A 144,179-nucleotide genomic window follows, 5' to 3' on the forward strand; every position below is an offset into this window, starting at 1 on the left:
AAAAACCCTCAAAAGGGCCACATCAATTCACATAACTAGTTTTCGACTGGTTTACCAGTCATCATCAGTGCTTACCTAAAATGAATATAATCTGATAAAAAGGGCAAAGATGTTGAAATTTTGACTAGGGTTAAAAAAATGTTAGGTTATACTCACGTGCAATGTACATGTTAGCCACCAAAATGCTATTTTACAAAAATATGTGGGTCAAAGCCCATTTCAAGTAGTCCGTTAAGGAAACATAAGTATAAAAAGCTACCTTAAGCCATGATGTTTAAAATATAATTTAATTTGCCCTAGGTAACATCTGAAATTTGGGTGTGACTTGTTCACATGTTGGAAGTTTGACGGCAAGTGAAATTGAAATGGTTAGGAACCTCGGAACGATGACAAGACAAACGACAGTTCCACAGGTAGTTTTTAACATAACCTGTCATATTTAAGAATAAGGTATAAATATTATTGAAATTAGAAATGATGTAACAACACACCCAATGTGGAAATTATCATGTAAAATTCATTAAACTAGTTATTGTAGTAAAATGGATTCTCGTATACTGTAAGTGGAACTAGTTAGGCAAACCACATTACACAAAAGGTTAGTATTCGACAACTAATACCGTAATGAAATCTTATTGTCAAGAGATCGAAGATTTATAAAGGCAAATTTTGTGGTGATTTAGAGTTATCGAATTTATTTAACTTATTAGTAGCTGTTGGGATTTGTGTAAGTGTGTAAAAAATCACATTTGGGGTGTCTGAGGTGTAACATGTCTTAAATAATCTAGGGCATGTGTCATTATGAAAGCACAAACTCAGACTGAGACGACTATTTCTTAAAGGCAGTGCAGGCTACCCGGATCTCTAAGGGCCAATTTCTCATATCGAGTTCAACTCCAGTTTAACCTGAACTTCTAGTAAACGTCAGTTTAAAGTCAAAATTGTCTTTCTCAATTCACGTTCAACCGATGGCAGTTTAAACTTGAACGATGCTTGAACGGTGGAATTCGGCCGTTTAAAGATTTCAGAACTCAGTTCAGATGATTCCATGGACTACGCATGCGTTGTATTAACACGAAACGCTGTCATAATATAAATATATCCTATTTTATTACATTAAGCCTAACGATAAACGATAACATTATTTTTGTTTTTATAATATTTATTTATAATTATTAAAATGGCTATTTGACTATAAATACTTAAATTTAACTTTATTCAAAAACAGCATAAAAATGGTAGTTCAAAATGGTGACAGTTTTTTACCTTTTGCCATCTATTGGCATTTCTCGAAAGCTGTAGAACGAGCGCTGACATGAACGCGCAATGAGAAATGCATTTCAAACAAAACCACAGATCACGGGTGAACCTGGTTCAACTGAACCATAGATTAACGCAGGTATGAGAAATCGACCCTTAGGGTCCAAAAACCAAAACCGTAATATGATGATGATAGTAAGGACTAGGTGGGGGGTGGGTATGAGATGTCTGTGAGGGAATTAGTGAAAGGAACATGAAAGAGACCCAGAAAGAAAATTAAACTGTTGATTTGGTTTTGCTAGAGATGAGTATTATATGCTGATGGTGACAAATGGAGTAGGTATGGTGATAATAGTCATATGTAGAAATATAGTGGTGGGTTGTATGTAGATGAAAATTTGTCCAAAAAGGATATTTGCAGATGATATCAGTAATTTCTATGTATGTTGTGAATAGATAAAATTGGTGAGATGGCTGAAAATGACAGAAGTATAATTATGACTAGTAACAGATGGAATATTAAAAGTGTGACTGAGAATGAAGTAGTTGAAGTGAGGTGAAAAGAAATATTGTAAATGTATTAAGAAAAAAGTTGTCGATGGAGTGGTTGGAAGTCCCGATTGAACGAAACATGACGGTTGACACAATTCGGACTTTTTTGTTTTTCTTTGACTATTTCTAGGTCTTCGTACAAGTCTAATTTTAAGAAATCTTTCTGTGGGATGTTGTGAAGTAGAGCAACATCATCTGGGATATTCAACTTATGGTTCTTTTGTTTAAGATGTTGTGAAAAGGTAGAGGTGTTCTCTCTTTTAGTATGTTCAAGAGAGCGAGAAGCCAGCGATCTACAAGTTCTTCCTATGTAAGTAGCATCACAGTCAGAACATTGTAGCATTTATTGTTTTTTTTTTTAGAAGATACAATGTTTCGGAAAAAATCAAACAAGGTTATATTTTTCTAAAACTTTTTTTGTTAGTTTATAAATATGTTAAAGTAAAAAGTTCTACTCACAAATTTCGCCGCTAATTGTTTATTAATTGTTTAAAAAATAACAATTGTTTTGTATAAATAATGTTAAGAATATGGGTGAATTCAACATTTTATTTTGATAAAAAATGTTTTTATTTTAGTTTTGATTATGCTGAACCCGAATCTGACATTACAATTTGCAAATTCAAAATGGCGGATTTTTTCCTAAAATTCCTTAAAAAGCAGTTGTAAAATCCGATTTTTGTTTATAAAACGTGTTTGTTTACATATATGTGGATATTTTTGAGAGGTTGCTCAACCTGAATCAAATTTTGATAATTTAAATTATAAAATGGCAGATCCAAAATGGCGGATAACTTAAAAAATAGTTGTAAAATCATAATTTCTTTACAAAATGTATTTATTTCTACATATATTTATTTTTGAGAGCTTTGATAAACCTAACTTAAATGTTAACATTATAAACTATAAAATGGCGGATCCAAAATGCGGCTTTTTCTAAAAAGAACATAAAAAAGAACATTTTTCTAAAACATTTATTGTCTTTATTTTTAACAGGTTGTTGAATCTGAATTAAAGAATAAAAATTTAAATTTCAAAATGGCGGATCCAAAATGGCGGATATTTAAATGAAAAACAAGTAGAATCCAATCAAACAAATATGGAATTTCATTCTTAAAAAAAAAAAGATAAACAAATAATTTTCACAAAAATATTAAAAATTAAAATGTATTAGAAAGAAAGAACCAATTATTTAAAATCTATCTCTTCAATATTCAAAAAATTATTGCAATGGAATCATAAATAAAAAGTTATTCTTAGTAAAAAGCTCTGCATATTCTAAAACTTTAAATGCAATCATAAAATATCAATTTTTTTCAATTTTGTACAAGATATGTCAATAAATAAAAATTTCAGTTAGGAGTAAAACACCTATATTTTTCATAATACTGAAAATTGTTATTATGGAAAGTTGTTCAGAATTAAAAACGATGTGTCAATATGCAATTACACTTTTATGCAATTTTTTTACATAATAGCTCGTAAAATATTGATAAAATATAATATTTTATATTTGCATATTAAGTGTTAGACCATGCACAGCTATTTATGACGAATAACTTTCTTCATAAGTGAAAATTTAATGATGTTTGGTATAATTAATTTGAAACAATATTAAAAAAAACAAATTTTCGATTAGAAGGATATAATTACATATTGGAACATAGTTTTTAATTACAAACAACTTTTCTTTATAAAAATTTTCGATATTGTGAAATATAAAGGTACTTTACTCTTGAGTAAAATTCATATTTTTTGACATACCTCGTACAAAATTAACAAAATTTGATATTTGATGGTTGCATCTTATGTTATATAGGATGCAGAGTATTTTATAAAGAATAACTTTTTTTCGTAAAACTGATATTAAAAAAGTTATGAATAGGTTCCTAGTTACGCAGACATACTGTATAAGAGCTAAAAAAATTTTTTTTTGTTGAACATTTATTATTTTTTAAGCTTATTATTAAATTAATTTTAGGTAAGTTTTACAGAAAAAAGTTTTGATCACTCTGTATATACATTTTTTGAGCTGGTAATTTTCGGTTTTTGTATTACATTTTTGTTATCTTTTTTAGTTTTCTCAAAAAGAAATTTTTTATTTCATTTTTAATCTAAAATAATGCAGTGTTTTTTAAAGATTACATCCTAGGCTTTAAAAAAATATTTAAAAAATTGTATTAGATTTATTCAAACTTGAGTAATACCGTCTAAAATTGGTGGGAATTCTGTAGAACTACGAAGTTTTCAAAAATTACATTTTTTGAGACAGCGTATTATTTGAATTAAATTTTTGAGATTTTTTTTAGAATGAAACATTGTTTAGTAAGATGATTTAGAGGTAAGTTGTGCAAATTTGAGAGCTTTGTAAGTAAAATTGTATTAGTTACACATTTTTAAATCATTTTTTAACAAAATTGATGTAAGTCTCACTTTCCGCCCACACCGTACTTATGTCCATACATTTTATTTCTTTTTATTACAACCATAAGATAGCTTATTTTATCTTCTTTCATGTCCAATTTGTTAAATTTCTTTTGATCAATTAGTTAAAGAATTACATTAAAAAAACTCAACCGTGCACTTCTTCCAACGCTAGTTTACATTGCGCCAATGTGTGTGAGAAGGGTGACTTTAGCGTTATAAATAAAAAATTCCAGAAGCTAGAGATTTAATTTTAGAAAAATCTTTATATAAGATTTTTTTTGTAAAATTTTCTGAATTTTTCAATGGTCAAGTCAGTTTTTTTCTAAAAATTATATTTTCGGAGTTATTTAAAAAAACATCTAACTTCGCTGTTCATTTGTTTAATAAAAAATGAAGCACCCACTTCTCGAGTAGAATTTTTTGATATGTTGTTTATTAAACATTTCTTAATGAAATTACAAAAAGTTTTATCTTGTTTGATTTTTTCCGAAGCGAAAATCTAAATGCACTCCTATATAAGCAAAAAAAATTTCAACTTGCTATCTGCTTTATTTTCAGTCCTGGAACATTTTGAAAAAATGAATTTTTTTTGCGAAAGCTGGATTGCAACATTTATTTTGCAAAATCTATTGAACCGATCTTAACTTTTACAGTGTTGTTTTACTGGGTCATAAAGTTTTTCTGGGTGAAATATGAAGGTCCTAAGTGTAGCATAAATGGTTGAAAAACGTAAAATGCGAATACTTGTTTTTGTATTCACCGTCATCGCGACCGTCATCGCGACCGTCATCGCGACCGTCATCGCGACCGTCATTGCGACCGTCATCGCTTATGCTATATATTATTGTATATAAATTGTGTAGAGGTATTTAAATTTAAAGTAAATGTAAAACATATTTTAAGATGGGGAAAAGGGATTTATTTCGCGACCGCCATCTCTTCGTCTAAATATATTTTGTAGGTATATACATTATGTGTATGTATATAATATAAATTGTATAGAAGTATTTAAATTTAATATAAACGTAAATCCTATTTTTGGATGGGGAAAAAGGATTTATTTGGCGACCGTCATTTCTTCGGCGAAATAAATTTTGTACGTATACATATATTATGTGTATGTATAATGTATATATAAATTGTATAGAAGTATTTAAATTTAAAATAAATGTAAAACCTATTTTAAGAAGGAGAAAAAGGATTTATTTGGCGACCGTCATCGCGACCGTCATTTCTTCGGCGAAATAAATTTTGTACGTATATTTATTATGTGTATGTGTATATAAATTGTGTAGAAGTATTTAAATTTAAAATAAATGTAAAACCTATTTTAGGATGGGGAGAAAGGATTGATTTCGCGACTGTCATCGCGACCGTCATCGCTTCGACGAAATAAATTTTGTAGGTATATTATTACAATGTACGTATAATAATAGTAATATTGTTGATGTGAAAACTTCTAAGACGTTGTGCACTTTATAGATGGGAAAAAAGCATTGAATTTGCGACCGTCATCGCTTCGGCGAAAAAAATTTTGTACGTGTATGTATATTATTATGTGTATGTATATATAAATAGTGTAGAAGGCACGCAACGCGTATATAATATTTGTATAACACCTATTTTTGGATGGGGATAAAGAATTGATTTCGCGACCGTCATCGTTTAGTCGAAATAAATTTTGTATGTATATATATTATCTTCTTCTTCAGCCTGGTTGCATCCACTCCTGGACAAAGGCCTCCCCAAGAGCTCTCCACTATTCTCTGTTTTGTGCTATTTGGTGCCAGTTTCTTCCCATTTTTGCTTTGATGTCGTCTAGCCATCGTTTTTGTGGTCTTCCTCTATTACGTCTATGCTCGCGTGGTCTCCAATGTACAATGTTTCTCGTCCACGTTTCGATGTTTTGTCGTGCCACGTGTTCTACCCAGGTCCGTTTCATTTGCATCTAAATTCTTCCAATTACATATTCCACTTTCGTCCTGCTTCGCACGTCCTCATTTTGTATATGATCCCTCAGAGATACCCCTAACATAGCTCGTTTGATCGCCCTCTGGGTCGTTCTCAATCTATTGGCTGATCCCTCTGTAAGTGTCATTGTCTTCATTCTGTAGGTCATAATTGGTAGAATACAACTGTTAAATACCCTATTCTTTAGATTTATTGGTATCTTTTTTTCTTCAACACATTACTGAGTCTTGCTACTGCTGCCCAAGTCATTCGGATTCTTCTAGTTATTTCTGCCGTTTGATTCTATTTGCCTAGTTTGATCGTGTGACCTAGGTATATATACTTTTCGACACTTTCGATATCACTTCCATCTAAGTCGATTGTGATATATTGATTTGTCATCACTTTTGTTTTATTTGTTTTTGTTCTCTGTCGAACTTCTCTCTTCGTTCATATATTTTGCTTGTTGTTAGACCTTCTGATACATTTATTTGCATAGTTGCATTGTCGTATATGTATTTGAGGAGTATTTTATATCTAGCATGAATCCTTGCGTTATTCATTCCTTCTAATACGGCCCAGAGTTCTATGGAATCGAATGCTTTATTGTAATCCACAAATGCCAAATGAAGAGGTTCATTGTATTCGTTGCACTTTTCGATAAGTGTCGTTATTGTCTGTAGGTGTTTTATGGTACTATGTCAACAGGCTGGTAACTATCGAATTTATTTGATAGCCTGTTAGTAATTATTTTGGTAAGCATTCTGTATGGATGTGGCAACAGGCTTATTGGTTTGAAATTTTTGCGTTTGTGGTACCTACATATTAGGTGTATGTATATATAAACAGTATAGGACGCACAAAACGCGTGTATAATATAGGTATAGAACTTCTTTTTGGATTGAGAAAAGGCATTAAATTCGCAACAGTCATCGCTACGGCGAGATATTAGTAACTTATATACTATAGGTTGAATTGAATATGTACAAGTTCGAACGAATTTATCATGGTTGGAGGAGGGATAGAGTGTGTACCCGAAAGAGCTTGCGAAGCAAGCGCATAAGGGGCCATACGGTCCCTCCTCCAGTCATTATAAGTGATTAGTGTTTAAAGTATTTTTGAAGTGAAAACTTCTGTAGCGATTTTGTGCACTTTCTGGATGGGGAAAAGCATTGAATTCGTGACCGTCATCGCTTCGCCGAAATAAATTCTGTACGTTTATGTATTATGTGTATGTATATATAAATATTATTATATAGGATGCACCCAATGGGTATATAATGTAGGTATATCACTTCTCTTTGGATGGGGAAAAAGCATTGAACTCGCGATCGTTATCGACACGGCAGATATTAGTAATTTATATACTATAGGTTGAATTGCGTACAAGCTCGACCGAAGTTATAATGGTTGGAGGAGGGATAGAGTGTGTACCCGAAGAGGCTTGCTTCGTAAGAAGTTTTCACTTCTATCGGCACTCCCACGAGTGCCCTAATTTTTTTTATTTTGCATATATTGCTATTTTGCAACAAGGGTGAGTATTTTTAAAATTTTTTACCAATTCTATACTGTAGGAAATTTAATTACGCAACTTTTATGTCAGTAAAACTTTTCTCGTAAATGAATACTTTTACAGTTATAATCAAAAAACGAAAAAAAAATCGAATTTTTCCTTAATTTTTTGACATTTTGGTTATTTAAACAATGTTCCGGACCTTTTTGAGATGGAGGATAACTCAAATATTATTATTTGATTTATTTCCAAGCAATTTCTGCAAAAAAATTTGAGTCACCTCTCAACGTCCATCTCCAAACAGATGCGCCCTGGACTATAATAGGTCCGAGATATTCCAATTTTCTGGTTTTAATTGTATTTAAGACTTTCATTTCTTTATTCATCTTTCTCAGAACATCTTTGTTTGTGACGTGTTCTGTCCATGATATTTTCAGAATTCTTCTATACACCCACAACTCGAATAATTCCAGTTTTTTTCATTGATGTCGCATTCAAGGTCCAAGCTTCCATTCCATAAAACGAAGTCAAGAAAACGTAGCATCTAGTCAACATAACTCTTAGCTCAGCGTTTCTCAACGTTTTACCATTTGCGACCCAATTTTCCATAATTATTTTCACCGCGCCCCCCCTCGTTCAATAACAATATATCTATGCAATAATAATATACCTTGAGCAGCATGAAACCTAATAAACTAAAAAGACATTGGCAAACGCTTCATAGTGAGTACATTAACAAACCCCGAGAGTTTTTCGAGTTTTAATTAAAATGACGTGAAAAGCAAAAATTATTTTTAATTAAAACTTTGACTGTGAACGAAATAGCTTTACTTGCCTCTTAACTAAGCCTAACACTATTGGTGAAGATATTATATTACCAACTGCAATTCCAATTGTAGAAACTGTGTTTGGAGATAATTTTGCCAAAAAAATGGAGTTTATACCTCTATCAAATGATACTGTTGCCCGTCGAATTGGTGATATAGTTGAAGATGTACAGGATCAGCTAATCAGGAAGCTGCGTGAAAAGCTGTTTTCGATTCAGCTTGATGAGGCAACAGTAGCAATAAAGATGCTCATTTTATTGCCTACGTTCGATTTTGTGATGGCAGATCAGAACTAGAACTACTTTTCTGCAAACCAATAGAATTGACAGCAACGTCGCTTGCATTATTTGCTATCTTAAATGATTATATAAATGAAGCAAAAATAGAGTGGAGGAATTGCGTTGGAATATGCACCGATGGTGCTCGTGCAATGTCCGGTAAGTCTACACCCGCTCATGAATCAAAAGTCTCCAATGTGTATATGGAGAGACTGTATGATCCACAGAGGAGCTCTGGCTTGAATATTGTGCTAACCACGGTTAAAACAATAGTTAATTAGATACATAAAAATGAGACCTTGGAAAACTAGAATCTTTTCTGTACTTTGCGAAGACATGGATGCGGTACATTCAGCATTATTATTTTATTGCGAGGAAAGATGGTTATCACGTGGGAAATTTTTACAACGTGTTTTGAATTAAGACATGAAATCGCCATTTTTCTAGAAGAAGAAAAGAGACCGGAAGCCAAGATGTTTCACGATGGTTTATTTTTGATGAAATTGAGTTACTTGGTTGACATATTCGAGAAACTAAATATTTTGAACTTAAAACTTCAAGAATTAAATGCACATATATTTGATACGAATGATGAAGTTAACGCTTTCTGTAGAAAATTGAAATTGTGGAGCAAAAATTTTAAACAAAAAAGCCTAGAAATTATTTGCAAATGTGGATGAATGTTTCAAAACTTACCAGGCTGAAGAAAAACACGTGAAAGTTGTTTTGCGACCATTGAAAATCATTTAGCAATGCTGACAAAAAATTTTAGAAGATACTTTTTTGCCGATGCCCAATTAATACATACCTAATAGTTATGAGTGGGTCAGGAATCGGTTTTAAATTACACCCGAAGGGCTCTCTACTACAGAAGAAGAAACCTTCATAGACTTACGGCAAATGCCAAAATCAAGAAACAGTTTAATAATAAATTTCTCTTTGAATTTTGGGCAGGGGTAAATCATGAGTTTTCTGCACTGAAATCCAGAGCGTTCCGTATACTATTACCGTTTTTACCATCCTACCTTTGCGAAACAGGATTTTCCGCGATGGCTGCTTTAAAGACCAAATATAGATCGCAGCTAAATGTAGAGAAAGAACTGAGAGCGTCTATTTCTAATATTACACCCTGTTTCGATAAGCTTTGCTCTGCAAACAGGCCCAAGGAAGTCACTAATTTACATTAAACTTGTTGATTTAGTATTCAGTGCTCCTCATAAATTCATAACTATGTATAGCTCCTAATCAGTGTTCATGTGTATTTAATTTTTTATTTTGTCAGAATTTTATTTTGCTTTGATTTTAGTAAATTAGTCAATGTTTTTGGTGTTTTGTTTTATAATTTCATTGAACCCTCATTGCTAAATGCGCGCCCCGCTAGGGGGGCGCGCCGCACAGGTTGAGAATCACTGTTAGTTCTAATTTTAAATATCTGTTGCAGAGCACTTTTCTCAATTTGTTAAATTTGCTCTAGCCTTTTATATTCTAATTTTAATTTCCTGGAAGAAATCGTTTGTGGAGTTGATCAACACTTTAGATAGGTACTAATAAAGATCTCCCAAATGAATTCTGTTATTGCAATTATTATTTTCATGGCTTTTTAATTGTTAATATTGTTAGTTTCGTTTTTGCGATTAATAACTGTAACCAAAGAAACAAATCAAAAATTAAGGCCATCGAAAAGAACTATTGGATACGATGTTGCCGGCTCATTAGACTTGATAGAGTGGGAAACGAAGGTATTAGGAGAGAAATCGAAATTGATCTAGATATAATAGATACAATCGAAGCCAAAAGACTCAACTGGTATGGACACCTTCAGATAATACCTGAAAATAGATGGCCGAAAAAAATAGAAAAATGGAGTTAGAACACGGACTAGAAAAAAACGAGGTAGACCAAGACGATCCTGGAGAGAAGATGTCGAAGATGCAATTACCGCTAGAGACCTAAAAACTGAAGATTGCTTCAACAGAAAACACTGCAAATTAGTATGCGAGAAGCGGCGACAGGTGTAGAAGACTTGCTTAATATGTATATATTGTAACTGTTTTAATTGTCAGCATAATACGTAGTGGTAGGGGAGCCCAAGCGGGGATTTTTGCAGTTACTCGAGTGCGTCAGATTATACATGAGGAGAAACCGTGTAGGGGAAGGACGTCGAAGATGACGCACCTAAGCAAAATACATTTTATTTAAGGGTAAAAAATATTTAAGCTAACTTTGAATGCTACGAGCCTGTAATTTGGACATTTCTATAACCAATTTCTAGGATTATTTTTAAATTCAATAAAAGGAAGTATTTTTTATGCGGCTTTAAAAAAAAACGCTTTTGCGCCATCTTACCTTCCACCGAGGGAAAGATGACGCACAGTGATGGTGAAGATGGCGCATGAAGGTATCTATATTAAAAGCGCAAGTGATATGAAAAGAAAATTTATTTTTTAATACTGAAAGTAAGAAAATGTAAACAAAGCTTTTTTAACATATTAACAAAAGTCACAAATGTAGTTTTCGGGACTTTTGGCTCCACTGCATTCTTTATGCACCCATTGTCCACAACTTGTGCATCTGAACCATGTTTCCGTCTTTTTGCCGAAGTCTCCACATAATATGCAGATATAAGTTTCACCTCCCTCGTTGATTATGTCATCCAACTCATCGTCATTGCAAAGACCTTCTTCATCAAAATCGCTTTCTTCAGTATCGCTATCCTCCAAGATTTTTTTGTTTATTTTTTGTTTGATTATTTTTTGTACTTTGGCTTTCCCTTTATTTTTATTTAGTTTTAATCCTGCATCATTAACCAATACTTGTCTGGTTACTTTTTTCTTTCCTTCTTCCGACTTCGCCAGTTTTTCGTTTTCTTTATTCTCTTTTTCTTCTAAGAATTCTTTTAAAGGGGTCCTTGTTAGAATTTCAGAATGTTGCTTTTGTCGTCCATATTTTCTTTTAATTTTTTTATTGGGCAAAGGAACTGGAGAAATAAGTGAAAGAGAAATATGTGGACGTTTGGTTATTTCATTTTGTTTTGTGGGGGTTGTGTGACGACTTTCAGGAGACTGTCGGCTGGTTGATGGACGTGGTAATTCTGGTTCTCTTATAGATGGTGTTGTTATTAGTGGAGGTGTTCCCTGAGGTGCAGGTTCAGGAGAAACATCTCTATCCAAGCTATCATTGTTTAAATTATCAGCAGGAAAAAAGTCATCTTCTGTGAACTTATCAGAGTTTAACGGAAAAATTCCGCACGTTCCGAAACCAGAAACGGCCTTATCAATATTTGCCACCTGATCATATGCTAACTTAAAAATCTCGGCGACATCATATGGAGTAATTTTATCTTCAAACTCTGAGTTGCTGATCTTAGATTTTAGAAAGGAATTGCAATGGCGACCATACGCATATTTTAATGCAGAAAAAAAATGACACATCAAGAGGTTGTAATTTGTGGGATGTATGGGGTGGAATACTAACCATTATAATCCCATTCTCTTTGCAGTAATTATAAATATCCAGTGAAATATGGCTCGAGTGATTATCTAATACTAACAGCACGGGATTATCTGGACTAGACAGGACTTTTTTTTGGAAATGCTTCAGCCATAATAAAAACATAGACGTATTACTCCATCCATTATCCGTGCAGTTGTAAATCGCACCGCTTGGTCCATTTTTCTGAAGCTGTGGGCTCATCCTCTTCCTGGGAAATATAAATAATGGAGGTATGTAGTTACCGGAGGCACTGAACGCCATTATTACCGTGATATTCTTCCCTCGTTCCCACGAAGAAATGATTCCAAACTGCTTTACTCCTTTGGGTCCAAGTCTTTTACATGATTCTTTAGGAACCGTAGATATACCGGTTTCATCAACATTGTAAATGCGATCTGGCAGAAATTTATATTTTTCTTGCACTGTTTCCAAATTTTTAAAAAAGCGGTCTACTTCTATTTTATTGAAGGCTGTTATTCTATTAATGCTTGTAGCTTCTGGCTTTCTCAAGGAAATTTGAGGATTTCGTTTTATAAATCCTAGATACCAGTCTTTTCCAGCCATTTGTTTATTCTTATTAAAATTGTGTTTAATTTCATTGCGTTCTACATAAGCAAATGCCATGGTTCTCAGCTCTATGCAAGTGATACCAAAAAATAAATTGGCCAGCTTGAGAACATGATCTAGTATCTCCTTTTCATGATGTGCCGAAAACAATGGGGCTCTACCAAGAGACTCTGATTTGACTTCCTTTAATAAATTTTTAACCTTAAGTTTTCTCCTCAATGTAGCTTCTGGTATTGAAAATGCCCTTGCCACTTCCCGAATTTTACGACCATCTCTACAAATTGCATTCAATGCTGCATTAAGAGCTGCTGCAGAAAATGATCCTCTCTGTGTTTTTCGTATATATTTTCCCATTTCTAAAAAAGAAAAAGATGCCTCAAAATGCAAAATAGACACTAAATAGTAAATATTCTATACTCCATTGTTATTTAAGGTAATGAACTGAAAAGGCAAAGATGACGCACTATAACAGCAAAGATGACGCAGTCTGCGTCAACTTAGCCTGTTCAGCATAACCTACAAAAAATGGTTATCAAAATTATCCATCATCAAATATTTAACAGATAAATCCTCGCTAACTGAAAATAAATATCACCTACTCCCATGAATATGAAGAAAATCCAATGGAACCATTTTTAAACAACTTACCATTAATATTCGCAGTGTCAAAAATAACAAGAAATCAACGTGTATCGCGTTACTCTGCCTCACAGATACTAAACAGTACGAAAGCTGACCGATGAAGTTTTAAAGTAATAGTAGTTTCTAAAGGAGGGCGCCACGGGTATAAAAACTGAATTTAGTGAAGTACTTGATAAAATACAGAGGTGCGTCATCTTAGACGCTGCGTCATCTTCCCCGTCCTTCCCCTAACCTGTAAATGTACCTCTACCATATATTAATTCTTAATACAGGAGAGTTCGTTAAGGGGGGGCGGGCGAAAAAAAAAATCTATCCTTAGAAAAACTCGAAATCGCCAGATTAAGATGAGGTAAGTTAAGTACATGCAAAAAAGGGTACATTTCAAAAATCTGACACTTTGAGCAGGGCGTAAGAAAATGGGTGAGTCACGAATTTTCGCAATAAAAAAGCTAATATTTTGTAAAATGGACGACAAATCGAAAACCTAAAAAAAAACGGATTCAATATTTTTCAAAAATCTATCAAACAATGACAAATACGACTCCCCACGTTATGGGGGGGGGGGGGCTAAATTTAATATTTTAATTACGAATCCCGCGATATTTTGCGAAATAAACATCAAATTGAAAAACTGATAAATACACTTATTTAATATTTTTAAAAAATCTATCGAATGGAACCAAAAACGACTCCCCACGGAGGTGGGGTGTGGGACTACTTTAAAATCTTAAATGGTAGCCCCATTTTTATTGCAGATTTGGATTTCTTAGGTAAAAATAAGTAACTTTTATTCAAGACTTTTTTCGAATTATAGATAGATGGCGCTATAATCGGAAAAGACGATTGTTGGAAATGGAAAATTAAATTAAAAAATGGAAAGTCCCCACTAAAATGGAAAACTTTACGTAACTTTGTTTGATTTGAGTACTTACTCTTCACAACCCAATAGATTCCAATAACGCTCGAGTGACTGCACAGTTAGCATACTTTCCTTCCCTACTATAGACATAATATGAAGTTTACACAGAGCCAATTAAACAACGATTACATAAAAATGGAAGTAGGTATCAAAGGCAAAACAATATAATTGAATACAAATTTACAGGACTTTTTAAATGAGATATGGCTTGATATCTAACGTCACTTTAAGTGGTATCTCCATTAGGGAGGGTGTGAATCAGATGTGTATGACGTGTGCCCTCAAATTAAAATTTGCGTGTTTCGGCAGTTCTTTCTAATATTATGTCAAATTTATGAAATATTAAGGAACCTACAAAACCTATAAATTAAGATATGTAGCTAGGAAGCAAGAATATGAGTGGACAATAGCTAAAAACAAATGTATATGTTACAGTTCAAGTTAATTCTCAGTTAGAGTTGACTTTCCCTAGTTCGAGTCAACTCCATCTGAAACGAGCAGTAAAAGTTGGTTTGAAAAATTTAAATCAACTTTTAATAGTTGAAGTTGACTCTTCCTAACCCTTGTTAGTAAAAGTAGAATATACAATTTATACGAGTATAATCTCACGTGCATTTTTGATGAGTGTGTGTCTCTTTGTTTTGACCGTTTCAACTACTTATTAGTCCAGGCTTTAACGTCGCCCCCGTTAGGTAAATTATTTTGATTCGATTTATTTGCACAAACTTACTCAAACAAATACATCCTTATAACAAATACACAGTGTCAGGCGGTACCGCGGTCGAAAAATTGTTTAACCAATTTTTGTTAACCAAATTCACAAAAATAATTCTTATCTACTCTACCTCATATTATGTATAAGTTTTTATTGTGTGAAAATTGTAAATATAGACAGCAGTACATGAAGGGTTTAAAGTGTGCCTCAAGTAATAATGTATTTTAAATGGGATTTACTTTTTCGCACTGTTTTTGAACACACTTTCATATAATCCACAGAGAACGACAGTTCTCACCAGTGGCGCACAACACCCCTACAAGCGACACTATATATACACGAAATTTTCGATTTTCTAAACCTGACTGAAATGAAAATTGGGCCAAATCCCATCTTAAAGTTTAGGAAAAGACTCGTCCATCCATATGTTACCTCTCCATTTTGGTCCAAGGGTGTGGATTTTACGGCCCTTCCCATTTAAAGCCTGTTTTTCGTTCTCGTCCCCAAAACTCCCAAAAATTTCAAAAATTTAAGCCCGACCTTTACAGCTTCTGATAGCACAGATCATTACCTTTCCAACGCATGTTTAATTTTGAAAATCGGTTATACCATTCAAAAGTTATCGAGCTCAGAAATATGACTCAATTTTTATTTAAAAAATGGAAAATGTTTGTGGATATGTATGTATGTATGTATGTATGTATGTATGTATGTGTGTGGAAAAGTTACACCGATCTGAACTTTTTTTTTCTGTGTTTCAAGAAGGTGTGAGGGCCGATTCAGAACCGGTCTAATTTTTGACTTCTGACTACCCGTAAGCCAGCTAGAGGACTAGGTAGGTACAAAATAGCATATTTTTTGGGCGTATATATCTTAGGTTCAAGGAAAGACAGGAAAACCGCAAATACACCAAATAAATAGGGTTGAGTTAAGCTTTCAAATAGCGTGTAAGCGATCAAGCTGAGACATACACACTGCTCACCAGAGCCAAAAAACTGAAAAATTAAACTTTGAAAATTTTGGCTTTTCGACAATTACTCAAAATTTCAACCTACGAATTGCGCCAATAACCGAGCGTTTGTAGAAGGACTCAGGATGCGTCTAACGGTGTATACCTCATATCTGGGAAAATTCGAATTTTTAAGTTATAGGCTTCATAAGTATAATCAAATATATTTCTTATGGGAAAAACGGTTTTTCAAGCACAATAATTCCTGTAATACGTTCAGCTATCATACTTGATCTTGGATGCGTCAGATACTACTTGTCAATACGTTTCAAATTCATGTTTAGTAATCAACATCAGGTAAACCGTTCAAAAGTTATAGAGCTCCAAAAGTATAATTAGTCCAGGAACTGAAATTTTTTACTTCGCAATTTTTACAGAATGGATAGATTTGCTTGAAAATTTGACAACAAGTAGTGGATAGTCCAAGGATCAAAATCTATATGATGCCGAAAGACGCTTTTACCATGGGGTGGTTGCCACGTCATCTCGAGGGTGGAAATTTTTTATTATATTTTGACCGCAAATGCTGGTAAAAATATTAATTATAAGCAAAAAATGTTCATTATACATTTTTTTGATAAAATTAATAGTTTTAGATTTATTGGTTATCGAAGCTGTTAGTTTTATATCGAAAAAATTACCAGAGAACGGCAGTTCTCGCCAGTGGCGCAGAAATGCACCCCCCTACACGCGACACTATTATATACACGAAATTTTCAATTTTCTAAATCTGACTGAATTGAAAATTGTGCCAACTCCCATCTTCAAGTTCAGAAAAAGACTCACCCATTTATATGTCAACCATCGATTTTGGTCCAAGAGTGTAGATTTTACGGCCCTTCCTCTGTCTGTTTTTCGTTCTCGTCCCCACAACTCCCAAAAACTTTAAAAATTTAAGTCCAACCTTTGCGGCTTCTAATAAAACTGATCATTACCTTTCCAAGGCATGTCTAATTTTGAAAATCGGTTATACCATTCAAAAGTTATAGAGCTTAGAAATGTGACTTAATTTTTATTTAAAAAAGGGAAAATGTTTGTGGATATATATGTATGTGTGTTTGAAAGTTAAACCGATTTGATATTTTTCCTCTGTGTTTGAAGAGGGTGTCAGGACCGATTTAGAACCGGTGTAGTTTGTGACTTTTGACCACCCATAAGCCAGCTATAGGACTTGGTAGGTACAAAACGGCATATGTTTTGGGGGTATATATATTCGGAACAAGAAGAGCCAGGAGAACAGCAAATACATCAAATTAATAGTGTTGACTTTTAAGCTTTCAAATGGTGTCTAAGCCGTCAAGATCAGACATACACACAGCTCAGTATAGCCGAAAAACTGAAAAACTAAACTTTGAAAATTTTGGTTTTTCGACAATTACTCAACATTTCAACCTACGAATTGCGCCAATAACTTAGCGTTTGAAGAAGGACTCAAGATGAATTTAACGGTGTATACCTCATATCCCGGAAAATTTGAATTTTTTACGTTATAGGCTTCATAAGTATGATAAAATCTATTTCCTGTGGGAAAAACGGTTTCTCAAGCTTAATATTTCCTGTAATAGCTTCAGTTATCATACTTGACCTTGGATCCATCAGATACTACTGGTCAATACGTTTCAAACTCATGTTTACTAATCAAAATCGGTTAAGCCGTTTAGAAGTTATTAAGCTACAAAAGTATAATCCAATTAACGATTATTCCCGAAATGGTTTATGTAGTTGTAGTGGTTACGACGCTAAATTTGATCTGGCAACGGGCAATCCGACTTCATTTACCGGCCATCTCAATATTTTTTTTTTCAATCTATTTCGAATAAAAAAAATCTAGTGTACATTCGATGGACACTAGATCATTTGGGAGATAATGCAACAAAGGTGACCATTTATAAAGCTTGACGTGTAATAGAGGAACATTGTATTCAACTTCATACATTTAATTTATAAATAACTTTGAAAAACTCCTGATACAAGAATAAAAACCGCTAAACGCCGTAAAAATGAGTGGCGCATAAAATATTCCAGCTACAAAAGATCTGATATGAATATTACGTGGCGCGAAAATGGATTTTCATTTGATGCAAAACAAAACTCTAGTTTTATTTTAAAAGATTTTTCCATAATATTTGCTAAATTTGAAGTAAACGCGCCACAAAAGAGTTTCAAAATTCAAACTGTATCAAAGTTACTCTTTTGTGGCGCGTTTACTTCAAATTTAGCAAATATTATGGAAAAATCTTTTAAAATAAAACTAGAATTTTGTTTTGCATCAAATGAAAAGCCATTTTCGCGCCACGTAATATTCATATCAGATCTTTTGTAGCTGGAATATTTTATGCGCCACTCATTTTTACGGCGTTTAGCGGTTTTTTATTCTTGTCAAATATACTTAACTTTCGCCTTGTCATGGTGATAACATGTGAGCAATAAATTACAAAAAATGTTTTGACAGTTTTATGGTTTGAGAGAAGTTTGAATTTTTAAATGTCAAAGTTCTAAAAAATTGTAAAATAGGAATGTATTCCAGTGACGAAGAGTTGCAGTTTTTTTTATTTGTTTTTTTGGTAGATAAAATATTGTATGAAACTATGCGTGAAGTACTTTTTGCGCACTTAGTCGATGTATAGCACTCGGCCCGCTCGTGCTCTAAACATCGCTTGCATGCGCAAAAAGCATACTTCACGAACTGTTTTATAAATAACTAAGTGTTTCACTCCGGACCATTTTTTTTAGATTATTTTGGTCATTCGGGGCACAAAAGGTCTCTTGTGATTTTTCTCTATTGATGGTTTTCGAGTTATATGCGATTTAAAATTTGAAAAATGCGAAGTGGCCATTTTTAAGGCTTAATAACTCGATTAAAAACTATTACAATGAAAGTCAGAAAGTCACCTAATCAAAGTTTAAAGCCCCCCCCCCCCTACAAGATCCTGAAAAAATTTTTGTCATTATTTTATTACTAAGCTGTTATTTTTAATTATCAACAATGAGCGCTAAAAGCGTATTGTGGCGGCCGTTAATGTGAGTGCGAAAAAGATCCTCCATTCCGACCGTCCAATGGTGCATCGCAGTCACACTCACATTGACAGCCGCCTCAATACGCTCCTAGCGCTCATTGTTAATAATTAAAAATAACAGCTTAGTAATACAATAATGACAAATATTTCTTCAGTATCTTATAGGGGGTCGTTAAAATTTGATTTGGTGACTTTCTGACTTTCATAATAATAATTTTTAACTGAGCAGCCTTGAATATGGTCATTTTCGCATTTTTCAAATTTTAAATCGCGTATAACTCGAGAACAATAAATTTTACAGAAAAATCACAAAAGACCTCTTTTGCTCCGAATGACCCAAATGATGTAAAAAAATGTCCGAAGTTAATTATTTTTTGTGAATTTGTTTAAAAAAAATTGTTACAATTTTTCGATTACGGTACCACCTGACACCCTGTGGATTCGTTATAAGGACCTCTTTTTGAGTAAGTTTGTGCAAAAGAATCGTACTGGAATAATTTACCTAACGGGGGCGACGATACAGCCTGGACTATAAATATCACGATTTTGAACATAATACAGTAACATTTAATTTCTAGAGTCGGTTGTTTGTGTGAATAAACTTTTACTAAATGGCATTGGGAAGAGTATACTTTAACTAGTTGGAGTCTACTTTTACTAGTAAATGTTGAATAAAAATCTTCATTTTATATGTATAATCAACTTTTACTAAAACCAGCCGTTTGAGTCGACTCGAACTAGGAAAAGTCAACTTCAGCTGGATAATCAACTTGAACTGTAACATTTATGTAAATTGTAAAGAATATTAACTAATCATAAGAACGCAAATCGAAAAATCAAACGAATACAATATAACAATTTGGATAGCTATGTTAGATTACGAGAAGGCATTTGACTCAATAGAAATTTGAGTAATCCTTAATGCCTTAAACAAAAATAGAGCTGACTGATATTCAAAAATCATTAAGTATTATATGAATAGAACAGAAGGAAAAATAGAAAAGATAAAACTACAAAGAGGGGTTAGACAAGGAGATTCTATCTCACCCAAACTATTTACTTCAGCTCTAGAAGATACGTTTCGAACTTTGGAATGGGCAAGTAAACGAGTGCGATAGACGGCGAAAATCTAAACCATGTGAGATTTGCCGATAATGCTATGCCAGTAGCAAAAGACAGAGAAAAATTGCAGGAAATGCTTCTTCTTCTTCTTCTTCTTGTAATAGGACTATGTCCTGTTTCTTCTGTTACAGTCTTTGCTGCGATCCGGAGCTCCAACTCTCGTACCATCGTTTTTTGGGTCTTCCTACGGGTCGCTTGGTGTTGGGCTTCTGTGTTTTCGCCCAATGCGCCATACGTTCAGGGTCCATCCGATCTACATGGTCTCTTCACATGCGTCGTCGCGCTCTTGTCCATCTCACTACGTCTTGAACGCCTAGCTCCCTCAATATGTCTTCGTTTCGTATTCAATCTCTGAGTGTGATACCTCTTATGGATCTTAGGGTTTTACCTCTGTTGTTCTCATTATTTGTTTGGTCTTTGTTGTCTCGGCCCTTGTCTCAGCTGCGTATGTCAGTACAGGTCTAACACATGTCTTATAAATGCGGACTTTGCTTTCGGTGCTCATATATTTATTCCGCCAGATTATATCCCTCAGGAAACCAGATATTATCGCTGCTTTCGTTGCCTGCTGTTTTGATTCTTGCCGCAGGTGCCTGTCGCTAGATATTTCCACACCTAAGTATCTACAATCCATTACCTGTTCGATTATATAGTCGTCCACTAATAATTTACATCTAATTGGGTTCCTGGATATTACCATCAATTGGGTTTTCTCTTTGGATAGTGTCAGGTTATACTTTTCGGCGGTTAATTTGAATTTTTGTAGTAGGCGTTGTAAGTCGTCTTCGTTTTCGGCTATTAAGATTGCATCATCTGCGTAGCAAAGTATTCTCATGGTTCGGTTACCCATTTTGTATCCCTGATTCATTATGTTAACACTACTAGCAGGAAATGCTATTAGGCCTAAATATCAAAAATATCAAAGAAGAAATAGAATTAAAAATAAATCTAGCAAAATAGGATCTCTAGATATATCTGAGAATATAACTCTGGAAAATAATAGAAAAGGTTGAATCGTATGCATACTCAGGACGAAAACGAAAACCTTACTGTCAGAACTTAACCTGAAGGCTGATTTAAATATAAGATGTTCATTAGCATGGGCAGCATTTGGTCGATTACAAACAATACTCAAATCAAACTTACCCAATATTTTAAAGGCAAAAACCTTCGACAAGTACCTATTGCCAGTTGTGACATATGGAACTGATACTTGGGCTCTTAACAACAGCGTAGTCTACAAACTTCAAGTGACCCAGAGAGCTATGGAACGGAGAATGCTCAACATTAAGCTCAGCGATCGCAACCCCAATGAAGAGATAAGAAGACGACCAAAGTAGCAGATGTAATTCAGCATATTGTCATGTTCAAATGGAACTGGACAGGACACATCGAAAGAATGAAAGACAACCGTTGGACGAAGCGAATTTTCGAATGCCCACCAAGGGCAAGCAAAAGAAGTAGAGGCAGACCTCAAACAAGATTGACTGATGACATCAAGCGAATGGCTGGCCACGAATGGATGTAAAACACAGCAAACCTAAGGGAATCTTACATCCAACGATGGATGGAATAGCTGTTGATCATCATCACCATCATCATGCAACCTCTTCTGTCCACTGCTGGACATATGTCTCTCCCATTCTTCGCCACTCTTCACGATTCTGTGCTTCTTGTTGCCATTTCTTGGATATTCAGGTAATGTCGTCCTGCCCGCGTGTTGGTGGTCGTCCTCTGCTGCGTTTATCTTGTCTTGGACGCCAGTCAATTAGTTTTCTGGTCCATCTTGAGTCTTTCGGTCTCGCTATGTGACCTGCGCAATTCCATTTCAGCTTGGCTATACGTTCAACTACATCAGTGATACCTGTTGATGATGATGATGATTTATAAAGGGAATGAACAAAGAGCGATAATCGGTATGATATTACCTGTGAAAGTTGACAAATAGACCTCACACCAGTCGCGGGCAGTCAGGGTCGGCAGGGTCGACAGTGCCGACCCACACATTTATATAGATAGATTTTTTTTAATATTTGTATCTGTGAAGTAAAAAAAAATCTGTCAGATAATACAGACTAAATTTTATTCATGCTTTTTAAAAGGATTTGATCAATCCGAGCATAAAGTGATCCCTGTGCATAACAGACTTCTCAAAAAAAATGAATGATCCGAGCCATTCATCTGACTTTTCGGCTAGCCGTACCTAACTCATCCGTAGCACTCCGTAGCTTGACGATTTACCCGTAAAACCTAACGAAATAACAAGTCGATGAGCAAGCAACCATACATTCTCTCGGTGTTTCATTTGGCATCGCCAGATCGCATCGGCAGAAATTGTCACAAATAATCACGCCGTTTTACGTCGTTTAATTGATATTGTAATTTTTTTAAGTTGTCAGGAATTATCATTTAGTGGACATGATGGATCTAAGCATTTGTTAAAAATCAAAGTAATTATAGAGAAAATAATAAAATTGTTTTAGAAATATTTACTTTCTGATTCGAAGTTTATTCGTAATACAGAATGAACTAATACATATACCTAATCAAATAGTTACATTTTGAATAACGCTATTGAATCTGAGATTTAGAAAACCATTTGCTTTTCGCTGAAAGCAGATGAAACTTCTGATTATCATGCCATTCACAATTATCAATTATTGTTGTTCGATACGCGTTAAGTGGTAATATTTATGAGAGGTTTTTAGGTTTTAGAGACGTGAGTAAAAGCAATAAGGTAGAATATATTTTTGGTGTTTTAAAGAACAGATTAAAATTTTTTGATATCAAAAATAAATTGGTAGGGCAAACTGGGGCAATCTTATGACGGCGTTGCTGTGATGTGTGGTGAATTGAATGGTCTCCAGTCAAAAGTTAAAACTACATATTGCATCACAAGCTTTATTTACTCACTATTATGCGCATATAATGAATTTAGTTTTGCATGATACCTGTAAAAAAATAAAGAATATCGTCTTTTCTTGTCAGTTTAGCTCACCTAAAAGGATTACTGATTTAGAACAAATTTGTTTCGAAAAAAAAGCGAACAGTTTGTCAGACGCGATGAAATTTTAAATCTTGATTAGTTTTATCTAAGCAGAGTATCTCTGGTAGTTTTAGTATCTGTAGCAGATTTTCGTGAACAGCTTTTGGAAGTTTTTGATTTTATTATCGAAGGCGACGATTTTGAAATTGGCGATACCTCGATCCGTGAAGGAATCGGTTTAAGAACTTTATTAAATAATTACTCTTTTAATATTATTTTAAATATTTTTAAGACAGAGTTTGCTCAAGATATTTATTATTGTTCAAAATCAGTCAACTGACATTATTTATTCAAAAAATAGAATACGAAAGCTGGTGCAAAATCTCAGAGATTTTCGTAATGATAGTAGTTTCCAATATATACGCAGTGACATTTTGGATTCGCTTGATATTTCCGAATCATCCCAAAAAAGACAACAACATGATACATCTCTCGAAAAACGAGTAGGTATATCTTGAAATTTTGGATACCTACTAATATATGCAAATAGATACTCGTTTTTCGAATTTTGAAGATTTGCAAATTTTTGACCTCTTTTACGATTCAAAATTTAAAAGTTACCTTCGCCAAAGAATTTCCAAGATATTTATTATAACAAGTTAGGTACTTAAAAATTATGCCGATCCAAATATTTTCAGAAAGTGGGATAAGTTACAAAATATGTATGTATAATTCTATATAGTAATGTACTGCAATTCATTATAACAAACTGTTCATCAATTTTCTTATCACCACTACCACCAATTTCTGCCTCAAATAAACGAAATTTATCTTGTCTCAAAAGAATCAACACGTATATATAAACAAGAGAGAATGTCAAGTACATCAAATAAAAAAACAAAAAACAAAAAAATCTCCTATGATGATTTAAGCCTTTTAGTTTGATGGTATACCTATATAAGGAGACAAAAAAACCTTGCCGACCCTGTCTCCAAGGCCACGAGCCGCCACTGCCTCACACTTTACGCCGATAATAATGAAAATGTAGAGGAAGAAGTATGATTGTGCACTAATAAAGAAACATAGTATTATGGGTGGGTATAAGCCACAATTTTACTTCAAATTTAAGTTTATTTGACCTTTCAATTTCCATCTCTGAAATTATTATCAAAATACAAAAACATTTTGCATTTGATAATAAACTAAAGTATAAAATTTTAATAATTGTTTTTCATTAATGGAAGAAGCCAATAGATGTCAAACTGAAAATTTATTCGTTTATTTTATTTAACATCATAAATCGAAAGCAGATACAGTTTATACTATTAAAATAACTAGATGATTATGATTTGTTAAAACAAAAACTCTTTATTCCAAAGAATTGTCAAAAAATGGATCGTCGAAAAAGCTGTCATCTGCGTCTTCCCTAAAACAGAACAAGCAGTTAGTTAAAGAATAAAAATTATTATATAACATATATAAGGTGATCAACTTTTGTGGCGTTTTGTACGTTATATCTGTTATTATAGAAGATACCAAAAAAAAATTATTTTTAAACGCTTTTCTTTACTTCAATAGTTTGTATCAAATGTTTAGACGTTAATTTGACTGACTTTTCTTCAATGAAAATGAATGAAAATTTTCAGACGTATGCATTCGCGGGAACAATACACGAATAGTCAATAAATTTTTTATGTTTATAAATTGTTTAAATAAAAAAACGGTTTTTATGGAAAATGCTTAAATTCTCTTGTTTTTTACGATGTAGAAACATTAAACTTTTACGGATTGTAGCTAATAATATGATCTATGTATACATAATTTCACTTTTTACGTTAATTGTTTACGCTATGCTTCATAAATAAACAATAAAGGTTCAAATTTTGAACGCTCATATATTTATTTATATATAAAGCGGCGTTTATTCGTGTCAAATTTCAAATACGATACGAAACAAATCTTCAACCAAAACTCGAATTCAAAAAATTCGTGTTTTTATCGTAGTCTTAGAAAAACCGCCGGTAGAGACGTTTTGTGCTACAATTAACATTAGAATTCGTTTTGTCGTATTAATTTATTAAACGCATCTCTTTAGTTCAATCGTTTCGGTCAAATCTTTGGACGTTAATTTGACTGCCTTTTCTTCAATGCAAATGACTAAAAATTTGCAGACATATGCATTCGCGGGAGCAATACACGAATAGTCAATAAAACATTTTTTGAATATTAATTGTTTAAATAAAAAAAACGGTTTTTGCGGATTTAAATAAAAACGGAAAATGCTTAAATTCTCTTGTTTTTTAAAATGAAGAAACTTGAAACTATTACAGATTGTAGCTAATTATATGAACTATACATAATTTTACTTTTTATGTTAATTGTTTACGTTACGCTTCATAAATAAACAATGAAATTTCAAATTTTTTGCCGATTCCGACTACTTTTCATGTTTGTGCATCATATATGTTTTATACATATTTTAATAAACATGACGATATATTTTAATGTTTGAAAAGTGTAAGACTAAAAATTTTTTTAAGAAACGCTTTTCTTTAGTTACGAGTGACGTATTATAAAAAATCAACTAAAAAGCAAAAAATAAAAATAAATTGAAAAAATCTAACACATTCGAAAGAAAAGCGTGGTGCGAAAACCGTTTATTCGATGTAGACGCGCCACGCTTTTCTTTGACGAATGTGTTAGGTTTTTTCAATTTTTTTTATTTTTTGGTTGATTTTTATATGTTTAATTTTAGTCACTCGTAACTAAAGAAAAGCGTTTCTCAAAAATATTTTTTTCATATTTTTTTATTAAAAATTGGAGTTAGCTAAAAGTTGGTTGATTGGAGTTACTTTAAAATTAGTTTAAATATACAGGGTATTCCATAATACCATACAGCATCAAAGATATGTTTTCTTTAATGCAACACCCTGTATTCAGGAAATAATCAGGGCAGGTGTGAAAGGAAAAATATACAAGAGTGTGGTGAGGCCTACATTGGATTGATAGGATTAAAACGGCCTGCATGTAGCCCAGATCTCAATACTATTGCGTATATGAGGATGGGATGATTTAAAAAAATATATTCGCCGTCAGCCTAGGCCTCCAGAAAATTTGGCACAGATGGCACTGGTAGAGGAATATCGGGCTATTCCCCAGGCAAGGATAACACACCTTTATTCAATGCCAAACAGATGGCGAGTAGTCGTTGCTACAAGAGACGGACATACACCCGCTATTGAATTGTTTTGTTTTGTTGTTAATTTTCTTTTTTTTTTTGTTAATTTCAGTGCGTTTGATATTTTTAATTAAAGAAACCTTAAAAGCAGTGTTTTTATTTATAGCTCTTACAAGAAAAGAGATATTCGGACAATTCAAAATACAAAACCTTAGCGATACCTCTAGGATAATATAAAAGGAGTATGAACCAAAATCAGTCCTTCCATTTTTCCACAGAATTTTCTAAAGTTAGTAGAAAATACAACGGTTCCATTCGCCCCCGTATAATGCCATCTAAGCAAAAAATTTTTGCTACCGGAATAATAAAAAACGATATCAATACATGTACCTACAAACTGATGCAAGAATCTTGAAAATCGGAGTACAAAATAATAAAGTTATGGATTGTCAAACGTAATCAAAAATTTTGGGTGGCAGAATTTTGTGCCGGTGAGTGTATTTGTAATGGTCTTAAAGCAACCCACAAAAAAAAGTGAAGATATTAAATAAAAAAAATATTATTTTTCTATGGATGCTACACAATGTGCAACTTCTCTCACTACTTACATACATTCAAAATGAACAATTTCTCACGCAGTGAGAAAAGTCGGCCATTGCAGTGAGAAATATTTTTTCTCACGGATTCTCCTACGGTTTTCCGTACATATAATTTCCGTTTCCATGGTAACATACACAATACAAACACAATTATTAATGTTGTCAAACAAAATGTGTAGAAGCAATCTTACCAGGAATTACCCTCAAAACTGTTCAAAAATAACTGTTAATTCGAATTTTAAATTAATAACGTATATAAATTTTAAGAATATTAAATACTTCATGTATATGTATGTTATTTCAATTTATGCATATATAATATACCTAAAAGCACCTAAATTATTTAATTTTGAAATTTGAACTCTTGGCAAAACCGCATCCATAGAAAACGTACAGTGTACAACACATGAGAAAATGACATATTTCTCCCTCGCTTGAATTGCGGCACTCGCTTGGTGCCTCGGCTCGTGCCAACAAACTTCTGCGCTCGTGAGAAATAGGTCTTTTTTCTCACTTGTTGTACAATATACTATTTCATTGTAGGTGTTCCAAATGTGTTCCTATATCATTCAAATCAAGGTTTCTATGAATATGTTTCACAAATTGACAATTCAGTTTTAAATTAAATTGTTTAGACATATTGGATATTAGGTGAATGAAATAATAGTATATTATGCAACAGCATTGTAATTATGTTTTTCTACGAGCGTGCAAAAATGTGTACTTTCGCGCACGCGTTTTAGTTTAGAAAGTTTTACTTTTCCGCACGCGTGTTACTTTTCCGCACGTGTGTTACTTTTCCGTACGCGTGTTAATTTAGGTATGTTAATATGGCCTTAAAGTAATTATAATACATGCAATAATAGTTATTAGTACACGTTAAGTATACGTTTAAGGCACGCATGTGTAAGTTTGCAGAATGAGCGATAGCGAGTTCTGCAATTCACATGAGCGCCTTAAAAATATACTTTTTAACACGCACATCATACAATATTTTTTCTACAAACGTAATTACAGGGCAATATCTACAAAAACTTTTACTTGACCTTGACTGACATTACATTTTTATATTTTTTTGACAATACATCAAAATTGCCTATACAGTAGGCCGGGCCGAAATTTTTTTTTTATTTTTCTACGCGGCTAGTTGCCAAAAGTTGGATCTAGTATTTATATAATCCTATAAAAAATTTGGGCCGGTTTAAAAAATATTTAACCGGGCCCCCTGGCCCTTAAAAAAAATTCTTTGGGTCGAAATTTTTTTACTCTTTCGTATACAAGGCTAGTTGCTAAAAGTTGTAACTAGTATTTATATCATCCTATACGAAATTTAGGCCGGTTTAATAAGTAATTAACCGGGCCTCATGGCTCTTAAAGAACTTTTATTTTGTTAAAAAAGGTTTGGGGCGGGGCTATCAAAAAAAGCTTTTGTTGTAATATTCTACTTAAACAAAAGAAAGATAATACAGTCGACGGGAAAAAATACTTAAGCTTTTAAATGCCGCTTTAGAAAATGTAAATAAAATTCGGAGATGAGTTAAGGAATATAGACGGCAACTCTAGCATAAGAGTAAAATGTTAAACAAGTCAATTGAAGGGCTCTACTTTGATGAAAGAAAAGATCAAACCGTGGTCTTTGGAAACAAACCATGACCATACAAAAGGTCCCTATTCATATTCTGAGCCGATTGGATCTCTTCTTCCCAATTGCGAAAAAGTGTCTGTTATTAAATTTAAACCCATAGAAGCTGTCCTGCCTCTTGTAAATGAAAATAATCTAAGTTCAGATCAATAGTATTTGTTCAAACTATCTAAAGCAATAATTGGAGATGGAATATGTTCTCAAAGTTTGGCAGAGGGAAGCTGGCATTCTCAGAGTTTATGTAGCTACAACTGATCCTTGTGAAAGCTTAAAGATTTTAGCTGATACATGATTTGTCAATACAAGTATATTCTCGTATGACGTTTGAGATAAAAACACAGCCAAGATTGTAATATGGTACGAGGCATCTATGGAAATTAACCCAGGCCTCGAGAGATTTTCCGAATAATGACTCATCAATTATCAATAATTATCAAGACAACGCTTAATTTGCGCTTCTGGAAATCATTCAAACATGTATGTTATTAGATTCAGGTCAACGTATTAGAGAGATTGCTGTCAGAAGAATTTTTTTTTTTTATTGAAATTAACATGTCTCGACAGCTATGGCTATTGACACAGGTACAAAAGCGTTTTGAGTATTACAGTGTTGATATAAATACAGTAACTTACATCAGATAAATACAGTTATTTCGTAAAGATACAGTTGTTACAATATTATTTTTTTTTTAACGAACAATGTTACAATATTTTTTTTATATACGATGATATATTTTGCAATCTTTTAAAAAGTCTATTAGGGCACTGTACACATTTGGCGAACTAAGTATTTGCTTGAGGTTACCGTTTATATTATGCGCTAGTCTATACGAGCTGTAATAACTACACTCAACAATTAAGTGTTCCACTGTAAGCCGGTGAGAGTTACAATGTTCACAAACAGGTGGATTTTCGGAAGTCATCAAGTATCCATGAGTGAGGCGGGTGTGTCCTATTCGGAGTCTTCGAATGATGAGTTTGTCCCTCCTGGTCATTGTAGGTATCTTAAACGAGTGGACAGTGGGTTGGATTATATGAAGTTTTGTGTTTTGGCCATTCCAATGAGTTTGCCAAGATTTAGTAGTGTTTTGTTTTATGGTTGCTGCTATATCTTGATGAAGTTGAATTTTTTCCAGGCATAAGTCATTACTACATGCTTTTCTTGCTGCGATATCTGCCGACTCATTTCCACTGATCCCCACATGTGAGGGGGTCCAAAGAATGGTTATTGATGTTACTCTGCTATGGTGTTGGTGACAGATATGTTGAATTTTTTGAACTATCGGATTTAATGAGTATATATTGGCAATGGACTGAATTGAAGAAAGAGAATCAGTGCATATTGCTAGAGATTTCGTAACAGGAGAAATCCTTTCAATAGCTTTTAGGATTCCGTATAATTCTGCAGTGTGGATACTACAAGTGGTCGGTAACCTGTATAGGGCTAAGGTTGTGTTTTCGGTACATACAGCACAGCCAGTATTCTTGTCGTCTTTTGAGGCGTCGGTATACAGAACTTGATTGTAGTGTTTGGTGTTTATTGCTTCTTGAAATAATTTTCTAAAAAGGTGGCTATGAGTTTCTTCTTTTTTGTGTCTGGTTAGGCTAGTGTTGAAATCAGATAGCTTTTTGGTCCACGGAGGAATACTAGAGGTCCTGATGGGGGTGGTTATATTTAGGTCTATACTTGCTAACAATGGATTTGCTAATTGTGAAAAAGGGTAAACAGATCTTTCTCTGTTTTCAGGAACTTGATTGATGACTTTGATTACTGGGTTTTTTGGATTGGCGGAAACTCTAGTGAAATAAGAAGAAAGTAAAAGCTGACGTCGTATGAAAAGAGGAGGTTCCAACGCTTCAATGCACATGCTTTCGGCGGGGCTAGATCGAAATGCACCTAGACATATACGTAAAGAGGTCGTTTGTATTGAATTTAGAGATTTGAGATAAGTATTGCAAGCGGTCATGTAGAGTATGCACCCATAATCTAATCTAGAGCGAATAAGGGCTCTATAAATTCTCAATAAGATATTTTCGTCAGACCCCCATTGGTGGTGGGCTAGAGTTTTTAAAATGTTCATTCTGTTTAAGCAGTTGTTTTTGGTGTTTTGAATGTGATGTCTCCATGTAAGTCGTGTGTCAAAAGTAACTCCTAATAGTTTGTGTTGGTCGACAAGTTTGAGTAGAACTCCGTTTAGATAAATGGCAGGGGGATGGGAACTGTATCTTCTACTAAATTTGATGACTCTAGATTTGGAAGGTGAAAATTTAAAACCAATTTCTGTTGACCACTTATAAATCCTATCTAATACGTTCTGAAGTAAAGAACATGTAGTTTCTGTGACTTTTCCTTGATAAAAAATAATAAGGTCGTCCGCATATATCACATATTTGACCGGGGGAGAAACGAAGGAGCCTATATCGTTTATACTGAGAAGAAACAAGATAGTACTTAGGACTGAGCCTTGTGGTACACCGTTTTGAGGAGTGTGTGATCCAGATGATTTTCCATTTGTGGCAACTTTAAAGGATCTGTTAGATATAAAGTTACATATGAATGATAAAATATTTCCGGAGAGGTTAAACTCTTGAAGTTTTTTAGTGATGGAAGCTGTGGGTACAGTATCGAAGGCGCTCTGTATATCCAAGGCTACAGCGACAACATCGCTTTTTTTTGTTATGGCTTGAGAAATTTCTGATTGAAGAAGAACCAAATTATCTATCGTGCTTCTATTAGCTCTAAAGCCTGACTGAGCAGAATCTAGAAGATTATGCCACTCCAGGTACCAAAGCAGACGTCTGTTTATCATTTTCTCTAATAGTTTACAGAGCGTACATGTTAAAGAGATAGGTCTGAAAGAGTTGGGAGAGTTAGATAAACAATCAGTTTTTTTAATGGGTATTATGATTGATTGTCGCCAAAGGTCAGGAAAAACTTGATTACACCATATCATATTGTAAAGTTCGAGTAGTTTAGAAAGCGTGGCCTGGTGGAGATTTTTTAGGAAAATTGACGGAATGTTATCAGGACCGGCTGCTGAATTTTTTGTAGAAGAGATGGCAATATTTAGTTCTTGTTCGGTAAATGGTAAATTGATTGGATTCGACTGATTTGAAGCGAGAAGTGTGTTATTGTCTGTGTATGAAATGGAAGAGTTGGATTTGGTTTTCTCATAGAAGTGTTGTGCAAGTATGCTAGCTATTTGCTGATCGTCTGTAACAACATTGCCTTCATGAGTTATTGCAGGTATTGAATATGCTGTATTTGCACCCTTCATCTGCCTGATTTTCGCCCATACTAGAGCGGGAGGAGAGTCTGTAGAAATAGAAATTACAAATTTAGCCCACGATGCTTTTTTGCTCTCTTTTAGGATTCGTTTTGATTTTGCGCGCATTTTTTTAAAGTGAATGAGATCTTCAATTCTTCGGGTTTTCCGATACTTATTTAGGGCCTTTTTGCATTCTTTGGTGGCTAATTTACAGGAGTCATTCCACCAGGGAACAGTTTTCCTTGAGGAATTTATGACATATTTACCAATGCATTGGTCTGCGGCAGCGATGAGGCAATCCGTAAATTGCATTACAGACTCATCAACATTGTTTGTAAAGGTAATTTGATCCGTTAAATCTCTGAGAGTTTCACTAAAAGAATCCCAGTTTGCATGAGGAATTTTCCATTTTTCACGAACATAGTTAGTTTTAGGTGAACTATTGGAAATGAGAATGGGAAAGTGATTACTACCATATAAATGTTGAAGAGTGTTCCAGTGGAGCAGAGGAGCGATTTTGGGATCACAAAAACTCAAGTCTATGGAGGAAAAAGTTCCGGATTGTATATGAAAATATGTAGAATTTCCCAAGTTTAAAAGGTTAATATTGGTGTTGTTTATGACTTGCTCGATAATTTTTCCTCGGCCGAATGTTCGTTCAGATCCCCACAGTGTGTTGTGGGCATTGAAATCGCCAACTAAGATGAACGGAACGGGAAGTTGTTGAATAAGATCGGATAGATCGGAGCTCTGTAGGTTAAAGTAAGGAGGAATGTATATACTACAAATGGCTATTTTTTTAGGACACCAGGCGGTTATTGCTATTGCCTCTAAATTAGTAGTTAAAGAGAGTTCTTGGTGATATATTTCTTTGGATATGAAGATGGAAGTTCCGCCACTCGCACGTAGATGAGTGGTTCTAATGTAGTTGTAACCAACAAAATTTTTTAAAGAAGGATTGTGAGCTGTGGTGAAATTGGTTTCCTGTAAACAAAGAAAGTCAGGAGAGTGATCAGATATAAGGGATTGCAGATGTTCGAGGCGAGGATAAAATCCATCGCAGTTCCATTGAATAATTGTGAACTTGTTAGTAAGAAGATTTTTGAGATGTCCTTGAGCTTTCAGATGCATCAGACGTGTATTCATCATCAGTTGTTATTTCCTGTGAGAGGTGAAGATTGGGTAATTTTATAGAATCATCCATTAATAGTTCGGTTTTGTCTTTGAATTTTTTTATTAGACGAGTTAGCCTATTTTTGATTGATTTCTCTTTAAGGTTGGGATAGATTTGGTATAATGTAGAGATAAGTGATTTGATGTCTGGTGTGAATTTTAATGCTTCTGCGTATGGATCACTACTTCCGTGACAGTTTTCAAGAAGAGCAATTATGTTATCGGCTGGGATTATGAATATTTGTGGACTTTTCGTATGAAGTAATTTCGGATAGGGTTGAGTCAGAGCTTGACCGTTTAAGTTTTTTCTTGGTTTGAGGTTTGGAAAAGCCGTCGTGTGTACTAGTTTGTTCAGTGTGAGTAGCTTCTTTAGTTATGCTAGTTCTGTCGCTAGGAGAAGAAAGTTCTGAGTATGTGCGTTTATACTGTGTCTGTGTATCTGTCACATGTTGACTTGGTTGTTCTAATGAGGGGTTGTCATTTGAGGAGGTAAGTAATGTATTATCGACTGAAGGAGATATTTCTGTTGGTGTAAACGGTAGAGTGTTGGTTTTTGATCTTTTTTCAGTTGACGTGGATTCTGCTCTTAAAGGAGATGAAGGAATTATCTGACTGGGAGAAGTACTTGCTGGTGGATTTGTGCAATTTGAGGCAACGTGCCCTGATTTTTTACAGACAAAACATTCCATTCTGTCTGTAGAAAGGAAAATACGGTTTTCAGTATCTTCGAAAGGGATCAAAAGAGAGGTTTGAAGCTCAAAATTTTCAGAGGGGGAGAACACATAAACCTGTCTTCTAAAGCTAAGGATATGTGAGAATTCCTCCCCGGGGATGCCTGCCTTAAGAAAAGATATTGGAGAAGCTATTTTTAGACCTAGACTTTTAACTGCGGTTTCGATAATTTCATGCGGTATAAACGGGGGGACATTGGATAATAAGATTCTTTTTGTAGGAGAAACGAGTTTGCGTATGTTTAAAATTAAGGAGCCGATTTGTATGGTAGGATGAGATGTTACTAGTTCATCTACTAGAGTTTGATTAGATAAATATACACAGACCCTATTGTTGGAGATTCTGGAGGCGAAGCAGATGTTCCTGGGTTCGACAATATCACCAATTGCTTTCACATAATCAAGCAATTTGAGGCTGTCGTCGGCATGAAGTATGACTGCCTGCTCTTTTTTTGGATAGGTTGCCTTCGGTTTTGTTTTTGCTGCTGTTACGTATGACATTGGAGAAGTGTTGTTGTTTGGTGTTTTTTGGTTGTTGCTGGTTGTTGAATCTTGTTGTGGCATTGTTGTGGAAGGAACAGTTGGTTTATTGGTATTTCCCGTGCTGCTCATGTACACATAAGCTACACGTCAATTTTTGGTGTTAATTGACAATTTAATTTTGTATGAGACTCAATGCCTGGCCTATATGGCCGGCAAATTATTTGTATTAGCTGTTTGTATACAATAAAGTTTTTAAATCACTTACTGATAAAAAGTATTAATGGTTCTTATCGTATAAAAACCACATCGGGTACACTACACCACTTTTTACACGATATGCATCTATTCGATATATTCGGTATGCTACGCTGAGGTGTGAACACGTCGGCAGCTACCGTTGTACTCCCAGAAGAATTTTAAAATGTAAGATGGCTGATATTATAAAAATTGCATTTTCATAGTATCCCAAATCCCTAAATCAATTTCGACGCAGAAGATTACATAGATCTCATAGACTGGATGAATAGTGCTGTAACAGATTCTCTTCTAATAACTCTTCTAATACATAATTCTAATTTGGCCGACGAGGAATTGTGGGACATGGTGAAACAAGTTCCAAAGTTTGACAATTTTCCTTGCCATACTCAAGCGGTGGAGAGGTGTGTGAAGATAATTACTGATGCTTCAATAAAAGTGTGTGGTGAATAATCTAGAGATATCTACATTGGGGCTAAACTTGATGCCAGAAAAAATTAGCGGATATTTAAAAGTAAATGTCGATACTATGGTTCAAGAAATGAGTAAGTAAAAATGTTGAGCAAAGGAGGGTGGGCGGGTGGAACTTACCGTGCAGCTACCTCATCGTGGTGAGTTCTGGGTTAAATGAATATACGAAATAATGTTAAATATGTGCAAAATAGTGTAATGTAAAAACCTTTCGTGCCGAATATTGATTCAAGCAAAGAGCTGCATAGTTCACAGCGCAAAAATAATAAATGAATATGTATTGTTTACCCCTCTTTTATGTTTTAAGTCCTGGACAGGTTAAATTTTTTTAGATCATGATGAAAATTTTTAACGAGATAGTAGCATCGATTTTAATATTTTATACACTAGACAACCGAAAAAATAAAGCAAAAAAATATAATTTTTTTAGGCCCCCGAGGGCCCGGTCAAAGATAATTTAATTCGGCCTATGTTTGGTACACAGTATAAGGATTACCATACTTCTTCTTCAGTGCCTTATCCGGCCCGGATGTTGGCGATCATCAAGGCTATCATTGTTTTGTTGACTGCTCTGCGAAACAGCTCCGCGGAGGTTATCCCAAACCATTGTCGGAGGTTTTTCAACCACGAGATACGACAGCGTCCCGGTCCTCTCCTGCCAAATATTTTGCCCTGCATGACGAGTTGAAGAACTCGATATTTTTCTTCGTTCCGCATCACGTGGCTAAGGTACTCAAGCTTACGTTGTTTTACTAAATTAAGCACTTCTTTTTCTTTTGTTATGCGCTGTAGGACCTCAATGTTGGTGACATGGTCCACATAAGATATTTTTAATATCCTCCTGTAGATCCACATCTCAAAGGCTTCAATCCGCTTTTCAGTGGCTTGCGTCAGTGTCCAGGCTTCAACTCCATACAGTAGCACTGGAAGAACGTAGCACCTCACTATCCGCATCTTGGTTCCCAAACTGAGATCACCGCAGCACAGCAAGGATCTCAGCTTGATAAATGTAGACCGTGCCATTTCAATTCTGGATCTAATCTCTTGAGCGTGGTCCCATTGTGAGTTGAGGGTAGTTCCGAGGTAAGTGAATCTGTCGACTCTCTGGATCTCTTCGCTATCTGCCATTAGTGCCCCGGGATCTAAATTTACACGGCTGACAACCATGAATTTAGTTTTCTTAATATTAAGGTTCAGTCCGTATGTTACGCTCACAGTTCTCACACGGTCTAGTAAGGCCTGTAGATCATTTAGGCTGGTTGCTAGTAATACAGTGTCATCGGCGTAGCGGATATTATTGATGTATTCACCGTTCACTCGGATTCCCATCTCTAGGTTTGTGAGGGCTTCAGTAAAAATTTCCTCAGAGTATATATTGAAAAGAGTCGGCGAGAGCACACAGCCCTGCCTTACTCCTCGCATGATCTTCATTTGGTCGGTCAACTGGTCTTCGACCTTGACTTGAGCACGCTGGTTCCAGTATAAATTCATGATGATCCGAATGTCCTTCTCATCTAATCCTACCCTTTGTAGGGCGGTGACCATCTTCTGGTGCTGGCAACGGTCAAATGCCTTGCCGTAGTCAATAAAACAAGCATAGACATCACAACTAACATCGCGGCATCCCTAAAGTAGAACTTGTAAGGTGAAAAGTGCTTCACTTGTACCCATGGAATCGCGGAATCCAATATGGATTACCATACACAACTTTTTTTTACTAGCCCGTTTAACATTTCTCAAAAATTTTTTTTTTGCTTATTTTCGGCCCCGCCTACTATACAGTCAATACGAACTGCAGTGCCATAAAAATTTTAAAGCACTAGTGCCTTAAAGTAGCATTTTAAACGCTCGTGTGGAGTGCTTAAAATTGAATTTTTCTACAACCACTATTCAAAGTGCACTTTTCTGCACGGTTTTATGTTAGCAAACTTGATATTTTCTCACAGTATAAGATATTTGACATTAGTGTGCAGAAAAGTGACGTTTCTGTGCCGCAATAGTATATTGTGCAACAAGTGCAGAAAGGTACTAATTTCTCACGAGTTTGAAAAGTTGCGGTACGAGCGCAAGCGAGTGCCGCAATTCAAACGAGTGAGAAATTACCTTTCTGCACGTGTTTCACACTATACTTTTTCTACAAGCACAGTTTTTCCTAAAAATAAAAATCACAATTTCCAAACGACGATTATTTATAATAGGTACCTATGTGATAAATTTTAAACTGTATTTAATTAATACCTACTAATCAATTTAAATTCCTTATAATTAAATAAATTGCACAGAAATCAGTTAAAAAATTAATGCACTGCCTTAATTTGTTTAAATTTAAACAATTATTACACATTATTGACGTTATATTTTTATGCAGTCACGGATTTACACAAAACCTACTTCATTCGACGTCTCTTGCACAGGTTGCTAAATCCTTATTGGTTATTTGATAATTATAAAATGTTTAATAAGAATAAAATTGTAAAATAAAACAGTTGTAACATCCATAATTTAGTTTATATGCTATAGTTAAATATAATAATTGTCTTATAGGTTATATATTTGTCTAAAGTTTAACCACGGATGTAAACAGAATATAACGTTACTCAGAATGCGGTAGTCCACGGATGTAAACAGAATATAACGTTACTCAGAATGAGGTAGTCAACTGTGCAGAAAAGAACTTTGCGGCACAGAAACGTCACTTTGCGGCACAGAAACGTCACTTTTCTGCACACTAATGTCAAATATCTTATATTGTGAGAAAATATCAAGTTTGCTAACATAAAACCGTGCAGAAAAGTGCACTTTGAATAGTGGTTGTAGAAAAAGTTCTTTTCTGCACAGTTGACTACCTCATTCTGAGTAACGTTATATTCTGTTTACATCCGTGGAGTACCGCATTCTGAGTAACGTTATATTCTGTTTATATCCGTGGTTAAACTTTACACAAATATATAACCTATAAAACAATTATTATATTTAACTATAGCATAGAAACTAAATTATGGATGTTACAACTGTTTTATTTTACAATTTTATTCTTATTAAACATGTTATAATTATCAAATAACCAATAAGGATTTAGCAACCTGTGCAAGAGACGTCGAATGAAGTAGGTTTTGTGTAAATCCGTGACTGCATAAATATAATGTAAATAATGTGTAATAATTGTTTAAATTTAAACAAATTAATGCAGTGCATTAATTTTTTAACTGATTTCTGTGCAATTTATTTAGGTATAAGGAATTTAAATTGATTAGTAGGTATTAATTAAATACAGTTTAAAATTTATCACATAGGTACCTATTATAATTAATCGTCGTTTGGAAATTGTGATTTTTATTTTTAGGAAAAACTGTGCTTGTAGTAAAAGTATAGTGTGAAACACGTGCAGAAAGGTAATTTCTCACTCGTTTGAATTGCGGCACTCGCTTGCGCTCGTACCGCAACTTTTCAAACTCGTGAGAAATTAGTACCTTTCTGCACTTGTTGCACAATATACTATTTTAACACGGTTGTAGAAAAATTAATATTTAGACTATTATTTACTAATTTATTTCAAATATATCTTATTGTGTTCATGTTTTAATGAAATTAATGCGAGAATTCGATGAAATAAAATAATTTTGACATAATATTCGAAAATCAAGTCAGTAGACAATAACAGTGGTTTTGAATCGTCGTCATGGAAACCAAGATCGTCGTCATGCTAACCAGTTATGCTGAAAGTTTGGTTTTGACAACCTTGTCAAAGAATTAATTTGTGTATGTATTTTCATATTAATTAAATTAATTGATTAAAATTTGGTCATTTTTTAAAGACTCGTAGAAAAAATATTGTTCCTAACGCATGCAGAAAGTCTCTTTTCGGTACTCGACTGCTTGCCGAACTCCCGCTTCGCGTCGTTCGGCAAACTGCAGTCGCGTGCGGAAAAGTATGACTTTCTGCACTTAGGAAAATAACTATTTACTGTATTCAGAAAATCATCTCTCTTTCCGGACTTGCGTTGAATAGTTTTGGCTTAAGTATATGAAAATCTTTAATAATTACCTCTCCTCTATTCTCACTTTAAACCGCTGAATACGTTTTAAGGCATCTTCAACATCTTTATTTATTCTATATTCCTAAAAGATGAAGAAGAGTTAATGTTAATAAAATATTTTAGATTTGAATTGTTCAAAGCAATGTTGAATGCATGAAAAAAATTCATAATAGTTTAGTGCTACGTAGAATACGTAAATATAGTAATATTAGCTTTCATACAAAATAGCTTAATAATATAAACAAACTTCAAGTAAGCTGTAAAGAAGTAAGTAAAAACAAGTCAATAAGTAATAATTGAATACATTATTCGTTGGAAATCATTATTAGCACAATAAATGACCGTTTTGGAGTGTAATTTCCAGGGGCAACTCCGAATTGCATGAAAATTTGGATTTAGGTTCTACTTACCCTCTACTTCAAAGTTGAATTTGTGCCGTTGGTTGCTTTTACTTGGGGGGTGACATTTACCCCTTCTCAGGGGGTGAAAAACGAGTGTTTAAAATAAGGCCAGAAATGGATAAATTGACTTATTTTAAGCACCTTTTGTTCTATAAAGTTTTTTACGTAAGTCAATACTTTTCGAGTTATTCGCAATTTAAAATGTTGATTTTTCGACAAAAAGACTACGTTTTCAGACCGTTTTTCCCAAATAACTCAAAAAGTAAATATTTTATCGAAAAAAATAATTTTAGCAAAAGTGTAGTCTATAAAAAAACGAAAAAAATGATGTACCAGTAAAATCTACAAATTCGGTAGAAGCAAAGTTGTAGCTCATGAAAAATACGTTCTTATTCGTCTAATTCCAAATCGAATAATTCAACGCGAAATCACCGAAAAAAGAAACATTTTTCCGGAAAACCTTATTAACATTTTTAAAGTATCGAAAAAAAGCTTATTATTTGTTTTTTTACAAAAGTTTACAGCTTCAAAAATAAACGAGTTACACTGAAAAAAAGTTTGCCCCTTTTTTTTGGTAAAAAAATCGTGAAATCCTCCCGCTATTTAGCATCCTAAATGAAATTAATCGTTTGGCTTTACCATCTATTTTAACTGTATGTGTATTGTTTATATGATCTGTAAGTTTGATTGGTTTGAAGTGCTTATTTTTGAAAACATTTGGTTTTATAGTAAAAAAAAATTTTCTAAAAATTTTTGAAAAATTTCATTTTTTCAAAATAACTTAAAAAGTATTAGTGATAAGGAAAATCCTAAAGAGTAAAAAAATGTAGGTTTTGCTATTATAAATATGCTAGTTTCATTTTTTTTCTCCGTAAGACAAAAATTGGTTAAGATACGGCTGTTCAAAATTTGCATACACTCGTGATTAATGACCCATTCAAGCTTTCTCAATTATAACCCTTTCAAAAATAAACACTTTAAACCGGTGAGACTGACAGATCATATAAAAAATAGATAGGTAAGTAAATCGTTTGTAAAGCGGTAGCGATTAATTTCATTTGGGGAGCTAAACACGGCGAGATTTTCATGATTTTTTACAAAAAAAAGAGGGCCAACTTTATTTTGAGCGTAACTCGCTTATTTTTAATGCTAAAGCTTTTGTTAACAATTAAAACAAAGCTTTTTTTTATAAACACTTTAAAAAAGTTTAAATGGGTTTTTCCTGAAAAGTGCGTAATTTTTCGGTGATTTCACCTTGAAATATTCGATTTATAATTAGATGAATAAGAACGTATTTTTCATGAGCTACAACTTTGATTGATAGTCTTTACTGATACACCACTTTTTTTGGGTTCTTTATAAGCTACACTTTTGCTAAGGATATTTTTTCCGATAAAATATTTACTATTTGAGTTATTTGCGAAAAACCGTCTGAAAACGTAGTTTTTTTATCGAAAAATCAACATTTTCAATGGCAAATAACTCGAAAAATATTGACTTACGTAAAAAACTCTATAGAACAAAAGTTGCTCAAAATCAGTCAATTTATCCATTTCCGGACTTATCTTGAACGTATGTTTTTCACCCCCGAGAAGGGGTGACTGTCACCCCCCAAGTAAAAGCAACCAACGGCACAACTTCAACTTTGAAGTGGAGGGTAAGTAGAACCTAAATCCAAATTTTCATGCAATTCGGAGTTGCCCCTGAAAATTACACGGTATCGCCGAATTTCCTGTTCATTTACTGGGCTATATGAGTCGGTCTAAGTGGTCTTATGTCTCTAACATTCTCTTAAATGCTCTGAAGTATCTCTTGAAGTATTTAATCCAGTGTTAAAGCTATATTTATTCATTTCTACGTGTATTTATTTTGCTATAGGTCTATTAAATCCCTTTCTGCTAATCTCTTGCTTAATAGGTTCACCAATTCTTCAGTGCTTAGATGTCTTCAGTGCCTACCTAGCTTCAGTGATAAATAATATTTCCGTCCATTACTGCTCTAACAAAGAGTCCAGAGAAATAAGGTTTTTCTCGTGACACATGCCCCTCCAGGCCGAAACCAAATTTTTTGAGTAGTATGGACATCTATATTAACCCTGCTGTCCCGTTCGAGTCAACTACACAAATGTACTGTTCGGGTCAATATGACCCAACTATGGTTTACGCTCCTTAATCCAAATAAAATAAGCTAATGGTGATAAATAAAACTTTATTAACAAGAAATTATGGTTAATTAAACAAAAATTATATTGCTAATGTAAATTAAACCTTATTAACAAAAATAAAAGGCATTTTTTCTTTCAAAAAAGCCTAGTAACAAATATCTACAAAAACATAATTTAGTTTACAACTGGGACAGTAATAAAAAGAATGGATTTTACAAATATGTTTGTAATATATACAACATAATAATTAGTCATGTTATCGTTTGTAGGGCAAGTTTACAGCTTGCTCGTTTAGCAGGCGGAGTTAGATTGTGCATAGAAGGTTCACTAGCATTTCCATCTTGTCTACTTGTTCCTGCTCGTGTCCTTTTTATCAGTTCGTGAGAGCCTTTAGTTATTGGTGTATTTTTTCTGGAAATGATGACTGGTTTCATTAGTTTTTTCCCAATTCCTCCAGAAAAATTCGCCGTTTTCCCAATTTATTGGTATTCCATTGAATATTTATTGACGCCCATAACACGAACCCGTTGTAGGCAGAAATGTCCAGTAGAGTAGAAAAAACAATCATTGGCCAGCGATTTATCTCTTCCGACATGTATACGTGCCAACAAGCTAATCTAGAGTTTCCACTGCTCCCTTATTTGAATTGTAATCTAAAATAATTTGGGGCTTTTTCATTTGATGAAAGTGATGCATGATTCATCGATTCATGATGCAAAGTACTCATAAGAACAACATTTCTATTATTTTTAGGAATATTGTCAACAACAGTGGTATCTTGCATGAAGCAAAACAGACGAGCTAAGAACTTCTTTATTCGCGATTTGTGCTGACAGCTCCGGTGTATTTTACTTATAATCCCCGGCATTGTACCTACTTTGTTTTAGAAGAAATTGTCCTAAATTTTACGATGTAAAAAAGTTATTACACGTAAATTGTAGCCTTCCAAATCACTACTCAAGTCACACATCACACGCATTCCTATATAGATCTGCAATTTTAGGGCATAAGAAGTTTTTCTGTTCATAATTACAAAAGAACCCAGACTTTTGTGCCATATTTCGCTGGCTTGCTTGGAATATACCATTTGAAGGAAGAGCGGCCTCTAAAAGCAACTAGTTGCTTATCGATGGTAACATTTTCATCAGGGTTAAAAAATTTTGGTACATTTTCTACCTATGTTTCATTAATTTCACGTATTGCAGCAAGTTTATCAAAACGTCTCCTATCCTGTCTAGTAATTTTGTTATCAAAACGTATTGTAAAACATATTACTTGCAAACTTTTTGTAAATATATCAAGTGACAAGTGACATTGTTGATTGAAATATACTACGAGCCGTTTCTTCATTCCACAAACTTTTAGTTGATTCACCATGGGACTTATAAACTCGAGCTAGAAATAAAAGACCAATGTATGCTTGGAAACCAACAACTTTATTCATGTCTTTTCTGTTGGTTCCAAAGACATGCTGTCCGTCCATGTTGGTCATATTTACAATTTGGTTTGCAACTTCGTGCAGCTATACTACAGTTTATTTTACAAGTTTTAGCTTGTAGAAACCTATTTTTATTTACAGACGTATCCGGCTGACAAACACACAGGTACTGCCAATATAGAATACTGCCAACTAAACACACATACACAGGTAGTTTTTAACGGTTTAAATACGCGGGTCACATTGACCCGAACGTACCCTAGGTAACAATTTCATTTTTATCAAAAAAATCAGGAAGTTGATTGTTTATCTCATATGCAATTAAAAGACCTCATATTAGGTAATAAAGTCACGAAACACCAAATCGTTACGCCGCGTAATAATTTGTAAAATAAGAAATAAATTATTTTTTGGGTCAAATACACCCGAACAGGACAGCAGGGTTAATAACCTATATGTTTCCTGCAGCCGATTTTGATAATATAAATAGTTATAAATAAATAAAGATCCGAAAACGGTAAATTTTTGCTTTTTTCGTCTATTACTAAAAAATGAAGCATTCTAAACAAATTTTAGAATAAGAAACTCAAATCATATAAAAACTTCAATATGGCGTTCGCTGAATATGTCCATCCTATTTGTTGCTTAGAAAATTGCAAAATAAATCATAAATTTTGAGATTTTATAAATGTTCATAACTTATGTAAAAATTAAGTTAGAATCCTCTTATTACACGGAATGATGAGACTTCTTTTGCTTAAATTATATTTTAAATTTCAAAGCAATTGGTCAAATAGTTTAATAGTTATTTATGATATAAGTGTTGAAAGTACACGTATAAGGCACGCATGTGAAAGTTTTTAAGGCACATGAGTGCCTTAAAACTGAACTTTTTAACACGCATATCTCATCTGATGATGTCATCAAAATTGCCTATACGGTCAATATGAACTGCAGTGCCTTAAAATTTTTAAAGCACTAATGCCTTAAAGCAGCATTTTTAACGCTCGCATGGAGTGCTAAAAAATTGCATTTTTAACACGGTTGTAGAAAAAGTTATTTAATTTGTTTATCCCAAATTCATTTTTTTGCAACACTATAAGTCAAAAAATAATGAGGTTACAGTAATACTTCAGCCAGTTTATGCAAGAAGAATATTTATACTATTAATGTACATAATTTAAAAAAAAATGACCAAAAGTAATTTTAAACAGTGTAAAATTATTTTGCAAGCACATGTCAATTTTTCGCTTACTTATGAACAATTAGAATTACTTTTTAACCGTTACCCGTAGAAAATAGTTATTTATGAAACAGTTTTTGAAGTATGCTTTTTGCGAACGCACGCGATTTTTAGAGCACGAGCGATAACGGAGTGAGTGCTATAAATTGCGTAAGTTTGCACAAAGTACTTCACGCACAGTCTCATACAATATTTTATCTACGATATACAAATAAAAAAAGCTGTAACTCTTCGTCACTGGAATTGATTTATATTCTACAATTTTTAGAACTTTGAAATTTAAAAATCCTAACTACTTTCAAACCACAAAACTGTCAAAATGTTGTTGTAATTCATTGCTCATATTGCCATCACCATGACAACGCGAAAGTTAAGGATTGTCACGATGACAACTCGAAAGTTACGAACAGTGCGAAAAAGTAAATCCCATTTGTTACTTCACGCACACTTTAAATCCTTCACGCACTGCTCTCTATAATGACATTTTTCACAAACTTAAAACTTATACATAATATGACATAGAGTAGATAAATTATTTTATCTACTCTACGTCATATAAATTATTTTATCTACTCTATGTCATATTATGTATAAGTTTTTAATTTGTGAAAACTGTCATTATAGATAGCAGTGCGTGAAAGGTTTAAAGTGTGCGTGGAGTAACAATGTATGTTAAATGGGATTTACTTTTTCCCAATGTTTACATATAATCAAATACACACTTTCATATATAATCAAATATCCTTAACTTTCGCGTTGTCATGGTGATGACAATATGAGCAATAAATTACAACAAAAGTTTTGACAGTTTCGTGGTTTGAAAGTAGTTAGAATTTTTAAATGTCAAAATTTTAAAAATTGTAGAATATAAATGAATTCCAGTGGAGAAGAGTTACAGTTTTTTATTTGTTTATCGTAGATAAAATATTGTATGAAACTGTGCGTGAAGTACTTTTGCGAACTTACGCGATGTATAGCACTCGCTCCGTTGTCGCTCGTGCTCTAAATATCGCGTGCATTCGCAAAAAGCACACTTCACAGTGTTTCATAAATAATTATTAATGGTGTAAATCTTATTCTTTCATAAACTATCCAAAGTATTACTGTAACTTCATCATTTTCTGTCTTATACTGTTGCAAAAAAAAATAATTTGGATAAACAAATTAAATAACTTTTAAACTATTCGACCAATTGCTTTGAAATTTAGGGTATGATTTAAGCACCAGAAGTCTCAGCATTCCGTGTAATAAGAAGATTCTAGGTTAATTTTTACATAAGTTATGAATATCTATAAAAACTCAAAATTTATGATTTATTTTGCAATTTTCTAAGCCACCAATAAGAATAGGCATATTCAGCGAACGGCATATTGAAGTTTTTTATACGATTTATGAGTTTCTCAATCTCAAATTTGTTTAAAATGCCTAACTTTTTGGTAATAGACGAAAAAAGCGAAAATTTACAGTTTTTAATTTTCATTGGTTTATAACTATGTATATCATCAAAATCGGCTGCAGGAAACATATAGGTTATTATTATAGATGTCCATACTACTCAAAAAATTTGGTTTTGGCCTGGAAGGGGGTTGTGTCACCAACAGGATATTTTTTTCCTTATTTCTTTGAACTAAAGTGATATCAGGTGTTATGAACTGACAATAGCGTCAATGACAATTTTTCAAAAAAGTGGAGCTTTAGTGAAGTACTTTAATTAAAATATCCACAAGGAAAAGAATTTTCTGTATTTATTAGAAATTCTGAAATTTATTAAAAATCATTTATAAAAGGTATATTTATATTAAAAATACCGCTGACTAAATATTTTCACCCAGATACTTTTAGTGGCTGAAACTTGTACACCTAGTAATCAGCACTGATTCACTGATGATGGAATTTTCATTTCGAAAACGTTCTGTAATGTAGCCCAAGAGTCTTCTGAATATAAATATAGGATTTATAAAGCGTTTTTATTAAATTTTTTACTTTACTCAATTAAATCCTAATCTTAAATTATATCTCTGGTGTATGCGAGTACATTATGGCACTATATGGCGCCTAACAATTCTACAAGGATACCAGTCTAGAAACTCATTAGCGATACAACGACAGATTATTATCAAAATATATAAGAACACAAATAAACGTCTCATGCTCTATAAACGGAATGCTCCAGAGAATAGTTGTTAGCTGACCTAATTCCAAGACCCGACTGCACTGAATAGTAACTTCATTAGGATATTTGCGTTTGTACGGTATAAGTATTTGTTATGACGATAAGTTTTTGTATCATTATTTCTAACTACATGCAGATGTATGTTTTAAAAGATTATAATTATGTAAATATACAAGTTTGTAGTTATGTTCACAATTATTAAAATTGCTGAATGGTTTTGCGCAGTGTTTTGTCTTCATATAATTTTATCTAATACGTTTTACTCAATTTATATTTTTGTCGCTAAATAAGTTTTACATTGTATTTCCATAAGTCTACCCTACGGCCACACAGGCGATAATTTACGGCACCGTAAGAGCAGTAATAAACCGGGAGATATTAACAGAAGTTCAACCACGATTTGTTTCCTGCCCTTTGCAATACTGGAAGGTTAGAGAAGGTACTTACAATTTGTGGAAAAATCCACGGGTTTCCTGTGACATTTTCCTGTGAAAATTAGATTTTCCATGAAAAAAAATTGGGAGTTGCGATGAATTTTTAAGTCCTGCCATATTCATAGAATAACAGGACACTATCTAAATATTTTACGAAGAAAATTTTTTGGGCAGGAAGGTTGCAAAAGGACTAAGGGAGTATACAGATATACAAACATGTAATGAAAATAATGAAATTTTCATAATTTTCTAAGTCCTGCCAACTTAATAAATTAATCATATTTATTTCAAAATGACCAAAAAAAAATGTTGGCATGACGTCACCTAATGTTTAACTGCACTTGTTTCTTGGAAAATTCTGTATAAAATTTTCACTCTGGTTCCGTGATTTCGTAAGTCATAAAATAAATTTTGTTATAAAATAAATAATTTCAGTAGACATTATTCAAAATGGCAGGATGTTTAGTTAAACCTTTTTTACTATATATAGTTAAAAAATTTGTAAAAAAATTCGTGGAAAGTTACACGATTTTCTAAGTCATGCCATTTCGCACATATCTCAAGAAGGTTAATATAAATCTATTTTCAAAGAGGCAGGATGGTTGTATAGTTATTTCGTATAAAAAAATTAAATTGTTTGTCTGTAAAATTATTTCAGGATGTTATAAAAACATATTCATATCACCACAATTTTCTGAGTCATACCATGTCGAGTATGCTTAAAAAACACTAATCTAAAACCGTTTACAACTTGGCAGGATAACCGCAGAGATGAATAATACAAAAAATTATTTTTTTCTATGGATGCTATTCAATGTGCAATTCCTCCTACTACTTACATACATTCAAAACGAACAATTTCTCAGGGTGTGAGAAAAGTCGGTCATTGCAGTGAGAAATATTTTTTCTCACGGGTTCCATACGTAGAATCGCGGTTTCCATGGTAATATGAACAATACCAACACAAATATTTTTGTCAAATAAAATGTGTCAAATCAAAACTTACGAGGAATTACCTTTCAAAACTGTTCAAATATAACTGGTAACTATAATTTTAAATAAATAAAAGTATATAAATAATAACAATATTAAATACCTATATATGTGTATAATATGTATTTTATTTCAGTAATGGAGAAATAGATGGAGATGCATGCAGTAGAATTAGGGCTGGATGGATGAAGTGGAAAGAAGCGAGTGGTGTGTTGTGTGACAGAAAAATTCCAATGAAGCTGAAGGGAAAATTATATAAAACAGCCATAAGACCAGCTATGATATACGGAACTGAATGTTGGGCAGTGAAAAAGAAAGAGGAACAGCGAATGCATGTGGCGGAAATGAGAATGCTTAGATGGATGAGTGGAGTGACAAAAAATGATAAAATTAGAAATGAGTATATTAGGGGAAGTCTAGGTGTGGCACCAATTGATGCCAAAATGAGAGAGCATAGATTAAGATGGTTTGGTGATGTTCAACCTCGAGACGTTAACCACCCAATACGAAGAATAGCTGAAGTGCAGATTCCTGGAAGGAGTAGGAGAGGAAGACCGAAGAAGACCTGGGGGGAGACGATAAGGCAGGATATGTTGGTAAAGGGGATTAACATTGATATGGCCCAAGATAGAATTATGTGGAGAAATGCAATTAGGGAAGCCGACCCCGCATAGGGATAAGGCAAAGAGAATGATGATGATGATGTATTTTATTTCAATTTTGGCATATAATCTACATAATAGCACCTAAATTATTTAATTTTGAAGATTGTACTCTTGACAAAACGCATCCATAGAAAAAGTACAGTGTACAACACGTGAGAAAACGACATATTTCTCCCTCGCTTGATTTGCGGCACTCGCCTCGTACTTCGGCTCGTGCTAACAAACTTCTGCGCTCGTGAGAAATATGTCTTTTTTTCTCTTGTTGTACAACATACGATTGCATATCATTAAAACAATCGTATCCTATTAAATATTATTTTCCTGAATAATGTCTCGGAATTTTTACACACTTTTCAAATCTAATAGCAAACTGTAACATCTTTATTTTAAGTGATTAGATCATATTTTTATCTAAGAAAACGCAATAAAAGTAAATAAACAATTTTTACAATTTATTGGTTATAGTAGGGAATTTACCTACCCATTATATTATACAGGGTGTCCAAAAGCTCTCATAACAAACGAAAACCGGAGATTCCTCAGATAATTTTAAGAAAATTTAACTCAATTCACCTAGTTCAAAAATGCTTCCGTGGAAAGCTAAAGCTCTTTAAAGATGGCGTCTTGTAATTCATCATCGTCATAATTCAACCCGGATCTATCCAATGCTGGATATAGGTCTCCTTCAGTCTTCTCCATGCATTTCTGTCCTGTGCTGTCTGCATCAAGTTTCTGTCGATCTGTTTGATATCATCAGACCATCTGGTTGGAGGATGACCTCCACTTCGATATGCTTCGTCTAGAAGAAGCATATCGAAGTCTTGTAATTAGTTTCTTTAAAATAGCTGCAGAACGCTTTTATTTGGCAAAACGAAAACTGGTAAACTTATTTATCTTCCAGAGGTCAATTGTCAAATGTCAATTATCAATTGTCAATTTTTAGTACCGGTCATAGGGGTCCGTTTTGGGTACGGAAACGGATATTTTATCGAATAACTTTTCTGTCTAACTTTTAAGCATTTCTGACACTGGATTATTAAATTCTGGGATAGTTTTGTACTAAAAGGTACTTTTGCTTTAACTCAGAAGAATACGCAGTATTCTAGAAAAATCGATTTGAAAAATTTTTCGCTTTTTGGCTTTTTGAGTTTAACCTTTAACTACACGCGCTGGCATACTTTGTACGCCAGATATAAGAATTCTACTGGAAACATATTTAAAAATTTAATTTTTGACCTTGCTTATTTTTCTAACCTATCACTGGAATGTGCTTTACCATCTGGTTTTAGTTTCGTTATAATCGGCGTTCTGGAAAGATCGGAATTTACATTTTATTATTTGTTGTTTCCGGTGTTGGACAATATACCCCAGGATTATATTACTATAAGTCGTAATATAAGTACATATTTTAATTGTTTTTTAGTCATTATGGCAAAAAATATATTTTTCTTTGTAAACAATACTTTTTCTCCTGTAAAAATCACATTTAAAAAAAAAATTATTGGTAATTTTATTTATCATGGAATCCAGTTATTCCATGATTCCAGTTATAAATCCCAATTAACTTACTGAAAAGAAACTCCAAGTATTCACTGATGCCGAATAAGGTTTATAACAAACAACTAAGTGTATTTTAAAAAAAAAAAAATTAAACAAATCCGCTGTTTTTAAGTGTATTTTCTTGTGGCGTACAAAGTACGCCACGCGTGTAGTTATGTTATAACTTGATACGCGGGTAGGTTAAAGGTTAAAAGAATTTAGAAAAATTCTATTTAGGAAAACGAAAACTGCTACGTTTATTTCTCTTCCAGAGATGAATCGATTTTATCAATTGTGAATTTCTAGTACTGGTCATAGGCATCCGTCTTGGGTAGATCAACGGATATTTTATCTGATAACTTATTGGTCTTTAAATTTTTAGACATTTTTGAGAGTAGAGTATTAAATTATGAGGTATTCTAGTACTAAAAGTTACTCTTGCTTTAAGTCGGCAAATACACCGTTTCTTTTTTATTTATTTTTTTATTTTTTTCAAATTCAAATAAAAGGTGTACAATATAAAAATGGGTGGAAATTGCATTTTAGTGCATAACATGCATCCAAAAGTGCATAAACCTGTCAAAATCAGTGTATTAAGGGCAAAATTTTGTTATTTGGGAGGTTTATGGAGTTACGAATACGCAAGCAGAACCGACCTCCGAATCACCTAGTGCCCAGAGTTGCTGCTAAGGCACGTCATCTAAAGTTTCGTGGGATATCGGCAATAAATTAAAGAAAACAGATTATTCGGGGGGTTTTTGGGATGGCCGAACACGAATATGACATTACAACCGACCCTCGGAGCACCTGGTGCCCAGGGTGACTGATATCGAATTTAGAGTTTTTGGAGGTCGATTCTGATGGCGTATTCATGTTCAGCAACCAAAAAACTCCTCGAGTAATCTACTTGCATCACTTTAGTGTCTGAAAGCCTCGAAATTTAAGAATATGGCATGTATATTAGTCACCCCGAGCACTAGCTAAAGATCTTCTAATGTGACATTCTTGTTCAGAAACCCCAAAAACCACCTGAGTAATCTGTCTGTATCAATTTACTGCCGAAATTAATATATAAATATGGTACAGAAAATGCTTAACAAATAAAAAGGTACCATAAAATACCATTTTATTATAATACTAAAATACAGGGTGTCCCATTTAAGAAAACTCACTTTAAGAAAAATACTCATTTCGAGTTTCAACCAACTCCGTATACTAAAATTAAACATTTTGGTATACTATTAATAACTGACAATAGTAGACTATATTAAAAATCGTTTAAACATAAATTAATAGAAGTTTGGATATCAAATCACTAACAATATGTATAGGGTGTGAATGTTCCTACAAAATTAACAAAAAAACGTAATTATATTAAACTACCTCGTATAATATTTCAAAACACTATATTTTATTAAAGAGAACATCGAGTAGAATCCAAAAATGTAAAAATATACAGGGTATTCCATTTAAAAAACATAAATTTGTGTCACCCTGTGAAAACGGGTAGCCCTGTATATTAGAAAATACTGTTAAATCATAGTCCTATCTGTGGCCCATGTTTTACCTAAATAACTTTTTTCGTATATCTTACGACAAACGAGTAATTGGACTTTGTCACACTAATGCCCCACCCTGTATACAAAATAACCATAAAACCATCCTGCCTCTTTGTAAATAGACTTATATTAAGATTCTTGAAACATGTGCAAAATGGCATGAGTCAGAAAATCGTTGACTTTTTCACTAATTTTCTTACAAATCTAGGACTCCTGCCGTCTTGTAAGAACCGTTTAACCTTCCTGCCGAGTACCGAAAAGGTATTGATTGTATTTGAGTATTATAACTTTTTAAAGGCAGGACTAAGACAATCACGGAATCAGGGTGAAAATTTTCCGCAGAATTTTCCAAGGGACAAGTATACTTAAACATTAGGAGACGTCATGCCAATATTTTTTTTGATCATTTTGAAATAAATATGTTTAGTTTATTTAGTTGGCAGGACCTAGAAAATCATGAAAATTTCATTATTTTCCTTACATGTTTGTACACATATATACTCCGTTACCCCGTTTGCAACCCTCCTGCCCAAAAAATTTTCTTCATAAAATCGATAGTGTCCTGTCTATCTACGGATATTGCAGGACTTAAAAATTCATCGCAAAACCCTATTTTTATTTTTTGGGGAAATCTAATTTTTACAGGAAAATGTCACAGGAAATTTGTGGATGTTTCCACAGATTGTAAGTACATCGTCTACCCTTCCAGTATTGCAAAAGGCAGGACTTAGAAAATCGTGGCTGAACTTCTGTATAATATCTCCCAGTCTATAAGCGCTGTAAAATTAAGCGGTAGTAAGGCTAACGCCACACGGGCGATAATTTACGGCGCCGCAAGAGCAGTAAACCTAACGAGGCATTGGTGGACTAACTCCTATTTCATCTACAATTGGTGGAGGAGTTACTCAGCAAATGGGTTTACTGCTCTTACGACGCCGCGCGCCGTAAATTATTGCCCGTTTGGCCTTTCGCTAAGCGCTGTAAAAAGCATGGCCAGACGAGGATGTATATTACGGCGTGTAGCGAGATGAAAATACAGGTTTTTGGTCGTTGTTGTAGCTAGATCAGTTACAAATTTCGTTCAGTACACTGCATACTTGACTAGGTATCTTGGTGTTTATTTTTTGTCTCGTGGCACTACGCGACGGCTAATAAAATGAATAAGTCGTCCCTTCCTTTGCGACATGACGCCAAAGATGGGCCCGTTCGATGTTGCTGCGCGATATTTTACAGCTCAGTCTGGTCATCTACTACTCTTACCGTGAGACCCATTTTCGCGCTGCATTTTACGGCTCTTACGGCGCCGTAAATTATCGCGTGTGTGGCCTTAGAACTTCCCATCGTGTAGTTTTCACCAGATGTTTAATTCTAAATAATCAGATTATTATTATACCGGGAATATTCTACCTACATTATGATACTGATAATTACCTATGATTATATGCTTCGTTGACTACCAAAAGGTATTTGATTGTGTAAGCTGGATAAATCTGTGGTCAATTTTAATAGAAATGGGCGCACCAATGCACCTGGTGACACTTATTAAAAATCTGTACCAGTCTAATATAGCGACAGTACGACTAGATCAGAAGAAATGTTTGATCTTCTGCAAAAAGTTGAGTACGAAAGCAATAAAGTTGGTCTGAAAATCAATAAAGCTAAGACAAAAATAATGGTGGTCGACAGATTTGACACTGTTCAACTGACTAACATATTACAGGAGTGCCAGATAGTAAACACCTTTGTCTATCTCGGGTCTAGTATAACTAACGATGGTAACTGTAAAGCAGAAGTTTGGAGACGTATTGGTATGGCAAAAAATGCGATGAGTCGCCTAACTGAACTATGGAAAGACAGATCTCTCTCTCAAAATATCAAGAGGAGACTGGTGAATGCCCTTTTATTCTCAATATTTCTATACAGAGCAGAGACTTGGACTCTTCGCGCAAGCGAGCGCCAAAAAATTGATGCCTTTAAGATGTGGTGCTGGAGAAGAATGCTGCGCATAGCTTGGACAGCTCATAGGACAAACGTTTCCATTCTAAACCAACTCAATATTTAAAAAAGGCTGTCCACAATATGTCTGCAACGAATTCTGCAATTCTTTGGTCACGTGGTTCGCAGAGGTCACGACAGTTTGGAGAGATTAATTGTTTCTGGAAACGTTCCGGGGAGAAGATCAAGAGGACGATCACCAACTAGATGGTCTGACCAAATAAAGCATTCAGCTGGAAACTCATTCTGCGAAGCTCTTAGAGCAGCTGAAGATAGAGACCAATGGAGAAACATTGTTAGGAATATTGGAAGAAATCACGATCCTCAGTAATGGGGAAACGACAGGAGAGAGAGATTATAATACTGGGAATAATTTTTAGGTATTGTATTTCTCTTTAATTACAACGAGTTTCCTAGTTTTGACAACTGTCACATTTAAGAAAATGAACCATAATATACTTTTAGTTCTGCGTCTAATGTCAAACTGTCTCGAGAGCAACACAAATCGTCAATTTTAAGAGCTCGAGTGTACTTCGGTAAGATTATTTCATGAATTAAACTGTCTTTATAAATTATTTTAACTAATATTTTATTAATATTTTATTGATTTCTTCGTCTGAGTATCTGCTAAACTGTGCTGTTCACTTTGACAAGTTGGAAAATGTATGTCGCATTAATTGAGATAAATGTCACTGAATGTTTTAATACAAAGACTTGAATTTTATATGAGGCCCTTAGAACACAAGGGGTGTAAGTCGTAAGTTCCAAGTTTTGAGATGAGAAAACTTTGTTCAAAGTTCTAGAAAAATTTAAACCTTTAGGTAGGTGCTACTTAGCATGTTTTTTTGATAGTTTACGTAAAAAGTTATAAGCCACCATGTGTTTGGGAGTCCTTTTTGTATTTAACACAATTTTTTAAAAATTGTCACTTGCAACCCTTGTATTTTAGGGTCCTTCATTTTTACGAAGTAAAAAAAATATTTTTTTGAATTTATTTCCGACCGCGGTACCGCCTGGTACCCTATGGATTTGTTATAAGGATAGACTTTTTCTTTGAGTATGTCAGTTTGTACAAAAAAAAACGAATCAGATTAGGTTTGTTCTAGCATCAGTTTCAAACGGTTTGAAACCATCAGCGAATAGTGGACCAGCGCGTGTAGAGGGGATAGCACTGGTGACTGTATTATGTTCCCTCACTGACCAACTGTTTGTTGACGGTTTCTGACTAGTTTGACTGTTTTCTAGAACAAACTTAATAATTTACCTAACGAGGGCGAGCATACAACCTGGAGTAAATAGATCATCAACCAGATCGTGATGAACACGGGTCGATATTTTTGAAAGTAAAAAACGTTTTGTTTCATGAACCGACACAAACTGGTTATCTATTTTATTTATATAAATATAATAGATAACGCATAGGAACGCCACAATAACGTAGTTTCTCTACCATACAACAAATTAATCAAGTGATGGAAATACATATAGACCAGGGCATTTAGCACTAAAAGCACCCGAATAAATAAATTTTTAAATACAGCACCTAGAGACTTGCAGTTTTTTGCATTATGTTCAGGATGACGTCAGGAAAAAAGTCTACTATTCAAAAATGGGTGGCAATGCATAATTGCACTGTAAAGTGCATAAAATGCATCCAAAATTGCATAAATATAAAAAAAAGAATGTGTGTGTACTTTGTACGCACGTAAGAAGATATTCTTCTATTATATAGGTAATTTAAACGAAGTAAATATACTTAACAGGTTATTTGTATTTTATTTAAAAATTAAACTAACTTTCTTATGTAACACTTTCAAAATTTTTTTATTAAAATAACGAAAAATAAAAAAAAGTGAATCGTCCAGGATTAGAACCCGCGACCTTCCGTGTGCTTCCGTTCTCTGTCCCACCGCTCTGCCAACTACGCCATCGAGCCACTTGAATTGACACGTAAGTTTCGGATATAATTACACAACACGGCGACAAACTGTAAGAATGTTATGCCTACATATTTTATTATTTTACTACAGGGAAACACAAATCCAAAATCACAAGAATTATAATAAATAATACATTTCCTAAAACCACTAATATATTCTTTTAATGCCTTATTTGCACGGTTACAGATACATACATACCTATCTTGAAAGATTAGCAATGAACTACATACTGTCAGAACTACATACTGTCAGTGTGCGCAGGCGCGTGGTTTATGTACAATTTTACCCTCAATCGATTCGCCGCTAAAAAGAATATCTTCATTAAAGTCAAAATCCGTATACTAAGGAACAAAATTTATTATTTGGTGGGTTTTTGGGGTCACTGAATACGATTACGCCATCAGAACTGATTCTCGGATCACCTGGTGCCCAAAGCCACGGCAAGAGACCTGATCTTCTGGAGTATCGATGGTTTTCGGCATTAAATCGATGCAAATGGATTACTCGAGGGTCGCTAAATACGAATATAATATTAGAATTGACCTCCGGAGTACCTGGTGCCCAGGGTCGCTACTAAGGCACGTCATATTCTGGAGTTTCGAGGGATTTCGGCACTAAATTGATGTAACTGGTCTACTCGGGGGGATTTTGAGATGGATAAACACGAAGATGCCATCAGGATAGACCTTAGGATCACCTGGTGCCCAAGGTTAGTTTAAGGGACGTCATCTTCTGGAGTTTCAGGGGCTTTCAGTATCAAATTGATGCAAACAGATTACTTACGGGTTTTTGAGGTCGCTAAACACGAATATGCCATCAACACCGACTCCCTGTGCCCGGAGCCCAAGCTAACTGCAAGGGGCGTCCCCTTCTGGAGTTTGAGAGATTTCGGCATTAAATTGATAAAAATGGATTAATCGGGGGTTTCTGAGTCGTTAAACACGAATATGCCATCAGAACAGACCTCTCGATCACCTGGTGCCCAAGGTCACTCCAAGGGACGTCATCTTCTGGAGTTTCGATGGTTTTCGTCATAAGATGGATGCAAATGGATTACTCGGGGAGTTTTTGAGGTCGCTAAACACGAATATGCCATTAGAACAGACCCACTGAGCACCTGGTGCCCAGGGCCAATGCGAGGGACGTCATCTTCTGGAGCTTCGAGAAATTTCGGCATTAAATTGATGCAAATGGATTACTGAGGGTTTCTTGAGGTCGCTAAATACGAATATGCCATCAAAACCGAATCCCGGAGAACCTGGTGCCCAAGGTTATAGCTAGGGGCGTCAACTTCTGGTGCTTCGAGAGTCTTCGGTACTAAATTGATGCAAACAGATTACTCATACGTTTTTGCTGTTTTGCTAAACGCGAATACGCCATCAGGTCTCACCGTCGGAGCACCTGGTGCCTAATGCAGGTTATCTTCTGTAGTTCCGAGGATTTTCGGCATTCAATTAATGCAAACGGATTACTTACTAATCGGATTTTGGCGTTGTTGAACACGATTGCGTCATCAGAAGAGACACCAGAGCACCTGGTACCTAAGGCAGGTAATCTTCTGGAATTTCGAGGGTTTTCGATACTTAATTGATGTAAATGGATTACTCATGGGTTTTTGGTGTTTCTGAACATAGATACGCCATCAGAAGAGACACCGGAATACCTGGTGCCTACGGCAGGTTATCTTCTGTAGTTTCGATAGTTTTCGGTACTAAATTAGTGCAAATGGATCACTCTTGAGTTTTTGGGGTTGCAGAATATTAATATGCCATCAGACCCAACCCACGCAGCATCTGGTGCTTAAGGCAGGTTATTATCTGAAATTTCGAGTGTTTTCGGTACTAAATTGATGAAAACGGATTACTTATGGGTTTCTTAGGTACCTGAACACAAGAACGCCATCAGAACAGACACCGAAGCACCTGGTGCCTAAAGCTAACGTATCTTTTGGAGTTTCGAGAGTTTTCGGCACTAAATTGATGAAAAATGGATTACTTTTTGGTTGTGGGGTTGTTGAACACGAATATGGCTTACATGAGGAATTCTGGAGTATCTAGTAATTACGGTAATCACTAATAATGTCAACGCATAACAAAACTCATGTAAAAAAATTAAATTGATCAACATAGTAGAGTTCGTATTCCGTAAACCCAAAAACCCATGAAAAATTCGTTTACATCAATTTAGTACCAAAATTTTTCTAAACTTCATAAGATGATATACCTTGGTCACCAGGTGCTCCAGTGCTTGTTCTGACGGCATATTTATTTTAAGCAACCCCAAAAACCCATTAGTAATCCGTTTGAACCTATTTATTGCCGAAAACTCTCTAAACTCCAGAGAATAACGTACCTTAGGCCCAGATGTTCCGGTGTTTTCGGTTACCAACCCCAAAAACCCGTGAGTAATCTGTTTTCATCAATTGAGTACCTAAATTTTTCGAAACTCCAGAAGATGACGCGCCTTAAGCACCAAGTTCTCCGGTGTTTGTTATGATGGGGTATTCGTGTTAAGCATCCCAAAACACCTATAAATAATCTGTTTGCATCAATATAGTACCGAAAACTTCGCCTAGCGGATGACGCCACTTGCAGTGACCCTGGGCACCAGGTTCTACGATGGTCTGTTTTGATGGCATGTTAGTGTTGACCGACCTCAAAAACCCCCGACTAATTTATTTTCATCAATTTAATGCCGAAATTCCTTAAAACTTCAGAAGATGACGTCCCTTGTAGTCACCTTAGGAACCAGGTGCACAGGGGTTATTTGTGATGGCACATTCGTGTTTAGCGACCTCAAAAGCCTCCAGTAATCTGTTTGCATCAATCAAATGCCGAAAGCCCTCGAAACCCCAGAAGATGACGTGACCTAGTAGCGACCCTGGGCACCAGGTATTCCCAAGTTCAATTATGATGGCATATCCGTGTTTAGCGACCCAAAAAACACGTAAGTAATCCGTTTGCATCAATTTAATACCAAAATCCCTCGAAACTCCAGAAGATGACGTCCCTTGCAGTGACCTTGGACACCAGGTTATCCGGTAATGCAGCGGTTCTCAATCTGTGGTACATGTACCACTGGTGGTACATTTCATTATTTGAGGTGGTACGCAAAACTCAAAACAGTCAAAATCAGCACCATCATTGGCACAATTATAGTTAATTAGATCACCTAGTATTAACAGGTATTTTAGTTAGGTGGTACCAAAAATAATAAAAAGTATTTGGTGGTACCTGACTCAAAAAGATTGAGAACCTCTGCGGTAGTGTGTTCTAATGGCATATTTGTATCTAACGCCACAAAAATCCCAGAGTAATCTGTTTTATCAATTTAATGCCAAAATCCCTCAAAATTCCAGAAGAGGACGTCCCTTGCAGTGACCTTGGGCTCCAGGTGCACAAGGGGTCGGTTCTGATGGCATGTTCGTGTTTAGCGACCTAAAAAGCCCTCCAGTAATCCATTTGCATCAAATAAATGCCGAAAACCCTCGAAACCCCAGAAGATGACATGCCCTAGTAGCGACTCTGGGCACCAGGTACTCCGGAGTTCAGTTTTGATATCATATTCGTATTTACAGACCACAAAAAACCCGCGAGTAATCCGTTTATGTCCATTTAATGCCGAAAACACTCGATACTCTAGAAGATTACGTGCCTAAGTAGCGATCCTGGGCACCAGGTACTCCGGAATTAAATTCTGATGGCATATTCGTATTTAGCGACCCCAGAAAACCGTAAGTAATCCGTTTTGATCAATTTAATACCGAAAGTACTCGAAACTCCAGAAGATGACGTCCCTTGCTGTGACCTTGGGCACCAGGTAATCCGGTGATCTATTGTGATGGCATTTGCACCAATTTAATACCGAAAGCCCTCGAAATTCCAGAAGATGACGTCCCTTGCTCTGACCTTCGGCACCAGGTGATCCAGAGGTTTGTTCTGATGGCATATTCGTGTTTAACCACCTCAAAAACCCCCGCATAGTCCAGTAGCATAAATTTAGTGCCAAAATCCCTCGAAACTCCAGAAGATGACGTGCCTTAGTAGCGACTCTGAGCACCAGGTGCTCCGTAGGTCAATTCTGATGGCATATTAGTACTTAGTGACCTCCAAAATCCGTGACTAATCCGTTTGCATCGAGTTAATGCCGAAAACCATCGAAACTCCAGAAGATGACATCTCTTGCACTGACCTTGGGCACAAGGTGATCCGAGGATCAGTTCTGATTGCGTAATCATATTCAGTGACCCCAAAAACCCCCAAATGATAAATTTTGTTCCTTAGTATACTGATTTTGACATTATTTTTATATTTATGCAATTTTGGATGCATTTTATGCACTTTACAGTGCAATTATGCATTTCCAGCCATTTTTGAATATTTTTCCTGACGATATCCTGAACATAATGCAAAAAACTGCAACTCTCTGTGCTGTATATAAAAATTTATTTAATTTGTACTAAATGCCCTCGTCTAATGGGTATCTTATAAGATATTATCAATTTCACAGCTTTTAGTACAATTGTTACTAATTCAAAAACACTATTAGCGTTATGTTTGGTTTTCATCGAATAATATACTCCTCGTTTAATTATATACGCCTTAAAATATAAATATATAATAGGTACGCATATAAATATTGGTATCATAAAAGGAACCAAAACAAGATATTTTATAAATAAAATCGATTTACGTAATTTGTTTAAATAAACTATGATGACCTTTGCGTATTTTTAAATTATTATAATATATTTCACTTTTAAATACCAACAGTCAAAACTGCATCATTTAATTAAAAATGTTAGAAATTACAGATTTATTCATTTCTAATCGGGTTCAAAAACGGTTGACTTGTGGTATCTTTAAATTAAATATTATGTTTATATGGGATTAGCCACAGTTAGTTTATAATAACAATTAAATATTTTACCCAAAAATATGGATTGCAATGCCTTTTAAATGCCATTGACACAGTGGGAAGAGAATTTGACCTAAACATAAACTGTTCAAAAACAGAATACATGTTGTTTAGCAGCTTAGCACATTAAGAGCACACAGTAGCGATCAACAGGTAACAACAAACGCGGTCCAAGATTGCGAAAGTTCTGCAAACTTTCAAAAGTGAGGCAACAGTGCGTCGGTAATTCGACACTGACAGTGACGTTTACATTTTCAAAAACAATAATTTTTATACACATAGGCGCGAAATGTTGCCAGGTCAGTGGCGTTCGACTTCTTGTTATAAAAAAATCAATTTTTAGTAGTTCCAATGTGACACAAAATCTAGGCACGGGATAAAAAAGTTTATTTGAAGAAAGTGTATTTTTTTGTCTTTCTTAATGGCGGTACGGGCTCCTTTTTTCAATATTTTATTTAGTTATAGAGTAATTTCCACATATTAACATATTTCTTAAATTGGGCTCTGTACCGCCATTCTTTATTATATTACGGGTATGTGTGCCAAATATCTCGACACAATATTCAAAATTAGAGCCGCAATCTTGGAACGCTTTTGTTGCTACCTGTTGATCGCTACTGTTTGCTCTTAAGATTCACGGTTATAATATGTTGATGGTCATATTTTGAAATGTTTTGAAAGAATGCCGAGTTTTAACTTGGTTGCCGTATTATTGAACAACTTCTTCTTTAAGTGCCATCTCCGCGGTGGAGGTCGGCCATTATCATAGCTATTCGTATTTTAGAGATGGCTGCTGTGAAAAGTTCATTTGATGTACATCCGTACCACACTCTCAGGTTGCGCAGCCACGATATTCTGCGTCGCCCTATGCTTCTCTTTCCTTGAATCTTTCCCTGCATAATCAATTGGAGCAAGCTGTATCTCTCTCCATTGAACAACTAGATCCAGATAAAGAGATAAAAAATGTAGAATCGAGATAGCCCCCACAAAATTTCTAAAAATGAGGTCATTCTTTTGTAATGATAACTTGCATCTTCAACTTCGAAAGCGTATGATTAAATGTTACATTTGGTCAGTCCTCTTATACGGTGTAGAAGCATCGACATTAGAAATATCCACCATTAATCGTTTGGAGGCCTTTGAAATGTGGCTGCACAGACGTACACTAAAAATACCATGGACGACTATGCTGACAAATGTGGCAGTCCTTAAGAGAGCAAAAATTCTACTCGCGAGCTGCTTGATAATATCAAATGTAGAAAGATGGCCTATTTTTGACACGTAGTGAGGGGAGACTGATATAAAATTCTTCAAATTATGATGATGGATGAAATCAAAGGACGCAGAGGTATTGGTAAAAAACAGGCCTCTTGGTTGAATAATATCAAGGAGTGGACAGGCATAAGTAAAGAAAGCAGAGCAACTATTTAGAATAGCTCGAGATAGGGACAGTGTCGCCATATTAATCGCCAACGTCAAGGGAACTTGATAGGACACGTTAAAAAGAAGACAAAAAATACTTAATGTTTCGATTTCCACTGCGGAAATCGTTGTCAAAAGAAAGAAATTAATACTCTGGGCTGAATATCAAAATACAAGGAAAAGTTATTTACCAGCAATTTTATTGCTGGAATCGAATGTTATGAGTGTATATAAGTATAATATAGGTATGCAAAGTCCGCAGATAGTGTGCTACTTTTTTTATAAACAAAATGGCGCACGAAAATCGTGTTTTTTTCAATTTGTGCTCTATAACTCCAAAAATTTTTACTTTACACCAAAAACATTCAAATAAAAACTAACCGTAATTAAATTCCACATAGAGACGTGTTTTTTCGGATTTAATTCGACGAAGATTTTCTCCGGAAAATTCGGGTTCTTCCAACAAAATCTTTAATTTTCAACTAATATTTTAGATAAGTAGTTGTTTATCAATAAATAAATAATTTGGTAATATAAAAGCTCTTTCCATATAGATTATAATTCCAGAAGCCAATGGAAATTGAATGAACAGTTTCGCAACAATTGAATTGTAAAATAAAAAATTTATGGTGGCTATAATAACCACAATAATTATGACACATATGTAGAAATAATTATGACTTTTGTATGAAAGGCTACTGTACCTATGTGTCCATTCTTTCACGGTTTTTGCTCTAAATTTTAAAGAACCGCTTGGATTGACATGAAATTTGGCATACGTATAGCTTACATGTCAAAGAAAAAAAGTGATATTGTGCCGATGTGTGCTTTTGCCTGGGGGTGACTTTCACCCCCTCTTGGGGGTGAAAAAATATATATGTCCAAAATAAGTCCGGAAATGGGTAAACTGACTAATTTTAAGTAACTTTTGTTCTATATAGCTTTTTCGCCAAGTCAACACTTTTCGAGTTATTTGCAAGTGAACATGTTCATTTTTCAACAAAATAACCACATTTTTAGACGGTTTTTCACAAATAACTCAAAAAGTAAGTATTTTGTTGAAAAAAACGTTCCTAGCAAAAATATAGCCTATAAAAAAGTAAAACAAAAATGGTTTACGCGTTAGGTCTCTGGATCTCGTAGAACCAGAGTTATAGCCAATGAAATATAGATTCATATTCACCAAATTTCAAATAAAATATTTCGACGTGAAATATTCAAAAAATTAAGCACTTTTTGGGGAAAACCTATTATAACTTTTTTAAAGAGTTTAAAAAAAGCTTTATTTCTGTTTTTACAAAAAGTCTCTAGCATTAATTTAAGCAAGTTACGCTCAAAATAAAATTGGTCCCTTTTGTTTTTGCAAAAAAAAATCGGGAAGACCACCCCCTAATTAGCAACTTAAATTAAATTAATCGTTACCGCTCCACAAATTATTTTACTTATGTTGTGTTTATATGATCTGTAAGTTTCATCGATTCAAAGTACTTATTTTTGAAAAAAATTGGTTTCAAAGTAAAATTTTTAAAAATTTAAATTTTGAAAAATATGCTTTTTTTTCAAAATAACTTAAAAATTGTTAGAGATACCAAAAATCTCGAAAAACAAAAAAAGTTAGATTTGCTTTTCTGAATATCACGTATTTTTTTGTTTTTCTGTCAGACAAAAATTGATTAAGATTTGGTGTTTCTAAATTTGCATACATTCGTGATCAGTGACTCGTTTAACCCCTTTTAACTACAGCCCTTTCAATAATAAGGACTTTGAACCGATGAAACTTACAGATCATATAAAAAATATATACATGAGTCAAGAAACTTGTGAAGTCGTAACGATTAAGTTCATTTAAGATACTAATTAGGGGGTGATTTTCTCGATTTTTTACCAAAACCAAAAGGGACTAACTTTATGTTGAGCGTAACTTGTTTAATTTTGATGCTAGAAATTTTTTTTATAAAACAAAAATGAAGCTTTTTTTAAACACTTTAAATAAGTTGTATTGAGTTTTCCCCGAAATGTGCTTCATTTTTGGTTATTTCACGTTAAAGTATTCCATTTGGAATTTGACGAATATGAACCTATTTTTCATTAGCTATAACTCCGCTTCGACTAGGTGTAGAGACGTGATATATACACCATTTTTTTAAATTTTTTGCAGGCTATATTTTTGTTGAGAATGTTTTTCGACAAAATACTTACTATTTGAGTTATTTGCGAAAAACCGTCTAAACGCGTGGTTATTTTGTTGAAAAAATGAACATATTCACTGCCAAATAACTTGAAAAGTATTTACTTAGTGAAAAAACTCTATAGAACAAAAAATACTTAAAATTAGCCAGTTTATTCATTTCCTGACTTTCTTTGGACGAATATTTTTTCACCCCTAAGAGAAGGTGAAAACCACCCCCAGGGCAAACGCACATATCAACACAATATCACTTTTTTTCTTTGACTTGTTAGCTATGTGTATGCCAAATTTCATGTCAATCCAAGCGGTTCTTTAAAATTTAGAGGTTTTGCAATATTTTACCGTTAATGAACGGACTATAATTGAAATTTGACTATTTAGGCGGCCTCAGGAATATTTTAAAATTATAAACAATTTTTTGGCTTATAAACAAATGAAGCATCTCGGGAAATATTAAATTAAATTAAATCCTGAAAACGGTATTGAAAAAAAAAGAGGCAGAACGCTTCTTCTAAAAGAAACAACTTTTAATTGTGATTAGTGGTTCCTGAGATACAACCGATCAAAGTTGACCGGCATTTACGACAAAGATGTAAACAATAGGATCATAATTTTTAAACCATCACCTTCTTATTTTTGTCTTTTTTCTCCACACCAATTTTCATATTTTTAAAATAGTCATAACATATATTATTATAATAAAAACTATCGATATTACGAATGAAAATTGCCAAAAATAGCAAAATTCCAATCAAAATTAGGTTGAAGAAAATGTAATCTCAAAGTTCAAAATCGGTGTCCGTTAAAAAAATGTATTTTCTCGGCTTCCCATGGAGCAATTTTCTTCATTCTTTTTTTGTTCCCAAGTAACTCGAGTAGAGCCATCTAACTAACGTATTATTAAATGCCAGAGTTGCTTTTGTTTTGTTATAATAGATTAATTTATTTATAAGAAAAGAAAACTGCATATGTTTTCCAATTGTAGACTTTTTTTAGATAAACTTACTACCAGTGTACCTTTTAACGTTAAAAACACAAATATTCTCATTTGAAAGCTGTATAATTATTTAAACAATATTTAAACAAATTAAAAAAAATTATAATAAATATATTTATTTATTATAACAAAACAAAAGCACACTTAACATTTAATAATGCGTTAGTTAGATGGCTCTACTCGAGTTACTTAAGAACAAAAAAAGAATGAGAAAAATTGCTCCATGGGAAGCCGAGAAAATGCATTTTTTTTAACGTATACCGATTTTGAACTTTAAGATTACATTCTCTCCAATTGAATTTTTGATTAGAATTTTGCTATTTTTGGCAGTTTTCACTTGTAATATCGATAGTTTTTATTATAATAATATGTGTTATGACTATTTAAAGATATGACAATTTGTGTGGAGGAAGAAGACAAAAATAAAAAGGTGACAGTTCAAAAATTATAATCCTATTGTTTATATCTTTGCCGTAAATGCCGGTCAAATTTGACCGGTTTTATCTCAGGAACCACTCATTATAATTAAAATTATTTTCTTTTAAAAGAAGCGTCCTGTCGTTTTTTTTTCAATATCGTTTTCACGATTTAATTTAATTTAATATTTCCCGAGATATTCTGTTTGATTATAAGCCAAAAAATTGTTTATATTTTTAAAATATTCCTGAGGCCGCCTAAATAGTCCAATTTCAATTCGGTAAAGTACATTACATAGGTACGGTATATTTTTATACGAAAATCATAATTATTCTTATGTATCATAATTATTGTGGTTATTATAGCGACCGTAAATTTTTAATTAACAATTTAATTGTTGCTAAACTGTTTATTCAATTTCCAACTGCTTCTGGAATTATAGTTTATACGGAAAGAGCTTTTGTGTTACCAAGTTATTTAATTCTTAATGAACAATTACTTATCTAAAATTTTAGTTGAAAATTAAAGATTTTGTTGAAAATAACCGCATTTTCCAGGGAAAATTTTTTCGTCAAAGTAAATCGGAAAAAATACGCCCCTATGTAGAATTTAATTACGGTAAATTTTTATTTGAGTGTTTTTGGTGTAGAGTTAAAATCTTTGGAGTTATCGAGCAAAAATTGAAAAAAACACGATTTTCGGGCGCCATTTTGTTTATAAAAAAAGTAGGACTCTATCTGAGGACTTTCCATACCTATATTATTAATATATACAGTCATAAGATTCGATGCTGATAAATAACTTTTCCCAAAAATGGCCTATTCTCCGATAATCTGCCCAGACTATAAGGACTATAATTTGTAAACACGGTGTATACAACCGCCATATTGTTGTTATTATTGAGGCAACGTCACATCCCTGTCAACAAAAAATTGTACTTTGACTATGATGGTTGTAGGCAACAGCCAGCTATGGCTGGAAATATATGAGGGCGGATGTTTTTATGCTCTGTGATACATCAAATTCTGATTATTCTGTGTATTTGTGCAATAATTATGTGTGTTGTGTGATTCTTTGAGGTAAATTAAGCTTTGTGTATTGTGTGTTGCATATTATGTAGTCTATGATAGAGATACATATACAGCGTGTTTCATTAATAATTGTCCATATAGTAACTGAAGAAACCTTATCACAAAATACGACGATTTAAACTAAAATACTTAAATAAAATGTGGTTCCTTACTGAGTTACAGGGTGTTTTATCTAAAAATTTAAAAACTATTTTTGCTCAGCATTTTAAAACTATTTGACACATCCTTTTCATACTTGGCAGAAAGTGCGACTATACACACTACCAAATTATGGTACACAAACGTTTCTAGCTACTACCAGAGGCGTACGATAGGGGATAGTGAATGGTTGACCCTTCTCAAATTCTACGCCACTGGAGCAACTACTATTTTAGTGCCATTTTTAGATTCTCCAATACTTTCTACGTAAATAATATACTTTTCATTGGTAACGATTCATTAGTTTTCGAGATATTTGAAGTTAAACATGAAACGGCACAGTTATTTTGATTAATTTATGATATGATTCATATGATTAAAATTTAAAAATATTTGTAGTAAGTACTTTAAAACTATTTGGCGTAACCTTATCATACTTGACAGAAATTGTAGGTACTATTCACCCTACTAAATTAAGATAAATAAACGTTTCTAGCTACTACCAGAGGCGTACGACAGGGGATAGTGGCTGGTTGACCCTTCCCAAATTCTACACCACTGACGAAATTGCTATTTTAGTGTAATTTTTTGATTTTTCAATACCTGTTACGTAAATAATATACTCTTTATTCGTAACGATAAAATGATTAGTTTTTCGAGATATTTGAAATTAAAAATGAAGCGACACACTACATTAATCAAAATAACCGTACCGTTTCATATTTAACTTCAAATATCTCGAAAACTAATGACTTTATGGTTACCAATGAAGAGTATATTATTTACGTAGAAAATATTGGAGAATCTAAAAATAACACTAAAAGAGTAATTCCTTCAGTGGCGTAGAATTTGAGAAGGGTCAACCATTCACTATGCCCTGTCGTACGCCTTTGGTAGTAGCTACAAACGTTTGTGTATCATAATTTGGTAGTGTGTATAGTAGTTGCACTTTCTGCCTGGTATGAAAAGGATACGTCGAATAGTTTTAAAATTCTGAGCAAAAAAATTTTTAAATTTTTAGACAAAACACCCTGTAACTCAGTAAGGAACCACATTTTATATAAGTGTTTTAGGTTAAATCATCGTATTTTGTGCTAAGGTTTCTCCAGTTACTATATGGACAATTATTAATGAAACACCCTGTATATGTGCTTCACGTTTCCCTGTCCTGTATTATTGGTATGTTCTTGTTGTTCACTTCTTCTTTAAGTGTTGGCAATCAAAGTCTGCTGCTTTCTGCGGAAGGATTCGCTACAAATTTTTGTTCATTTAGTAGCATGAGAGTTGCTTCTTTGATTTTCGCTTTTTTATGTCCCTTTTTCATTACCTACTTAACCACTTAAAACAAAATTTACAACGAAAGAAAAATACCAGATGATTTGTTGTAGTCACAGTTCATAACTAGTGTGTCGGAGAGTCGGAATGGAGAGTTGGAAAACCGGTACTTGCCATTGAGACCTTAAGAGGAAACAGTAGCGATCAACAGGTAGCAACAAACGCGTTCCAAGATTGCGGCTCTAATTTTGAATATTTTGTCGAGGTATTTGGCACACATATTCGTAATATAATAAAGAATGGTGGCACAGAGGCCAATTTCAGAAATATGTTAGTATGTGGAAATTACTCTATAACTAAATAAAATATTGAAAAAAGGAGCCTGTATCGCCATTAAGAAAGACAAAAAATACACTTTCTTCTAATAAACTTTTTTATCCCATGCCTAGATTTTGTGTAATCTTGGAACTACTAAAAATCGATTTTTTTATAACAAGAAATCGAACGTCACTGACTTGGCAACATTTCGCGCCTATGTGTATAAAAATTATTGTTTTTGATAGTATAAACTTCACTGTCAGTGTCGAATTACCGATGCACTGTTGCCTCACTTTTAAAAGTTCGTAGAACTTTCGCAATCTTGGACCGCGTTTGTTGCTGCCTGTTGATCCCTACTGTATCACCTTAAGCCTTAAGAGGAAACAGTAGCGATCAACAGGTAGCGAAAACTCGTTCCAAGATTGCGGCTGTAATTTTGAATATTTTTTCTAGATATTTGGCACACGTATTCGTAATATAATAAAGAATGGCGGTACAGAGCCCAATTTGAAAAATATATTAATATGTGGAAATTACTCTGTAATTAAATACAATATTAAAAAAACGAGCCTGTACCGCCATTAAGAAGAACAAAAAAATACACTTTCTTCAAATAAACTTTTTTATCCGATGCCTAGATTTTGTGTCATTTTGGAACTACTAATGAAATAAAAAATTTTACTAGTTCCAAAATAACACAAAATCTAGGCATCGGATAAAAAAGTTTATTTGAAGAAAGTGTATTTTTTTGTCCTTCTTAATGGCGATACAGGCTCGTTCTTTTAATATTGTATTTCATTACAGAGTAATTTCCACATATTAATATATTTTTCAAATTGGGCTCTGTACCGCCATTCTTTATTATATTACGAATACGTGTGCCAAATATTTTGAAAAAATATTCAAAATTACAGCCGCCATTTTGGAACGCGTTTTTGCTACCTGTTGATCACTACTGTTTCCTCTTAAAAAACATTTTGTTTTTAAAATTTAATTTGAAATATGAATTTGTTGATTTTTACAAATTAATTGAGGTTAATTTAAAATATGAATGAATTGATTTTTAAAGATTTTCTTCTCATTTTTAAGCAAATTCAATAATTCAAATATGAAGAAGTAATCAATATAAAAATGTTCGGAAGCTGTTTTCTTGTGACATGTTTGGCAATTATATTTTTGATGGGATTACACCACAATTGGTTATAATGATAATTACATTTTTATATTAACCTAAGGTGATATTTACATGAAAATCCAACATCATTTGATTTTCTAATTTTTCCTTTTTTGAGAACGATTTCCGGATTGGTAGTCGAAACGTCAAAAACTAACAAAAATGTAATTTTTATTACAACCAACTTTGGCTTAACCAGATCAAAAATATCACTGTCAGTATACAAATGTTAAATGATCAATAAAATGATCCATATTTAAAAAATGACCCGATTTTCGTTAAAAAGTCCCGGATTTCAGGGAATTTTTTCAGCCTTGTCCCGAATTCGACTGAATTGGAGTTGGTCACACTATTCATAACCAAAAAAAGCGGACCCACCAAATGCAGCGATTTTAGACTAATCAGTTTGAGGAGTCACGCACTTAAGATACTTATGAATTTATGAATTATACAAAATCGAGTATTCCTTCTGTGCGAAGTAAAATGGGCAATAAGCAATTTGGATTTAGAGATGGTCTAAGAACAAGAAAGCCACTATTTTGTATAGGCGTTCTCTTACACTAAATTTGTGAATTCCGAAAGAATGTGTATGTTTGTTTCATCGACTTCGAGAAAGCATTCGACGAAGTACTACACGATACACTTTTCGATTGCTGATAGCAGGACTTGACCACTACGATTTAAGACTGCTACAATACTTATATTGCAATCAAGTAGCCTCTATACAAGTTGGAGATAATCGTACTGAAAAACTACTAATCAAACGTAGAGTTTGAGAGGGTTGTCTTTTGTCGCCAAGTCTTTTTAATCTGTACTCTGAAGAAATTTCTACTGAGGCTTTGGACGATAGACAAGGAGGAGTAAGACAGGACAGAGAGGTAATCAACAATATCAGGTACGCTGACGATACAGTCATTCTTGCAGAAAATTTACAAAATCTCCAGACATTAGTAAATCTTTTCAGTGAAGCAAGTTATTGGAGAGGCCTAAAAATCGATATTTCAAAGACAAAGTGGAGGGCAGTTGAAAAGATAAATGTAGATCAAGGCGTGCTTTCTCTTGATGGAGAGGAGAACGGGTAAACCATTTTAAATACCTTGGAAATTGGTTAAATGTAAATTGCAACTCTGATGAAGAGATAATAACCAGTATCGAAATATCACGTAAGGTGTTTATGACCTGAAAACCAGTTTTATGTAGCCAAAACCTGTCAATAAAAATTCGCAAAAAGGTCCTGAAATGTTATGTGCGGTTTATCTTATTGTACGGTTGTGAGACATGGACGTTAAAAACCACAACGCTAAACAAATTAGAAGCATTCGAATTGTGGTGCTATCGACGAATTGTAAATATATCGTGGGTTTCGCTAATTTCCAATGAAGATGTTCTCCAAATGATGAATTCAGAACGTCTGCTCATAAAAATATCATAAAGAGGAGAAAAACAGAATACTTTGGGCATCTAACTAGAGGACCAAAATACCATCTACTTTGCCTTATAATACAAGGATTATAATACAAGGAAATGTAGAGGAAAAGAGATGGATTCGTCTAAAGAAACTTTCATGGTTGTGACATATTAGACCATGGTGTGGTTCCACAGAAGAATTATTTCACTCAGCAGCCGATAGAGAATGGTTTCAAGAACTTGTAAACATGATAACGAAGTCTGAATATTGATACGCCACCTAAACAAGAATAAGGAGACAACGATTTCCGGAGTGAAAATCTAAACGGTAAGTATTTGTTAGGTTTTCTTCTTCTTGTTGTTGTAATAGGACTATGTCCTGTTTCTTCTGTTACAGTTCTTGCTGCGATCCGGAGCTCCAGCTCTCGTATCATCGTTTCTTGGGTCTTCTTATGGGTCGCTTGGTATTGGGCTTCTGTGTCTTCGCCCATTGCAAGATACGTTCAGGGTCCATCCGATCTACGTGGTATTTCCACATGCGCCGTCGTGCTCTTGTCCATCTCACTACGTCTTGAACGCCTAACTCTCTCAATGTGTCTTAGTTTCGTATTCTATCTCTGAGTGTAATACCTCTTATGGGTCTTAGGGTTTTCATCTCTGTTGTTCTCGTTATTTGTTTGGTCTTTGTTGTCTCGGCCCTTGTCTCAGCTGCGTATGTCAGTACGGGTCAATATTTTTTAGGTAAAATATGTAATTGCCATTACGACCTAACTGTGGCTAAACCCATATAAACATAACATTTTATTTTCAATTCCGTAAATTCTGTTTGAATTATCTGAATAACAGACACGGAATACGAACATCATTTTAGAGAATTTTAGAAGGAAAACCACAATATCGAGGCGAATAAACGAAATTGATATGGATTCACAAGAGGGATCTGAAATACGTTTGGATTTATATGATCCTATGTATGACTTATTGTCTTTATGTATGAGAGAGTAGTAAAAAATAGCATAGTTTTCAGGTAAAAATTCTGATCTCTCCCGGAACGTGCTTTTCTGAATTGAAAATAATGTAGTGCTCTACTGTATAAAATGGAAATAGTTATTTATGTATTAAGAGCGAAAAGTGATACATTATTGCTTGAGAGTAAGAGTTGCCGCTAGACGCGTAGCGGAGAGCGGTAATTACTCGAAAGCAATAATGTCACTTTGCGCTTGTAATACATACAACATTTTTTCTACAATCACATGAAACTATTTTTATCTCATTAACTTTATTGTAACTATTTTATATCTGTCATTATAATGTCATAACATTTAACTTTTATATCTTTCAGTTTAAATGTTCAATTTGTTTCTATTGTACAAAGTGACGGTAAAGAGCGATAAAGTGACGGTATAGGCCGTTCCAACATGCTGTCAAAATTAAATCAATATGGCTACTGGGAGTAAAAAATAAATTAGAAGGGAAGTTCCCTAGGTTGGCTGTATACCATATAGTTAAAAAACTCTAACAAGAAGTAAAACCACTTCTATGTAAATTGGTATATTTATTAAAACTTAAAATCCCAATGGATTGAATAAAATAAGTCCAATTCAGAACGTTTTCAGACCTATCGGTCCATCATCAGTGAATGTGCATACTTGCTAAATAGCCCCAGAACCAAACAGTGGTTGAATTTAAAATTCGATTTACATTATTTAAAAATAATATTCAACAAGCTAAACGCCGATGTTACAGGATATTGCCTATGGGAACATGGTGAAACCCTACCAAAACCTCAATCAACCATCTTAGGCCAACTTTGACTATAAAGTTCACTTTCACTTTCACCTAAGATGGTTGATTGAGGTTTTGGTAGGGTTTCACCATGTTCCCATAGGCAATATCCTGTAACATCGGCGTTTAGCCTGTTGAATATTATTTTTAAATAATGTAAATCGAATTTTAAATTCAACCACTGTTTGGTTCTGGGGCTATTTAGCAAGTATGCACATTCACTGATGATGGACCGATAGGTCTGAAAACGTTCTGAATTGGACTTATTTTATTCAATCCATTGGGATTTTAAGTTTTAATAAATATACCAATTTACATAGAAGTGGTTTTACTTCTTGTTAGAGTTTTTTAAAAAATAAATGTTATTCTATCAGTTCTTAATGTGTTTTAGATAATTTTAGTTGTATTTCTTTGTAATTTTGTGTTTTAAAAAGATTAATTTAACATTTTCTCTGGAAGTATTAATTTAGAAAGAAAATATGCTTCATTTGTGTTGTGTTTTGAAGTGTGAAATGCAAAGTTATCGGGATAAAGTCAAGATAAAGTTCACTTTTAAACTGAACTAAATAAGGTATCATCTGAGAGACAACAATGGTTAAATGCAATACAAGGTAAAGGTTTTACTAGCGAAATGAAAATTCTCCTGTCTGATGTAATTATTTTATATCTGGCAAGTTACAATTACAACAGTAACGATTTTTGAAGATGTTAACATTTTAATCTTATAGGAAAACCAGCAGACTTAATCCATAATAACAATCCAGATTGGGTTCCTTCAATAAATATGGGCTATCAACACAATGAAATAAGTTCCCCAAAATCTAAAATGGAGTGGTATCAAAAGAGAATTAAAAGAAAAAATATTCATATTGAAATTATTTATAAGGCACTGGACTGTCTTAAATTCTACAAATACTAGGTGGGTAAATGATTTTAGACATTTTTCATTAATGATTGTAGGTTACTGTTACTTCAGTAGATTTAAAGACTTGTTAACACGGGTAGAGTTTTAAGGAGAGTAGAGTAGCGAGGAGAGTAGACCCTACTCGCTACTCTACCAAAAATCGCGTGATACCGTTCACACGAGGAGAGTACAAGTATAGTACTGATGATAGTATATGTTGCTAGTCACTCTACTTGTCAGTCTTAACAAGTCTTAAGACTTGTTTACACAGGTAGAGTAATGATGCAAGTACTTGATAGAGTAGAGTAACTCTACCTGTAAAAATGCTCAGCACAGTAGAATAGCAAGTAGAGTGTATAGTAAGTGGTAAAATAGAGTGACTAGCAACATGTGGCAAAGTAACTCTACTCTACTACCACCACCACCGCCAAAATGTCCACTCGCGTGCGCACTCTACCCATGGAACACGCTCAATTATGGCAGAGTAGAGTAGGTAGGAGAGTACATGGGGGCGCTGTCATTCTGGCTGGAATTGTGTTTTGTGTAAACAGTGAAAATGAAGTTCACCAAAGATGAAACTTTAAAACTTGTAGAGGTATAATACGGCGATTGCCAGTGTTTATGGAATTTAGGTAGTGTATACTACAGAAATAAAAGTATGCGGCAAGCTGCGGAGGATGAAATCGTCGAAAGAATGGCAAAGGGGGGCTTTGGAGTAAACGAGCTCAAGCAAAAAATTAAGAATTTAGGTGCATTTATAATCAAGAGTGTTTAAAAATACAAAAATAAAAAAATCGGTTTCACTATATTAGCATCAGTACTATACTTGTACTCTCCTCATGTGAATCGTATCAAGCCATTTTTGGTAGAGTACTACTGCTACTCTACTCTCCTCAAAACTCTACCCATGTAAACAAGTCTTTAGAAACAGTGGAAAATGAGGTAGCTAGTTTAGTGTAGCTAGTAGAGTAGTAGTAGAGTAAAATATACTGGTTTAGCAAATTACAATGTTTTAAGATAGTTTTAATAGTTATTTATGATATAAGTATTAAAAGTACAATTTTAAGACACGCATGTGAAAGTTAACTTGAAACAATAATTTTATTAATGTTTTGACTTCCACGTCAGATGTCATTGTCAAAATACAAAATATTCATTATTATTATTTTTATGCATATTTTATCTATAAATAATATTTCTTCTGATTGTTAATTGTAAAGGATAGAAAAATTACCATTTTAATTTTTTTTTAGAATCAGCTGAGAGAAGTGGTGTACAAAAAACCAGGAAGGGAATGGAATATGTGGCTACGAAAGGCAAAAGAAATGATTACAAAGCAAATGTGACACATTTTTTTAAAAATATGTAGGAATATCAGTAAATTACATTAAAATGTATGAAAAGATTTTGTGCAATAAAAATGTTTATATTTATCAAGGATGTATTATTTGGTATGGCCACATATCGTCGGTGATGTGACAATACATCCTCTCTGTTTTTTTATGTGTTTTGTAAGAGAAACTAAAAACTTGTTTTAGGGTCACCTCCTGTTTCACATGATATTTTTTGACTTGTTTTGTAGTAAATTACACTATCTATTTACTACAAAACAAGTCAAAACTTACATATGAAAACAGGATGTGACCTTAAAAAATTTTTCGTCTCTCCTACAAAACTCATTAAAAAACAGATAGGAGGTATTTTCACATCAGCAAGGGATATGTTTCTGGTATATCCAAGGAATGTCTAAAAAATATACTTTGAATGACCAAGAACATTTGTGGACATTCATGGATCAGGGAATGTTTAAAATGCTGACACAGAATTTTCCTGGGATATTCAGGGAACGTTCTTGTGCTTTTGGGGATATTCCAGGAACTTTTTCAATATCCTGTGTGTACCTTCTAGGAACACACATGGAATGTTTGGTGTTAGCGCCGGACTCCACTTGCGATTTGTAATCATGAAGATTGAACACATTGTTTCAAATAGGGCTTTTCATCGATTGTCATTTGTTTCGAGCCTCTGTCAAATGTCGTATAATCCGTGTATAACATTAATATACACGGATTATACGAAATATGACAGAAGCTCGAAACAAATGACTGTGAATGAAAAGCCCTATACAAGTCAATCCATTTGCGACTAAATAATCATGGATTGACTTGTATTTGAAACAATGTGTTCAATCTTCGGGACTACAAATCGCAAGTGGAGTCCAGCGGTGAGGGTTACTTCCTCTTCTGCATTATTATGTATTACACTACAGAATTCAGGAACTTCCCTCTTAAATATAATGTATGGCCATCAAACAAATTCTTCCAACCACTTTTTTAATGTTTGCCCTTTCCATGTTGTAGCAAACTTGTCAAATTGTTGATTTTAAATTGTAACAGTTAAGTTTTGCAAGGTATGATGCCCTCTTGTATCTTCTGATTTATCTTCATCATATACAGTAGAACCCCGCAAATCCGAACTAATTGGGGAGACAGCCTGTTCGGATTCCGAAAAGTTCAGATTATTTGAAAGTTAGCCTTAACTAGTAGTTCAAAGTTTTCATTGCGATTTTGAGTAGCCAAACGTTCTCGCAAGAGTGTGGACAATATTTTTTACTCAAGTTGACTATGAGAGAACCAAAGTAAGTTTGTGTTTAACCTTTATAAACACTTTATAAACCTATATATTAAAGTATAATATTTCTTTTTAAGAAATTTTAAAAGTCAAAAGTCCTATTAATCCTACATTGTCCAATTTTCTAGCTTTACTCTGTATAATAAACATGTTTTTAAATTTTTGTCTTGAATTTTTTAATTTTTTTCACTTTCCGTTGGTTCGGATTTGCCGAAAGTTCAGATTAGCGTGGTTCGGATTTACGGGGTTCTACTGTAATTAATTCATCTAAAAACTTTCTGCGATATATTCGTTTGGTTGCTAAAATTATTTCCGAGTCCATTGGTTGAATAAGCAATGTATTTTTTGGCAAAAACATACAACTAAAGTTGCCATGTTTTGATCATAGAATATTTTCAGAGGGAGGAGCATTGTCTAAAATCAAAAAACATTTCACTTCTTCCAGCAGTATTCCCAGTGTCTTCTCTTGAAATGTTTTCACTGCAGGTACAAATTCTTTAAAAAGGCAATTTTTGAAGATATATGAGCTGAACCATGCCTTATTAGAGCTAATAAAATTTAAACTTACATTACCAACCACTATGATGAAATTATTTATTTTAATAGCTCCACAATTATATACAAATCCTGCCTCAAAATATTTGTAAGAATTTAAACTCTTAAATGCCTTCATTTGTTGACCTGTGTAGAAACTATTACTAAGCCCTAAATAAGTAACTATGTCCATGTTATTTACCCTTGGAAAACCTTTTCTACTGTAGGTTAACTCATACCCCTTGAGGAAAAATAGATCTATATACCAACAGCTTTTGAAAATATTCACTCAGGTTTATTTATTCACTGCTTAAAACTAAATAAAGTCGTTAAAGAACTTCAACAGCTAAAAGCTACACAATGTCAACAGCAAAGTATTCGGAAAATACAACTAAAAAAAACTATTTTACAACTATTAAACTATTATATAAAAACTGTTATAGAAACCACTATTTTATAACAACAATAACTATTTTATAAAAAAAAGTATTAAACGTAAAAAACTAAAAAAACTCAATGCAGTACAAATATAAATAATTTCAATGTTTGCCTCCCAGGTTTCATATTAGTGTCATAAACGTCAAAGTCTTGAAACGGCCTATTCAGTAAAAGTCAACTTTTCGTTGCCACTGACAAGCGAAAAAGTCTTCTTTATCAAGTGATTGTAGAAAAATGATATTAAGAGGATCGGAACGTATTTTCGGCTGCAATGCTATTCAAATGGGGATTAATTTTTTTCAAATCCTGAGAAAACTAATAAGTATTTTGGAAAAATTTAAACGCAGAATGAAAGATTACGTTATTAGCGAGGGCCGAAAGTCCCTGAGAACTTCTACAAAGTTTATTTTAATAAGTTACAGGAGTGAAAAAACTAAGAGAAAATTTAGTGTGATTTTTAAATTCAAATATCTCATTCAAAATAAACTTTTTATTTATTCTAAGGGACTTTCGGCCCTCGGTAATAATTTAGTCTTTCATTCTGCGTTTAAATTTTTCAAAAATATTTATTGGTTTTTTCAGGATTTGAAAAAAATAAACACAATGCCGTGGTAATATTTTCCAAATCTGTCTTTGTCTTACAACGCACTCAACCGAATATAATATTGTCAGCATATATTGTCAGTCAGACACTGACAATCAGTGACAATTTTAAATATTTGACATTGCATCGGGAATATTTTGAGAAATTGATTAAATATTATTGATATATAGTGTATTTGATAAATAATTGATTTAAGACGTGAACTTAATAAAAAGTTATTTATTGTGTATTATTTGTGAAAGATCCAAGCAGAGAATACATCAGATATATCCTGTGATCCAAGTATTTTGTTGTTAGAGATGTTCAAAATTGTAAGCGTTCCAAAATAACAACATATTATTAAAAAATCACTTTAACACTTTTCCTCTTTTCTCGATTGATTATTAGTTTTTGTTGTACAAATAAATTATTACAATCACTGAAAACATAGTGAGTGAAAAAATTATCACATTTATTAACTGAATTAATAATTTGCAATTATAAAAATAACAGTTATCCAAGAACATTCAAAAGCCATCTCTTTAAATTAATTATGACATTTTCAAGTAGAATGACATTCTAGTAATGTTTACATATCCACACCAGTGTGAATTTTACTACACGTAATTTGCCGTGTAAAGACAGAAAAAGTAGGGATACACGTAAAATATTTGCGAATTATGTACCCATAGCCTTAAATAGTGTCTATGATGTAATAAAATAATTTTAAATATTATGATAAAGGACCCCGCAGAAACCTTATGGGAAATGGCTCTCTGTCAAATGCTCTGAAACTTTGGGTTCTGGTAGTCCTTGATGTATAGAACAAAAGACTCAATAGGCGCATATCTCCAAAAAATCATGGTTTTAAGATATAAGCCTCTAAAGTTATAGGTACAGTGAGGACGTTTGAGTTGGAATAAATTCATTTTCTCGGGAATGGGCGACTCTGGAGATAAATTACAAATCAGGTCGATTTTTATTTTTAAATTATAATTTTTTGGCATATATGCTAGTGACGTCATCCATCTGGGCGTGATGGCGCAATCGATGATTTTTTTAAATAAGAATAGGGGTCGTGTGATAGCTCATTTGAAAAGTTATTCAATTCTCTATTCAATAATATAAACATTAACATAATTATCTATACAGGGTGCCCAAAAATTTTTTTGAATTAAATTAATTGAGACAAAAAGAAGAATGTATATAATTTATTTAATTCGAAATACATTTTACTGTTGTCCGAAAACAGGAAAAATGTTTATTTGATAAATAAATATTGTTTTTCACTTAAATTTAATATTCAAGCTGCCACCCACCTGCCTCTTAGCAGTTTGAACATTTAACTTAAGCGAAAAGCAATGTTTATTTTTCAAATTAATATTTTTTCTGTTTTCTGGCAGCAGTAAAATGTATTTCGAATTAAATAAATTATATACATTCTCCTTTTTGTCTCAATTAATTTAATTCAAAAAAAAATGTTGGACGTCCTGTATGAATAATTATGTTAACGTTTGTATTAGTGCATAGGGAATTAAATAACCTTTCAAATGAGCTATCACACGATCTCTTTCGATTAAATTAAATGTTCAAACTGCTAAGAGGCAGGTGGGTGGCGATGGCAGCTTTAATATTGAATTTAAGCGAAAAACAATATTTATTTATCAAATAATCATTTTTTTCTGGTTTCGGACAACAATAAAATGTATTTCGAATTAAATAAATTATATTCATTCTTCTTTTTGTCTCAATTAATTTAATTCGAAAAAATTTTTTGGGAATTTAATAACCTTTCAAATGAGCTATCACACGACCCCTATTCTTATTAAAAAAATATCGATTGCGTCATTACGCCCAGATGGATGACGTCACTAGTATGATATATATGCCAAAAAATTATGATTCAAAATTGAAAATCGACCTGATCTGTAATTTTATCTCCAGAGTCGCCCATTCCCGAGAAAATGAATTTATTCCAACTCAAACGTCCTCACTGTACCTATAACTTCAGAGGCGTATATCTTAAAACCATGATTTTTTGGAGCTACGCGCCCATTGAGTCTTTTGTTCTACACATCAAGGACTACCAAAACCCAAAGTTTCAGAGCATTTGACAGAGAGCCATTTCCCATAAGGTTTCTGCGGGGTCCTTTAGGGCCGGTTGTTCGAACGCTAATCAACAATGATCATTATCAAATAATTAATTACTGTCAATGTCAACTTTGTTTGGGTTGTTAAAAAGTCTGTGGGGTCTATAATCAATTAATATAACAATAATTATTAACATAATTAATAATAAATCTCATAATTGTAATTAATTATGTTTTCAGCAATCCAAACAAAGTTGACATTGACAGTTTTGGTGACAGTAATTAAATACTTGATAATGATCATTGTTGATTAGCGTTCGAACAACCGGCCCTTAATAAAATAGTCGCAAGAATTAAAAACTGATGTGAAAGAAATCAAAGAGGAACTAAAACAGTACAGAGAAGGTGAACTCAGAATTGAATTGGCAGAACGTGCAGAAGTGAATTTCGAAAGGAAAATTAACAAATTAAAAAGGAGCTGTAAGATGTAAAAAGTAGCCTTAAAAGATTGGGTAGATCAAGAAAATAAAATAACGTAATAGTACACAGAATGATAATAGATACGGGAAATACGAGATTACTAAAAGAAGCAATAAAAAATTGTATGAAAAGAGATCTATATAGGTATGTTTACAGAGATAAATCACACGACATAAAACATAAAATAAAAGCAAGTATTGGCAGACAGCAAAGAGAGCTCTTGGTAGAGAAATATACTGAAGAAGAAATAATCAAGGAAGAGAAAACAGTGGACGAAAAAGAAGTAGATGAAGTTGGTATCGAAGTGATAAAGAGGAGCAAAAATGAAAAAGCTCCTGGTAAAGATGAAATTAATATGGAACTTATAAAATACTGAGAAGGATAGCTGACAGAACAAAATACTAACACTATTGAAAAATATTTGGAAAAAGATAAGATGACAGAAGACTGGGAGAAGGCAGGTAACAGCATTATATAAAAAGCGAGGAAGATCAACAGATTTGTGAAAATGATTCAAACAGGCATTTGATTCAAATAAAAGAAAAAAACTGAAAAAATCATAAATTTAAAAATTAATAAGTAAATATTACAATGGGAACTACCAGAATTAGTATAAAGACGGAAAGAGAGGAGACAGACAAACTTATTCTAACTCATGTGATAAAACAAGTAGATCAATAAGAACAAAAAATGAGCAAATAATTGCCTAAGTGGGTGGGTGTGATTGCGCGCAGCGGTCAAATACCTCCTGGGGTACTGAAATTTACCTTTAAGAGGGTTGCTGTGATTGCGCGCAACGGAAGGATTAAGGCAGGTAAACAAAACGGTATATTGTGATTGCGCGCAGCGGTCAAATACCTCCTGGGGTACTCTACACTCTAATACCCGAAAGTTAGGTTTGGACCGAAGGGTTAGGTCTTCCTCCTTTGAAAATTGTACTGTATAATATATAATATATATATATATATATATATATATATATATATATATATATATATATATATATATATATATATATATTACTCCCAGCGTATGAAGTGAGCCACATATCAAAAGAAACTGCGGTTGAAGTGAGGTCCTGTACAAAGTGAGGTCCAGTATACGGACCTCACTTAGTCAATCAATGTAAGACTTTTTCGTAGACATGTACTGATAGCAAACACTGTTTTTTTACAAAAAAAAGTGGGACCTCACTTTGTATGGTCCACATCAATTTTTAGTTCAGAGATTTTCCGCATAGAGGCGCTGACTTTGGCGTATATTTTCTAACCATGTATATTCTATGCCCTGTTGAATAACTTACGATACACATAGTGAGGACCATACAACTGGCAACATCTGTTCAACCAATATTTAAAACAGTGGATCGTCAATCGTCGCATAAATTCAAACAGTACAAAAATGTTTAATACTTTAATCCTTTTTGAGAGCCTAGGCGCAAAATTTCGGTCGAGTTCTTTTTAAACGCATTTATTTTTTTCGAATCCTGAGATAACTAATAGGTATTTTAAAAAAATTTAAACGCAGAATAGAAAACTACATTATTCCCAAAGGCAGAAAGTCCCTTATAATGAACAAAAAGTTTCTTTTGAATGATATATTTAAAATTAAAAATCAGACTATTTTTTTTCACCCCTGTGACTTATTAAAATAAATATTTATAGAAGTTCTCAAGGACTTTCGACCATGGATAATACAGTAATATTTCTTTCTGCGTTTAAATTTTTAAAAAATACTTAAGGTTTTCTCAGTATTCGAAAAAAATGAACGCATTTAAAAATAATTCGAGCGAAATTTTTGCGCATATGCTCTCAGAAAGGCTTAAAATACTATAAATTTTTGTGATCAGTATTTCAATAGTTATTTATGATATAAGTGTTAAAAGTACACGTTTAAGGCACGCATGTGAAAGTTTGCAGAATGAGCGACAGCGAGTTCTGCAATTCACATGAGTGCCTTAAAAATGCACTTTTTAACAGACATATCATGCAATATTTTTTCTACAAACGTAATTACAGGACAATATCTACAAAAACTTTTACTTGAACTTGACTGACATTCCATTTTTATATTTTTTTGACATTACATCAAAATTGCCTATACGATCAATACGAATTGCAGTGCCATAAAAATTTTAAAGCACTAGTGCCTTAAAGCAGCGCCGGATAAAGGGGCGGGCGAGCCGGGCGACCGCCCGGGGCGCCAGAATTTGGGGGCGCCAAATTTTGAGAGACGCTGATATATAAATATAATATTTACCCCCCTCCGTGGCTCAGTGGTAAGAGCGCCTGCCTGTGGATCTAAAAAATCCGAAAGGTTGTGGGTTCGAATCTCACCAGGGTCGGAAATTTTTCATTTATTATAAATTAATAAATGAATATAGTTTCTGTCCTCGTGGGATCGGTTCTCACCAGAGGGACCGCAGACGTTCGGATACAATTAGCGTCTCTTTGCAAAGACAATGACGTCGACATTGCAAATTAACAAGGCGCTTACTCAAAACACACTACTTACACATGACACTAGGTACCTAACTGTTCAAAATTACCGTACCTACCATGCCAATGGCCATTAGTTGTCGAGGCATTAGCTAAACAAAAAAAAAATATAATATTTTTTACATTCATTATTTTTTGGACTTTATAGATTATCTTTGGGCTAAGATTACTCCTAAGACAATTAATATTAAATAATTGTAACAATAAGAAAACTATTTCTAGCTCACAAAAATTCTCTAATAAAAATAATGCAACCTAAAAATTGTTATGGCTTTTAAAGGTCATTTGTCAGGTAATACCTATCACTTTTATGGTATTACAATGTTATACATACATACTTAAAATACACGAAGATCAGATTTACGAAGTATCAACAAATTTATGAATAGTCAGTGATATTATTATACTGCTGCTTGTCATTATAGCCTCAATGGTTAAATAGTTTTGTCTTCCTGTTCTGTAAACTTTGCTTTATCAACATTGTCGTGTGTCCGTGGGTGTGTAATTTGAAATAAAAAAAAACAAACCAGGTATATCTATATGAATTAGAATTGACAAGTTCTTTTTCATAATATGAATACATATATAGAAATTTATTTCGAATACTTTGTATGCGTTAAGATGTTTCACTTTTTGCATAAAAACGGCACGAACGACGTATGAAAAAAAGGAATAATAGATTTTTGTATATATCATAAATTGAACGAGTAATTCCAAAATGATTTGTTATTTGAAATATCTCAGTGGCGTACTATGTTTTTCTTTAAAAAAATTCACACCATTTCAACAGTAGATATAAAATTATTAATTTTATGTCAAAAAATGCGCAATAATTACCTCTTAAAACACATCCAATTTCATTTGCATATCTGAACCGGTTTTAGAACAATAAAGAAATCGTCAGTTTGTAAGAAAAATGTCAACACCCCATATCTCGGAAACGAAGTATTCGCTGACATATGCTTATAGAGCAAACTGTCATTATTTTTTCATATAGAATTACCCTTTAAAGTTTGTCGCATTTATTTAGAAACATCCTGTTTTTTCTTGACCACCCTGGATTTCCATAGTTTTTCCTGTATTATTTCACTTGACCGTTATTTTCAGTTCTTTCTGTTTTTCCAGTCCTGCAGGTTTCTTTTCTAATATTGCTTCGTCCATTTTATCTCTAAAAGAATTTCGGGGTCTGTCTCTCTTCCTTCTTATATACTCGATAGGTTATAATGTTAATATAATGTTATATGTTACATACATTTATATTGCAATTCAGTTTGCTCAATTTTCCTCCCGAAAAATTCCCCAACCAATTCAACCTATAAAAATTTTCCCATGTGCTTTCAAATTACCCTAAAAATGGGCGAAAGTACCCCAATCTGGCATCTCTGATTCGTCGCTCGTTGTAGACGGCGTCGGTGTATATTGCGTTGTCAATTGGGATATTCCCAAAACTCCCAAAAGTGATGATCCTACCGATCTACCGACATGTCCCTAGGATCTATCGAGTTTAAAAAAATATCCAAATGACATATTTTACTTAAGAGGAAACAGTAGCGATCAACAGGTAGCGAAAACGCGTTCCAAGATTGCGGCTGTAATTTTGAATATTTTTTCGAGATATGTGGCACACGTATTCGTAATATAATAAAGAATGTCGGTACAGAGCCCAATTTAAAAAATATATTAATATGTGGAAATTACTCTGTAATTAAATACAATAGATATTAAAAAAACGAGCCTGTACCGCCACTAAGAAGAACAAAAAAATACACTTTCTTCAAATAAACTTTTTTATCCGATGCCTAGATTTTGTGTCATTTTGGAACTACTAAAATTTTTTATTTCATTAGTAGTTCCAAAATGACACAAAATCTAGGCATCTGATAAAAAAGTTTATTTGAAGAAAGTGTATTTTTTTGTTCTTCTTAATGGCGGTACAGACTCGTTTTTTTAATATTGTATTTATTTACAGAGTAATTTCCACATATTAATATATTTTTCAAATTGGGCTCTGTACCGCCATTCTTTATTATATTATAAATACGTGTGCCAAATATCTCGAAAAAATATTCAAAATTACAGCCTCAATCTTGGAACGCGTTTTGGCTACCTGTTGATCGCTACTGTATCACCTTAAAAATAAATTCGATAAACCAATTCATCATTTATTGCCATCAAAAAATTTCAGTAGGTAGTATTTTTTAGCACGTTTGTATAATACCTTTCATTTCCTAAGAATTATGTATTATTTAAAAATTACATAATGGAGATTCCTAATCGTATTTCGGTATTCACATTTCATACAAGAGTCTCAAAGTACTCATGTATAAACAATTTTTAGATGATTTTGGGAATATCGATTTCAAGCAGATCACATACCTTTTTAGGTAAATATTCATGTGTTTCATAAAAGCTGATGTGACACTTTCGTCCAGTTCTTTATTAGTAAATAAAAGTTGAATTATGGTTGTTTGGGTTAATAATTACTTCGCATATTATTTATAATACATATAGTAGGGGAGCAAAGTATGCTAAATGTGCAGTCACTCGAGCGCTTTGGGGACCTATTGGGTTGTGATTATTAGGTTCTAAAACCAAAAAAGTTAAGTAAAATTTTCCATTTTAGTGGGGACTTTCCATATTTTAATTTAATTTTCCATTTCCAACACCCGTTTTCTCCGATTATAGCGCCACCTATCCGTAATTAGAAAAAACGTTTCGAATAAAAGTTGCTTATTTTTACGCAAAGAATCCAAATCTGAAATAAAAAAAAGGAGTTCCTATTTAAGATTTTAAAGTAACCCCCCCCCCCACCTCCGTGGGGGTCGTGTTTGGTACCATTCGATAGATTTCAGAAAAAATATTCAGAAATTGTAGTGTATTACCTATAAGCAGTTACCGTTAAGCCGGGTTCAGACTATGTAACAAACCATGTTAAATAACAAAGTTTTGTAACTTGTTACAAAATTAAAAAAAAACAAGTTTTAAAACACAGTGTTGTATAACTTTGTTCTGGTTATATAGCATGTTTTATGTTATCCAACAGATGTCGGTAAACATCAAAGAAAGTTATAAAACCGCACCGCGACTGATCTACACCTAAAAACATGTTATTGAAACATTCTCTGGCATAGTACCTACGCGAGCAGCAACCGTTGGAGTCATATCGCCTTGTTCATTCTGGAGTGATTGTGCTAGATTTTTCTTTGCTCTGTTCACGTAGGGTCATTTACGCGTTGAAATTGTCGAAAGAACTGACTACTCATTTAATTGAGCTATTTCGTAAGTAACGAGTATTATGGGATTGCTATGGGATGAGCTACATTTATTGATTTAAAAAACAAATAAAAAACACGATGAATAGACTGAAATAGAAGTGAAAATAGATACAGAAACTGTAGTTAAAACTAATGCACGTACGCCTATAACTCAAGCCAACAAAAGAAAAGCAGTACGCGGAACCTTAACAGCAAATCGGTGCAAATCAACTCTAAATTTGACATAAATACTATTCTCTACAGAGCAGAGTGTTCAGACATAAAACCTGTAACATTCACTTCATTCGCTACACAGATGCAGACTGCTTCATCAGCTACTCAAACAGGCACTCAATCATACAATATATCTGAGCCTTTCTATTCCGTCCACTACACCTACATCCGCTACTTCTCCAGCTACACCAATTCAAACAGACAGTGACACTTAATCATGAACAGGTGAAGACGATAATACTGAGGAATTAAATTTTACACAAATGTTATACTTCCTCTCTGAAACAATGAGTAAAAAGTTTAAAAAATATACTTTGCTAATAATATAACTGTTAATCTTTCTCTTATTGGAATTGCATCTCGAAATGTCTTTCCTGCCTATTTTATGGCCGATGTCATTTATAAGAAATTCAAAATCAGAACTTTCTATTCTTAAGAAGTTTTTAAAACTGCCATCACATTTAATGTCTCCTGTCGATGGGTCTATGTTATCTCTTTCCAGATCAGCTAAAAGAGCTGTACCACTACCTATATTTTGCTTGAGCTGCTAATGAAGGACACATCCAAAATATTAATTTAACACGCCGGTGTCGCCTCCACAATATTACACAAGCTGCTGTTGCTATGAAGAGATCCTCCATACTTATATGACGCAATTCTATATACTACCTAACCTACCAGCTATCCATCTAAAATGCTGCAAAATTTATGCGCATGTTGTTGTTTTGTTTTTTGTTATAGAGTCTGGATACTCATGCTATATTATACCAAGTTACATAAAAAAGTTGTACAACAAATTTGTTGTACAACTTTGTTATTAGCATGTTTTGTTACATAGTCTAGACCCGGCTTTAGAAGTTCCCCGTTTGAGGAAAAAATATTGTCTTAAGAGCGATAGCCTAGTGACCTAGTGGGTAGACCTCGGATCTCGGATTCGTAAAGCAGAGGTTTCGATTTCAAATCCGGGGTGTGGATCTCCGATTTTTTTATTTATTGTTACTGCATTCATGTCTGTAGACAATGTTGCAATCTATTATGAGCACAATAAAAAAATATAGTAATAAAATAATAAATAAATATTTAAAAAAAAAACAAGAAAAAAAATACAATCACTGGAAGCGAAACTAAACAATACGGAAGAAATATAACCACTGGATTCGGAACTGGATATGGAACTGGATAATATTAGAAAACTGATATTATAATATGTAAGCAGTACGAGCCTAGTAGGCCCATGGCTTGATGTACTATTCTTTTCCACTCCCTTTTGTCAGTCGCTTTTGTTTCCCAGTTCCTTAAGTTAATTCTTCTCATATTTTCTCTAACTCCATTACTCCATCGTGACCTCGGTCTTCCTCTTCGTCTTTTCCCTGCCAATGCACTAGATAGTACCATTCTGGGAATTCTAGATGGAATCATCCTCTGCACATGGTCCAACCATCTAAGTCTTTGCGCCTTAATTACTGCTAGTATGTTAGGATCTTGATAGAGCTCAGTTTCCCACCGGGTGGAACAACAACTCTTGATGTTTTTTTGTTGTGACCCATGTTTCAGAAGCATACGTTACTATCGGCCTTATTACTGTCTTGTAAGTTCTTAGTTTTGCTCTTCGTGATATATGTTTACTTCTTAACAACCCATTAAAAGCAAATATAGAGCAGTTGCCCGACATAATTCTCTTTTGTATTTCTTCTTCACAGTTAGGATCTCTTGTGAAGACAGTTCCTAAGTACTCAAATCTCTAAACTTCTTCGAATTTATACTGTGTTCCCTTCGCTGTTGTCATTGTTATGTATTGCCCCCGAACGAATTGCTTATTTTTTCATTCCATATACTTTGTTTTTGCTTCATTTATATACAATCCTTTGGTTGCTGCCCTCTCCTCGAGTTTCATGACTGTTTCTATAAGTACTATTTTGCTCCTAGCCAAGATTACCAAATCGTCTGCGAATGCCAAGCACTGATGTTTTTTGTGGTAGATCAGACCTGTTCTATTAATGTTTGCTTCCTGTATAACCTTTTCTAGTAATATGCTAAACATTATAGACGATAATGGATCACCCTGCCGCAGTCATTGTTTGACCTCAAAGCTTTCTATTATAGTATTGTTTATCTTGACTTTATCATACTGATATATCATACTGATATTGTTTAAAAACACTAATAATATTGATATAAAATGTTAATAAATTTTATTTATTGTTATAAGAATCAAAGGTAAATATGATTAGGCGAATGAAGCCTTAGGTTTCGCAGTGAATATCCCAACCACACACACATGTTGCAATCTATTTCAATACGGTTTATAGTACAAACTATACACTTAGTATTAAAATAGTCTGATATATTTTTTTAGTTGAGGACACTTGTTCACATTGCATTGTTTCAGGATAAGGTGAAATATCTTCAATAAATGGAAAAAAGCATGTATGTCATATATTATAATACTTTCTATACTCTTAATATGTAGTCTCGTATAAATTTGTAGTGACATGATTTTAAGTATAAGAACAAGAAGCTTGCAACAATTTTCAGAGAAAATAGAAAACTAAAGCTATTTTAAAATGATTATTCGAAATAAAACATATGATCATATTCACTGTATTTGCCATCTAGTGGAATAACTGTAAAATTAAGTCAGTAAAAAAGGTACATTAAGTTTAATTAAATTAAGTAAATCATCTTGTATACTAAAATTAAGGTTGGAAAATTGTCGTTTCAAAATGAAAATCGACAGGGGCAACAGTACCTATACTAAAATACACTCTGTATAGATAATTATGTCAATGTTAATAATACTGGATAGAGAATTGAATATCCTTTCAAATGAGCTAGCACACGCCCCTATTCCCTATTTAAAAATAAGGGGTGGGGGAAATGGAAAGGAGGGGGTTGACAAATGACAGATATGTATGTACCGTAAAAACTGTGTTCCCCTTAGATCAAAAGTCGGGCTTTTATATTTATATGTTAAGTTCAATATAAATTTCACATAACTGAACTATCACTGTATCCTCCATTTTGATTATTATTGTTCTCAACTAACGCTATTTTCAAAATTCTTGCTTTCCTATCCATCTTTAACGTAAATTATTAAAAAATATAAAACTATTTCTTTATTAACGCTAGTCTCCGATAAGGCTACCGTGATTTAATGCTGAGGTACTAAAATGTTATAAAATTAACAAACAGTACGAGCAAGAACAAAGAGTCCACATCCTTCTTATAACTACAAGTGACTGAAACAACGAAACAATAATAATTCTTACTGTGTTATACAGAAAAAGGCAGTAGAAACGATTAATCTCATATTTATCGACAACACTGTATGGTCCTCACTTGATGAGCTGTAAGGAAATATACACGTAAAGTTGTCCTCACTTTGTGCGCATAACGAAAAAGTATATACAGTCTCACTTTAATAGCTGCGTGTAATGGCCTCACTTGGGTGGCAATATACTTGAACAATACGGGGCACATATACGTAATCTTTTTTGTGTATACTCGTCATTTTTTAATTGCTATTTACTTGTCAAGGCCACTATGAAGAGTTGAAACGATTATGTCTACGTTTTCTACCGGTCCTCACTAAGTGCGCGTAATGTCAGGACCTCACTTTGATATCTGTGCATAAATATATATATATATATATATATATATATATATATATATATATATATATATATATATATATATATATATATATATATATATATATTAATTTTTTAATTAATTAATCAATATTATAATAGGGTATCCTCGTCTAATAAAGATTTCATAGATATACCTATGTTATTTTATTCATTCTTTCAAGTACCTAAACCTAATACATTTACATTACATTGGTTATTTTTGTATCACAAATAAAATAAATATCACGGACAAAATCACGGACTAGCAGTTCAGAACTCGATTACCGCTGACACTCTTTTCTAAAGTGCGCATGCGAAGTAATCCTGGACAAGCCTGGACAGAAGCTTATGAGCAAGTGTTCAGAACTGTAATATCTGCTTGTGATAGCAAGAATCTGACATTAAATCCCAGTGAAATTGTGTGTGATTTCGAAGAAGCTATTCAAAAAGCAAGCCGAAACGTTTGGCCCCAGCCTGCAGATTCCACATCAGCCAAGCTTGGCTGAGGAAAATACAGAATATTGGACTCAAAATAGAGCATTCCGACAAGGACAGTGAGTTGGGGAAATGGTTACGCTGGTCTTTCGGCCTCATATATTTAGATAGTACCGATGTTTCAGAATGCTTCGTTGAAGAATTGATTGCTGAAGCCCCCAACGATACCCGTATAACGTCCTTCTGCGATTATTTAACGGAGAATTACATTTCTGAATCTGCAAGATTTCCTCCAGAGATGTGGGCTTCATGTAGCCCAAGTCGAGAACGGACTACCAACGCCTGTGAATCTTTTCATAGCCATTTTAACAAAAGATTTTATTCTCCGCATCCTAATATTTTTGTATTTTTAAATGAATTAAAAAAATGTTCAAGTAGGATCTTATGTGCGATTAAATAGCTTACATTTATAAAAAAAATTAAAAATATTAATTATGAAAGAACATTAAAATATGTAACAAATTTGATAGAGAAATTTAAAAATAAAGAAATATCCAGAATAGAATTTGTTATAACTATATGTTATAAGGCATGTTATAAGGTACATTATTTAATACAATAAATATTAATTATAAAAGAAACACTATTTAGTTTTTTTTTGTCACAACTATTTCAATGCAGTATTCACTTGTTATTATCTTAATTTTTTAAAATTAGCAAAATTTCCGTTCAAAACGATTAAGAAGTAAATAAAACTTCCGTTTACTATAATTTACGACTTTGCGCGCAATCACAGCATACCTTTTTAAAGACGTGCGCGCAATTGCACCATTGGCTTAGACACCCTGTTGAGAACCCTGACCGCTGCACGCAATTGCAGTCTGCCCGCCTAAGAAGACGATATTAATATCATTGAAAAGAACAGAAATATAATGGAAGACACGCTAGAAAAAATAAAATAGAAAAGGGAGAGAATGGCACTTAAATAATAATAGAATGCCCAAAATAAAACAAAAAAAATTATTGACACGGAATAAAGCTAATTTTGATAATAAAAGATAACTTATAAGCAAAATAATGACTAAGAAGGTTAGATGAACATAATAACATAATAATTAGACCAAGCAGCAGAAACATTAGATTAAATTTGATCAGCCAGAAACAATGACTGAAACAGTGGCTGAAACAATCATATCGGTACCAATAAAAACTGATTAAAAAGAAATGTTATGAAATAAGGGGTCAAATGCTCATAATCTTTTTGAGGGTTTTATTAACTACAGTTTGTGGGTAACCGGTTTCAACCGGTTTTAGAACACCTAGGCAACCAAAGAACATATTCAGAAGAACATATGAGTTTGAAATCTAATAAGACACAAGGGCTTTTTGTTACAATCCTAACATCAGATTTTACACTGTATACTTCTTGTACTGATATCTTTGTTCAGTTTCTAAGGGCCTGATGATGGCCGTATTTGTAAACGCCGAAACCGGTCGCCCACAAACTGTTGTTAATAAAACCCTCAAAAAGATTATGAGCATTAGTTCATCATTTGATTAAAAAGAATATAGAAACAAAACAAATGAAAATATTTAAAAAAAAAATGAGAGCTGATATCATAATCAAAATAAAGTAATGTTGAACTAGATGGCTAGGTCACACCTGGCAAGCAGGAGAAAAAGCAGTGACAAAAAGCTTTGATGAATAGTTATCATTAATTCTCCATCAAGACAAACCACAAAGATAGACCTAGTGTCCACAAGACACTTTTTAAAATTAAAATTAATCTTCCCATTTATTACCTCAGGATCCGCCACCAGGGCCTATTTTACCACTAGGCCCGTGAGGCACCTGCATCGGGCCCGTATTTTAATGGGACCCGGAAAGCTCACCAAAAAAATTTTTTATTACAATATCAAAATAAATTTTCAAAATTCTTTGTTAAATTATATTTAGGGGCCCGAAAATTTTGTAGTGCCTTGGGCCTGATTTGAAGTAAAATACGCTATGTCCGCCACTGCTAATGACTGGTCTTAATTAACTTGATCATTAAGAGAATATGATCATTAAGATCATAAGACAAAACTACTCATAAAAAAAGTGTCCTTCAAATTTTTTGAACAATAGTTACATTAATATTTTGTATAGTACGTATTTAAATATATCCCTTAAAAAAGTAGGAACCTACCTGGCATTCAGAACTAAAGATCGGTCTGCAGACTCTGCGGATATATCTTGTACAGTAAGGACAATTCTGTCGAACTCTAACTAAATAACTTGCTTTATCCTTAATATCCTTTAGACTAGTCACTTTAAAAACAACACTAAACAACAACAAAAACGTTAAGATTATTTTGTATAAATGCATAGTATACGAGTATGCTTGATTTGATTATTGTTTTAAAAACCGTTGGTTTAATTTTATGGATGCCAAATTTTGAAGATGGAAGCTTTTAGTAAACTAGAGGTGGGCTGGGCTGGACCGCCTCAGACTTTGTTTTCTGCTAGCTAATGTTGGGCGTTTGTAACTGTTACGGTTAAAAAATCATTATTGGTTGGACACTGCTGTATTCTGCAGTGTCAAATAGACAAAAATAAGAAGAAACAATAGTGACCAACCAGTAAAAACTTAATGCTGCATATTCCTTCTTCTTTTGCTTTTTATATAAGTAAGGGTAAATAGTATAAACTAAAAAATTAAAAAAAAAGTTTAAATGTTTACTGTGAAAGGTAAAGGGCAATTAATATACATAAAAAGCTTTGAGAAGAAAATCAGATAATCAAAACGGAAAAACATAAATTAGTAAGAGGAACTGGGAGACAATTACCAAAATATTGGAGTGAGACTTCCAGGGTCAATAAAAACCGATTGAAAACCAGGTAGAGGAATGAAATGAAGAAACTAGTGAAACACCCCTCTTTAAACAAGACGATCGAATCCCTTTTGTCTTTAAACTGAAAACGGTCTTAGGCTTATTTCATACCTACTTTACGACTTTGGTCGTCACGACAAACGGTCGTAACGACAGTTTGTCGTACATTCCATTAGTCCATTACAGTAATGTACGGAGCCTTTCACACAGGACGACCACGACTAACTGTCGTGCCGTTGCTCTTCGGTTGTCGTCCAATGTCACTGCAATCAATGAACGACGGTCATGTCGTGCCGTTTTATCAGTGAACCACGGGCATAAATCAGTGCTTCCATATTTAATGACAGTTAGTCGTGTAGTACCAGAGAATCCAATGGCACATACCTACATAATGGCAAACAATATAGATGGGGAATTTTTACCTACATAGATACAATACATAGGTATAGGTAAGCATCTGATTGGTATTATCTTATTGTGAGGACAAAAATTGCAGCATTAACAATGTTTATTACTTTTTCAAAGTGCCGAGGAATAGACACTATTATAAAATGCATTATTATCAATGTACCCTATTAAAAAAATTAAGTCATAAATGTTTCATCGGGAATATCTAAAATTTCTTGTTAATATTTTAAAGATTTTTTATAGCACAATTTAGTGTCCAGTGACATAAACGTAGATATATATTGGTGTTTTATTAATGATTATTTAAGTATGTATAGATATTAATATAATCGGTATATTAAATAATCTAAAATCAGTTTTTAGACGGATCTTTTAAATATTGAAAGATAAAAATTGAGCCCTAAAACAATATAGTCCGTCCGCTCTAACTTTTCCCATGCGTCACGATTTATTTTCAAACAAATTAAGTCAAAACCTAAAGTGAAACGTACCCCGATGTGTGTAGTATATAGTATACAGTATACAAAATGTATATACGTATCGACGTTCGGTTCACTTTAGGTTTTGACTTAATTTGTTTGAAAATAAATCGTAACGCATGGGAAAAGTTAGAGCAAACGGACTATAATTATTGTTCACTAATTGAATTGTATTTATTAACAAAATAGGTATATAGTTTTTTATATAACATATTGCTACTGAACTGGGATAACAAAAATGGGACAACAATCCTTAAAAGAAGCATTTTACAATTTAATAAGCTGGAATTACCAAAGATGACCAGGCCAAACAAACACAAAATTTATGTAATTTAATGTTTTGGATTTTCATATTAAAGAAATATGAAAATTTATAAATATATAGAAAGGAAATAAAATAATGTTAGAGAGAGTGGGTAAAATTATAGGAGCCATTGCATATTGCATTCGATGAATTGCAGGCGATGACACTTACAGAGGTATCAGCCAATAGATTGAGAACGACACAGAGGGAGATCGAACAAGCTATGTTAGGAGTATCTCTGAGGGAGCATATAAGGTATGAGGACGTCCGAAGCAGGACGAAGGTGGAAGATGTAATTGGAAGAATTGCGCAAATAAAATGGAACTGGGTAGGACACGTGGCACGATAAAACATCGAAAGGTTGACGAGAAAGATTATACATTGGAGAGCACGCGAGCACATTCGTAGTAAAGCAAGACAGCAAAAGCAATGGCTAGACGATCTCAAAGTAAAAATGGGAAGAAACTAGCATCAAATAGCACAAAACAGAGACGAATAGAGAACTCATGGGGAGGCCTTTGTCCAGGAGTAGATGCTGACAGGCTGAAGAAGAAGAAGAATTGCATTCAGATAATAGTCCAGAAAAATAAGGTTTTTCTTATGGCACTGGCCCCTCCAAGTAAACGACAGTTATCTTGAGTATTATGGACCTCTGTAACATGAAACTATAAGTATGTTTCCTGGAGTCAATGTTTGGTCTTGATTAGTTATTAACAAACTAAGGTGAAAAAGCGGTCAATTTTTGCTTATTCGTCTATCAGCAAAAAGAGAAGCTTTTGAAACAAATATAAGAGTAAAAAATTTATAAGCCGTATTTATAAAAACCTTCAAAATGGCGTTTTCTAAATGTTTCCATCCTTATTTGTTGCTTATAAAATTGCAAAATAAAACAAAAATTTTGGTGTTTGATAAATATGTTAAAACTTTTTTAAAAAATAAACTTAGACATATGACACGAAAAGTTGGATAATATCCAATATCACAATATTATTGTGATGAATAAAATGTACTCAAAATTTCAAAACGATCAGTCAAATCGTTTAAAAGTTACAGAAAATAATATAGTTACAGAGTAATCATTTAAAAAAATCAAAATCGTTAAAAAATAAATATTTTAGATACAAAAATAATTATTTCTTTGTATATTGCACAGTCATTGTTAAAAAAATGTTGATTTTTAACTTAAAAAATTTGAATAACTTTTGCACCATTGCCTGCAGGAAAATTATTTTTTCATTATTGGAAAGGTTGAATTTTTTCGCAGATTTAAGCTGTAAAAAATGGGCTCTATTGAAAATAGAATGGGCTAGAACAATCTGGGAAAAAGTTAGTCGTTATTTTTTTATTCACGGAATCTTTGTTGATAACAATATTAATAGCTCTAATTAGCGCCATTTTAAAGAATATGTTTTTAATGTGCCAAATTTAAAAAAAAATCCTTTCAACGGATTCGTCTACAAAACTTCATTATTGTTAATGAATTTTGACTTTCCTTTTTTTAGTTATTTATGCATAAGGTGAATCTAGAATGGCTATCACGAAAAAATAATGGAAGACATATAATAAGCAAATTGGCCGTTATTAATATGGGTGTGTAACAGATAGTGTCTATGGAAATAACAGCCAGGAAATAATCAACTACAATAAAATTGTTGTTATTAATACATACAATCCTATTTCGTTACTTTTTAGTAAAACTAGCATACTACTCCATCTCTAGCTAAAATATCTGGTAAATTGTTTTTAAATGATTAGTTAATTAGTAGATAAGAAATACGTAGGGGTGAGCTGCTGTTTGAAAAGTGTTAATACAATTTGGGCCAATATTAACCACCCAACCTAAAAACGGGTCATTTTTGATGTCTCAAATTTCCTAAACCTGTCCGATTTAAGTAATTTTTTGATAAACATATTAAACATATTAAAAAATCACTTAAATCGGACAACATATTTAGGAAAGTCGAAACATCAAAAATGACCCATTTTTAAGGTGGGCGGTTAATTTTGGCCCAGAGTGTATTATCAGTAGAGAATCCGATATAAGGATCTGCACCAATCGGTTAAATTGATGAAACTTATTAGATATTTAACTTAGTATGTTTAACAATTAATTATAAAAAACAAGGGTGTCCCATCTAATTTTGTTCTGATTATAATAACTAATTAATAATTAAAAAATTACTTTTTTATACACTCGGGTGCAAAAAAAGCGATCCCCTGAAAATTTGGTCATGTTTGAAGTCTCGAATTTCCTAAGCCTGTTGTCCGATTTAAGTCATTTTTTTACCATGTTATAGCCTTATTCATTAACAATATCGCTGTAAAAATAATATTAGGCTATTGATTATATTCAAAATAAGATAGCTTAAAGGAACTACAACGTTAACGAGATTTTATTATTTTATATGGTCAATGGACATCTATATACAGGGTGGTTCATCTTATCCGCCTCGGTCTCTGTACGGAAAACCACTTGATATTTGAAAAAAAATTTCTTCACAGAAATATACAGGGCCTTCAATACTACAACCTAAAAATAATGTGAATTATACAGGGTGTTCCAAAAAAGAGTGGTATATCAAAGTTATATTTTTTCTTATGGAATGCCCTCTATCTGATGACATTATTGAATTGACCTTAAAAAATAAGCTATACTTTCATAAGGGTTCCCTGTACCTAAATACAGGGTGTTTTGATTTATTTCGATTTTTATAAAAATGTAAGGTTTTAGAAAAAAACTAATATCTACGAATCTAAGAAGCAGTAACAAATTCTTTGTTGGATCTTAATAATAGACTATTTAGTATACTTAAACAGATGCTTATTGCAGCAAAATTTCTTACAGGGTGGTCAAAATATGAGATTGTTCTATTAACAAATTCAAGCTGTAATAACTTACTTATTTTAAATGGAACACCCTGTATCTTACTAGTCTATCGAGTAGAAAATTTACTTGGCTTTCAATTCTTATTAGGGTTTCCTATACCTATCTCCCTTCATTTTTTAAATATTTAAAGATTTCCTAATTTGTAAGCTTTAAAAATTAGAATTACATAAGTACCTATGTCGTGTTTATGTACAACACATCACCAACACCAGCAAGATACTTAGACAAGGTACTGGCATTAATAAAATTTTCATTGTAATCATGTAATCACACAGAGTGCTGTATTATTTTAGTTGATTTTGGCCTACATGTGAAATTGAATAATATGTTTATTTTAAACTGCATACCCTATTAGGTGCCGTATTCTGGAAGATATTTAAATTATATTTCATTCAGTATAAGTATTTTCCATATCTTAACCCAACGGTTATTAAGTAAATTTAAGAACGCCACTTTTTCTTTGAATCTTTAAATCGCAATTACAAACAATTAAATGCAACGGCTACTTTGACGAAAACGAGCCTATTGTACAAAAATATGTAAAAATGGGTATTTACAGATTAACATGGGAATTTATATTTACAGAATAACATGTGTATTGAGAATGTTAACATGGAATTGAAGAGATTTTAAATATCTTCCATTATAAAGAATAGGATACCGAGTATGTCATTTAAAATAAGAACACTCTGTGTGATTAAATGATAAAAATGTGAATTTTATTAATGAAATCATCTTGACTAAGATATTTAAGTATATTGCCGGTATTGGTGATGTGTTGTACATAACCACGACATAGGTACTTATGTAATTCTAATTTTTAAAGCTTACAAATTAGGAAATCTTTAAATATTTCAAAAATGAAGGGAGTTAGGTATATGAAACCCTAATAAGAATTGAAAGCTAAGTAAATCTTCTACTCGATAGACTAGTAAGATACAGGGTGTTCTATTTAAAATAAGTAAGTTATTACAGCTTGAATTTGTTAATAGAAAAATCTAATATTTTGACCACCCTGTAAAAAGATAGGTATAGGCAACCCTAATATGAATTGAAAGCTAGGTAAATTTTCTACGCGATAGACTAGTAAGATACAGGGTGTTCCATTTAAAATAAGTAAGTTATTACAGCTTGAATTTGTTAATAGAACAATCTCATATTTTGACCACCCTGTAAGAAATTTTGTTGCAATAAGCATCTGTTTAAATATGCTCAATAGTCTACTATTAAGATCCAAGAAAGAATTTGTTACTGCTTCTTAGATTCGTAGATATTTATTTTTCTCTAAAACCTTACATTTTTATAAAAATCGAAATAAATCAAAACACCCTGTATTTAGGTATAGGGAACCCTTATGAAAGTATAGCTTATTTTTTAAGGTCAATTCAATAATGTCATCAGATGTAGGGCATTCCATAAGAAAAAATAAAACTTTGATATACCACTCGTTTTTGGAACACCCTGTATAATTCACATTATTTTTAGGTTGTAGTATTAAAAGCCCTGTATATTTCTGTGAAGAAATTTTTTTAAAATATCAAGTGGTTTTCCGTACAGAGACCGAGGCGAATAAGATGAACCACCCTGTATACAAAAATCGCGGAGTGCTACCATTTAAAGGGGTGCATTTTTGAGAAATGGGTGAATTAGTTCCTGGGCACAGGTTATATTAGGGTGAGTTCTATGCACTTTTGGTACAAACATATCTACATAAAAATTGTTCCTGGTTAAATTTCTTATCTAAATATCACTTTTTAAAGTCAATGATACTTTTTTTTACAAAAATATATTCAAAAGGAAAAGCACAAACAAACCCAAAAGAAATAAATTTTGTTTTTTGTCCCATAACTTTTGTCCACGAGAATATAGGTATAGACACTGCTTCACAGAAAAAAAACCTACATATTTCTTCTTTAAAATGTTTTTTTGCAGAGGTAATAAGAGATTATATAGTTTTCGAAATATGATTTTTCAAAATTCGCCACTCACATCAATTTTGGGCAATTTTCCTTGTTATTTCGCAAATATTGTTCCTTAACTTTTTTCTACGTAACTTTAGGTATATGCAATAGTGCACGTAATAGGAATATAAACCAATTACCTTTAAAATGTTCTATTGTATAACGTTGTACGACTTTTTTTAAAGAGATTATGGTTTTTCAAGGTTTTATAATTTTAACGATTTTTTATAATATTATGTAACAATAAAATAATATTATTATATAATATATTATATATTATATAATACCTAATAAAAAAAATATTATTTTTTTCATTTTTTCGATTATTTTTGAATAAGATATTATTTTTCAAAATGTAATAAGTACTTGCAACGATTTTTGATTTTAGGATTATTTTTTAAATATCTCATTAAAACTTTTTTTTTCCTGTACATGAATATACTATAATATAATATATTATATTGCTTAATAAAGACGGCTTACTTTCTGTTCTTTAAAATGGTGTATCATCTATATTTAAATAATGGAAACCGAGTGATTCTTTGATATTTTTTACCTGTATTATTTAAAATTATTTCTTTTACAAAAATTACATAAATATTATTCTTAGAAAACATCACTTTAGTTAAAATTGTTTAAACGTTGACATTTAAAAAATTTTAAAAATCCAAGTCCATCTCTTCGTTAGCATTATCTTCAATATCTTCCTCTGACACCTCAGTTATCTTATAGTTCCCACAATTAGTACCCATGCACATGCACCCTTTGCAGAATATTGAACAACTAATTCCTATCTTCCTACAACCGCAGTTTTTTGTACATCCTTTGGTACATTTACATGCTATTTTTTCAAGAAAAGCTTGTGGTGTAGGAGCTTTGACAGTAAATATTGGAATTAATCCATATTTTGAAATTTGCCCGGCCGAGTCAAGTGGATCCAAAGTATTACCTATAAAAGATAAGATTCAATCATAACACACAATCACATAAAAAAGTTATAATGAGGAATTTAAAAAATAATCCTAAAATCAAAAATCGTTGCAAGTAGGTACCTACTTGTTATTACATTTTGAAAAAGCATATCTTATTCAAAAATAATCCTAGAATTTTTTGTAATACACCATTTTAAATTAAACAGAATAAGGTTTCTTTCTTATTATATGTATAATATGTACCTAAATGTAAAAAAAAAGTTATAATGGGAAATTTAAAAAATAATCGTAAAAAATATAAAAACTCGTTAAAAGCATAAAATCTTGAAAAAGGTAACCTCTTTAAAAGAAGTCATACAACATTATACAGTAGAACATTTGAAAAGTAATTGATTTCTATTCCTCTTACTTTTACCATTGCATATGCCTAAAGTTACGTAGAAAAAAGTTACAGAACAATATTTGCGAAATAACAAGGAAAATTGCCCAAAATTGCTGTGAGTGGCGAACTTTGAAAAATCATATTTCGAAAACTGTAAATCCTAATGACCAGTATCAAACATCATTTTAAAGAAAAAATATGTAATTTTTTTTTCTCTGAAGCAATTTCTATACCTATATCCCTGTGGACACAAGTTATGGGACAAAAAACAAAATTTATTTCTTTTGGGTTTCTTTGTGCTTTTTCTTTTGAATATATTTTTATAAAAAAAGTACAGTGGAACCTCGATAACTCGGATTAATCGGGACCGCGGCCGATCCGGGTTATCGAAAATCCGAGACAGCCGGGGAATATGGTAAAAATTAATAAAATACGGTATACTTACAGATAAACTCCTTTAGAATTGAAATAACATGAAATATATTTATAAATATGCACAGCACCTACTCATTAAAATTACTAAAAAAACACCAAACACAAACGTAAGCAAACGGAAGCGAACAATACAAGACACACAATACAGTCACAACGATGTAATGTTATTTAAGAACAGTGAAAACTAAAGACCATTGTTTATAAAAGAATTTTTTAAATAGTCTTTCCTAAACAATGCTAAGACAGTTTGAAATAAAAAGAAATAGGTACTACAGACAGGTGGCTGTTGTTTCTGCGGCGTGTGCTATGAGTCATTTTTAATATCGTATAGTTCAAATTACACACATACACATTGTCTCTCAAATATTATATTGCATAATTTTTATTGTTGAAAGGTTTGTCTGATAATTAACTATTTTGATGGGAAATAAGCCACAATTAAATTGAAAAATACAAAATATTGAAAATCAAAATGTTTATCTGATGAAAATCGGTCCGGGTTAGCCGGACTTCCGGGTTATCGGGGGCCGACTTATCGGGGTTCCACTGTATCTTTGACTTTAAAAAGTTATATTTAGATAGAAAATTTAACCAGAAACAATTTGTATGTAGACGTGTTTGTACCCAAAGTGTATAGAACTCACCCTAATGTAACCTGTGCCCAGGGACTAATTCACTCATTTCTCAAAAACGCACCCCTTTAAATGGTAGCACTCCGCGTTTTTTTCATATAGACAGATTCACTAACCATATGAAATAATAAAACCCCGTTAACGTTGAAGTTCCTTTCTATAGTACATAATCAATAGCCTATATTATTGCTAGACATGTAAACTGTCATTGTATACCGAGTGTACGAATCAAACGGTGTTTTTTCTCAAAGTTCGCATCACCCTGTGGACTATTCTAGCATTTATAAAATACTGAAATTAAAAACCAACTATTGCCTCAGGTTTCCTTAACATTCTGTTTTAAGATCCATTCGCTTATGTTGTAAAATAAAAAAGTTAGGTACTTTAACAACTGGCCATGTTCGTCATAAGTAAAGGGTGTTTCGAAATAAGTGTGGCAAACTTTAAGGGTTAATTTTACACATGAAATAATGACAGTTTGCTTTATAATCATACGTCCGCAAACGCTTCGTTTCCGAGATACGGGATGTTCAATTTTTTTTACAAACTGACGATTTATCTGTTGCTTTAAAACCAGTTGAGATATGCAAATCAAATTTGGTCGGTTTTAAAACGTAGTTATTGCACATTTTTTGACATACAATTAAGAATTTAACATTCACCATTAGCGCGCAAACGGGTATTATGACCGATCTTATTACCCGTATGCACGACAATGGTGAATACAAAATTCTTAATTTTATGTCAAAAAATGTGTAATAACTAGGTCTTAAAACCCACCAAATTTGATTTGCATATCTTAACCGGTTTTAAAACAATAAATAAATCGTCAGTTTGTAAAAAAAATTGAACATCGCGTATCTCGCAAACGAAGCTTTTGCGGACATATGATTATAAAACAAACTGTCATTATTTTCTTCTGTAAAATTAGCCCGTAAAGTTTGTCGCACTTATTTAGAAACACCCTGTACTGATGACGAACATGGTCAGTTGTTAAAGTACCTACATTTTTTATTATCCAACATAAGCGAATGGATCTAAAAACAGAATGTTAAGAAAACCTGAGGCAATAGTTGGACTTTAATTTCAGTATTTTATAAATGCTAGAATAGTCCACAGGATGATGCAAGCTTTGAGAAAAAAGCACAGTTTAATTCGTACACCCGGTATACAATGACATTTTACCTGTCTAGCAACAATATTATTGAAGCGATATTGTTAATGAATAAGGCTGTAACATGGTAAAAACATAACTTAAATCGGACAACAGGTTTAGGAAATTCGAGACATCAAAAATGACCAAATTTTCAGTCGATCGATTTTTTGGCGCCTGAGTGTATAAATCAAAAAAAAATTCGACCCGGGCAGATATTCTTTAAGATTTTTTGGATCATTTTAAACAAAAAAGGTCTTTTTGATTAGAATGAATAATTTAAAACTAAAAAAAAAGAAATAAAAATGACGAATTTCAAGGCTCAAAAATACAAGTAAAAGATATTATTTTTGTAATAATCAAGTACCTAAGTTGAAGATCAAAGCTTCTTCTATTAGGTCCTGATAAGAATTTTTGCCATGTCTTATTCTAAAATATATTTTTTAATTGTTAATGAGGAAGATTCCTTATGGGAAGACGGGCGATCGGGACTAAAAAATAACGTTTTAAAATGAAATAAGTCCAAAATACTTATCAAGAACTGATAGAATGGAATTTGAACTTGAATTTATTTACTTCATAATTTCACAAATGATATTTTGTAATTCCTTTTTTTGAGCCTCGTTATCTTACGTTCTTTTTTCAGTTTTTAGTTGTTTATAACTCGAAAACGATCAACGAAAAATTACAAAATCCTTTTTTTGTTTAGAATGATCCAAAAAATCTGAAATAATATCTGCCCGGATAGATTTTTTTTTAATTTATCAAAAAAGTAAAATTTTAATTATTATTTAATTTAAATTAGAAAAAAACTAGATCGGACACCCCTTGCTTTTTATAATTATTGTTAATATACTAAATTACATATATGCAATAATTTTTATTAGTCGACGAAATGAAACTGAAAAAAGGCAAAACCTCGCAATTTTTTCGTCCAGCATCGATTTGTACAAAAATTTGGGATTAGGCTCATTTCACCCTCTAGTTCATTTTTTGAATTGAGCCATTGTACGCTTTTGGTTTTTTAAGGGTGAAAACTACCCCTAAAAGAACTACTTGTAAAAAATTAAAAAGCAACATTTTAAACTTTAATATTGTCAACATTTGGTTCTTATTAGTTACATAATGATTGTTTTATGCTTTAAGGTATACTATCATAATGTGTCAACCCTTAAAACCACCCTTGTTGGAGCTATATATAAAAAATTACTTATCCTAAAAGAATAAACTCGGCTTGCATCGATTTACATAAAAATTTAGGATTAGGATCATCTCACCCTGTGTTTCATATTCTATAACATGCTTAAGGGCGTCGATTATCTTTAGCTCCCCCTTATTGTCAAAAATTATATAAAAACATTTTAAACTTTAATATGGGTAAAATTTGGTTTTGATTGGCTAAAAATAATGATTGTTTTATGCTTTAGGATATAATATTATAATATTTCAACCCTTAAAAACCACCCTTAAGGGCATTACAATTTTAATAAGTAGATAAGTTAATAGATCTATACAGAAAAAAAAGTAGAATTAAATAATTACAAAAACATTTATTTACACAAAAATACGAATTTACAAATATGTAGAAGTGCAAATACAAATAGTTTATAAGTCATCTTCCAGTATACGAACCAGTTCTGTGGTATTATACATGCATGGAAAATGTTCCATAAGCGAACTCTTCGAATATTTTGAAAAAAAAAAATCGTTTTATAAACATATCTGCTTCATTTTTGGCGATAAAAAGTTTTTTAAAAATGATTTTGTAGGATTTTTGAAGAACTATAAGACTGTGTAATTGGGGTGGGTTTAAAGGGCTCGAATAAGGGGGTGTTTGTTCGTAAATAGATGTTTTAAATAGCTATATCTCACTAACTGTACACTGTAATGAAAATCTATGCACAGTATAATTTTAGTTATTAGAGAAGCTACAATTTAGTAGTCATTCATTTTTTTCTTATCTCCAGTATTTTCGGAGATATTTGGAAGTAAAAGGTGAAAAATACGAAATTGCAAAAATCAATTATTCTTTAAACTCCAATTTTTCTAAAAATTGGCATTTTAGATAGGTCGAACTTCTTGGGTATATTGACAAATAAACAAGGAATTGCAAAAAGGTGAAGACCAGTTTTTAATTAGGAGGGTAGTTAGGGGGTTATTTTCACTGATTTTTTCGTAGAGAAAAGCAGGTACCGATATTTTTTTGACCATAAGTCACTCTATTTTCATGTTAAAAATTTTTTGTTATTATTCCTTGAAAGGACTAGTTGCATACTTAAAAAAAGATAATTTAAGTTTTCCTCGAAAACTGCAAAGTTTTCCCGTTATTTGGCATTGAATATTTCAAATTATGCATTTGACGAGAAAAGCTAACATTTAACATGCCGTATCTCGGTTTGTATTGGTCTTAAAGATATTATAGAAAAATAATTTAGTTTGTGTTACTAAAAGATACAATTTTTTTATCTGCAGTTTTCTTGATTAAATGCATATTTTTCGAGGTATTCTCAAAAAACCCTCTTGAAAAGTCGATTTTTTTCGACGAAAAACTGTTAAGTACTTTCAAGCGCAAATAACTCGAAAATATTAGATTTACGAAGAAAATGTAAAAAACATTCATTTCTTAGAATTACTTTTTACATCCATTTACATGGTTAAAATGAAATAAAAAATTCCCATCCCCGAGATGGGGTGGCAGCCACCCCCAAGGTTTTAGCGTACAGCGGCATGATATAGAAAATAATCCTTGGACTATTCCCTACCTAATGTGAAAATTTCAAGTAAATCCATGCTGGAGGAAAAAATTGCGAGCCAAAATGCTTCATTTCCTCGACTATATCCATTAAACAGATTTGTGCAGATTAACCCTGTATCGTATCTTAGACTATATTGTTTTAGACACGAATGTTTACATTCTACGTGAGCTGAATTGTAAACTTTTTGCAAACTGACTAACAAAGGGAGTACACCGCTCACTCTAAATTATTTTGTTTTTATATAAAATGTAGGAAAAATGAAAGAATACCCATGAACGAACATATAAAACACCCTGTATTTTCCTGTCACCGTGTCATACCAAAAATTGGCCAGCGCAAGTACATGTACTAATAATTATTATTACATGTACTTGCGCTGGGCAATTTTATTTGTGACACGGTGACAGGAAAATACAGAGTGTTTTATATGTTCGTTCATGGGTATTCTTTCATTTTTCCGACTTTAATGATTTCTTTATAAAATCATTAACAGGTAATAAAGAAGATGAAATGGGAGTAGGTATATAAATATTATGTCGTTAGAAGGAACAGGAATAGTTGGGTGTATAGAATTGCTTGGAGAAATACTAAGACGAGTAGGAGAATTTAAATACCTTGGTTCCTACATAACAGAAAATTGGACACTAGATCGAGAAATCCCCCACAGGATACAGGCTGGTAGCTGAAGCTGGAAGCGAATAAGCGGGTCTCTGATCGAAAAATAGGGGAAGTTCTGAAAGGAAACCTATACAAGAGTATGGTGAGGCCTACATTGGTGTACGGCGGTGAGGGGTGACATGTCAGGAATATTCAGGAAAAGAAGATGAAGGTTCCTGAATTGAAAATGCTGGATGTGGGGTAAGACTAGAAGGGACTGGATCAGGAATGACTTGGTTGGGAAAGTTTCGGGGTTACTGTAGTCTCAAAAATGATTCAGGAACAAAGACTGCAATGGTTTGGTCACGTTAGAAATAGAAATGGACACTATGTGAGACGAAGGATAGAGATTTTAGAACTTAATGGAAGAAGAGGTGGAGGAAAGGCAAGGGAAAGATGGAAGAACTGTGTGGTAGAGGAATAAGGAGGAAAAGGTTGAGGTGAAGAGGACATGATGGAAATAAATGAGTGGCGAAGAAGAGTAAAGAACAGCTACTCCTAAAAATAAAAAAGCTGAAGAAAAAGAAGATGAAATGAAATAGAAAGAATATGTCACAGTACTTATAAAAAACATGATTTTTGCGGGTAATAAATATTTGAAGGTACCAGTAATGTTTAAAATTTAATGAGAATCATTCTAAATAATACGATCGGTTTAACATCTTTTTTTAATTTATTTCCTTGTTTTAATTGTTTATTATTAATAATACCAAATACAAAAATAACTATAACTAAGTAGTTTGACACAAACTCAAATCAATTCTTCATTGCTCCTTAATTTTTCTAATCTTTTGATGAAACACATCTTTTTCTCATCTGAAACAAAAACATGCCTTTATTATTAGTTGGTACTTATTCGTTCTATCAGAAAATATTGATAATAATGAATATGACATTAAGTAGACAGTAACTGACAATAATCCAATAATGAAGAGAATATATTAGCGATGTTAAATCACAATGACGAACTCACGTGGATTTCACGTAGATTCAGTATTCAGTATTTATTTTTACATATTTTTTTTACAAATTTTATATACAACATCGATGCCAGTTTTTATTGAAATGTGAAGATTCCATGTTAATAATTTTATATTACCAAATACCTATTTAATTTAAAACATGTAAAAATGAATAATGGATATTACCTATATATTTGATTCAAATACATGTGCGCTCAATTTTTGACATTGAAAAGCCCCTCGAAACTAATTTCGAGAGACCGTCATTGCGACAACATCGCGAATAGAAAAATGCTAAACAATATTTTTCTCTTTTTAACTTAGATTTGCTCGTAACTTGCATATTTTTTTTACGCCTTATTTATAATTTTATAACTTCGACGAATTATTACAATCTTCAATAAATTAATAGGTTTTTTTTTCGATATTTAATTTTATACAGGGTGTCTCAAAAAGTTTGGTCATAAATTATACCACAGATTCTGGGGTCAAAAATAGGTTGATTTAACATAACTTACCTTAGAACAAATGTACACATAAAAAAGTTACAGCCCTTTGAAGTTACCAAATTAATGAAAATGAAAACTATTAGAGATTTTGTACTGAAAATGAACATGTGGCATTTTTATGGCATGAGTAATTATAGTGAAATTTGTGCACCCCATAAAAATGTTTTGTTCTTTTAACCCTCCCCCCAAACTTAACTTTTGTGTACGTTCCACAATTAAATTATTATTGTGCTACCATTAGTTAAACACAATGTTTTTAAAACTTTTTTGCATCTTAGTACTTTCTCGAAAAGCCAGTTTTTATCGAGATATTTTGAATATTTGACAAATCCATCACATATTTGTATCTGGCTAAGTACGATTATAAAGACCTGGACCTCGATTTTTGAACCTTCGCTTCGTTATCGAACGTATTCGCTTCGTATCTGTTTAGTGTACAGGTAGCGAATGATCGATAACGAAGCGAAGGGTCAAAAATCGAGGTCCTGGTTATATGAAAATTTATTTAAATATTTACAGTTTTAGGTATATTTTAAACCATATTAAACAAGAAGCCACATCTCGATAAAAGGTGCCTTATCGAAAAAATACTAAGAGGCAGAAAAGTTTTAAAAATTATTTGTTTAACTAATGTTACCGCAATAATAGTGTATTTGGAACGTACACAAGCATTTGGGGAGTTTAAAGAACAAAACCCCCATAAAATTTGTATGTAAATATATTAAAAAAGAAGCCGCGTCTCAATAAAAACTGGCGTATCGAAAAAATACTAAGAGGAAAAATGTTTAGAAATATTAACTATTTAGATGGGAAATAAGCCACAATTAAATTGAAAAAATAATTTTATTAACGTTTCGAAGCCCAAATCGGGTTTCGTTGTCAAAATACAAAATACTACTAAAATAAACAAAAATGTTGTTGCTAAGTAAAAAAATTCTTTTAATAATTTATTCAATCTGACTCATTTATATTGGCAATTCAGACGTATATTATACGTCTTATAAATGATACGTATTATAAATGATATTGCCAATATTTATGAGTTGCGTTCCTGGGACGACTTTACTAAAAGATAGTTCATTCGATTACATGAAATCAATCCCAACTCAAGAATATCCGTCAAAAAAAATCATAGCATGTGATCTGTCTTTAAAAATACAAACAAATGCAACGATGACAGTAAAATTCTCGCGTTAGAGATTCCATAGTAAATCACGATAGAAAACCAGGAAAAAACCTCGTGATACTATCCCGAAAAAACTAATACCAAATTCTGGCTTTATATTTGTATATATGTATTTTAAACTCATAGTTTTTTGAAAGTAAATTAAATGTAAGACAAAATACTTACTTGGTTGTCTTTTTAAAGACAGATCACATGCTATGATTTTTTTGTGACGGATATTCTTGAGTTGGGATTGATTTCATGTAATCGAATGAACTATCTTTTAGTAAAGTCGTCCTAGGAACGCAACTCATAAATATTGGCGATATCATTTTAAAGTCTTCTACTTTAAAATGTATAATATACGTCTGAATTGCCAATATAAATGAGTCAGATTTAATAAATTATTAGAAGAATTTTTTACTTAGCAACAACATTTTTTTTTTATTTTAGTTGCCATTAAGTCATTGAAATGTGATCAACTCAATTTGGATCCCACGTGTTGGGAAACCTGTATACTTTACCTTAGGGCATTATCCTGTTTGCCATGTGACCATCACAGGCCTTTTTATTGAAGTATGCACTTTTAAGGCATCTATATTTTATGTAGAGTTTTTACCCAGATATTTTCTTTTGTGGCTCAGCTAGCATCCAGTTTATCGAACACTGATGATGATTTTTTATAAAAATCGAAAACGTTTTGTTGTGATGTAGCCCTTTTAAGGGATTTTTAATAAAAAAAAAAATTTATACCTTTTACAAAGGATCTCTTTCCAATATTAAAAATATTGTGTTTAACTAATGGTAAAGTAAAGTTTGGGGGGGTTTAAGGTAACAAAACCTTATAAAATTTTTATGGGGTGTACAAATTTCACTGTTGTTATTTTTAAGGTGTTCCTGCCATAAGAATGCCACCTGTAACATTTTTTGTGTGCACTATTGTATATAGGTAAGTGAGGTTCAATCAACCTATTTTAGACCGCAGAATCAGTGGTGTAATTTATGACCAATCTTTTCGGGACACCCTGTATAGACAGGTACAATTCGCATCAATCCGTTGACTACTGAATTATGACGACTTCTTGGAAACTTTAATTATTATTAAAAGGTGCTCCGTTGGTGATTAATATAAGCATGCAGAAAACCGGCTTTTTTCTCGCTTCGTGATTCTTTTATTGCAATATATTTACATATTGAGGCAATAAAGGCAACAAACTAATATACGAGGCTTGTTCAATTGAAACTCATCTCTGCTTCAAAACAAATTTACTGGAAAATATATCTACAAATAATTACCAGTACCATTAAAACACGTACCTCATTGTTTTAACAGTCTATGTGGCTGTTGATTGAAGCAATTTTTTATGTATAACCTTAGTTTAAACCACCCGGCATTAGCAAATGTTTGTGATTGTATGGTGGTAGTTATCAGTGTTGGCAATAGTAGTTATCAATATATTGAATATTAAGTTATATATTGTTTCCTACATTTTCAACAAAGCAGAATTCAATGGCCTATTCAAAATTGCCGTATCTCCGACAATATTATTGGGATATAAAAAAAATTTTTGCAGTAAGTGCATCAAAAGTTTCAAAATAATAAGCAAGACTACCGTAAGTATAATAGACTAACCAAGTAGCTGCTTTGCACATACTGCGTGTGTATGCTTAGTACACTGAACTTACAGCAGTCTTGCTTAGTGGTTGCTTAAACAGCTGATGGTAGCCTATCATGAAACCTTTGCACCTGTAAGGAGAAAAAGTAAAGTAAAAGTTCACTCCGTGTTGTGGCATGAAGGAATTTTAGGCCGCAATATAGAAGACAATGTTAGTGCGTTGCACATGTTTTTAAAACAACACATGCTAATGGCCGTTAATTGTCGAGGCATTAGCTACATAAAAAAACAACACCGAGATGGTGAAATAGTTGTTCTTTGGTGAGACAACTGAATTTCCCAAAACAAAAACTGGTGCCTTTACACATTTTTAGTGTATACAGGGTGTTTCATTAATAATTGTCCATATAGTAACTGGACCAACTTAGCACAAAATACGAGGATTTAACCTAAAACACTTAAATAAAATGTGGTTCCTTACTGAGTTACAGGGTGTTATATCTAAAAATTTAAAAATTATTTTTGCTCAGCATTTTAAAACTGTTCGACGTATCCTTTTCATACTTGGTAGAAAGTGCGACTACTATACACTCTACCAAATTATGATAAACAAACGTTTCTAGCTAGTACCAGAGGCGTACGACAGGGGATAGTGAATGGTTGACCCTTCTCAAATTCTACGCCACTGGAGGAATTACTATTTTAGTGCCATTTTTAGACTCTCCAATACTTTCTACGTAAATAATATACTCCTTATTGGTAACGATAAAGTTATTAGTTTTCGAGATATTTGAAGTTAAATATGAAACGGCACAGTTATTCATATGATTAAAATTTAAAAATTTGGCCAGTACTTTAAAACTATTTGGCGTATCCTTATCATACTTGGCAGAAGGTGTAGGTACTGTACGCCCTACTAAATTAAGATAAATAAACGTTTCTAGCTACTACCAGAGGCGTACGACAGGGGATAGTGGCTGGTTGACCCTTCCCAAATTCTACGCCACTGACAAAATTGCTATTTTAGTGTAATTTTTTTATTTTTCAATACTTTTTATGTAAATAATAAACTATTCATTCGTAACGACAAAATGATTAGTTTTCGAGATATTTGAAATTAAAAATGAAGCGACACAATACATTAATAAAAATAACTGTTTCGTTTCATTTTTAACTTCAAAGATCTCGAAAACGAATGACTTTATCGCTAAGAATGAGTAGCATATTATTTTCATAGAAAGTATTGCAGAATCCAAAAATTGAACTAAAATAGAATTTCCGCCAGTGGCGTAGAATTTGGAAAGGATCAGCCATTCACTTTCCCCAGTCGTACGCCTATGGTAATAGACAGAAACGTTTGTTTAACATAATTTAGTGGTTTGTATGGTACCTATACTTCCTGCCAAGTATGAAAAGGATACGTCTAATAGTTTTAAAATGCTGAGCAAAAATAATTTTTAAATTTTTAGATAAAACCCTGTAACTCAGTAAGGAACCACATTTTATTTAAGTGTTTTAGGTTAAATCTTCGTATTTTGTACTAAAGTTTCTCCAGTTAATATATGGACAATTATTAATGAAACACCCTGTATAATAAACTCTGATTACATTGCAGCTAATGAAATAGTTTTGAACTATTTCCACCCTGGTCATTCATTCATGAGTGCAGACGGTTTTCACCATCAAGTAGAGCAAACATTAAAGATTTAAAAGAAAACTTATGATTTTGAGGACTTGGTTGATGCAGTGAAAAAATCTAAATCTGGATTTTGATTTCCACCACTGGCCCAATTTCGTGTCCCAACAAAAGCTAAAATCACCATTACGTTAGTACTTAAGTGACATAGTTAATATTAAAGCTAAATGAGGCAGTTACCATAATATGTTTTGCAAGACAAACTATGATGTAATGAGCCCGTACAAACAACTAGACTTCTTACAAAAAAAAATCAATCTTAAAAAATCAATTAAACCGCCCGGCCATCACACTGCTCTATGTGGATTTTTAGCTAAGCTAAAAAGAAAAATAGCCTTCAGTTATTAAACGAAGTATTGCCAGAAAATCAAAAACAATTTTGGAAAGACTGGCCTACATCTCAGCCAAAAGACTGAACCTATTGTGACATTCCATCTACTTATCGGAAAGTATTTATTATATTTTCTAGAAAATATGTTATTAAGTTACTAGGTCTGGATCCCGAGTATGAAAAAAAAGTTGATTAATAGCAAGCTGAAAATTTGTTAATAGTTTAAGGGTGTCTAGTCGGACAAACTTTGATATATGGGAACACTGGAACATGAGAAGTTTTAATTGTCGAACAGGTTAAAAATTTGGAACGGTCAGACCACGAAAACGGCACATGTATTTTGTCCGACAGAACAGACTTAAACTCTCCGAACAGAGATTAAACTCTCATGCAAAAATCAGGCTGCTATTTATCACCAAATGGACGTTTTAATGAGTGGAACATATAGAATATGTCAAATGACAGGAATTATGACAGGTAATAAATAGCAGTCTGATTTTTGCATGAGAGTTTAATCTCTATTCGGAGAGTTTAATTTTTAACCTGTTCCACAATTAAAGCTGTCCCTGTTCCAGTGTTACCATATATCAAAGTTTATCCGACTAGACACCCTTAAGCTATTAAAAAATTTTCAGCTTGCTATTAATCAACTTTTTTTTCATACGCGGGATCCAGACCTATCAATGAATATATCAATGGTTATATTATGTTTATTTTTCTAATGGTAGGGGAGCCCAAGCGGAGATTTTTGCAGTTACTCGAGCGCGTCAGATTATTATATGGGGAGAAACCTTGTACCCTGTAAATGTACCTCTACCATATATTGGCTCTTAATACAGGGGAGTTCGTTAAGGGGGGGCCGAAAAAAAATCCTTAGAAAAACTCGAAATCGACAGATTAAGATAAGGTAAGTTAAGCAAATGCAAAACAGTGTATATTTCAAAAATCTGATGACTTGACCGTGGCGTAAGGAAATGGGTGAGTCCCAAAGTTTCACAAGGAAAAAGCGAACATTTCGCGAAATGAATGACAGATCGAAAAACTAAAAAATACTTACTCAATATTTTTCAAAAATCTATCGAATGATACCAAACACGACTTCCCACGGAGAGGGGTGGGGGGTAAATTAATATTTTAAATACAGATCCCGCGATATTTCGCGAAATGAAAATCAGATCGAAAAACTGAAAAATACACTTATTCAATATTTTTGGAAAATCTATCGAATGGCACCAAACACGACCACCTACGGAGGTGGGGTGGGGGTTACTTTAAGATCTTAAATGGGAGCCCCGATGTTTTTATTGCAGATTTCGATTCCTTACGTAAAAATAAGTAACCTTTATTAAATACATTTTTTCGAATTTTGGATAAATGGCGCTATAATCTAAAAAAAAATATTGTTGGAAATGGAAAATTAATTTAAAAATGGACAAGTCCCCACTAAAATAGAACACTTTACTTAACTTTTTTTGGTTTTAGGACCTACTATTCACAACCCAATAGGTCCCCAAAGCGCTCGAGTGACTGCACAGTTAGCATACTTTGCTCCCCTACCATAAGTTAGTAGATTAAAAAAATAACTAAATGCAGTGATATTTCAACAAACTGTCAAAAATGTAAATGAGTACATACGGCAATAATTAGTATTAGTATTAGTATTAGTATTATGAGTACATATTAGAAATTACCACATATTAACCAATAGCATAAAGAAAGTTATTAAAAAAGAACTTATAATGGAAAGAACTATAAGTAGTAGCAAGAATCAAAATGACTATCTACAGAACATTGATTAGACGTGTAGTACCCTATGATTGTGAAATCTGGATAATGACGAAAAGGGATGAATCCCAACTCAGGACATTCGAGAGAAAATTACTGCGAAAAGTATATGGCCTGGTGCAAGAGGAAGACGACACATGGAGAATCAGGAGGAACAAAGAGGTTAATGAATTTCCTGAAGGTTACGATATTTTACGATTTTTAAAAAGTCAAAGACTGTCATGGCTGGGACATGTGCAGAAACAAGACGATGAAAAAACAGCAAAGAAAATATTACAATGGAAGCCGATAGAAAGGCGAAATAAAGGAAGGCCCAGAACGACATGGTTGGGTGACGCGGAAGACAACCTGAAAACCATGAACATAAGACAATGGAGAAAAAGGGCACGAGAGAGAGGGCACCAGAGAGATCCGAATGGAAGGACAGAGCCAGACAGGCAAAGACCCATCCAGGGCTATGATGCCAAAAGGACAAGAAGAAGATAGGGAGTAGCAAAACTTACAGATTTGTCAGTACCATTTAACCTGCTACGATAGAAACACGAAAGAGCCCTATGCTTTATAAGAAACAACAGGATAAAAAAGACCCGATGTGGCAATGTTTAGAATATATCTAGATACCATCGAAATTATTGTAATGCGGCCGATATGTGAAACAATTGTGCATTTAATCATAGAAGAATATAATTTGGACCACATATATACTACACATATAAAGGTTCAAATTTAGATACGAGACCATCTCAGATTTTGTCTTTTACAAATATGGCAGGCATTCAAAATGGCGACTATACATATGTGACTAATAGCACGATAACTTTTGAATGGGACGTCCGATTTCAACCAAATTTGGTGCATAGGTTCTTTTTTTGATGTATAAGATTGAGGTTTTGAACCGGAAGAATCGGTTTACCAAAAGTTGTGTTTTTCCTGATTTTTATGTAAAAATTTGTTGTTTTTTTTTTAATTATTTCACCCTGTATATATTAATTCTTCAAAAAGTTAATACCGCCATTAAAAAGACCATAAAAATATTTTTTAGGAAAAATTTTGAACTTTTTAATTAAGTTAATTACCATTTAATAAATGCATAACGTATCTTCACATGTAGCTATGTGCGGCAGACTCGTGCAAATATTATAAGAATTATTGTGCATTTAACGGTAGAAGCATATAATTTGGACCACATATATTACGTAGATATAAGACCATCTCAGATTTTGCCTTTACAAAAATGGCGGGCATTCAAAATGGCGACTATACATATGTGACTAATAGCACGATAATCTTTGAAGTAAAAGTCCGATTTTAGACAAATTTGGCATAAAGGTTCTTATTTTGATGAATAAAATCGAGGTCTTGAACCGGAAGAATCGGTTTACCAGAAGTTGTGTTTTAACTGTTTTTTTTTTTTTGTAAAAATATGTTGTTTTTTTTTTCAATTCTTTCACCTGTATATTAATTTTTCAAAAAGTTAATACCGCCATTAAAAAGAGGGTAAAAATATTTACTAGAAAATATTTTGAACTTTTTAGTTATATTAATTACCATTTAATAAAATCATAACGTATCTTCACATGTACCTATGTGCGGCAGATTCATTTGGAATGCCCGTCATTTTTAAAAAAGACAAAATCTGAGATGGCCTCATATCTAAATTAAATCTTTGTACGTGTAGTGTCTGTGGTCCAAATTTTATACTTTTACCATTAAGAGGAAAGGAACATTTTGACGTCTGTCAAAATTTTAAATGTATTAAATGTATGAGAGAACTTATAAGTATTTTTGAAAAATTTAAACGCAGAATGAAAGGTTACTTTATTACCGAGGGCCGAAAGTCTCTTAGAATAAATAAAAAGCTTCTTTTGAATGGTATATTTGAAATTAAACATCACACTACATTTTCTCTTAGTTTTTCACCCCTGTAACTTATTAAAATAAACATTATAAAAGTTTTCAGGGACTTTTGGCCCTCGGTAAGAAAGCAATCTTTCATTCTGCGTTTAAATTTTTCAAAAATACTTATTACTTTTCTCAGGATTCGAAAAAATGGATCCCCATTTAAATACCATTGCAGCCGAACATACGTACCCATCCCCTTAAATGCACAATAATTCTTATATTATTTGCACGAATCTGCCGCCCATAGGTTCATAGGTACATGTGAAGATACGTTATGCATTTATTAATTGGTAATTAACACAACTAAAGAGTTCAAAATATTTCCTAAAAAATATTTTTATACTATTTTCAACGCCGGTATTATATTTTTGAAAAATTAAAATATACAGGGTGAAAGAATTGAAAAAATAAACAACATATTTTTACATAGAAAATCAGGAAAAACACAACTTCTGGTAAACCGATTCTTATGGTTCAAGACCTCGATCTTTTACATCAAAAAAATAACCTATATATTTTGTTTGGTTGAAATCGGGTTCTTCGTTCAAAAGTTATCGTGCTATTAGTCACATATGTATCATCGCCATTTTGAATGCCCGCCATTTTTGTAAAAGGTAAAATCTGAGATGGCCTCATATCTAATTTTGATCCTTTATATGTGTAGTATATAATGTGGTCCAAATTATATGTTTCTATCATTAAATGCACAATTTGTAGTATCTACGAGTACAAAGTAATTTATTTAAGTTGAAAATGATGATCAGTATAAATATTAATGTTGTATTTAAATTGTACAAAATATATATTTTATCGATGTCTGTTCACATGTACACACTGTTTATCGTCTTAAATTAATCTTTGTTATTAATAGCTCATTTATTATCTGCATACAACGAAGTATAGTAAACATAGTTTCAAAAGTTATGCATCACCTAAAATTATGCTCATTTTCATAGTTGATTTTTTCATGAATACATAGATTAACGGATTCCACTAATTTTTTATTTTATTTTAGACTTTTCTTTGGTATTTACATACTTGGGTAAAGGTTTACACAAACGTCTTTTTTGAACTTATAGCGAGTGGAAGAAAAGAAAGTATTGCTTACGTTACGTTTGGCACACCCTGTAGGGAGGACAATGTACAAGTGTGAGTATATATTATCGTAATCGAATTGTAGTCTTATGTTTGGTTAACATTTTGCTTTTTGAATGTCCCTGATATCTTTATAAACAAAGAAAATGAACGGTTTTATCCTATAACATGTGTTTTAACTAAAACAAGAGTTTGAGACACCCTGTAGGAAGGAAATAGTGCAAAGATGGGTATTCATTGAAATTATGTTGTAACCTCATAGTATGTGCACATTTTATTTTTTTATTTCCTGTGATATCTTTAATAACAAAGAAACTAGACGGATTTACTCTGCATATTATGTGTTTAAATTAACGACATACGTTACGTGAGGAGGCCATGTATGTCTTATCAAACACTAAGATGAAAGTATTTCCTATACACAGTACGAAAGAAGCAACGTATTTAAAGAAAGAAGATATGTGCAAAGTACCTCTCGCTATTTAACGAGCCCCCGCGTAGTCACTAACAATAGTATCGTTCGCGGTAACGATTCCGTACTTGTCCAGGACAACTTCGCATGCGCACTTTAAAAATCGCATGCGCACTTTAAAAAAGAGAACGCTCTTTTTTAAAGTGCGCATGCGAAGTTGTCCTGGACAAGTACGGAATCGTTACCGCGAACGATACTAATCATGCGAAGTTGTCCTGGACAAGTACGGAATCGTTACCGCGAACGATACTAATATCGTCTCTCTTATGTTTAGCTGCGAATACCCCTCACTTGGTCGACCAATAACTCTTAAGCTTCGACCAGAATTGTTAACGTTATGTGCCTTTCTGTTTTAAAGTTTTGTTAACTGTTTTTTTATTGTTAATTCAGTTTGGTTTCAGTTAAGATACGTCATGTTAAAGAATAAAACCGTCAATTTTCTTTGTCTCTAAAGATATCAGGGACATTCAAAAAACAAAATATTTACAAAACATAAGACTGCAATACAATTTTCATTTATATCCATATTTCTTGTCCACCCTTCAAGGAGTCTCAAACTTAAAAAAAAAATTTCTTTTCTTCCACCCGATATAATTTCAAAAAATATGTTTGGGTAAACGTTTACACAGCTGTGTAAATACCAAAGAAAAATCTAAAAAAAAATTAGCGGAATCTGTTCATGAAAGGATCAACTATTAAAATAAGCATAATTTTAGGTGATTCATAACTTTTGAAACTATGTGTACCAAGAAATATTTTCAAAATACACACTAATTACCTGCTAACCCTAGGCCACTACTTCTCTGCATCTTCTTCTAATATACCTCGTTCCCGGCGGACAATTGTCTCTTGGATTAACAAGTTGGCCATTTTTGCCACCAACTTCTTGCCTCTGAGCAAAAACAATCGCAAAACACAACATCACAGCGAACAAAATTTTTAACAGATCCATTACTTATCTGTTTCGTATGATAACTGAATATTGAATGAATGGATTAGCAGTGGGATCAAGTTTTATCAAGCGTTGTTTTAAAATTAGCAGAGAAGGACTTAGGAGACGATTTTATGGGTAATTCCGAAGGACATGGGAAGGGGCATGTCATACTCAGATGCGTAAAATTGGGATGGCTAGCGGGTAAATAAAAAAAAGTTGTAAACATTCTAACTTAAAAGTTATTTAAGTTGTTGTATATATGCGGCATATACTTCCAAATGCGGCAAATGCAATCCACAATTTAACACTTTGCATTTTATTTAACTTCTGGTGGATACCAAAATTATCAAATTATTTCTTACAATTTATCATCACATAGGTTTAGTTTTAAAATTCAAACTCCCAAACTATACTAAAATGACAACAAAGATGCACTGAAAATAAACCAAAACACTTTTAATGTTACAAGGAGCACTCCCGAATCATGCTTTTCAATGTATAAACTTTGTAAATCATTATTTTGGATTTACAATATATATAATATATACAATATATATACAATATATATAATATATACAATTTATTATATATTGTAAATTATCATTTGGGAAATCTTCTTGTAACATTCAAGGTGTCTTGGTTTGTTTATTTTTGTAGAACATCTTTATTGTGATTTTAGTATAAATCTAACTATATAAAGATCATTAGAGAGATAGTTCTAGAATTCTCCTGATAAGTCTTTTTTTACACCTTTGGATGTTTCTTGTAGATGAAATATATAATGTTTTATAATTTTTCAATAAGTGGCGTGCAACAATTCTGAATTATTATTCTACCAGCTAGGAACCAGCTACGTAAAACTAACACATTTGTTACAATATGTTTTATCCATACTAAGATTTAAGAAAATTAATGTGGCCTGTGCCAGCGCCAGAAAATAGCATTTATGATTGTGAGTTTTGAGAGCAACAAGAATAGTCCATTCACTCACGATAAAATATTGCAAAACTTCCATATTTTAAGTAAACGTTTGGATTGACATGAAATTTGGCATACACGTAGCTAATATATTAAAGCTCGGTTTCATAATCAGTTAAAGTGGACTTAAAATTTAGGTTGGTATCTTTACCAATGCAATTCATATGGGTAAATGTCAACTTTAAAGTGAACTTTAGTTAATGCTCACTTTAAGTTGATTATGAAACCGGGCTTAAAGAAATAAAGTGATATGCCAATGTGTGCTTTTGACCTGGGGTGCGTTTCACCCCTTCTCGATAAACGTTCAATATACGTTGAAAATACGTTCAATCTACGTATTTAAATATACGTTTAAAATAAGTCCAGAAGTGGATAAAATGACTGATTCTAACCAATTTTTGTTCTATTAAGTTTTTTCCACAAGTCAATTTTTTTGAGATACTTTCGAGTGGATAGGTTCATTTTTCAACAAAAATAATTCGTTCTTAGACTGTTTTTTACAAATAACTCAATAAGTAAGTGTTTTATCGAAAAAAACATTCCTAGCAATTATATAGCTTATAAAAAAGTAATAAAATGGTGCAAGTATGTATGAGGTCTGTAGACACAATATAAACCGAGTTATAGCTAATGTAAAATAGGTTCGTATTCGTCAAATTTCAAATCGAATATTTCAACGTGAAATTACCAAAAAATAAAGCAGTTTTCGGAAAAAACTCATCATAACTTTTTATAGTGTTTTAAAAAAGCTTTATTCTTGTTTTTTAGTTTCTAGCATCCAAAGTAATCAAGTTAGGCTTAAAATGAAGGTGGTGCCTTTTTTGGTAAAAAAAAATCGTGAAACTCACCCCATAATTAGCATCCAAAATAAAATTAATCGAAAACGCTTCACAAGTTACTTTACTTATTGTGTGTATTGTTTATATTATGATCTGTAAGTTTCATCTGTTTAAAGTGCTTAATATTGAAAGTGCCGTAGTTGAAAGGGCTCGAACGAGTCACTATTACGAACGAGTGTAGGTATGCCATCTTTGAACAGCCATATCTTTACTAATTTTTGTCTTCCAGAAAAACACAAACAAAGTATTCAAAAAACAAAATAAACCTACATTTTTTTACTCGTTAAGATTATTGGTATCACTAATAATTGTTAAGTTATTTTGAAAAAAAATAAAAAAATATGAAAAAAAAAATTTAACAAACGCTTTTATTTAGTTATGAGTGACTAAAGTTAAAAATATTATAAAAAAATAAACTAAAAAGCAAAAAAATAAAAAAAAAATTGAAAAAATCTAACACATTCGTCAAAGAAAAGCGTGGCGCGTGTTCATCGAATAAACGGTTTTCGCCCAACGCTTTTTTTTAACGAATGTGTTAGATTTTTTCAATTTTTTTTTATTTTTTTGGTTTTTGGTTGATTTTTTTTATAATATTTTTGATTTTAGTCACTCGTAACTAAAGAAAAGCGTTTGTTAAAATTTTTTTTTCATATTTTTTTATTTTTTACCTTTTAATCTTACACTTTTCAAACACTAAAATATATCGTCATGTTTATTAAAATATGTATAAAACATAATATGATGTACTAACATGAAAAGTAGTCAGAATCGGCAAATTTGAAAGTTTATTGTTTATTAATGAAGCATAACGTAAACAATTAACGTAAAAAGTAAAATTATGTATTGTTCATATCATTAGCCATACAATCCGTAAAGTTTTAAGTTTTTACGTTGTAAAAAACAAGAGAATTTAAGCGTTTTCCATTAAAATCGTTTTTTTTTATTTAAACAATTAATAAACATGAAAAAAAATTTATTGACTATTCGTGTATTGTTCCTGCGAATGCATATGTCTGCAAATTTAACGCAAAATATTGAACTAAATAAAAGCGTTTAAAAAGGCATATTTTTTTCAAAAAATAAACGCTTTGAACAGATGACACTTACAGATCATTATATCAAACAATACATATCTATATAAAATAACTTTTGCAGCGGTAACGATTAATTTCATTTGGGATTTTTGGAATGGGTTTTTTCTATAACATACTCACTTTTTGAGTTATTTGTGAAAAACCGTCCAAAAACGTGGTTTTTTGTTGAAAATGAACATATTCACTTAAAAATATCTCGAAAAGTATTGATTTGGTGAAAAACCTTTATAGAAAAATAGTTGCAATAATTAGTCAGTTTATCCACTTCCGGGCTTACCTTGAACGTATATTTTTTCACCTCCGCGAAGGGGTGAAACTTACTCCAAGGATAAAAGCACATATCAGCTCAATATCAGTTTTTTCTTTAACATGTTAGGTATGTGTTGGGCCAAATTTCATGTCAATCTAAGCGGTTTTGTAACATTAAGAGGACTTACAATATTTTATCATGAATAAATGGACTAATAGTAATATTTTCGAAACACAATCCAACTTACCTTCTATTATTGCACTACAGTTCTGCATTTTCCTCTAATATACTGCGTTCCTTCCGGACAATTGGCTCTTGGATTAAAAATTTGACCATTTTTACCCCCAACTTCCTGCTTCTGGGCAAAAACAATCGCAGCACACAACATTACAGCGAACAAAATTTTTAATAGATCCATTGATTATCTGTTTCTTATGATAACTGAATACTGAATGAATGGATTCTTAGCAGTGAGATCAACTTTCATCAAGCGGTATTTTAAAATTAGTAGAGATGGACTTAGGAGGCGGTTTTATGGGTAATTCTGAAGGACATGGGAAGAGGCATGTCGTACGCAGATGCGTAAAATTGGAGTGGCTAGCGGGTAAAAATAAAAAAGTTCTTATATATCTTTCAACAGATATACCTATATAAACTTAATATACTGTTTAAATACATAGTTATTTGAGTTGTTGTATATTGTATATCATAACAAGAATCAAAAACCGCTAAACGCCGTAAAAATAAGTGGCGCATACAATATTCCAGCTACAAAAGATCTGATATGAACATTACGTCGAGAGAAAATGTATTTTCATTTTGATGCAAAACAAAATTCTAGTTTTATTTTAAAAGATTTTTCCATAATATTTGCTAAATTTGAAGTAAACGCGCCACAAAAGAGTTTCAAAATTCAAACTGTATCAAAGTTACTCTTTTGTGGCGCGTTTTACTTCGAATTTAGCAAATATTATGGAAAAATCTTTTAAAATAAAACTAGAATTTTGTTTTGCATCAAAATGAAAACACACTTTCGCGCCACGTAATATTCATATCAGATCTTTTCTAGCTGGAATATTGTATGCGCCACTCATTTTTACGGTGTTTAGCGGTTTTTTATTCTTGTATCAGGAGTTTTCAAAGTTATTTATAAATTAAATGTATGAAGTTAAATGTTTTTCGATTACACGTTAAGCTTTATAAATGGTCGCCTTTGTCGCATTATCTCCCAAATGATCTAGTGTCCATCGAATGTACACTAGATTTTTTTTCTATTCGAAATAGATTGAAAAAAAAAATATTGGGATGGCCGGTAAATGAACTCGGATGGCCCGTTGCCAGATCAAATTTAGCGTCGTAACCACTACAACTACATAAACCATTTAGGGAATATTCGTTAATTGGATTATACTTTTGTAGCTTAATAACTTCTAAACGGCTTAACCGATTTTGATCACTAAACATGAGTTTGAAACGTATTGGCAAGTAGTATCAGATGAATCTAAGGTACAGTATGATAACTGAAGCTATTGCAGTAATTATTGAGCTTAAAAACCGTTTTTCCCATAAGAAATTGATTTGATCATATTTTTGAAGCCTATAACTTAAAAATTAGAATTTTTCTGGATATGAAGTATACACCGTTAGATTCGCCTAGTGTCCTTCTACAAACGCTTAATTATTGGCGCAATTCGTAGGTTGAAATTTTGAGTAATTGTCGAAAAACCAAAATTTTCAAAGTTTAGTTTTTCAGTTTTTCGGCTATACTGAGCCGTTTGTACGTCTGATCCTAGCGGCTTAAACAACATTTTAAAGCTTAACCCAACGCTATTAATTTGGTGTATTCGCGGTTTTCCTACCTCTTCGTGGACCGAAGATATATACCCCCAAAAAATATGCCGTTTTGTACCTACCGAGTCCTATAGCTGGCTTATGAGTGGTCAAAAGTCACAAACTACACCGATTCTAAATCGGCCATGACCCCCTCTTCAAACACAAAAAAAATTCAGATCGGTTTAACTTTTCCACATACATAGATACATACATACTGTTGTGATCTTGATTATTGATATGAGATAATATTTTTATATGTCATTTAATTTAATCAATGCATTAATAATAATCTAATTAATTTACCAGATCACATATCAATATGTTTTCAATCTCAGGGCTTTTTATAAAATTAATTACTTACATACGTGGCTTCTAAGTATTTCTTAATGGTTCCTAATCGGGATAGGAAAGAAAAGAGTAAAATAATAACACATATGGGTTACAATTGTAATCAAAATATTGTTTATTTTATTTAAATGGCAATCACTGCTTAATATTTGCTATATCTTATTTTTCTTAAACATAACATTTACACATGGGAATCTTATTTTCTTTTGATTTCCAATTGAAAGTTTTTATTAACATTTAACTATTATGATTTATTAGCAACAATTCTATTTAAGTTTGATGAAGCTTTTCTGATATTATTGATTATGTTTCTTCAATTTTAAATGTGGTATTTACTACGAAAAACCCATACATTCATGTCCAAACAAATGAGACTGACCTTTTTCTGGTGCACTGAGAATGTCTTCACACAAGACCCGTTTCCTGCTATCCTTGGCTGCAATCCAAACCTCGTCCTGGCTTCCAGTAATGTTCTCCTCTGAAACTAGCTCGTATAGCTCTCGTTTCCTGCTTCTGTCGTGATGCTGTGTTCTACCTTTTTCGAAACTGCAATCAGCTACCGGGAACTCTTGGCTCAAGGAGGTTCTTTTACTCTCAACCTGGCCTACCTCTCGTTCTACGATAGATACTTCACACTCACGGAACTACACAGGCTTTCTCACTCTCCGTACACTACCGTCTACTACTCGACTTCACTTCTCGACAGCTCAAAACATTCTGATCTCTATTTGTCATTCATTCCCCTACTTTCTAAATATCCCTTCCAGATTCACAAACCAAAATTCCACCACCAACTCTCATTCGCAGTATTCCTCAAAACCAATTTTTAAACTTTCTAAATATGCTTAATGGATTTCAAAGAAAATAGTTAATTCCCATTCTAAAATTACTTTCTACTATATACAAATTTTAATGACCTTTTAACGATTTCACTTGAGTCTTATTTAATCACTTCTTAAAATTAAATATAACAATTTGTTGTATACAGGTTGTTCTAAATTTATATGCCCGTGGTTGAGAAAATTGAAAATATTTTATATTAAATTGAATTCTGTTTATAATTATCAAATTTTAATTTTCATATCACATAGAAATATAACAAATCCCCGCCTTGTATTCGATAAAATTTATCTGCATTTTTAAATAAATTTTCTCGAGGCAAAACCAACTCCCTGTATATTTCCTTACTTTAATCTACCTCTTATACCCCTTCTTCTTGTATTACTCTAATTAGTCCCACCTGTAGAGTAATTGTTTCCTTATTTTCAGTGTCCTCATCCTGTGTTAGAGTGTCGGCTATTATGTTGTCTTTCCCTTTTTCCCATATCAATCTTCTGTCTTTTTCCTCAGATTTTTCACATACTTTTACCGTGCATTCTGCATCCTCGTTTTCATATGCCTCCTCTTCAAATGCCACTGTTTCGATTATATCTTTTTCGCTTTCATTTGTTAGCTTTATTTCTCCTTCTCCTGAGCTCATCTCTTCTTTTGAGGAATCCCAGTTTTCTTTTGCTTTTGATACTCTCAATTTTTCTTCTTCTGGGCTCAACTCTTCTTTTGAGGAGCCACAGGTTTCATTTTCTTTTGTCTTTTTCTGACTTTTTCTCCCTTTTCTTCTTTGTCCTTGCTTCGTTGCCAAATTCATTTCCACTGTTTGGTCTTTACCTGATTCGTCCGTATTTTGTTTCTCCTGTTCCTTGTCCTGTTCTTCTTCTTTTTCTTCTGTTAGATTCATCGTATTATTTTTAAAATCTATCACTACATGTTTTTCTGCCAATTCGTCAACTCCTACTATCATGTCATGTGACATGTTTGGCATTATTACACATTGTAGTGCATACATCTTCTTACCCAGTCGTACCATTACTCGTATGCCTTCATTTATAGTTGCCAATGTCCGTTTGTTTGCGCCCACTAAATTTACCCTAGGTATTTTGTAAATTAAATTTGTTAAGTTAACTTCTTCTATTAGTTTTCTGTTGACCAATGTTATTTCAGATCCAGTGTCTATCATAATTTTAATTGGTTTCTCGTTGATAAATCCATCCACAAATTTTAAATTAACTCCATTTTTCTTTTCGTTGTTCCTTGCCAATTTAATAAACTCCTTGGGGTTACAAAAGATTCCTGTTTGATTTTTGGTTTTTAGTGAGCGCCGTCGTGAAAAAACGCCGGTTGCTCATCGTAGTTTATATTTTCGTCATAATGTCTCTCTCCGTCATATTCATCTGTCTGGGTATTATTTACTTCTCTTCTATTTTCTCTTGGTCTGTCGGATCTGTTTCGGTTTTCTCGATATCCCTGTTCATTTTGTCTACCATTATTTCTGTTTTCTTGATTTGAGCGTGTGGTGTTTCTATTCTGGTATTCTCGATTTCTGTTCTCATTCCATTGCCTATTTCTTTGTTCATAATTTCCTCTTTCGTTGTCTCTATTTTCGTTTTCCCTTCTGGGATTAAAATCTCGTCTTGTATAGTCCCTCCTATTTTGATTTCTATCTCTGTAATCCTGTGTTTCTCGGGGCCTGTAATCTTCTCGCGACCTTCTTGATTTTCTTTCCCTTAAACGTGATTCTCTTATTTGTAGGAATTGGCATAAACTATCTATGTCTTTGTAGTTTTGCAATGTGATATGGTCTTCCAGCGTTTCTTCGAAATGTCTTGCAATCAGTTCGACTAATTGTTCCGATGAGTAATTATATTGTAAATGTTTTGCGTTATAGTAAATTTGTAATGCATATGTCCTTTCTGATATACCCATCCTATCATTGTATTTCCCATTTTGCAATTCCTTGTTAATTTCCAATTGTTGGACTTTTCCCCAGAAATAATTCAAAAATTTTTGTTCAAATTGTTGCCAACTGTCAAATTCTTCTTCTTTGCAATCGAACCATAGGCTTGCTTCATATTTTAGATGGTTTCTGATAGTTTCTTTTGCTGTTTCGAAATTTCCGATGTGTTGTATTTTCTTTTTCAGGCTATTTATGAACGGCACTGGGTGTAATCTTCTTACATCCCCGCCAAACCTTATCTTCACGTCATCTGTGCTATGTATAACCATTTCTCTTCTTTCTCCTACATTTTGTTGAATATTGATTTCCGCAATCTTTCTTTCCATTTCTTCTCTGATTGCTTGAATAGCGTTTTCAAACTTGTTTTCCAAATTTTCTATTTCCTTTTTCTGGCCATTCGTTAACTCCTTTATTTTATCTTGAATTTTCATTTCTTGTTCTTTCATCTCGTTTTTCATTGTTGTTAAACATCCTTTTACTTCCTTTTCTATGCGTTCCTCCATTTTCTTGTTGTTCTCTTCTATTGCTTGTTTCATTTTTTGTTGTGTTTCATCCATTTTTTTATCCAATTTTTGTTGTGTTTCATCCATTTTTTGTTGTGTTTCATCCATTTTCTGTTGTGTTTCATCCATTTTTTGATCCAATTTTTGTTGTGTTTCATCCATTTTTCGTTGTGTTTCCTCCATTTTTTGATCCATTTTTTGTTGTGATTCATCCATTTTTTGATCCACTTTATCCATTTTCTTTGATGTTTCTTCCTGATTTTTATCCATTTTTTGTTCTATTCTTTGTGACTGGAGTTGCATCATTTGTAATAATTTATCTATTCCTGATAATTCTTGCTGTTCTGATGCCATGATTGTCGTGTCTAAAATATCTTCTTGGTCTGAATTATTCTCTTGATTTGAATGTTCTTTTTGTTTTTTGTTGTCTTTGCTTTGGCTTCTTGTCACAGACATTTGTTTTCAAGAAGTACTGTCCCCGCCAAATATGAAATTTTACTAGTATGTTACCAAGACGACTTTTTCTCACCCAAATATTATAAATTGTCAATAAATATATCAAATGTAAATATCGTAAAAATAAAATATTAAATCAGTTATGTAAAATTTGTACCTAAAGAGATCTAAAATTTTATGTTATCAAATGTAAGTATCTCACTTTTTACCACAGGCATATAAATTTTCAAATACCGGCTTTACTCTTTCTATCCTTCAAATTTGCCACTAGAAATACTTAACAATGCTTTCCACGTTGGACGACAGTTGTTGTGATCTTGATTATTGATATGAGATAATATTTTTATATGTCATTTAATTTAATCAATGCATTAATAATAATCTAATTAATTTACCAGATCACATATCAATATGTTTTCAATCTCAGGGCTTTTTATAAAATTAATTACTTACATACGTGGCTTCTAAGTATTTCTTAATGGTTCCTAATCGGGATAGGAAAGAAAAGAGTAAAATAATAACACATATGGGTTACAATTGTAATCAAAATATTGTTTATTTTATTTAAATGGCAATCACTGCTTAATATTTGCTATATCTTATTTTTCTTAAACATAACATTTACACATGGGAATCTTATTTTCTTTTGATTTCCAATTGAAAGTTTTTATTAACATTTAACTATTATGATTTATTAGCAACAATTCTATTTAAGTTTGATGAAGCTTTTCTGATATTATTGATTATGTTTCTTCAATTTTAAATGTGGTATTTACTACGAAAAACCCATACATTCATGTCCAAACAAATGAGACTGACCTTTTTCTGGTGCACTGAGAATGTCTTCACACAAGACCCGTTTCCTGCTATCCTTGGCTGCAATCCAAACCTCGTCCTGGCTTCCAGTAATGTTCTCCTCTGAAACTAGCTCGTATAGCTCTCGTTTCCTGCTTCTGTCGTGATGCTGTGTTCTACCTTTTTCGAAACTGCAATCAGCTACCGGGAACTCTTGGCTCAAGGAGGTTCTTTTACTCTCAACCTGGCCTACCTCTCGTTCTACGATAGATACTTCACACTCACGGAACTACACAGGCTTTCTCACTCTCCGTACACTACCGTCTACTACTCGACTTCACTTCTCGACAGCTCAAAACATTCTGATCTCTATTTGTCATTCATTCCCCTACTTTCTAAATATCCCTTCCAGATTCACAAACCAAAATTCCACCACCAACTCTCATTCGCAGTATTCCTCAAAACCAATTTTTAAACTTTCTAAATATGCTTAATGGATTTCAAAGAAAATAGTTAATTCCCATTCTAAAATTACTTTCTACTATATACAAATTTTAATGACCTTTTAACGATTTCACTTGAGTCTTATTTAATCACTTCTTAAAATTAAATATAACAATTTGTTGTATACAGGTTGTTCTAAATTTATATGCCCGTGGTTGAGAAAATTGAAAATATTTTATATTAAATTGAATTCTGTTTATAATTATCAAATTTTAATTTTCATATCACATAGAAATATAACAATACATATCCACAAACATTTTCCCTTTTTTAAATAAAAATTGAGTCATATTTCTGAGCTCGGTAACTTTTGAAGGGTATAACAGATTTTCAAAATTGGACATGCGTTAGGAAGGTAATGATCAGTACCATCAGAAGCCGTAAAGGTCGGAGTTAAATTTTACAAGTTTTTGGGAGTTTTGGGGACGAGAACGAAAAACAGACCCTAAATAGGAAGGCCAGTAAAATCCACACCCGTGGACCAAAATGGATGGTTGATATATGAATGAGTGAGTCTTTTCCTGAACCTTAAGAGGGGAGTTGGCCCAATTTTCAATTCCTTCAAGTTTAGAAAATCGAAAATTTCGTGTATATAGTGTCGCGTGTAGGGGAGTGTGTATGTGCGCCACTGGCGAGAACTGCCGTTCTCTGGTAATATACCTATCTGTATCTGCAACTACTTTAAAAAATAATTCAAAATTTAATACACTGCGTTTTATTTAACTTCTTGTGGATACAAAAATTATCAAATTATTCTTTACAATTCATCAGTTAGGTTTAGTTTTAAAATTCAAACTCTCAAATTAACTTTAACTATATAAAGTTCATTAGTTAGATAGGTCTAGAATTCTCCTAGAATGGGATGTTAAGGAATAGTGATGCGTAAGATATAGCCTCTCCTGTTCAAATGTCAACCTCACCTGCTCGTATGGTGATCTAGATCATGGTCATCTGGTACATCCTGCTAGACAACTAACGAGGCTCTGACATCCGAGTGTTTGCCCGGATAAGCAATCCACCATTTACTGGCCAACGGCTTCGGGCGGACGAGCTGGTAAATGGAAGGGCAATCTGTTGTCCTGAGACTGGGAAACTGGTCTCAAAGGCGGAAGAACCAAGAAAGTGGTCAACGGCATCAGAATGCAGAAGGCAACGAGAAACCACTGCATTAGAGGTCCCTGATGACATCTCTAGTAAAGCTATCATGGCAAATCCAACTAAAGTGGAAATAGTTACTAATCATGGAATACGGAAGACAAGATTCGGCAGGGGAGGTGATCCAAATTTAGACCACAGGGCCTCCCAAGTCGTAACCCAGCGAAACCCCTGTGACAGATCTGGAAAAGTGTCTCTAAGAACAGCAGAGTTAATTATTAAAATATGTACCTGGAATGTGAAGACAATGTATCAGGCTGGAAATATGCATAATACCATTCAAGAAATGACCAGACTCGGAATCGGTATAATGGGCATAAGCGAAATGAGGTGGCCAAATAGTGGTGCTTGTATTGTTGACAACCATATGGTATACCACTCAGGAAATGACGATGATCAACATATATATGGGGTTGGAATAATCGTGTTTCCCCAATTACGTCAATATGTTACAAAAGTTATACCTATTTCTGAAAGATTAATAATAATCCAACTGAATACTAGCCCCGTCAAATTAAATATATTACAAGTGTACGCCCCCACGAGCGAAAAATCAGAAGAAGATCTAGAGCAATTCTATGAGTTGTTGATAAAGTCACTTAAACGACTTAAAAAAGAAGATATAACTATTATTATGGATGACTTCAATGCGAAAATTGGTAAAGGGAGAAGCGGTGAATTCATAGGTGATTTTGGTCTAGGACAGAGAAATGAAAGGGGAGACAGATTAAAACTGTTTGTAGAAGAAGAAGAATTTGCAATACTAAACACATTCTTCAAACTTCCACCAAGACGCTTGTACACCTGGGTCTCCCCGCAAGATCAACCAGGAAACGTAATACGGAATCAAATTGACTACATAATGGTGAACAAGAGATTCCGTAATGGATGCCTATCGGTTAAGGGTTACCCCGGTGCTGACGTATCATCAGATCATGTTCCTGTTGTTGGTAAATTTAGGTTTAGATTCAAGAAGGTTGCAAAAAAGAACAGCAACAAAAAGTGTGATATGAGAATACTAAAAGATAAGAAAACAAAAGAGACAGTCGCACAGATTCTTTCAGAGATACCAATTAATATAGAGCAAACATATAATGCCGAAGAATCACTCCAACATATATGTGAAAGCTTTAACAGCATCAGAGAAGAACATCTAATAGAAAAGAAAGAGATGAGAAAAAGTTGGATGAACGACAATATACTACAACTTATGGAAGAAAGAAGAAAATCAAAAAACAACAAAATAATGTACAACACGATTCAGAGACAAATAAGAACTGAAATAAGAAAGGCCAAAGAAAATTGGTTAAAATCACAGTGTGAAGAGATAGAGTCGTTAGAGCAAAAACATGATACGTTTAACATGCATAAAAAGATGAAACAAGCAGCTGGTCTTCAGAAATCCAACACAGCTAGCAAATTGCGAGACCAACAGGGGAATATCATCACAGACAGAAATCAAGAAATCTGCATATGGACAAAATACTTAGAGGAACTCTTTGATGATACTAGATCCGAACAACCTCCATCCTACATATGTGATGACCACTTACCAATCACATCAGATGAAGTGGAAAGAGCAATATCACAACTAAAAGATGGCAAAGCTCCTGGACCTGACAATGCATATGCTGAACTCATAAAACTATTTAACACCGACGGTACTCAACGCCTAACCAAAATATTTAACGACATATATTTAAGCGGAGTAATACCAAAAACATGGTTGAAGTCGACGTTTGTTGCTTTACCAAAGAAAACAAAGTCCGTATCCTGCAGTGATTTCCGAACCATCAGCTTAATGAGCCATATTTTAAAACTATTTCTAAAAATTATACACCAAAGAATATATAGACTGTGCGAAGAAAAAATCAGCCGAACACAGTTTGGTTTTCGAAATGCAGTGGGTACAAGAGAGGCTCTATTTAGTATACAAGTGCTATTTCAACGATGTAGAGACATAAATTGCGATATTTATGCATGTTTCATTGATTACTATAAAGCGTTCGATACAGTAAAGCACGACAAGCTGATGGAGATATTAACCAATATTGGAATTAACACATTGTGATTTAAGGATTATCAGCAATCTGTACTGGAATCAAACATTCTCTATCCGGACAGAGGCAGGAGAATCCGACGATATCAAAATCAAACGTGGGGTCCGTCAGGGATGTATACTACCCCCCCTGCTGTTTAACATCTACTCTGAGGAAATCTTTCAAGAAGTAATGGATGATGTTGAAGCCGGAATTCGAATTAACGGAGAATGTATCAATAACATAAGATACGCAGACGACACTGTGGTATTCGCTGACAGTTCTGAAGCCCAACAGGAGTTAATGAACAGAATCGCGGAGGTCAGTCAGAGATACGGACTTTCACTAAACACTAAGAAAACAAAATGTATGATTGTCTCTAAGAACAAACAGCAATTTGGACGACTCAGTGTAAATGTTTGATCATGGTAAAGATGACAACCTTACCATCTAAAGTGGGCGTTGGCAGAATGCAGAATTCTGCATTCTGAGATGTTTTTAAAAACCACAACCAAACATCATCAAAAAGTTTCAAACTTCGAACAAAGTTTTTACATTAATAAAAAACTTCATAAGTTGAAACAAATTTCAATCGTACATAGGATCTCTCTCTATTCATAGCAGTGTTTTGAAATTACTAACTATAACTCTGAATATGGCATTATAAGCCGAAAGCGGTCAGCTAGGAATTTTTTTACACACTTCAAAAGTGCTTTTCTTTTCCCTGTCACTCAGTTGTCATAAGTATGTACAAAACATATCAGTATTTGCAATAAGCAACCAGAAAAAGTCAGAATAGTTTCATTTGGTCTCGAAACAATGATCTAAATTTACATTTATTTTACTGTCAATTTTTGCCTCTGGCAATAGGTTTTCATTTTAATAAAATGTTCCTTTTTTCCTTCTTCTGGCTACTTGATAGCGGGAATAGGATCTGGGATAGTCAAAGGGATAAGGTTCTTAGTAGATTTCATCTTTTCTGTAAGACCTTCACGATCTTGGTGGTCACCAAGTGCAGCTTCCGCTTGTTGCTAATCATTTTTAACCTCACTTGCCCATTTTGAATTAGATGATAATCTGGGGATTAAAAAGTGAGTGCAATGTATTTGAGGATTCATACATTTGACGATATAACATTATTCTCCATTTCCTTATGTTGGTAATATTGGCTCCCAAGTGTTCAAAGCTCATTATTGTGTCTTCGATGGAATTCTTGATTGGTTCTAATATTTTTCTCAAAATTGTCCTATCTAGGTATTATAATAAGTTTCCCTAATGGCCCTTTCTTTGCCATATTTGAAGGTTCAGGTGCATAAATATTTAATTTATAGCAAATGTTATTAATAGTCAGAAGACTCCAATGGGCAAGACACCTCAAAAGACATTCTGAGGACAGAACAGTAAGGCTGGAATGGTAGCAAGTCCCAACTGGAAGGAGACCACACGGAAGCGCTCTACTCCGGTGGCGAGGTAATATAGCAGGAGAGCTGAAAGCTAGGACTTTGAAGAATTTGATAGAGGTTACTCAAGACAGAGAAGAGTGGAGGCATATTGTCGAGTCGACTAAAACACACGAAGGGTTGTAACGCCACGGAGTAAGGAAGTAAGTTATTAATAGCTCGTTAGATATCTGCTTACGGTTACTTAGTACCAAGAAATATTTTCAATACTCGATCCAACTTACCTGTTAATCCTACTCTACTATAAAATAATAGCTCTGCATTTTCTTCTAATATACCTCGTTCCCTGCGGACAATTGTCTCTTGGATCAAAAAGTTTGCCATTTTTATCGCGGACTTTTTGCTTTTGGGCAAAAACAATCGCAAAACACAACATTACAGCGAACAAAATTTTTAATAGATCCATTACTTATCTGTTTAGTATGATAATAATTGAATATTGAATAAATAATGAATGGACTTGCAGTGTGATCAAGTTTTATCAAGCGGTTTTTTAAAATTAGCAGATAATGACTTAGGAAAAGGTTTTATCAGTAATTCTGAAGGACATGGGAAGAGGCATGTTATACTCAGATGCGTAAAATTGGGATGGCTAGGGGGTACAAAGAAAAAAGTTGTAATTCTTAAATATCTTTCAACAATTTTTCAATCAGATATTTATTTGAGTTGTTGTATAAAATAAAACTTGATATTATCATAACATATCTATTTTGCGACCGCAACTTCATAAATCATTCCAAAATTTAACATACTGCTTTTTATTTAACTTCCTGTGGGTACAAAAATTACCAAATTATTCTTTAAAATTTATCATCACTTAAGCGTAGTTTTAAAATTCAAACTTTGAAAATACCACTATATAATGTTCATTAGTTTTGTAGATAGTTCTATAATTCTCCTGATAAGTCTTTTTTTAGTTACACATTTTTAAATCATTTTAAAACAAAATTCATGCACGTCTCAATTTCCGCTCACACCGTACATATGCTCATAATTTTTTTTGTCTTTTTATTGTAACTGTAAGATAGCCTTAATGTTTTTCTTTCATTTCCAATTTGCAAAATTTAGATTGATCAATGAGTTAAAAAATTATGGTAAATTAATTTAATTGCGCGCTTCGCAGAATGCTGTAATATTAGTGCGCCAATGTTTGTGAGATAGGCGACTTAAGCGTTATAAAAGCTGTAGTTTTAATTTTAGAAAAATCTTTATATAAGGTTTCTATTGTAAAATTTTTTGAATTTTTCAATAGCTAAAATATTGTTCAATGGAACAAAAATCACAGTAAGAATTTATTTTTTAAATATCGGTGAACACAGAATGTTATATATATTACTAGTAATGAAAAATTATGATTATGTTATTTTTTAACTTTTATTTTACTAGAGCTGCTCCACACTGTGACACCATTTTCATAATAACTGAAATATTCAAGTAGCTGACTACTTTTTTAGTTATTGTAGTATTTTTCGAATATGTTAAAAGATGTTTTCAACGGAAAATATTTTTAAAGTTATTCTAAATGTTTATAAACTAGGATTTTTTACTATATTAGATAATTTTTATCTTTTATTAATACATTTTGATAGTAGGTATCACTTTTCTACTTGGCGTAGATAGTAGGTATCACTTTCTAATGTGACGTACGCAGAATTGTCCTATCTTCATTATTTTCTGTCATTTGTTATTGCAAAACAAAGGTCGCTGGGATAAACATATAGAATATCTTTTAAACTAACTAATGGATCGATCTCAAATTTTGAGGGTTTGTTATGTACCCCAATACCCAACTTTAAGTTCAACACTACAGTTATAAGTTAGTTTTAGTAAAAGTTATTAATAAATAACGATTTTCAGTTATTTTGCAGTTTACGAAGCAACAAATTAACTTTTTGACTTTCAGAAATCTTCATTTTGAAGGTTTTTCAATGTTCTTAAAAAATAAATTTTGTAATTTTATTTTGCGTTGATTGCACTAAATTGTATCTAAATAATTGAAAAACGGACGCGAACTCTAGGCAGGAAATATGTAGGTTTTCATCCTATAGGTCAACAGTCAACAATAACTAAAAAAGTAGTCAGCTACCTCGATATTTCAGTGTCCCGACTACGTGGCCTATTCCTTGCTTATTTCCCTGGAGTATATCTGTGCGACGACACGAACCTTATCTACTTGTAATAATACAGTTTGAAAATCGCAACTCTAACTCGATGTCCTACTGTAGACAAGTCAAATCTTTAGTTTCTGCAAAATGTGCAATATTGAAATGTTCAATGGCCCACCGCCTTTGCCCAGCTGCTGGTGGTCTAATAATCACTAAATTTATGACTTCCGTACTTTTTGAATGAATACTGTTAAGATAACAGAATGCTATGTTTGTTTTATTTTTGTTATAAGTGCAATTTGTTTTATTCTATTTAGAAATGAATGCCCAATTATATTTCATTAATGGATGAACATACATACTTGTTATTCGATTTTAATTTTTATGTACAAATATTTTTTTGTACAGTATTTTTGCCGCCCTCTCACAATTTGCCACCCTAAACAACTGCCTATATTGCCTAATGGATAAAGTAGCCCTGTTTGGTAGCCATATGTTTTATCCATATTAAGGTATATTTCCAAAAAATTAATGGGCCAGAAAATAGCATTTATGATTGTCAGTTTTGAGAACAACAAGAATAGTCCATTCACAAACGGTAAAATATTGGAAAACCTCTATATTTTAAAGAATTGCTTGGATTGACATTAAATTTGGCAAAACAGAGCTAATATGTCAAACAAAAAAAAAGATATTATGTCAATGTGTGTTTTTGTCCTAGGGGTGAGTTTCACCCCTTCTCGTGGGTGAAAAAATATACGTTCAAAATAAATCCGGAAGTGGACAAACTGACTAATTCTCAGCAACTTTTGTTCTATAAAGGTTTTTCACTAAGTCAATACTTTTCGAGATATTTGCGAGTGGATATTTTCGCGATATGGTTTTTCGCAAATAACTCAAAAAGTAAGTGTTTTATGAAAAAAACATTTTTAATACCAATATAGCTTATAAAGAAGTAAAAAAAATGGTGTTTGCATGAGGTCTGTAGGCCTAATAGAAACAGAGTTGTAGCTAACCAAAAATAGGTTCTTATTTCTAGGTTTCTAATTTCAACGTGAAATAACCAAAAAATAAAGCAGTTTTAGGGAAAAACTTTAAAATAAGCTTTGTTCTTGTTTTTTTTTTAGTTTCTAGCATCAAAAGTGAGCAAGTTAGGCTCAAAATAAGGTTAGTCATTTTAAAACTATAAAACAATTTAAAAAATTGTAATGAGTGTTCCCGAAAAGTGCTTCATTTTTTGTGTATTTCACGATTTAGAATTTGAAGAAAAAAGCCAATTTTTCATTAGCTACAATTCTTCTTTTACTGGGTCTGAAGACCTCAATCATATATTATTTTGTTCACTTTTTATAACCTATATTTTTGCTAAGAAAGTTTTTTTCAATAACATACTTACTTTTTGAGTTATTTGTGAAAAACCGTCTAAAAACGTGTTTTTCTTGTTGAAAACTGAACATATTCACTCGAAAAGTATGGGCTGAGTGAAATGCCCTATAGGACAAAATTTGCTTGTAATTAATCAGTTATCCACTTGCGGACTTATTTTGAACGTATATTTTTTCAAGCCCGAGAAGGAGTAAAGCACTCCCAAGACAAAGGCACACATCGGCACAATATTACTTTATTTTTTGACATGTTAGCTATGTGTATGCCAAATTCCATGTCAATAAAAGAGGTTCTTGAAAATTAGGAAGTTTTGCAATATTTGACCATGAGTAAATGGACTAATAGTAATATTTTCAAAACACTATCCAACTTACCTTCTATTCCTAGGCCACTATATGTCTGCATTTACCTCTCCTATAACTCGTTCCCTGCGGACAATTGGTTCTTGGATCTTGGATAATGTGGCCATTTTTATCCGAAAATTCTTGATTCTGGGCAAAAGCGATCGCAAAACACAATATAACAGCGAGCAAAATTTTTAGTAGATCCATTGCTTACCTCTTTCGTATGATAACTGAATATTGAATTTGAATGAATAGATTAGCAGTGGGATCAACTTTTATCAAGCGTTATTTTAAAATTAACAGAGAAGGACTTAGGAGAATCTTTTATGGGTAATTCTGCAGGACATGGGAAGAGGCATGTCATACTCAGATATGTAAAATTGGGATGGCTAGTGGGTAAAAAGAAAAAAGTTGTAATTCTTAAATACTATTCAGCAATTTTTCAATCAGGTAATTACTTAATTTTTTATATATCATAATATATCTAATTTTCTGTCAGCTACTTCAAAAAGCAATCCAAAATTTAACACAATGCGTTTTATTTAACTTCTTGTGGATACAAATTTTTTTAAATTATTTTTTACAATTTATCATCACTTAGGCGTAGTTTTAAAATACAAACTTTCAAACTAACACTATTATTCATTAGTTAGATAGTTCTAAATTCTCCTGATAAGTCTCTTTTTTACAAGTTTGTGTGTTTCTTGTAGACTAAGTATCATTATATGGTGTTTTATAATTTTTCAATAAGCGGTGTCTAACAATTCTGAATTTTATCCTACCAACTACGTAAAACTAACACATTCGTTACAATATGTTTTATCCATACTAAGATATATTTCCAAAAAATTAATGTGGTATGTGCCAGTGCCAGAACATGGCATTTATGATTGTGAGTTTTGAGAGTAACAAGAATAGTCATTCTCTCACTGTAAAATATTTCAAAACCTCCAGCTTTAAAAAAAACCGCTTGGATTGGCATAAAATTTGGCATACACATAGCTAACATGCCAACTAAATAAAGTGATATTATGAAAATATGTGCGTTTGTCCTGGGAATAAGTCTCTCCCTTTCTAGAGGGTAAAAAATATACGTTCAAAATAAGTAAAGAAATAGATAAACTGACTAATTCTAAGCAACTTTTGTTTTATAAAGTTTTTCTATTCGGTGTCCTCGACACTGAATGAAACTTGGTTTTAAGGCTTTGCAATAGTTTATTGTGAGAAAGTGAAAAGTTTCGAGTTGTAGTGCTACAGACGAATGCTGAAGATGACTTGGGTTGAAAGAGTCACAAACTTTCAAATAATACGAAAGGTAGAAAAAGGACCAGAAATTTGGTTAGCCATAAAATGAAAAAAAATCGAATATTTAGGTTTATCTGATGAGACTCATGGAAATTCTAAAAACTAAAAACCTAGATGAAAGAGATTTAAGACTAATAACACATCTCTATTACAATCAGCGAGCAATAGTAAGAATTGAAACAGAAACATCTGAAGAAATGGAAATAAAGAGAGGAGTCAGGCAAGGCTGCATACTGTGCATACTATCACCTCTATTATTTAACGCTTATTCTGAAGAGGTAATGAGAGAAACTCTGGAAGATGAAACAGTCGGCATAAGAGTAAATGGAGTCTTAGTTAACAACATCAGATATGCAGACGATACAGTAATAATAGCCGATAATGTACAAGACCTGTAAATACTCATGAGTAAAATAGTAAGGTGTAGTAGGGAGTACGGACTCTCTCTCAATATCAAAAAGACAAAGTTTATGAAACTTAGTAAAAACAACCATAATACTAACGAAATCTTGATAGTAGAGGGCCAGCAGAACGAAAGAGTAAAAAAGTACACTTACCTAGGGACACTTATAACCGAAAATAATGACTACACTGCAGAAATCAAAGTCAGAATCGAGAAAGCACGTTCTAATTTTATGAAAATGAAAAAGGTCCTATGTAGCAAAGATTTAACATTAGCTCTTAAAGTACGCCTAACAAAATGTTACGTATATAGTGTACTATACTATGTACTGGAATCATTGACGTTAAATGTAGAGACAATGAGACGACTTAACGCCTTTGAAATGTGGACGTATAGAAGAATTATGAGGGTTTCCTGGGTAGATAGAGTTACGAACAATGAAGTACTGAGAAGAATAGGTAAAGAGAAGGAAGTTGAACTTACAATTAAAGAAAGAAAACTACAGTACCTCGGACATGTGATGCGGGGCGAGAAGTATGGCATCCTGCGACTCATAATGCAGGGAAAGATAGATGGCAGAAGAAGCATCGGCAGAAGACGAATTTCATGGCTGAAGAACCTGAGAGAATGGTTTGGATGCAGCTCAAAACAACTATTTAAGGCTACTGCCTCAAAAATTAAAATAGCTATGATGATTGCCAACCTCCGTAGCGGAGATGGCACCTGAAGAAGAAGAAGATGAGAGGTCATAAATAGGTATTACTTCAAAATATAATGCAAGGAAAAATAGAAGAAAAATGGAATCCAGGCTGTAGAAGAATGTCATGGATGCGGAATTTGAGAGAGTGGTTTGCCTGCACCCCTAATGAACTGTTTAGGTCAGAGCTGTAAACAAGTTCAGGTAAGCCATGATGTTTTCCAATCTCCTACAGGAGTGGCACAAGAAGAAAAAAAAGACTATGAGAAATGGACTTATAATAATTATACAGTCGAACCCGCTTATTAGAATCCCTGTTATAGGAATATCCCGGTTTATGGAATATAAATTAGAGTTCCCGAAACGTTTCCATTTACTCCTTAATAAATTTATCCTTTTATTGGAATAGGTTCTAATTAGATAATACCGCTTATTAGCATATTTTGCAGGTCAACGACTATTTTTTTTTACAATTTTACTAAAAATTTAAATTATGTTTGGTTATTATGGTCAGTCGTCAAGGATTATGGATTAGATATTATTAGGGTAATAAATATTTATTACTTTGTTACGAGTACCAATTCGATTTTTAGCCGACAAATGCATGGGTCATAAAGTAATTTTTATTTGTCTACACAAAGGCACTGTTGCCTGCTATAAAATTGTTAGAAGCAGTTTATTTAGAATTCACCCAGAGAGGCTTATGGCTTTGTTAAATTCAATTCATCCATTTCTTGCCGCCAATAAAAGTTCCATTCAACCAATGGATTAAGGATGACCGCACGGATTAACAACAAAAAGCTATAATTACCGATAATTTCTCAAGAAAAAATAAGTAATTTTGTTATATGCATTTTAATAAGAAAATATTTACATATCTACATATTGCATACATTTTATATTAATTACCTACTGCTACTGTATTCATTCACATATATAATATAATGTAATTTGGTATTTAACACATACATAGATAAGTAGTAGTTACACTACTGTATTATTGTCGTAAAAAGACCTAAAACCATTTACATATACTGATTATGTAGGTGTACATATATGATATACATATTGGCATAGTATGTAAAACTACACATTGGCATAGTATGTAAATAATATTATTACGTATATTCGGTACACTTATTTCGACTAGCCACCAATGATCGGTTATTAGAATATCCCGGTTATAAGAATATTTTTGCCTGGTACAAAGGCTATTCCAATAAGCGGGTTCGACTGTATTTTCAAAAACACAATCCAACTTACCTTCTATTCCTAGGTCTGTATAATTCTGCATCTACCCCTAATATACCTCTCTCTCTGCGCACAATTGTGTCTCGGATTAACAATTATTAGGCCATTTTTACAGGGAAAAACGATTGCAAAACAGGTTACAGCTAACAGAATTTTTAATAGATCCATTGCTTATCTGTTTAATATGATAACTGAATAATGAATTAATGGATTAGCAGTGAGATCAAATTTATAAAGCGATATTTTAAAATTAGCAGAGAAGGACTAAGGAGAATATTTTATGGGTAATTTTGAAAGACAGGGGAACAGGCATGTCATACCCATATATGTAAAATTGGAATGGCTAGCGGATAAACAGAAAAAATTTTAATTCTTAAATACCTTTCAACAATTTTTCAATCAGACAATTAATTAGTTTTTTTATATCATAATATATCTCTTTTTCCGACAACCACTTCAAAAAGCAATCCAAAATTTAACACACTCCGTTTTATTTAACTTCTTGTGGATACAAAATTTGTCAAATTATTCTTTACAATTTATCATCACTTAGGTGTAGTTTTAAAATTCAAACTTTTAAACTAACACTATTATTCATTAGTTAGACAGTTCTAGAATTCTCCTGATAAGTCTTTTTTTACAAGTTTGGGTGTTTCTTGTAGACTAAGTATTATTGCATGGAGTTTTATAATTTTTCAATAAGCGGTAACTGACAATTCTGAATTATTCTACCAACGACGTAAAACTAACACATTCGTTACAATCTGTTTTACCCATACTAAGATTTATTTCCAGAAAATTAATGTGTGCTGTGCCAGTGACAGAAAATGACATTTATGACTGTGAGTTTTGAGAGTAACAAGAATAGTCATTATCCCACTGTAAAATATTTCTAAAAAACCTCCAGATTTAAAAAAAACCTCTTGGATTGCCATGAAATTTGGCATACACATAGCTAACATGCCAACTAAATAAAGTAATATTATGCAAATGTGTGCGTTTTTCATGGGAGTGAGTCTCTCCCTTTCTAGGGGGTCAAAAATAGACGTTCAAAATAAGTCTAGAAATGGAAAAGCTGACTAATTCTAAGCAACTTTTGTTTTATAAAGTTTTTCCACTCGGTGTCCTCGACACTGATTTTGGTTTTGAGGTTTTGCAATATTTTATTGTGAGAAATGTGAAAAGTTTCGAGTTATAGTGCTACCGACGAATGCTGAAGATAACTTGGGTTAAAAGTGTTACAAACTTTCAAGTAATACGAAAGATAGAAAAATTACCAGAAATTTGGTTAGCGATAAAACGAAAAAAACTCGAATAATTGGGTCACATCATAAGAGGACTTCAATACGCAGTATTTCAAAATATAATGCAAGGAAAAATAGAAGGAAAACGGAGTCCAGCCCTTAGAAGAATGTCATAGTTGCGGAATTTGATAGAGTGGTTTGGCGGCACCACTAATAAACTCTTTATGTCAGCTGTAAACAAGGTCAGGATAGCCTTGATGATTTCCAATCTCCGTTAGGAATGACACAAAAAGAAGAAGATGACTGTGAGAAATAGACTAATAGTAATATTTTCAAAACACAATCCAACTTACCTTCTATTCCTAGAAAATCCTACCTATGAAAAGTGCACCTAACCCGATGCGAATTCCATACAGGTCACCGTTTAGCATCTATACTGAAACTAACTTTCTGAAATTTTTTGCCCCCTAGGTGGTCATGTGACCCACCTAGAGCCTAATTAGGGTTTTTATGATTTTATTTTTTATCTCCGCCGCATCGAGAACTAGCGAAAAACTTTAAATAAAAAAGTTGTAAGCTTTAAAAAGTTCTGTCAGAAATTTTTTTTTTATTTTTGGCGGAAATTTAAATTTTAGATCGATTTTAAAATTTTAAATGAGTATAGAACAATAACTAAGACATTCGTTTTCACGAAAAAAATACATAACGTGTATTTTTGCATAATATTTCACCCTGAATTTTTTCAAATTTTTAAAATTGGTGCAACGCTCCTTTAAAAATAAAAAACCGCATTTTTTCGGTTTTTTTTTTGGTTTTTTGATACAATTTTATACATATTTTTCAAAAAAGGTAACACCGTCACTAGAATAGGTAAAAGACTGAAAAATAATTGGGGTTTGCTTAATAAAAATTTTTTGTAATGCCATCCGCTTTCAAAATACAGGGCGTTGAAGAAAACAAAATTTTACACATTTTTTATGATTTTGCCGAAACTACTGGCAACATTGTGATACAATTTGGCGAGTTTTAAGAGGTAGTTGTGGTGCATTATTTGACATACAATTAAGAATTTTATATTTATCATTGGCGCGCATAGGGGTAATGGTCTGAACTTTTTAAAGAAAAAAGATAGTACGCCACTTACATATTTCAAATTAACAATCGTTTTTGAATTCCTCGTTCAATTTGTGATACAAAATCTATCTTCCTATTTTTTCATACGACGCGCCAATTTTATTAAAAAATAAAATATCTTAACCCTTACAAAGTATTCGAACTTATATGAAATAAAATACTACTATTAGTAGTTTCTGCATCTACAGAAACTCGTACATCCATTATAAAAACTAATTCGAATCCTTTGTAAGGGTTAAGATGTTTATTTATGAATAAAAATGGCGCGTCGTATGAAAAGATAGATTTTTTGTCATAAATTGAACGAGGAATTCAAAAATGATTGTTAATTTGAAATATGTCAGTGGCGTACTATCTTTTTTTCTTTGAAAAGTTCAGACCATTACCCCTAAGCGCGCCAATGATGAATATAAATCCTTAATTGTATGTCAAATAATG

The 144,179-nt window shown here is 32.9% G+C and overlaps 1 protein-coding gene across 1 annotated transcript; it reads right to left on the reverse strand.

The window, feature by feature from the left end:
• Nucleotides 1-24,529: 24,529 nt before the first annotated feature.
• LOC126879410 (uncharacterized) lies at nt 24,530-92,956 on the reverse strand. Its single transcript, XM_050642416.1, has 3 exons — nt 92,690-92,956; nt 39,123-39,196; nt 24,530-24,702 (listed from the first exon to the last, which is right to left on the reverse strand). The coding sequence occupies exons 1-3, from the start codon at nt 92,867-92,869 to the stop codon at nt 24,645-24,647; spliced, it is 312 nt and encodes a 103-aa protein (XP_050498373.1). The 5' UTR covers nt 92,870-92,956; the 3' UTR covers nt 24,530-24,644.
• Between the last annotated feature and the right edge of the window lie 51,223 nt (nt 92,957-144,179).

This window comes from Diabrotica virgifera, chromosome 1 (genome assembly GCF_917563875.1).
Source record: "Diabrotica virgifera virgifera chromosome 1, PGI_DIABVI_V3a".
Taxonomy (NCBI): Eukaryota; Metazoa; Arthropoda; class Insecta; order Coleoptera; family Chrysomelidae; genus Diabrotica; species Diabrotica virgifera.

Excerpts from the sequence above, each read along its gene's own strand:
- LOC126879410 (XM_050642416.1), bottom strand. The coding sequence starts at position 92,869 with ATGCATTTATACAAAATAATCTTAACGTTTTTGTTGTTGTTTAGTGTT. Across the intron at positions 39,197-92,689 it reads TCTTTAGTTCTGAATGCCAG|GAATATAGAATAAATAAAGA; the intron begins GTAGGTTCCTAC and ends TTCATCTTTTAG. Across the intron at positions 24,703-39,122 it reads AAAGTGAGAATAGAGGAGAG|GGAAGACGCAGATGACAGCT; the intron begins GTAATTATTAAA and ends GTTCTGTTTTAG.